Source organism: Selaginella moellendorffii, unplaced genomic scaffold (assembly GCF_000143415.4).
Source record: "Selaginella moellendorffii unplaced genomic scaffold, v1.0 SELMOscaffold_28, whole genome shotgun sequence".
Taxonomy (NCBI): Eukaryota; Viridiplantae; Streptophyta; class Lycopodiopsida; order Selaginellales; family Selaginellaceae; genus Selaginella; species Selaginella moellendorffii.
Window position 1 is genome coordinate 1810413 of NW_003314289.1, and position 125341 is coordinate 1935753.

The window sequence follows — 125341 nt, forward strand, 5'->3', positions numbered from 1 at the left end:
GCTCCTCGGCCTTGTCCGGGCACTTTCCCAGAGTCTTGTCGGGATTGCACGACTTGACTGGAAATGCGGGCAAGACGAACTCGAGTGGAATGTTTCTTGCGACGTGGTACCTCACCTTGTCCGCAAACCTCTGCTTGCCCCCACTTGTGAACCACTGGTCGTGCTTTGGGAAGTGGATGTAATTCTTCTCGATGATGTCCACAACTTGGGAGGTGATGTCGTCCACCTCTTGAGGTGTGTGCGAGCTGGAGGGCTCCAGAAGGCAATCTCTGGTCATGACGCCGTTGTCCAGCAGCAGAGAGGCCAGATAGCTCATGCTCTCGCTGTCCTCCTCCTGGAGATTGGGATCCTGGATGAAAACCACGCCCTCGAACCCGTTCCCAATGTATCTCTCGTAGACGGTGGCTGTCCACTCCTGGTCAGCTGCTGCTCCAAGCATGGAAATGGTGTACTTGTTCATCTCTGGAGCAACTGAGCGTGTGGCCTGCTTAGCAGCCTCTAAATCTTCCGCCTTGTCACTCGCGACCATGGAGGAGAACAAGAAATCACACTTTGCTGCTAGTACTGGGACATGCCTGGACGCAGATTGTGAGACGAAGCTAATCTCACCACTCTCTCTGTGGATGTACAGGAATGCAATCTTGTCCTTTGGATATGAACTTGCCATGGGTGTTATGAGAAAAAGAGAGAATCTCAAATTTCAGGCTAGAGGATGGAAGATTGCAGACTGGGATCGATGAATTGTCTGGGTTTCCCTGGTTGGGCTTTTATACCAGGAAGCCGCCCGCCTTCCCGGTACCTACGCGCTTGACTGGAAAGTTCTCAAACGTGGGCGATTGCTAGCTTTGGGAAGAAAACGTGATTAAATTTTGGCCACATGATTGATATCATCAGAAAGGAAGTTTGATATGTAATTTCCTCTCGTGAGCTTCCTACCAAGTTTCGCTTGACAACCACGTAAAACAAGATCTTTGATATCGTCAAGATTTTCTATACATTTTTCTACAGCGTCGCCTACCAGCGTTGATTGTCGGGTCAAAGCTTTTCTCTTTGGCGGTACTGTGATAGTAAATGGGTGAGACCATAAAAACCTCTTCTTTGTGAGCTCTGTGTTTTGTGGAAAGTGGAAACACCATTGATCGATCATGGAGGCTGCAATGACGGGTGACCGTTTTTCCGAGAGTGGATCGCTTCGTGTCGACGACGAGGAGGCTCTCAAATGGGTTGCGTTGGAAAAGCTTCCCACGCACAATCGTCTCAGGACAGCCCTCCTCCAGAATCTCGGGGAGGATGGACAGGAAATTGCTTATCAGGATGTCAAGAAGCTCGGATTCCAAGAGAAGAGGGGCCTCATCGAAAAGCTGCTGGGCGTCCAGGAATCAGAGGACGAGATCTTCGTCAAGAGGCTCCGGGAAAGAATCGATAGGCAAGTTCCAAGTTCTTACAATTTGTCAATCTCTGTGGAAGGGTTTTTTTTCTTAGTTCTTTAGTTCTTTGTTTGCAGGGTTGGAGTCGAGCTTCCCAAAATCGAAGTCCGGTTTGAGGGTCTCACTGTTGAGGCTCAAACTCATGTGGGAAAGAGAGCTCTTCCCACGCTCTACAACTTTGTTGTCAATGGGGTGGAGAGAATTCTCGGCTTGCTTCATCTCATTTCATCAAACAAGCATCCACTCAAAGTCTTGCGCAATATCAGTGGCATCATCAAGCCCTCCAGGTTTGTAGTGTTTCCGTCAATTCGCAAGAACTCCAATGAACTAGAACTCATCTTACTTTCTTTCATTGAGACAGGATGACTTTGCTCTTGGGTCCTCCCAGTGCGGGCAAAACTACACTCCTTCTTGCACTCGCTGGGAAACTAGACAAGTCACTTAAGGCAAGAACAAGCTATCAGAAGTTCTCATCCTCGAAAAAATATGAAGAATTTTCTCTACAGTTTTTATTTATCTTCTTTTTTCTTTTCATACAGGTTTCCGGTCGCATCACCTACAATGGCTCTGATATGACAGAGTTTGTGCCGCAAAGAACTTCTGCCTACATTAGCCAGCATGACTTGCATATGGGAGAACTGACCGTGAGAGAGACCTTTGATTTTTCTTCCCGGTGCCAAGGTGTTGGAAGCAGACATGGTAATATAATCTTCATCGCTATTGCATCACAGCTACTGACTATCGCCAGCTCTTTGTTCTCTAAAACAGAAATGGTTATGGAGCTGGCAAGAAGAGAAAAGAATGCCAAGATCAAACCCGACCTTGCTATTGATGCTTACATGAAGGCAAGGAACTTAACAAAAATGAATCAACTTTCTTATGTTTTCTGTGGAAACAGGCTTCTGCTATCAAAGGTCAGGCAACCACCATTGTCACAGATTACATCTTGAAGGTATGAGTGTCATTTTCTTAGCTAGTACCTTAGTTTAATATCATTGATTTTCTTTCTTTCCTTTCTTTTCGTCCTGTAGATCCTAGGATTGGATATCTGCGCTGATACAGTTATTGGAGATGCAATGCGCAGAGGTATCTCCGGTGGACAAAAGAAGCGTGTTACCACTGGTTAGTCCTAAAACAATTGGATTGCAGAATTGCTTACAAGTTCTTTCCTAAACTTTCAGGAGAGATGCTGGTCGGGCCAGCCAAATCTCTTTTTATGGACGAGATTTCAACTGGTCTTGACACCTCCACCACGTACCAAATCGTGAAAAGCTTGAGGCAGTCGGTTCATGTCTTGGATGCTACTGTGATTGTGTCTCTGCTACAACCAGCCCCGGAAACTTACGAGCTCTTCGACGACTTGATCCTCCTGGCCGAAGGCCAGATTGTTTATCAGGGCCCGCGGGATCTTGTGCTCGATTTCTTCGACTCCCAGGGATTCAAGTGTCCTGCAAGGAAAGGAGTCGCGGATTTCCTACAAGAAGTCACGTCGAGAAAAGACCAAGAGCAGTACTGGGCTGACGAGGAGAAGCCTTACGAATACGTATCCGTAGAGAAATTCTCAAGCGCATTCCGCCAGTTTCATGTTGGTCAGAACTTAGCCGAGGAGTTTTCGACGCCTTTTGACACGACTAAATCTCATCCAGCGGCACTTGTGACGAAGAAATACGGCCTCGGCAAGTGGGACATTTTCAAAGCAGTCCTGGCGAGGCAGATGCTCCTGATGAAAAGGGACTCTTTTGTCTATGTCTTCAAGTGTACACAGGTACGTAGATGTTGATAATCTCGAGTCACTAAAGCAGAATTCGACTTTGCAGCTCTTTATCATGGCCGCGATCACGATGACAGTTTTCTTACGGACAAATATTCATGCCAACAACGTAAATGATGCGACACTTTACATGGGAGCATTGTTTTTTGGTCTGGCTACTATCATGTTCAGTGGTTTCGCTGAGGTCTCCATGACAATCCAACGCCTCCCAGTGTTTTTCAAGCAAAGGGACCAAAAGCTGTTTCCTGCCTGGGCATACTCAATCTCTACAATAATCACAAGGCTTCCACTCTCGCTTCTGGAATCAGCAATCTGGGTGTTCATGACATACTACGTTATCGGCTTCGCTCCCAGCGCTTCAAGGTTTGTAAAACTTCTTACAAGGCTTGTTGATATCTCTAAGACATTTGTTAACTTTTTGACAGACTCTTTCGCCAGTTCTTGCTTCTGTTCTTGGTCCATCAGATGGCAGGAGGACTTTTCCGATTTATCGCTGCACTCTCACAGAAAATCGTCATAGCAAACACGTTTGGCTCGTTCGCGCTCTTGGTCATCTTTGCGCTGGGTGGCTTTGTTCTCTCAAGAGGTAAAAGACTTGTTTCTCACAGTTTATAGCATCTAAGTTTCTTCCTTTTCATTTTGTTCCAGATAGCATACATCCTTGGTGGATCTGGGGCTATTGGTCGTCTCCAATGATGTATGGGCAAAACGCACTTGCTGTCAATGAGTTTAGTGCAACAAGGTGGCAGCGGGTGAGTCTTATTTAAAAACTAGCTCTTGAAGCTCAGAAGTTTGATCACCTTCTCTCTTACCTGTAGATGGATGGGAATGCCACGATTGCAAGAAACTTCCTACAGTCCCGAGGACTCTTTGCTGATGGATACTGGTATTGGATTGGAGCTGGTGCTCAGCTTGGTTACATTATCTTTTTCAATGTTGGTTTCACGTTGGCTTTGACCTATCTCCGCGGTAAGTGATCACTCTTAAAGTTTTTCTCACAAACTTACGAAGTGTGCTCTTCTTATCTCTGGCAGCTCCAAGTAAATCTAATCAAGCAATAGCATCTGTGGAAACGACCAAATCGTACAAAAACCAGTTCAAGGCTTCTGATACAGGTAAATTTACTATTTTCACGACCACGAGCGAGATCTGATTTCCATACCTTAATGCAGCTAACGAGATCGAGCTGAGCCAACCAGCTGAAAAGAAGAAGGGAATGGTTCTTCCTTTCAAGCCTCTGGCGTTGTCGTTCAGCAATGTCAACTATTACGTAGACATGCCTCCGGTTGGTTTGCAAAACTGAGCTTTTTCTCATGCGAAGTTCTCACATTGCTCATTTGATCACTTCCAGGAGATGCTAAAACAAGGCGTGACAGAGAGTAGACTCCAGCTTCTTCACGACATAAGCAGCAGCTTCAGGCCTGGAGTTCTCACGGCTCTGATGGGCGTAAGTGGAGCTGGAAAAACTACACTCATGGATGTTTTGGCTGGACGTAAAACTGGTGGCCACATCGAGGGTGAGATCTCCATCTCGGGATATCCAAAGAGGCAGGAAACTTTCACCAGAGTCTCTGGCTATTGCGAGCAAAACGATATCCACTCGCCAAATGTGACTATCTACGAATCGCTCGTCTTTTCTGCTTGGCTTCGACTGTCAGAGGATGTATCAAAAGAGACCAGACTGGTGAGTGCTTTTTCAGAGGTTTCAGAGGTTTCTCACTCTGTTTGTCGTTATTTCTTGTTTTCGTTGAGCTTTCAAGTTTCTCACGATTCTTGGTTGTTTTCTTGTGTAGATGTTTGTAGAGGAGATCATGGAACTTGTGGAGCTCACTCCTATCCGCGATGCTATCGTTGGTCGCCCTGGAATGGACGGGCTCTCCACGGAGCAGCGAAAGAGACTGACAGTAGCAGTGGAACTCGTTGCAAATCCCTCCATCATTTTTATGGACGAGCCAACTTCGGGTCTGGACGCTCGGGCTGCCGCGATTGTCATGAGAACAGTACGCAATACCGTCAACACGGGACGCACCGTCGTTTGTACCATTCACCAGCCGAGCATTGACATCTTCGAATCCTTTGATGAGGTAAGATCTTTTGATCAACAGAGAGTTTCTCTTTTCCCGCTTTTGTGCTGATTGTTATGTTTGTGGTGTTTAGCTGCTGCTCATGCAACGAGGTGGCCGAGTGATTTACTCTGGTCCTCTTGGAAAACATTCGAGCAGACTCATCGAATACTTCGAAGTAAGTTTCATATAGTTTTTCTCCAACACTGCATTGTTAACGAGAGACTTTGTTTCCGCAGGCTGTTCCTGGGGTTCCTCGTATCCACGACGGCTACAATCCAGCAACTTGGATGCTCGAGGTGACGAATCCGGATGTAGAATACCGGCTCAATGTGAACTATCCTGAGATCTACAAGTCGTCAACTCTCTACCAGTGAGTTTTAACATTCTTTTGCTGAGAGTTTTGGAACTGATCAATGCATTACCAGCCACAACCAAGCTGTGATTGCTGATCTACGCACACCTCCTCCAGGCTTGGTCGACTTGTCTTTTCCTTCGGAATTTCCTCTCTCGTTTGGGGGACAAGTAGTGGCCTGCTTGTGGAAGCAGCATCGATCTTACTGGAAGAATCCATACTACGTTTTGGGACGCCTGTTCTTCACGCTCACTGCTGCTCTCATGTTTGGCACCATGTTTTGGGACGTTGGCTCAAAGAGGTGGGCAAGCTTTAATCCTGATCTTTTCACAAAGTTTATGTTTACTTTGCAGGGAAAGGCAGCAAGACCTCTTTAACCTCATGGGATCCATGTATTCTGCCGTGTATTTCATTGGAGTTTGCAACGCAGCGGGGATTCAACCAGTTGTTTCAGTAGAGCGAGCTGTATACTATCGAGAAAAAGCTGCTGGAATGTATTCAGCTCTCCCCTATGCCTTTGCTCAGGTAAAGTTACATAGCTTTGGCTATGGTGGCAAGAACCTTACTTGAAAGCGTCCTTTTCAGGTGATCATCGAGCTATTCTACGTTTTGGTTCAGGCAGTTTCATACGCAGGCATTGTTTACTCAATGATGAAACTCGAGTGGACTGCCGCAAAGTTTTTGTGGTTCGTTTTCTTCTCCTACTTCTCCTTCCTCTTTTTCACGCTCTACGGGATGATGGCCGTGGCAATCACGCCCAACGAGAGGGTGGCGGCAATTTCTTCCACTGGATTCTACGCGCTGTGGAACCTCTTCTCGGGCTTCCTCATCCCTCGACCGGTGCGTATATGATCAATCTTTTTTCGCGTTTGCTCGATCGAGGAGACTCAATTTTTTTTCTCTTGCACGATGCAGAGCATGCCAATATGGTGGAGATGGTGCTACTGGCTTTCGCCACCCGCGTGGACTCTGTATGGAATCATCACTTCTCAGCTCGGGGATATCACTGCGCCACTGAGGCTCACAGACGAGACGAGGCAGCCAGTGCCAGTGCAAGAGTTTTTGAGAAACTACTTCGGCTACGAGCGCGATTTCCTGGGTGTGGTCGCAGGCGTGCATGTTGCGCTTGTCGTTACAATTGCGATCGTCTTCGGCCTGTGCATCAAGTTCTTGAACTTCCAGAGACGATAAAGCATCGCCAACACATTTTTGCTCCAGTTTTGATAAATGTAAATATTAAACAGGGATGTAATCCTACTCTGATTAATTAATATTTATTTCCAATGGTCAATGTTTGGTGCTCCCAATCCGGATCAGAACCGCAGAGCAATGAAAGCACGTAATCCCGTATAACAGGTCAGAGAAATCTACTGTAATGACATAACGCTCTTGTGCTTGCAGGGCTTGTTCCCAGCGCAGCTGCGAAATTGTGTACACTCTTTTACGTTCGGAGTATTTCCCTCCGGAGCACAACAGTGATGCAGTATGGCCAAGCAGCTTTACAAAGCGTGCTCGGAGAAGACGGAACAAAAAGTATCCAGAAGAGTTTCACGCGCGATCGTCGTCACAGGCGGTGCAGCTACAGGTTCTTTCATTCTCTTCGCTTAAGTTTTCCTTTGACGCGTTCCCTTTTGCTCCAGGCTTACTGTGTAGGTGAAGGAAACGACCGAGTTTCATCCTGCTTTTCAATTGTATCTGCCGAGCAGTTTTACCAGCCAGGAATCCACGGCAGCCACACCTCCCTCGCCGATGGCACGGTTTCAACTTCAATGTTGCCTAACGGGTGTAGCTTGATGGTAGAGGCAGAAATCGTCTTTTTGTTCACCACCATAAACTCTCTTCCTTCCCCTAGGTCCTTGGCAAGTTGTTGAAGGGTATCCACTTTCCAATATTATCCAGAAGTTCCTCACCTATGTTTTTTCTAGAAAATCATCCACAACCTATGTAATTGTGTCAATTAAATCCCACAAAGAAGTGATAAGAGCTTAGTCCACTTTGAGTGAGCAATTTATAGCTTGTTCATGAATGATCGATCATACCTTGAGCACTACCTGAATGTACTTTGACAATCGTTTTCATGTTAATCAAGCCAGAGTTTGTAGCACCATCTACAACTAAAGAGAACAATGTAGGCATCTTTTACTGCCACCTTCCCTGATTGTCATCATCCTCATCTTGTCAAATAAGCATCTTATGGTGATGGCAAGGCAATAAGTGGCACTTGTCATGAGCTAGTTTTGTATGCTGGCTTTCATTCATGGTTTTTAAGGATTTTTTTTCTAAGGGTTTTTCATATCATCAAAATTCCTTATATATTCTAAAATAAAATAATATTGTGAGTGCTTAGAATATGGAAAGGGAATATAGAAATGTGCATATCAATTAGCCCAAAAACCCTAGCTTATATACAAGAGTAAGTGGTCTGGATTGAAACTAATCCGACAGCTACCAAAATCCCACTACATTAATATTAGTATACGGCATCGTAGCCGTATACTTGGCCCTCACATCATCCCCTCCTCTCGGAATAATGGAAGACCATCAGGGTTCTCTTGTAGACAGGCCGAGATCTAGAGGAACATCAGGAGGAGGCATCGGTGGATTTGTAGATGGTATTAACTGCTCCTGATCCCTTTGTATGAAGCGTTTCAACTGTTGCACATGCACAATCTCTGGAGGATCGGCCTGCTGGACGTCATGCCGAACCTCATAAACTTGTGGTCCAACTTGCCGCAACACCCGATACGGTCCTTTCCACTGTGCAAGGAGCCCCTTAGATAAACCACATACCGTAAGATGGGGAAAACGGACTAACACTAAATCATCCACTTTGTACTCCACAGGTGGACAATGATGGGAGTTGTAGTGCTGTTGTTGTCCCACTTGTACGTGGCCTAAATGTTCGGCAGACTCCGCTCGGATAAGTGGAAGAATGCTTGTCAAATATTGATCCCATGACCTAGCATCCGCAGCTCGTGGCAATCGCGAAGGTAAACCCAGCTCCATTGGTAATATTGGATCATGACCATATAGGAGTTTATATGGTGAAGCATCAACAGAACTCTACAACCCAGTGACATATGCATACCAAAGAGACGGCAAATAACCATCCCAATCCGAATGTTGAAAGTTCACATACTTCGCAATCATCCCCTTGAACATCCAAATGAGCCGTTCCACCAGACCATCTGATTGTGGATGATAAGCACTCGTGAAAGTGTGGTGAATCCCTAACCGAGACGTCAAAACATAAAATGCCTCAGCCATAAATGTGGGACCATTATCCGAAAGAATCCGCTCTGGACAAGAATGCTGGAACACCACTCGATTGAGGACGAAGTATCCAACAGCAGTTGCAGAGGCGCTAGCAAGAGCACCAACTTCCACCCAACGAGTCAAATAGTCAGAAGCAATAATAACATACTCATTGCCAGCAGTTGACCGTGGAAAAGGTCCCATAAGATCAAACGCCACCAACTCAAACGGACGGGAAATTGCAATTGACTCCAACCGTCCTTCCGCAACCCGAGGGGGAGTATTATGAGCTTGGCACCAAATGCAGCTACGCACATACCGGATAATATCACGTCGCATCTCCGGCCAATAGAAAGACCTGCATAGCTTCTCAATTACACGACGATGTCCCGTATGCCCACCTAGAACAGGAGAATCATGGTAGGCATGGAGAAACCACAGAATAAAGATAGAAAGCACCACCAACCGTAAATGATCATTAGGATCTGTCCCCACAAAATAAAGAAGGCCACCTTCAAGACGATATTGAGAATGTAAATGCCGGAAAGGCAAGTCATCAGCAAGTGATGCAGGATTCTCAAACCCATCTCGAAGCCTTCGAATCCAAGGCTCAATCTTTTGAGCCTCACGAACCTCATCAAGCGAAGGTAGATCTTGCTCTATGTCTTGTGGACACTAAATGTCAAGTACAGCAACCGCCGACTACACAGAATCCTCGTCTAGAAAATCCACAGAGGCTAGAACAACAGGCTCGTCAGAAACATGAGAAGAGAATGGAGAAGGAAGAGGAGCTCGAGAAAGGGCATCAGCATCAGCCGAAGAACTCCCTGGGCGATGAACAACATCAAAATCATATATTTGAAGCTTCAAAGCCCATTGAGCAGTACTACCAACTAGGTTCTTCTGCTTCAATAATGAAGTAACAGTAGTATGATCACTTTCAAGTAACGTCCGAGAACCATATAGATATGCATGAAGTTTCTCGAAACCCCAAACTGCTGCTAAACACTCCTTCTCTGTCGTGGAGTGGTTCATTTCTGCTGGTTGTAATGTATGGCTTATATACACAATAGGATGGCACTGACCAGGCACACTCGAGCTCTTTTGCATCAACACACCTCCAAGACCAATGTCAGAAGCATCCACACGCAAAATAAAAGGTCAAGTGTAGTCAGGATATACCAAAACCGGAGGAGTCGTCAATAGTTCTTTGAGATCCTCGAATGCCCGCTCATAATCCGGAGACCAGATGAAAGATGATGTTGATGACTTCAGCAACGCTTGCAACAGTGCAGTGCGATCAGAAAGATGATCCACAAAACAACTGAGATACTGCACCTTGCCCAAGAAGCGCTGCACATCATTCACACACTTCGGAGTAGGGAACTTTAGAACAGCCACAAGTTTGTCAAGATCAACTTGCAAACCCTCATGAGAAATACAGTACCCAAGATAAGTTGTATCCTTGGACCAAAACATGCACTTTGTCTGCTTCATCTTTAAACCAACGTCGTATAGCCAATCCAACACTTTACAAACATCAAGAACATGGTCCTCCCACATCCCCTCCAAGTGGATCAAGACATCATCAATGAAGTCAGCAGTCACCTCTGGCATATCGCAAAGAACCTTGTCCATCATCTGCTAGAAAGTTGCTAGAGCATTGTTTAAACCACACGGCATCACCAAGAACTCGTACAAACCAAATGGTGTATGAAAAACAGTCTTAGGAATATCTGCTTCGGCCATCAGTACTTGCCAGTACCCAGAAGCCAGATCTAGCTTGGTGAACCAACGACTTCACCCCAGACGATCCAAGAGATCGGCAGTGTGAGGAAGAGGGTACACATCTGGGATCGTCACTTCGTTTAATGGACGATAGTCGATGTAGAAATGATCACTCTCATCAGGCTTCGTCACAAGATGAGGTTCACATGCCCAAGGACTCCACGACTTCTGAATAACACCCTTCTCCAACATCTCCTGGACATTTGCACATAAAATCTTGATCTCCTTGGGTGACTGACGACGAATGGAAACCTTGATTAGATGAGCATCCCCGGTTAGAATTGGATGATGTGTGGCAATCTTGGCCCCAGACGATAGGTCAAATTCAAAGAGATCAAAATACTCCTTCATGAGCCAGTCCACCGCTGCAACACAAAGATCGTTGGAGGGATCGGAAAAGGGAAGAACAGAATAAGATGGAAACATAGGAGGAAATAGTAGAGAAACAAAAGTAATAGAAGTAGAGGTAGAAGGAGAGGGACAAAGAGGTACAAAAATGAAAGGAATAAATGAAACATAAAGAAGTATGAGACAAGGGGGAGAAGCCTCAAAATCACACATAGCATGATTGCGTTGCAACCAATCCATACCAAGAATGAGGTCAAAAGCTTGACTCAGCACCACCTGCAATGATTGCAACTGAAGCTCAAGATCGCCCACACGGACAACCAGGTCCACCTCATCCCATGCACATGCATATGTACGGCCGTTGCTATAAAGAATGAAAATTGGTTCTGCTGCATGACGCAAGTGTAAACGGCAACGTGTGACAACAGGTCGAGCAATATAAGATAAACTCGAACCTGTATCAACCAACATGGAGAGAATAATAGGAGACCTCTAATTATAAAAACGAGCTTGGAAAGTAAACACTGGATGAACTGGTGCCGAGTGAACCCCTTGATGATACTCCCGAAAGAAAGATGAAGAGGTTACTGACTTATTTGCGCAAGGTCCCTCTGTTACTCACGCGACTCCTCATTTCCCGAATGCATCTCGGTGTCCAAACCTTCCACTACAACAGCACCAACGGGACGTTGCTGACACCAAGGTCTCCACCCAGGAAATGGAGGTTGCCAATCCGGAAAATGCTGACAACGCTTATAAGTATGACTAACTTCGTCACACGCCCAACAGCGAACATCACAGCCATGACCACGTCCTTGCCCTTGTCCTTGGACTTGAGCAGCAGCAGCATCAACTTCTATTGGAACAGGACCATCACCTATAGAAAGAGGAGTTGAAGGACGTGCAGTGAGAAGTGGAAGAGGCAATGTCTCATAACATTGTGCTAAGCAAAGAGCATCGTCAAGGGTGGCGGGAGCAAGTGCATGCACAAATCCGACAAGATCTTGACAAAGTGCTGGCCACAACATTCCTAGCTTGATCCACTCCGATATATTTGGCTCCGCACGAAGCAAAAGACTTCGGAAATGAATGCCAAATTGCATTACCGTCTTAGATGGCCCTTGGCGAAGATGATGCAATTGTTGAAAGGCATCATCACAATCATCGGCATGTCCGAAGGCGCGTTTGAAGACATCTGGGAGAACACTTCAATCCCCACGAGTGGTTGCACTCAAACCATTGTACCATTGCAATGCCATCCCTTAGAGACACGTGGGAAACTCACGCAAACGTCGAGCATCATCCCAAGAATGATATGTGGCAATCACCGTGAAGTGATCGAACCAATGGTACGCATCATCCCCAGGATTCCGGCAAAAGAACTCCGGCCGAACGCGAGGATTGGCACCAAAAGCAGGAGGAGTTGTACCACGTGACATGAATGCTGCCATCAACTAAGTTTGTTGTTCAATTGCAAGCGCATAGCATCAAGCAATTGTACCAACTGCTACTCCAGAGTCAAAGGAGGAGATTGCTAATCTACCATAAAGACGAATGAAAAAGAAAGAGCAAAAGAAGAGAAATGACACAAAATTAGAAAGAAATGGTAGATCTAAACAATGTAAAAAGTTAGATTCAAACAAAAATCTTGAAAGGAAAAAACAAAAGAAAAGAAATGGAAAAAGCTAGATTTAGACAATGCAAAAGCTAAATCTAAACCAAAATCCCAAATCCAAGCACTCCTCAGGGACAATCAAAGATGCCCCTCACCTCCACCAATGTGAGTGCTTGGAATATAGAAAGGGAATACAGAAATGTGTATATCAATTAGCCCAAAAACCCTAACTTATATACAGGAGCGAGTGGTCTGGATTGAAATCAATCCAACGGTTACCAAAATCCCAATACGCTAATATTAGTATATGGCATCATAGCCGTACACTTGGCCCTCACAATTTTAATATGTGAGTGCATAAAATATGGAAATGGAATACAGAAATGTGCATATCAATGGTTGCCAATGAATATGTGTCCATAGACAAATTCACACTAGCATTGAAGGGATTTCATGTTGGTCAGAATTTAGCCAAGGATCTTTCGACGCCTTTTGACACGGCTAAATCTCATCCAGCAGCACTTGTGACGAAGAAATACAGCCTCGGCAAGTGGGACATTTCAAAGCAGTAATGGCGAGGCAAATGCTCCTGATGAAAAGGGACTCTTTTGCCTATATCTTCAAGTGTACACAGGTACATAGAATTTTTTTCACCCAGGATTATCTCAAAATGAAAAAAAAAAATGACTTTGCAGCTCTTCATCACGGCCTTGATCACTATGACCGTTTTCCTATGGACACACATTCAGTCCAACAGCACCGATGATGCAGAACTTTACATGGGAGCCTTGTTTTTTGTCCTGGCTACGACCATGTTCAGTGGTATTGTGGAGCTTTCCATGACGATCCAATGCCTTCCGATGTTTTTCAAGCAAAGAGACCAAATGCTGTTTCCTGCTTGGGCGTATTCAATCGCTACAATAATTACGTGGCTTCCGCTTTCACTTTTGGAAACTGCAATGTGGGTGTTCATGACATACTATGTGATTGGTTTTGCTCCTAGTGCTTCAAGGTCTGTAAGAGAATTACGAGGCTTCTCTATAATGGTTCGCAATTTTGACAGGCTCTTTTGCCAGTATCTAGTTATATTCTTGGTCCATCAGATGGCTGGAGGACTCTTCCGGTTTATTGCTACACTCTCACAGAAGATGGTCATAGCAAACACTTTTGGGTCGTTTGCTCTGTTGGTCATCTTTTCGCTAGGTGGCTTTATTCTCTCCAGAGGTAAAAAAACGTTTCTTGCAGTTCAAAACATCTAATTTTCTTGTTCTTGGTTCCAGATAACATTCATGCCTGGTGGATCTGGGGCTACTGATCGTCTCCAATGATGTATGGACAAAACGCTCTAGCTGTTAATGAGTTTAGTGCAACAAGGTGGCAACAGGTGAGTCTTATATAAGACAAGCTTTTCATGGTAATATTTCTTCTCTTGCTTGCAGCTGGAAGGGAACTCCACGATTGGAAGAAACTTCCTAGAGTCGCGAGGACTTTTTTCTGACGATTACTGGTACTGGATTGGAACTGGTGCTGAACGTGGCTACGTCATCCTTTTTAATGCTGGTTTCACATTGGCCTTGAGATATCTTACTGATCACTCTTGAAGTTCTTACGGTTTTTCCAATTATCACAGCTCCTAGTAAATCTAATCAAGCGATAGTCTCGGTCACTGGACACAAGAATCAGTCGAAGGTTTATGACTCGGATAAGTCTTCTTTTTTCCATTCTCAGGGGGATCTGATTTTCCATTTGCATGAGCTCGACCTAAGGAAACCAGCTGATATGAAGAAAACTGGAATGGTTCTTCCTTTCAAGCCACTGGCGTTAGCCTTCAGCAATGTTAACTATTCATGCCTCCGGTTGGTTCTCAAAACTAAGCTCTTTCTCCAATCTCATCTTACTCACTTGACTTCCAGGAGATGCTAAAAGAAGGTGTGGCCGAAAGCAGGCTCCAGCTTCTTCACGACATAAGCAGCAGCTTCAGGCCTGGACTTCTTACGGCTCTGATGGGCGTGAGTGGAGCTGGGAAAACTACTCTGATGGATGTTTTGGCTGGACGAAAAACTGGTGGCTAGAGGGTGAGATCTCCATCTCGGGATTCCCAAAGAAGCAGGAAACATTCATTAGAGTCTCTGGCTATTGCGAGCAAAATGATATCCACTCTCCAAATGTTACCGTCTACGAATCGCTTGTTTTTTCGTCTTGGCTTCAACTGTCCGAGGATGTATCAAAAGAAACCAGACTGGTGAGTATTTGTTTCAGAGGTTTCAGTGGTTTCTCAGTTTGATTGTTTTCTTTTCCCTTGTGGTGTAGATGTTTGTGGAGGAGATCATGGAGCTTGTGGAACTCACTCCTATCCGGGATGCCATCGTTGGTCGTCCTGGAATGGAGGGGCTTTCCACCGAGCAGCGAAAGAGACTGACAGTAGCAGTGGAACTCGTTGCAAATCCCTCCATCATTTTTATGGACGAGCCAACTTCGGGTCTGGACGCTCGGGCTGCTGCAATTGTCTTAAGAACCGTACGAAATACAGTGAACATGGGACGTACCGTCGTTTGTACCATTCACCAGCCAAGCATTGACATCTTCGAAGCCTTTGATGAGGTAAGATCTTTTGATCAGTCAGCTTTTGTACTGATTGTTGTGTTTGTGTGGTTTTAGCTGCTGCTCCTGCAACGAGGAGGACGAGTTATTTACTCTGGTCCTCTTGGAATTCATTCCAGCAGACTCGTCAACCACTTTGAAGTATGTGATAGGATAGTTGTTTTCTTCTGCAAAACTCGCCTCTAAACAAGCGACTTTGTTTGTGCAGGCTGTTCCAGGGTCCTCGTCTCCCCGATGGATACAATCCGGCAACTTGGATGCTCGAGGTGACGAATCCAGATGTAGAACACTGGCTCAATGTGGACTACTCTCAACTCTACAAGTTTTCAACTCTCTACCAATAAGTTATAACATTCTTTGAGAGTTTTGGGACTGATCAATCCTCTCTCGTTTGAGGGACAAGTAGTGGCCTGCTTGTGGACGCAGCATCGATCTTACTGGAAGAATCCATACTACGTTTTGGGACGCCTGTTTTTCACGCTCACTGCTGCTCTCATGTTTGGCACCATGTTTTGGGACGTTGGCTCAAAGAAAACTTTAATCCTGAGCTTTTCACAAAAGTTTATGATTACTTTGCAGGGAAAGGCAGCAAGACTTGTTTAACCTCATGGGATCTATGTATTCCGCCGTGTATTTCATTGGAGTTTGCAATGCAATGGGGATTCAACCAGTTGTTTCAGTGGAGCGAGCTGTTTACTATCGAGAAAAAGCCTCTGGAATGTACTCCGCTCTCCCTTATGCCTTTGCTCAGGTAAAGTATAGCTTTGGGTATATGGTGGCAATATTTCAAAGCGTCTTTGTCAGGTGTTTATCAAGCTCTTCTACGTTTTGGTTCAGGCAGTTTCATACTCAGGCATTGTTTACTCGATGATGAAACTCAAGTGGACTTCTCTGCTCCTTGTAGAAGCATTCTGTTGATGCTCGCAAGAGAAGAAGACCATCACTGGAAGATTCGCATAGCCGGATTCCATATTCAACCACTACTGTTTTTTTTGGTTTTTTTATTTGTTCCTCTGTTGTTTTTTTTTTTTCGGTTCAGGTATTATGCTTAAATCTAGTAAGCCTTCGAAGCAAAAACCAAACTACGGTCACTCAAAAGTAGATGTCCGTGGAATCCATATGCTCCACGAAGCCCTCGAGATTAATCTCAAAAGCAGTTCCCCCCTCTCCAGAACTATCTTCCAGAGTAGGATGCTTGAACACCTCTTCAGTGGGGAAAGTCATCTTGGTGGGCTTGCTCAAGCTCCTGATCGTGCTCCTTGCCCCAAGACCGGCACACAAAAAACTTGTAGCTCCCCTTTCGAGCCATCTCGTCATACTCGAAAGAAAACCCAAACACCAGATTCACAGACTCAAGCGCGAGACCATCCAGCAAGTTCTTCTCCAAGATTGCATCATCCTCGTTGGTGAACGCAACTTCTCCCACCACGATCGGCTCCACAAACCCGTCGCTGCTCTTGGCCATAGTTGCAGCTAGACGTGCAAACGTTCAAATGCGTCCACGTTTAAACGCCGTTTAAAACGTTTTTTTCAGGACAATCAAACGTTTACATGTTAAAGCCTAAAATGATTAAGAAAGCACTAATATTTACTAAAGACACTTTAATCTAATATTAAGTTTATAAAACCCAACCGAATAACATACTAAAACAAATGAAAGAAGAAGCCGTTTCGCTGTTCTGCTTGTCTCAGCACTGGACCAGTTCTCCGTGCTTGCCACCATAGATTCTGCTGGCCCCCCTGAACCCTGTGCGGCTTGCTGCAGCAGATGCCCATCATCGGCATCTGCTGGGTCTGCTAGCTCGAAATCGGAAAAACTACTGCGAGGTTTTTTAAGGGTTCATGGCAGGAATTGGAGGATGCCGCAAATGCTGGAGCTGGAAGCATGTGATACAAGCAGAGCGGCACTGGACATGTAAGTATTGTCATGAGATTCACACTGGGGGAGCGGAGCGAGTGTGAGCACATCTTGCTGGAGTTTGGGCAAGAGGTGTGAAAACGTGCAAGGCAATGAGGGAGATCCCTTATGAAGTTCTGAAGAAACCCTAAAGAAACCTTTGTCTCTTTTCGCAAATAGTGCAAACGCGTTGGGAGTTTAGAATGGCGTTTTTTAACGTGTTTAAAACGTTACGTTTTTTTAGTTTCATACGTTTTCCGGCAACTATGCTCTTGGCTCCTCTCGGGTACAGTGCAAAATCCACCTTCTTGATCACGCCGGAGGAAAGGGAATCCAAAACATACCCTCCTCATGCCGGTCTCGGGTATGAGGGTGGCCGCCATCCACATCCGAGCTTGGCCATGGAAATGAGTGTTGTCCCCGCACACCAACAAGCTGCCATTCTCGTATTGCACGCCATACCTCGTGATCTCTTCGTAGTTTAGCAGCGCCTTGACTTCCTCCCCGGACACCCTTGCGTCAAGCCTCTCCGGCGAGTAACATCATCCAGCACGAGCTTGGCCTTCTTGCCTAGCGCTCAAATCGCTGCTCATTTATAAATTTAACCCTAGACATCATGCACACATTTAGAGACTTGAATATGATCACAATGTTAATATGCTTGGATCATCAAAAGGCATTCTCTATAAGATCACGTACAAATAAACTACGTAACTACTACAAATACTTTCTTGAGAGGGAATCAGGTGCAGAATTTCACGCGCTTAACCGGAATGAAGCCACTGATCTTAGAAAGTGTTATCTCGGAAACAAGATAACGTACTTCTTCGGCTACCTCGTGGGAATGTTTTGACCATTGAAACGCGGACCACGATTTAAACAATACAAAGTCATGAAAGGAAGCCTTGTATGAAATTTTCTGCGATGAGCTTCCTCGTTTGACAGCTGACAAAGAGAAAAACTCTGCTTCAACGCATAACATTTTACCAGTATATTATAATTGTCAAGTAGAGCCTACCAACTTTGATCTCGCGCTCAAGAGACTTGTATTGTAAAATCAGAGAAGACTGGAGCATAAAAACCCGAGCATTTGCTTGCCTTGGTATCTAAATACATTCATCGATCGATCATGGAGGTGGCAATGTCGGGTGATTGTTTTTCCGAGAGTGGATCAATTCGTTTCGATGATGAGGAGGCTCTCAAGTGGGTTGCGTTGGAAAAGCTTCCAACCCACAATCGTCTCAGGACAGCACTCCTCCAAAATCTTGGGGAGAATGGGGGGCAGCAAATTGCTTATCAGGATGTGAAGAAGCTCGGATCACAAGAAAAGAGGGACCTCATCCAGAAGCTGCTGGGCGTCCAGGAGTCGGAGGACGAGAAGTTCGTCAGGAGGCTCCGAGAAAGAATCGATAGGCAAGCTCTTAACTTTGTCACATCGGGATTTTTCTCAGCTCTTTTCTTTTTCTGTTTGCAGGGTTGGAGTGGAGCTTCCCAAAATCGAAGTCCGGTTTGAGGGTCTCAATGTAGAAGCTGAGGCTCATGTGGGAAAGCGAGCTCTTCCAACGCTCTACAACTTTGTTGTCAATGGGGTGGAGGGAGTCCTCGGCTTGCTTCATCTCGTTCCATCAAATAAACATCCACTCCAAGTCTTGCGCGATGTCCGTGGCATCATCAAGCCTTCCAGGATGACTTTGCTCTTGGGTCCTCCCAGTGCGGGCAAAACTACGCTCCTTCTAGCACTCGCCGGCAAATTGGACAAGTCACTCAAGGCAAGAACAAGTTCTTATCATCTGAAGTTTATCAAGGAAGTTTCTCAAACTCCATCTTCTCTTTTCCCTCATCCAGGTTTCGGGTCGCGTCACCTACAATGGCTCCGATATGACAGAGTTTGTGCCGCAGAGAACGTCAGCGTACATTAGCCAGCATGACTTGCATATGGGAGAATTGACAGTGAGAGAAACCTTTGATTTTTCTTCGAGGTGTCAAGGAGTTGGAAGCAGCCATGGTAATTATCTCCAAAGCTATTGCATCATAAGCTTTAGTACTGACTGACAACCTCTTTTTCTTGTCTACAACAGAAATGGTTATGGAGTTGGCTAGAAGAGAAAAGAATGCCAAGATCAAACCAGACCTTGATATTGATGCTTACATGAAGGTAAAGAACTTACGAAAAACGTTTCCACTTCCTTATATTTTTGTGGAAACAGGCTTCTGCCATCCAAGGCCAGGAAACCACTATTGTCACGGATTACATCCTGAAGGTATTTCTTCAGTGCTATAATAGTTCAATGTGGACTGAGTTTTTATATATGTTTTCTCGTGTATAGATCCTCGGATTGGACATTTGTGCTGATACACTAGTTGGCGATGCAATGCGTAGAGGAATCTCTGGTGGACAAAAGAAGCGTGTTACTACTGGTGAGTGCTCCAACAATTGAGTCGCGACCTTGCTAACAAGTTCTTTAAACTTTCAGGTGAGATGCTAGTTGGGCCAGCCAAATCTCTTTTCATGGACGAGATATCGACTGGTCTCGACACCTCCACCACGTACCAAATTATAAAAAGTTTGAGGCATACGGTTCATGTGTTGGATGCTACGGTGGTTGTGTCCTTGCTACAACCAGCGCCAGAAACTTACGAGCTCTTCGACGACTTGATCCTCCTGGCCGAAGGCCAGATTGTTTATCAGGGTCCACGGGAGCTTGTGCTCGATTTCTTCATCTCCCAGGGATTCAAGTGTCCTGCAAGGAAAGGAGTCGCAGATTTCCTACAAGAAGTAACGTCGAGAAAAGATCAGGAGCAGTACTGGGCCGTCGAGGACAAGCCTTACGAATACGTGTCCGTGGATAAATTCGTACGCGCATTCGAGGGATTTCATGTTGGTCAGAATTTAGCCGAGGAGCTTTCGACGCCTTTTGACACGACTAAATCTCATCCAGCGGCACTTGTGACGAAGAAATACGGCCTCGGCAAGTGGGACATTTTCAAAGCAGTAATGGCAAGGCAAGTGCTTCTGATGAAAAGGGACGCTTTTGTCTACGTCTTCAAGTGTACACAGGTACGTAGATATTTTTCACCAGGATGATCTCATGTGACTAAAGAAAAACTCGAATTTGCAGCTCTTTATCACGGCCTTGATCACTATGACCGTTTTCCTACGGACACACATTCAGTCCAACAGCACCGATGATGCGGAACTTTACATGGGAGCCTTGTTTTTTGCCCTGGCTACGATCATGTTCAGTGGTTTTGTGGAGCTTTCCATGACGATCCAACGCCTTCCGGTGTTTTTCAAGCAACGAGACCAAATGCTGTTTCCTGCCTGGGCATATTCAATCGCGACAGTAATTACGAGGCTTCCGCTCTCGCTTTTGGAAACAGCAATGTTTGTGTTCATGACATACTACGTGATTGGTTTCGCTCCTAGCGTTTCAAGGTTTGTAAAAACCTTACGAGGCTTTCTTGACATCTCTAATGGTTTAGTCATCTATTTTGACAGACTCTTTCGCCAGTATCTAATTATATTCTTGGTCCATCAGATGGCCGGAGGACTCTTCCGGTTTATTGCTGCGCTCTCACAGAAGATGGTTGTAGCAAACACTTTTGGGTCGTTTGCTCTGTTGGTCATCTTTTCGCTGGGTGGCTTTGTTCTCTCCAGAGGTAACGAAACTCGTTTCTCGCAGTTTGTAATATCTAAGTTTCTCCTATTTCTTGGTTCCAGATAGCATTCATGCTTGGTGGATCTGGGGGTACTGGTCGTCTCCAATGATGTATGGGCAAAACGCTCTCGCTGTTAATGAGTTTAGTGCATCAAGGTGGCAACAGGTGAGTCCTATCTAAGACAAGCATTTCATTCTCACATCGATCTTTTCTTTCTTGTAGACTGAAGGGAACTCCACAGATGGAAGAAACTTCCTAGAGTCACGAGGACTTTTTTCTGATGATTACTGGTACTGGATTGGAGCTGGTGCTGAGCTTGGCTACGTCATCCTTTTTAATGTTGGTTTCACTTTGGCCTTGACCTATCTCCGCGGTAAGAATTACTGATCACTCTTGAAGTTCTTACGTTATAAGATTTCCATCTATTTTCGCAGCTCCCAGTAAATCTAATCAAGCGATAGTCTCGGTCACAGGACACAAGAATCAGTCTAAGGTTTATGACTCGGGTAAGTCTACGTTTTTCCATTCTCACGAGGGCGATCTGATTTCCCGTATTTGTTTCTTGCAGCTACTGAGCTCGAGCTAAGCAAACAAGCTGACACCAAGAAAACTGGAATGGTTCTTCCTTTCAAGCCACTGGCGTTGGCCTTCAGCAACGTCAAGTATTACGTAGACATGCCTCCGGTTGGTTTCCAAAACTGAGCTCTCTTTTTTTGTTGTCTTCCGAAAATCTCATGTTCATACTTCCAGGAGATGCTAAAAGAAGGCGTGGACGAGAGCAGACTCCAGCTTCTTCACGACATAAGCAGCAGCTTCAGGCCTGGAGTTCTTACGGCTCTGATGGGCGTGAGTGGAGCTGGGAAAACTACTCTGATGGACGTTTTGGCTGGACGTAAAACCGGTGGCTACATCGAGGGTGAGATCTCCATCTCGGGATTTCCAAAGAAGCAGGAAACGTTTACTAGAGTCTCTGGCTATTGCGAGCAAAACGATATCCACTCACCAAACGTGACTGTCTACGAATCGCTCGTCTTTTCGGCTTGGCTTCGACTGTCCGAGGATGTATCCAAGGGGACTAGACTGGTAAGTGTTTTTGCTGAGCGTTCAAGTTCAAGTGGTTTCTGACTTTGAGTATTTTCTTTTCCCTTGTGGTGTAGATGTTTGTGGAGGAGATAATGGAGCTTGTGGAGCTCACTCCTATTCGAGATGCCATCGTTGGTCGCCCTGGAATGGACGGGCTCTCCACCGAGCAGCGAAAGAGACTGACAGTAGGAGTAGAACTCGTTGCGAATCCATCCATCATTTTTATGGACGAGCCAACCTCGGGTCTGGATGCTCGGGCCGCTGCAATCGTCATGAGAACCGTACGTAATACCGTGAACACGGGACGCACCGTCGTTTGTACCATTCACCAGCCGAGCATTGACATCTTCGAATCCTTTGATGAGGTAAGATCTTTTGATCAACAGAGAGTTTCTCTTTTCCAGCTTTTGTGTTGATTGTTATGTTTGTGTGGTTTTAGCTGTTGCTCATGCAACGAGGAGGGCGAGTGATTTACTCTGGTCCTCTTGGAAATCATTCGAGCAGACTCATCGACTACTTTGAAGTACGTGATAGTTTTTTTCTTCTGCAAAACTCGGTTCTAAACGAGCGCGACTTGTTTGTGCAGGCTGTTCCTGGTGTTCCTTGTATCCCTGACGGATACAATCCGGCAACTTGGATGCTCGAGGTTACGAATCCGGACGTAGAACACCGGCTGAATGTCGACTACTCTGAGATCTACAAGTCGTCAACTCTCTACCAGTAAGTTATAACATTCTTTGAGAGTTTTGGGACTGATCAATGAATTATCAGGCACAACCAAGCTGTGATTGCTGATCTACGCACACCTCCTCCAGGCTCGGTCGACTTGTCTTTCCCTTCGCAATTTCCTCTCTCGTTTGGGGGACAAGTAGTGGCCTGCTTGTGGAAGCAGCATCGATCTTACTGGAAGAATCCTTACTATGTTTTGGGACGCCTGTTCTTCACGCTCACTGCTGCTCTCATGTTTGGCACCATGTTTTGGGACATTGGCTCGCAAAGGTAGGCAAGCTTTTGCTGCAATAATGTTTGACAAAGTTGACACGGTTTTGTTTACTTTGCAGAGAAAGGCAGCAAGACTTGTTCAATCTCATGGGATCCATGTTTTCGGCCGTGTATTTCATTGGAGTTTGCAACGCAGTGGGAGTTCAACCGGTTGTTTCAGTGGAGCGAGCTGTTTACTATCGAGAGAAAGCCGCTGGAATGTACTCCGCTCTCCCTTACGCCTTTGCTCAGGTAATGTAATTTGAAGCTTTGGCTATGGTGACGAAGAAACATATCTCAGACGTTTCTTTCAGGTGATTATCGAGCTCTTCTACGTTTTGGTTCAGGCAGTTTCATACGCGGCCATTGTCTACTCGATGATGAAACTCGAGTGGTCGGCCGCAAAGTTTCTGTGGTTCGTCTTCTTCTCCTACTTCTCCTTCCTCTTCTTCACGCTCTACGGGATGATGGCCGTGGCAATCACGCCCAACGAGAGGGTGGCGGCCATTTGTTCGACGGGATTCTACGCAGTGTGGAACCTCTTCGCGGGTTTTCTCATCCCTCGACCGGTGCGTATATAATCACACTTTTTTCGCTTTTGCTCGATCGAGGAAACTCATTTTTTTTCTCTTGCACGATGCAGAGCATGCCAATTTGGTGGAGATGGTGCTACTGGCTTTCGCCACCCGCGTGGACGCTGTATGGAATCATCACTTCTCAGCTCGGGGATATTACTGCGCCACTGAGGCTCACAGACGAGACGAGGCAGCCAGTGCCAGTGCAAGAGTTTTTGAGAGACTACTTCGGCTACGAGCACGATTTCCTGGGTGTGGTCGCAGGCGTGCATGTTGCGCTCGTCGTCACAATCGCGATCGTCTTCGGCCTGTGCATCAAGTTCTTGAACTTCCAGAGACGATGAAGCGATTTCTCTATGACTCTTCCTCAAATTCTTCCAGGACCCCTTTGCAAATGTAAATACTACCCAGCGAAGGGAGTTACATGTAAACAAAGATCCAATTTTTCCATAGAACATCGCCACGAGAAGGATTTCTCTTGCTCGAACGAGGTGGCAAATCCAGTATATAGCATTTAAGTAGAAACCCTTGACGTTTATTGGGCCTTTAGAGTGAGAGCGCTGCTATGGCGTCGTCCTGTCTAGTTGTGCATTGTAATCCCAGCTTCTGGGCTCGCTCCAAAACTTGTTCCAAGCCCGCGATTCCACAGGCGTGCTTGAAACAACGGCACCAACATTCTCTTATCGTCACCAAGGCAAGTATTTCCTCTCTTTCTTCTAATTCCCATAGCTAAGTACCGCATTCGTGGTTTCCAGGCAAGTAGCAGCGCTCCTCCTTCGCCATCTTCGTCTGGGAGCAAGAGCATCATCTGTCCAGAGTGTACTGGAAATGGTGAGCTTTTTTTTGTTTCTCATGGATTGTTCTTCAAATTCTATTCTTTTTCACAGGGGCGAAGTCTTGCACCTCATGCAAAGGCGATGGCGTTAACTTGGAGGATCATTTTGGAGGACGTTTCAAAACCGGAGAGATGTGCTGGCTGTGCAGGTACTGCTAAAACTTGTTCTTCCGACGAGAAACAGAGAAAACTTTCCAGGGGGAAGAGGCAGATCTTGTGTGGAAACTGCAATGGTGCTGGCTTTGTTGGAGGCTTTCTGAGCACCGTAGACGACTGAGAGATCTAGAAACGGGTGAGACGATGCAAACCAACTTTCTGGATTAAAAGAGATCTTAGTTCGTGTCACTCGCTAACGCTTTGCTAGAGCTCAGTCTCAAAAGATATCATGATAACTCTCGATGCTCGCAACTTTCTTCCACCGCTGGGCAAGAATCTGCAAATCCAGCACCAGCAGCCACAGCGCAAGCTCAAGCCGACGACGACGAGAAGAAAATTGGCCATTTTGTCGACGATTGGAGTGCCAGCCACTTTGCTTTTCGGCTTGACGAGTGTGGCTCGGTGCGAGCAAGTGAGGCTGGAAGACGTTGACAATCCAAAGTTGCGGGAGGCGATTCGAGCAGCTGTAAGTGGTGACTTTGATTATGCCGAGGCCCTCTTCTCGGAGCTTCTATCCGAGGATGATACAAATGCTAGCGTGTGGTCCAACCGTGGAAACGTGAGAGTGTCACTCAAGAAGTACCAGCAAGCGCTAGAAGATTACACGAAAGCAGTAATTCTTGCGCCTGGAGCACCAGTTCCGCTGCTCAATCGAGCCATTGCGAACGAGGTAAATAAGTTCTTCTAGACTTTCACTCAAACTCTATCTTTTGTACTCAGGCGCTAGGAAACTATGGCGATGCCATTGCTGACTGTGAAGCAGCCATTAAAATCGATCCTCGGGTATGGTACAAACAAGTTTGTTCATTCCTTTTGTTTTTGTTCTTCGCTTAGGAAGAAATTTACAGGAGTATGCAGCGTGGTATAACCTGGGAAACGTGGATGTTCGTGTCAAAAACTATGCTGCTGCTGCAAGTGCTTACGAGAGAGCTGCCACTTTAGCTCCTGGAATCGCAGGATACCGATTCAAGCAAGCACTAGTTCTCTTCCAGGTAAGTAGGACACCTTCCCGCATCTTTAGTTTTATTTTGCTTTGATGGAACATTCAGCTAGATCAAGTCCAAGCAGCAAAGAAATTGCTGCAAGGCCTCGTGAGGAAGTATCCCAACTATGCCGAAGCTCATGCAGCATTAGCAGCTCTTCTCTGGAAAGAAGGCAACCGAAGCCAGGCAGAAGACCAGTTCAATCAAGCCGGCGTGCAAAATCCAAATTTCAGCGATGCAAGGTCTGGAAACATGGAAACATGGATTTAGTTCTGTGAGAAGCTGCTTTGATGGATTTCCTGTTGTATAAGGTGGATAAGCTCGAGCTTGGAATGGCCTCCTGCCGTGGTTGACGCAATGGACAAGTTCCTGGAGATCAATATCAAGTAAGTGGAAGAACGCAAGAGTTTATTAGTTCGCAAGTTTGTGGGGAGAGGCGAATGGAAACATGGAAGTCTATCCGCGCTCATGCTCTAGTTTTCCTCGTCTGTGCCTTCATCGTCAGCAGAGCAAGAGCAACTTGGAGCGGAGGTGGAGCTTGTGGAGTCGATGGAGTCGATGAAGGTGATGGCGATGAAGGGCAATAATCAACAGGAGGGCTCGGTAGTTGACATCGCTTGCTCATTACTTTCGGAATTGTACATGGGAGAGACCGTGTAGGATCTGTGATAAATCATTGATCACGTATAAGAAACTAAAGCTTCTAAACAAATATTTTTTTGTGATTTACCTGAGCTACCACCACCTCCGTGATGACCTCCATTGTCACCGATGGCCTGCTATTGTAACTGTTATAAGAAGCAAACTTAGCAATGCTAGAAGCAAAAACCTTTTCATTGCTAAGATTGCTAAGATCTAATCAATTAAGCTTGATTCTTGAGATTGAATAACCTTTCAAAGTTTATATATATCAGGAATTCACCTATTTTCATTTCTATATGGCACTAAAATTATTACTAATTTCTCTGATACATTCTATCTATATTTGAGAAATAAAATTACCCACAATCTCTCAAAGAATATTTGCAAGATAAATTATCCATACAATGGTAAGAGAGTATAAGCTCTCATAAGAGAATAAACTGTTTCTTGTTTGGAAAGAAGGAAACAATCTATCTTACATAATACTATATAACACCACAAAGGCAAGAGTGTGTAGAGAAAAAAGAGATATAAAGAAGACTCCGCCGCTGTCACTCCCCCCTTGCAAATTCGCTGCCAAGAACCAAGAACCATTCGTGTGTTCTATACACTTTCTTCCAGCAGCTCCCACTTTTGTTCCTTGTTTTTGATTTTCAGTCGCTGCTGCTCTTCGCTGTGATCCAGTTTTCGCTGGTAGATCGTAGTAAAGCAAAGCACAGTTCCTCCTGTTCTGGAATTCCCCCCCTTCAGCCATCGTAACCAAAGCTTCCCTTCTTTCTATCTCTACTGTTGTTATTGCTCTCCCCCCAAGCTCGGTCTCTTTGCTCGCGAGTAGCCACTGCTTTGGCGTGTCTGGTAGCAGCATGCGTCGGGCTGTCCCTGTGACCACCTTCCAAATCGTCGGAAGAATTCCCCCCACCACCATTTGCAGCACGGAAACGAGGATCCTTGGACCGCAACTCTGGCGTTCCCTGAGCCGATGGTAGTGACGATCTAGCCCCTCTATCCCTGAGCCGTTTCTCTTCCGTCCCACTCGACTTCTTCTCTCGCTCACGCCTGTCTCTGGACGGCGTCGAGGGAGCGAACCTGCTGTTGTTTGCTGGATAAAGACCCGGATCGTAAGTTTGGGACGCTAGATAGTTTAGAGCCGTCACCACGTCCCCTATGTGCGGCCGCGTAGTTGCCTGCTCTTGGAGACACATCGCTGCTACTGCGAGAGCCTGATACAAGCCTCTCATTGGATAGTGGCCTTGAAGGAGTGGATCGGCCATAGAAGGAAACTTTCGTCGATCTTTGAAGAGGGGTCTAGCCTGCGCGTAAAGTACGTGTATGAAAGAAGGAAAATAAAAAGGAGTACAAAAACTTACCCATGCAACAAGATTGTGCTCTCCGGCCGGCCTAGCATTGTCGATAGCTTTCCGTCCAGTGATGAGCTCCAAAAGAACGACTCCGAAACTGTACACGTCCGACTTGAGGGTCAACTGTCCCGTCATGGCATACTCAGGTGCACAGTAGCCATAAGTTCCCATCACACGGGTTGAAACGTGTGTTTTGTCCCCGACTGGACCCAGCTTTGCAAGACCGAAATCTGAGAGCTTGGGATGATGCCCCTCGCCGAGTAAGATGTTTGATGACTTGAAATCCCGATAGATAACTGGCGGATTTGCTTTGTCATGTAGGTACTCCAGTCCCCTGGCAGCTCCCGCAGCTATTTTCATCCTTGTGTTCCAGCCCAACGGTTCCTTGTCAGCCGGCACGTCTGCACGAAAGCTCACTCAGTTTCGTATGCAGGAAACAACTAAATTAATAGACAAACCGTGTAGATGATCTTCCAGGCTCCCAAGCTGCATAAACTCGTAGACGAGAAGCCTTTGATCGCCATCAGCACAATAGCCGATCAAATTGACGAGATTTGGATGGTGAAGCAAGCTGAGCATCAGAACTTCCACCAAGAATTCTCTGTTTCCTTGAAGTCCGTTTCTATCCAGCTGCTTCACTGCCACAACCTGCAGTGTTGGAAGGAGGAAAATTTGTTAGACAAAACCAAACAAGAAAGAAAAAACTTGCAAGAGAGCAAGAACACCGAACCTGGCCACTGTCCAAGCGCCCTTTGTAGACACGGCCAAAGCCTCCTTCGCCGAGCATACACTCCGGTCGAAAATTCTTGGTTGCCGAGGCAAGCTCGCGGAACGTAAATGTTTGCGCAGCAATCTTGGACTCGTCGCCGCGACTCCCTTCCTTTTTTGCATCGAAGAAGCCTTTGGATTTGAGCTTATCTGCATCGACAGCCCATCAGTTCCCGCCAGCAAGCAATGTACATTGCCTAATTCACACCCGCATTTCACAGCGCAATGGGATCAAGGGCAAGAACAAACCCAGATCGCCCGCATTCTCCGAGCTAAACTCACCGGATGCCGTCTTGTTGAAGGATCCGGCGCTGTCCTCCCTCCTCAGCCCTTTCCTCCCTGATGCCTGCTTCTTGGAGGAGCCGAAGCACGCGAAGCAGCCCATAGCTGAAGAACTAGGGCGAAATTTCAGTCGATCCTAGAGCTTACATCCATCCCCGAGCTCCGCCCGCCTCCTCCGCCTCCCCCGCCACGCTTCCGCCTCCTCTGCCAGTTCCATCGCGCATCAAAACCCTAGATAATGCACGACCGCGTTCACATGCTCCCCGCGCGGTGACGCACTATCCCCACGGTCGCATATTCCACGGGCAAGCCCAGGGTATATTCCACAGTCATGCATGTGTGCCATGCCATGCCAATGCCATGCCAATGCCATGGGGCCGTTACAGCAATGATTTTATGGTGGCGCGCATGAGTAGCGCGTGTTTTTAGCCTAGGTATATTCTCTATCGCCTCCGCTAGTATCGTAGCGTAGTTGTTTACGCGCGCTACTACTACAGCGTACTATACTCCTCCCCCCGGTTTTAACTCTCTCGGATTCCGAAAGGATTCCAATCCCCGTACGCCCTGGGCCAGTTTTAGAAATGTACCTCTACCGTACAATATATAGCGGCACGAGTGAGAGGTCACTTTGACACGACGCGATTCTCCACGTTTTGGTGTGACACCACCAAACTATAACCTGACCACTAGCTAGTAACTAGTTTCTTACATTTTCTTTTATACCTCCAGTCGAGGTGGATACTAAGTAGAGAGTCACTAGACGTAAATGTATGGGAAGGTTTCTTATAAAATGAAATGTATCTAGCTCTACTCTTATCCATCAGTTTCATTGGTAGTCAAAATGGAACCATAACTGATATATGGGATAAATAAATATAATATTCTATTCCGATACTCTGGCACGTGTCAGCCTAGTCAGCAGTGGCGTTGCGGCGAGCCAAGTGGCGTGTTGTGGTTGGACGCCCGCTGCTCTTGCATGCTGTAGTGGAGCAGCTGGGCTGTACCGTAGGCCGGCGGCGTGGCGGCGCGGGAGGTGGCGCCGCTGACAAGCCGCGCGGCGTGCTGTTGCTGCATGGAATAGATGAGGTTGGAGAGCTGCGCGGACCGTGGGAGATGATCGGCGGTACCACCGGCGGTACCAATGTCAGTCATCCATGCCGTGACGGCGTCCTGGTCCGTGGAGTCGGCTCGATCCAGCGTCAGTCCATATGGGAGGTGGTGGAACTGGCCAAAGAAGTTGTGATTGTTGGCGGCGCTGGCGGCGGCGCTAGCGGATCTAATTCCGCCAGGCCGAGCTCCCGTACCCTCGGAAGAAGCCGGGGACGCTAGCGGCGAGGTGGAGAGGCCGGAATTGGTGGTAGTGGTGGTGGTGGCGGTGGTGGCGGCGCCCTGGAGGAGCGGCGGCATGGAGGAGCTGGACATGTAGTGGTGGCGGGGCGAGGCGGTAGTGGAGCAATCCCCTGCGCGGGGATCCATCTGCTGCTGCTGGAGCATCAGGTGGCTGGGGGAGAGGAGATATCTTCCAGCCGCCGCGAGATTTATTTGCTGGTGGTGTTGGTGGTGGTGATGGTGGCCGCCGCTGCTGATCGAGTGTGTCGTGTTTGTCAGCGATGTTGTGGTGGTTCTTCCGGATCCTCCCGACTGTGGCAGCGAAATCTGGCTCAATGCAACCTTCTGCCCAAGAAACATACAAGAGAAACCACGATTGATCTCATTCCCATATCTCGATCAAGAAATCTTCTACTCGCGCTCTCTTTTGCTCGCTCGAATATTGGTGATCAAATGCTAGCGAATGGAAGGAAATGGAAAGAAAGACCAACCTGGTGCTGCTGGGAGTGAGAGCTCTGATCTTGCTGGGGGCGATAAGTAGTTCCATCCGTCTCCACGATCCATCCCGCCTCGCCGGCAAGCGCGCGGAGAACATCGTTGATGTCCGCTCGCGGCGGGAGATTGTAGCCGCCGTGCTTGCGCAGGCCAGTGAAGATCCGCGTCGTGATCGCGCGCCTGTGCCTCTCGCGGATCTTGGTCTTCTCCTTCTCCGCAGCACTGAGCTTCCCCATTAAAGAAGAAGTCGAAGAAGAAGAAGCAATCCACACTCGAGCGGCGGCGGCGCTCGCTCGGCGCGCTCTTGGATCGATTAAAGAGCGCTGGCTCTTCTCTGCCACACTTTAAATCACACTCTCATTCTCACTCTCTCGAGAACTGGAGTGTGGATTTGGAAGAGTGGCAATGAAAATGATGGAGGAGAGGAAGAGGAAGAGGAAGAGGAAGAAGAGAGAGAGGGGCTGGGCGAGCAAAGCTTTCTTTGGCAGTGCTGCAGGAGTGAGCTCTACATCACTCACGCATAGGGTTCTCCCCTCACACGTTTGGACATAGAGGCCGCGCCCAATACCATGCCGCCAACCGGGAAGAACGTTTTATTCCCACTAATCTAACCCCCACTTTACCACTAACAACCACTGCTAATCTAATCATTGTTCTTCGCGATCTTCTTTCTCAATCAATGGTAACGAAGCTATGGATGCCTCGATCACACATTGTAGACCATGCCGACGTGAAGGAGGCTCTCGTGAGGGATGTGGTAGATCACCGAGTTGTCCCGGCAGATCCTGCGAAGGAATCCATAGCAGTAATTGATCGTCGCTCTCCTCAGCAGCCCCGATCCCTCGTTGCACCGGATGAGCGTGTTGCCGAGGATGTGGACGATGCCTTGCTCCTTGGCGCTGTGCAAGAACTTGAGCTCGTCCTGTCGTCGATCATCTCTGTCGTCGCCATCACTGCTGTAGCTCGTCAGCTGCGTCGACGAGTTCACCGACGTGAGAGAGTTGCTCATGAACCCCGCCACCGTGTTCCTCGTCTCCTGGTGATCGTGTTCTTGCTGTTCTTGCTGGGACTGGGAGCTCGACGCCGCGTACACCACCTGGCTTAACTCCGAGTTTCCATCGTCCTGTCCATCCACGCTCTCGAGCAGCGACTCGTACTTCACGAACGCCGCCAGCGTCTGGATCAAGAGATCGTCGAAATGGTCGTCTCGTTTGTGGAGATCCTTGTATCCGTATCTCACAGCGCAGCGAAACATCCGGTAGTTCTTGGGGCCGATCCTTCGCACCAGAAACCTTTCCTCCTTTGGCACCGTGCTCACCGGCAAGTACTTGACGCAGACGAACACCAGGATTGAGTGGATCGCTGGGAAGTGCGTCAAAAAGTGGGAGAAGATAGATGGAACTCCGTGAGCTAGCTCGGTGTAGAAGAGGCCGATGCCGGGTAGCCGGACGAGTCCCAAGCTCGGTCCCAGGCCGAGGATCCATCCAACCGAGACTTTGTTGCGTTTCTCGGTCTCGTAGCGCTGCGTGGAGCCGTAGTGCCATGTATACATGACGAGCAAGAGGACCGCTCCTATCGCCAGGGGAACCCAGCCACCATTTGGAACTTTGAAGAGCACGGCCGAGATGTAAACGAGCTCCACGGTGCCAAACACGGCGAGGAAGAGCAGCACCAGGAATATATTTGTTTGCCAGATGACCACCATGAGCAAAGCCATGAGCAAAGTCGTGACTAGCATAACTCCGATCACGGCAACACCTGTGACAAGCAAGTTGGCAGTAAGTTTTGCTCTCCTGAAAAGAAAAAAAAAAGTGTTTTTGAATACCGTATGCGTTGCCGATTTGCGTTGTTTTGCGGAAGCCGGCAGTGATGAGCAAGCACAGCGCCATGAGTATCCAGTTCACCTCGGGCACGTAAATCTGGCCCATGAAACGCTGAGAAGTGTGGACGATCTTTACTCGAGGGAAGCAGCCGAGTGCTACTGCCTGCTTGACTATAGAGAAAGTTGCCGAGATTGTTGCCTGGCTCGCGATGATCGCTGCTGCGGTGGCAATCACAAACATTGGCCAGTACAGAGGTCCTGTGAAACAAGGTAAAAGAGAAGTTTTGTTCACATATTTGTTCACGAGCTTTGAGAAAACCGTAGTACCTGGGACAGAGCTATAGAAGGCATCGGCCACTCGATCTGGATGATGCATCAAGAACGCAGCCTGCCCCATGTAAGCTGCGAGGAGGCAAGGAAAAACCAGAAATGTAAACGCCAGCTGTTGCAAAAGTTTCTCATAAGAAATCTCTGTATACCAATTTATCTATCTTTTCTCTTTCTGGTTTTTTCTTTCGCTCGAGGAAACTCGTTACCTGAATGGAAAGAGCGGAAAAATGGCCGAGGTCTGCAAACAATGCCTCTGCGCCTGCAATGTGAATTCCTTGCATGAGCGACAGCGTAAAAACGAAAGAGGAACATCGTTTACCAGTGATGGAGAGCATAATTCCTCCAAGAGCGACCCATCCATTCACTTCACTCCTGTGGAAGTAGCGAATGAAAGTGAGCGGCGAGAGCGCCCGGAAGATGGATGGGTCGTGCCTGAAAATGTTGTAGAGCCCGATCAAACCAATGGAGAGGAACCAGAGAAAGATGACGGGAGCAAAAATGAAAGCCACTCTGCCGGTTCCAAATCGTTGCATACAAAACAGGATCACCAGAATCAGCAGGGACAGCACCAGCACAGCTTCTGCAAAAAGAAACAAATGTTGCGTAAACTGTTGTGAGCGCTGCTTCTTTGGTACCTTCCGGAAGAGAATGATGCGCCGCTTGAATGCCTTTGACAGACGAAAGTACTGCAAAGGTAGCGTATTGTCAGAAGAAAACGAGCGAGAAGAGCGAAGAAAAAGTGTGTGTCGCTATACCTGAGATTGCCGGGGAAAGGATACCATCGCCGATAACCATGCTCGTTCCCAAAAGAACCAGGACGAGCAAGATCTTCTGGAGATGGGAGTTGTTCTCCAAGAGTGTTCTCACCTTGAAAGCCAGAGAGTTTGGAGCTACTGGCCGGCGGCTATACGTCGTGAGTTTCAAGTCGGTGTGATGCTGGTTTTGGATGGTGTTTGCTTTGACGTGCCTGCAGATGAGCGAGTAGAGAGCAAAAGTTCCACCTGCGGACAAGGATTCATGAGCTCCCGATCGAGACGAGAAGGAAACAACGAGCGAGAAGAAAGAGCCAACCTTCGCCATAGTCGCTGGACTGAAGCGCGATGAACACGTATTTGATGAGAGGGATGAGAGTGATGGTGTAGATGATGAGCGAGAGCGTTCCAAGGATATCGTCGGTGTTCTCCACGGTGCTAGTGTCCTGGAAGATGCTCGAGAAGACGTAGAGAGGCGAGGTTCCAAGATCTCCATACACCACTCCCAAGCTCAAGAAGGCCAGCCGCAAAGTGGTGGCCGTGGACAATCCCTGGAGCAAGAAACAAAGAAGCCCAATTGGATTCACGAGACAAGCGGGATGGAGGATTCATCACAAACCTTGTCGGATCGCCACATACTGGCGACGTGCCCGGCCTCCTCCCCGAGTGGCTGATCCAAAGTTTGGTCCAGCTTCCACATTCTTCCCTTTCCCTGTTCTTGGGCTTCCTCCTCCTCATCGGTCTCGACCACCGCATCCATTCTGCCAAATCTAATCGATGATCAAGCGACTTGGGCTCCCGATTCTCCGTCTCCGCCTCGATCGGTGCCACGATTCGGGGGTGTTGGCGTCATCGCCCACTGTCGCTCATCCTTCTCCCGTCCGGCGGAGCACTGTGATTGTGGCTGGCGGCCTCCCAACGCCGCCACATCTCCTCCATCTCTACGGCCTTGATGAGCTCCGTCCAAGAAGCTCCTGTCTTTACCCAGAGCACGGAACTATCGGGAGCTCTCCTCTCCTTCCCTATCTCTTGCCCCCTCGCAGAATAGAAGAGGGAAGAACTTGTCAACGTTTTGCGCCGTGGGCACCACCAGATCCGATCCGCGACACCATTGTTGGAAGCTTGACGCCAAGATTTGTGGAGCAATCGCGGAGACCAAGAGCGAGCGAGCACGATCGACACTAGATTGGTTAGAAAAACCCCACCTTGGGTGCCTGTGCTCCTGTTCTAGCCATAGAATCAGGAGCCCACGCAAGAAATATGGGACCAGTACTCGATAAAATTCGTTGGTTACTAATTACTCTGGTAATTAGGGCATTGCACTGTTGTTTAGGGCTCACGGTTGTTAACGCATTTTAGCTCTGTTGTTTAGGGCTCACGGGTTATAGAAGCTGCTGGATTTGAGGCTTTTAACCAGGTATGTTTTCAAGATCTTTAGATCTTTGTTTTATACTTATCTAGCTTGTTTCGTACCACAGGGAAGACACTCATTGTCTAGATCACTGATCTTTATCACGTACTTTGGAGGCACACATGACGTGATTCTTGTGTCCTTTGTGAAAGAGAGGATCGTTTCTATGGTTACACTATATATTTGTAAACTCCTAATGCATTTGATATTGATCATCTCAAAATGCATCTGCCCGGGAATTATATTTCTATAACAGGTCGCACCCTAATGCTAGAGTTTAAACCAATGAGCGGGAAAAGAAGTGCCCTAGCCCTAGAGGAGAAGAGCAATGGCGCTGCTGCTGCTGCTGGCGCTCCTGCCGATCGCGGTGATTCTCGTCGATGCCGCGGACAACAATCCGGTATTCAATCCGTGCCGCCAGTTGCTGCCGGTCGGGGGCAAGGATTCGATCAGCATTGCGGTAGGGTACACTGGCGCGCCCTCGGTGTGGTACAACAACTCGGATCCGTCGCTCAATCAGCTCTCGCCTTGCGACAACGCGCTCGTCGCTGTGAGTGTTGTCTGAGAATTCGTGTTGATCGAGCTTTCTTTGGTTTGCTGTGTTGGGCAGAAAATGCCGGCGAATTCCCGGGTTGCCGTGTTCAGGCCTCTGCTGGATCAAATCTCGATGCTGCGGACGAACAATGCGAGCTATCTGGATCTTCACACTGCCGTAATTTATCAAACTTCCACGATCGAAGAACACAGTAAAAGAAGATCTTTTTCTTTTACTTTGACTTTCTTATCAGGTTTTGTTTTTTTGTTCCAGTTTCCTGGGAATGCTACTGTGGTTGCGTATGCTGGGAATCCCACAATTGTCTCGACTCCAAAATACTTCCTCATTCCTTACGTAAGTTCATGAGGAAGAGTTTTAGCCGAAATTGGAGTCACGGTTTGTTTTGTGAGCAGGGGAGAATACCGATCTACACGCTCGTGATTGAGCTCAAGAAAGGAGTGCTCAAGAATTTGCTTTGGTAAGAATCACCTTTGTTTGTGTGTGTTTACGTTTCTTTCTTCAGGAAGGACGATAAGTGTGCATCCTGCGGTGGAAAGACGAGCGCTTCGTGCTTCCAAGGTGCCTGTTCGACGTCAGAGTCGACTTGTCTGGATCCATCGTCGACAATTGCGTCGGTAAAAGGCGCTGATCCGTGCCGATTTGCCGTAAGCTTTGTGTCTTTTCCTCCGAGATAGAGAAGAAGCATCCTTACTCCTTTTCTGGCTCTTACAGATAAATGTCGCGTTCTCTGGGACCGACAAAAACAACGTGGTGATGGACTCGTGGTACCAGGTGAAGTCCATGGAGCAGTACTCCATCACATCACTCTTTGGACAGGCCGGCAATGCGCTATCCCAAGTTGGTCTGTCTATCATAGATGACCAACTTGGTGGGTGACATAATCGACCAACCAACCAAGTTCCTGGGTTTATGGGGGGATGGGGGGCTGCTCATGCTGTTTGTCGCATTCCGACTACTCGATGCGCTCCTTGTTCGTAAGAGGAGCACGTTTTCGGGTAATCCTAATTCGGAGCTGGTTTCCAGAAAAAATTTGTGTTTTTTCAGCGCCTCTCACTTACTTCTCCCATGGTTGCTGCGCTCTATATTTCATCTAGTGCATGGTACGCTCGAGAGTTCTTTTCAGCGGAATGATGTGATGCCATATAGGTGATCGATCAGTTCCTCATTGCCTGCTCGCCCGCCGAATGTTTTGCCTCTCGTGGCGCCAATCTCGTGTACCTTTATGACTGCAGCGACAATTTCAGGTACGTTTACCGATCAGAGTTTATCACCTTTCGATTTTAAGAGACCACGAGGTCAGCCATTGCAGATTGGTTTCCGGACAAGATCGAGAAAGCTGGCCAACTTCGGCACCGCAGTGGGTCGTCAGGATGCTCTTACAGAAGTGGGGATTCTAACACGAAGGTAGTGACGTTACATTAGCAGGACTCCAGTTACGCTGCGCTCGTAGGTGGATCTACGAAGCTCGAAGCTGGCCACGGGCTCGCGAATGGGATCACGGTATGTACCGATATGTTTTCATGAAAGCTACGTGTTTTTTTTTTTAACGAGGAGGGCATGGGTTTGTGGCAGGGATCCGTAGGTGCTAACTCAGCTCACAGAGCGAGTTGGAGATGGAGAGGCTCGTGCTGTATATCGAGTCGCGAGGCACTACGGCACAGGGAACTATGTTTCGAGGAGCACAGGGCCAAAGGACATGTCATACGTATAAATTCTCGGACATGATCAAGGATCAAACAAGCTTAAGCCACATTGAGCTCTAGTGTGGATGACGAATTAAAGCTGGATCCAGGATAGCAGGGTCGCTCCAGATACATTCCGATGCCTCTGAAGTACTGAGTTTGTGTAGCAAAGCCCCAGAAGCCCACGAATTTGCCGACTGGAGTGACGAAAAACTGTCCTCTTGTGATTCCATATGGCCCATAGCTCTTCTGGTGCCCAGTGTATTTGTCGCTGGAGATGAAGGTGAGCTGATTTATCCCATCTCTCGTGAACTTGCTTGGTCCTCCGAATCCTCTCATTTGGGTTATCTCTTCATTGGGATAGTCCAGACATATCTGCGAAGAACAAGAAGGAAGAACCAGGTGATCTCGTGGACAAGTTGGAGCTCACCTGTGTCGGTGCCTTGTGTGTGGTGGTGCCATGAGCTGGTGCCCAGATATACTGACCATCTCCATAGTCATACATCACTTGGAGACCATCAAACACTTCACCGTGCCAGAGTCGCATGCACACAATCCCTTTGGACTCGCCGTCGCTAAACTCGATCCCTTCTGTGCCCCCCCATCGGCCATAGCGGCGGGCACTGGATCCATCCAGAAGCTGGAGAGCCAAAGAGCAGCATATATAATGTCAGCTGCGAGCAAAGCAGATGTGATGAAGTGAAGTGTAGAACACTTAACGCAGAGGGCGAATACGAAAAAGAACACTGGAGTCCACATATCCCCTATCGATCGATCTCAGCTGGATGACTGGAAGCAAGGTGTTCTTATTTGCAAGCAGCAAGGTGAAGGGCGTCGATGTGTAAAGCTTCTTGATTAAAAAGTTGTCTTGTACCACATTCTTCTCGTGGAAGGGAAAATGCTGGTCCCCGATGTCGAGCCCTCAACCGCTCGTGAGTCCTTGCTATGACAAGAATTACCTGCTGCTTGTTCACTTCTGGATGACAAGAATTTCTCTTTTCTTTAGTCCTTGGGTCCCTACGTATATGCGCATTGATATAGCCTGAAATTTCTTAACGATTTGTTAGCTGAAATTTTTCCTCTGTACTATTTCTACGGTCCCGCTGAGATAACTCGGGCTCTTGGATTCAAAGTCAAATGTTGTAGAGGCGGCCAAGCCCACAATCTCCATGACACCGGAGATCAACAGGTACACGATGTCCATTCTTGGAGCTGATTCGTGCTCTTCATGGCAAGCCACCGTGTACAAGAGATACATTGGGAATGGGTTTGAGGGCGTGGTTTTCATCCCAGTCTCCAGGAGGAGGATAGCTAGAGCATGAGCTATCTGGCCTCTCTGCTGCTGGACAACGGCGTCATGAACAGAGATTGCCTTTTGGAGTCCTTCACCTCACACACACCTCAAGAGGTGGACGACCATCACCTTCCAAGGTTGTGGACATCATTGAGAAGAATTACATCCACTTTCCAAAGCACGATCAATGGTTCACTAATGGGGTGAAGTAGAGATTTGTGGACAAATGAGGTACCACATAATAGTATATAGCATCATAGCTATACAACTGGACCTTATACATATAGCCTTCACAAGGAATGTTCCATTGGAGTTTGTCTTGCCGGCATTTCCAGTCTAAGTCATGCAATCCCAACAAGACTCTGGGAAAGTGCCCGGCCATCCATTCCATGAATATTGTTGCGGATCCCATCACGTTCCAGGCGTGCACTACAACGTCGTCTCGAATGGCCATGTCTTCTCTGATCTCGTCAGCTCTGACGATGCTGCTGTGGATTCTTAGGAGGGATGTTTTGGGGAGATGGCACACAATTTGTATCCCGGCTTGGTCAGTTTCTTTAGCCTGGACGAGTTTCTTCTGGACAACCACAGTGAGGACAGCATTGCCAACCTTTTATCCAGCACGGCAGTGGAACATTCAGTTGCGACTGAGCTCACGGCCAATGCAGAGAATGCCAGGCGAACTCTCATTGTTTGGATGTGACGAGTCAACAGTCACCAAGGTAGGAAGATCCCGAGACACGTAATCTGTATCGTGGCTTCTCCGGGTTCACCCTCGAGGACTTGCACGAACACAAGAGCTGCAAAGACCTTCCGTCAAAGTCGAAGTTGTGCAGCCAAGTTGGCTTCCTCATGATCCTCTGGAACGGTGCATACTCGGCCCATGGTGGAGTGGCTCTTCCCGTTGCAGCTGCGCATCTCCATCCACCGGCATCCAAAAGAGGTCCCAAGTATGGCATCATCCACTCCTCTCTAGTGGCAGTGCAGAAGAGAAGAACTTCCACATCCCAACGCCATGGCTCAACGCAGTTGTCGAGCTCGAGGATGGCAAGTTCATGCTGCTCCATTCCAAGATCATCAGAGAGTTTGGGAGAACAGCTCGATTGAGCCAGCAGCTGCTTCTCAAGCGTGACGGCTATCTTGTGAGGTATCCGGACCACAGACCCAGCCACTACAGGCAAGTCAGCGCCTGCTAGGCCGCAGCTATTGGCATTTCCAATTCAATTGCCAATGTATAAGCTTGCGTAGTCCCAATCTCCAATACAATTCGTATTTATCTTTCCTAGAGTTGGCATTTTACATCCATCTTAGTTGAAACATAGCAGTCACAAACTTGTAAGAAATTGTTCTAGGGTTTTTGAAGAGGGATCGCGCTCGAGAGCGTGGTTTGTTGCAACTCCAGTGCTCGTAGTACGTGCGAACGAGCAGTGCATTAAACAGCCAAAATGCGATGCACAGCACCCACACCGCATTGTCTTCGGGTAAATCTTGTCTTCACATATCTCTCATGCTACATTCTTGTTTTTCTTTGTCTAGATATGGACATCTCACTTGGGAATGGAACGAAGGTCTTCGGAGCTACCTACACCCGCTCATCTTTGCTGCGCGCTACGACGTTGGCAGTGTTTAAGCTGGATACTGGTTCATGGTAAGCTCGATAAAACTTGAGCTTTTTTCGAGAAAGTTCTAATGCCTTCTAGCTTTTTCATGAATGATTCCATGATAGTGGAGGTCGCCAAGGCTTTTCCAGTCTCTCATTGCCGCAGCTGGTGATGTTTACCTGTGGAAGCTCGCTTGTCGAGCATTTGGTGACCCTGTTGCATAGTGGACCATCTGAGGAAAACTTGCGATTCTCAAACTTTATTATGCAGATGTTTTGCCAGCTCGTCAACTGGCTCACCTTCTTTTGCATGGTTTGCACTCTATCCAGCACCATCGAGACTGTCCTGACGACGATTGCGCTCTTATCGACAAGCACTTGGGATTTATGTCGAATTGTCAGCTAGCTCTTTCTATGAATGCCGTGACAAATCCAGATATCTCCTCCATGAAGTTCTTCCTATCGGATAAGCAAAGGAGGCGTGTTCCATGCTCAAAACCCTTACATTTGCTTCCAACTTTCAGGTGTGGCATTCTTGGAGCGACTTTCGTTTTGGACAGGATCATGTACGGAAATGGATATTTGTGCCCCCGAGGTTTTTCCTGTTTAATTACCTCTCGGGGGACGGTAGCCATCCCTGGCACTGGTATTTCACCCAGGGCTTTCCAGCGATGGCATTCACGCACTTGCCGCTAACATGTTGGTAGTCGCGGCAGTGGTTTCTTGCGGGTCTTGTAGCTTGGATATTGTTCACGTATAGTCTGCTCGGGCACAAAGAATTCAGGTATCCGTTAGCATATGTATGAAGAGCAACTTAACTTTTCTAGTCATTCAGGTTCGTCACATCCTCTGGCGATGCTCTTTTCTGGGAACAGCCTTGCCTCCATTGAGTTCGGAAGTAAGCAAATCGTCAAAGCAAAATCCGTTGGACGATGAAGTTTATACTTTTGTCCAAACAGCGCGGCTGAATGGAGTACCTTGGCAAAGAAGCGGCAGACCAAAGGGTGGTAAGCATTACGTTTCTGACGCAATGCCATGCTACTCCATTCTACACGTCACTGCACAAGGATTTGCCAATGAGATTCTTAGCGATGGTGGCAAAGACGAGGCCTCACGGTTCATGGAAGATCCACTCGAGCACTCTCTGTCATGTTCGACAACGGGAGCTTGCCCAGTCACATCGTCATTTTTTACTCCTTGGAGGACAAACTCCGGCCATTTCTGGAAGCACGCTCCTACAAGTTGGCAAGCTTCTCTACTCCCGCGAGCGAGTACAGATCTTGGACTGGCGCGCAGTTGCGCAAGTGGGCACCGCCAACTTCCTCAAACTCCAGTTTGCTAGCCCTAGTCTAATGGCGTCTCAAAATCGATCAGAGGCATATTCGGCATGGAAGCTTGCGCTGGGAGAGACGAAGAGGCTCCGCGTTTCCAGCACCGTGACCTGCTCCATTTCTGCAATTTGGCTCTCAAAGCCAGGGTCCGTCCATAATCATGTTATGTAGTATAATTTGCTTAAATCAAATGGAAAGTTTATAATTATAAACATTTCTATAAATTATAATCTAAATGGTAGAATATTTTAGAATATTTAAATATATTTTAAATATATCCTAGTTTCGATATATGTTTACTTAAGCAAACCCAAAAACACGTAGCTCAATTTGTTCAAGCAAATTAGTCAACGGTCAGCCGTAAATGTTAAAGTTAAACTAAATATTTAAGATTAAAGCTAACATTTAAAAACCACATTTCACTAGGGCTCCTTGAAAGTTTATTGCCGCCGCGCAGACATGGAGGATGAGCCGCTTGAGAGCAAGGTGAATAAGGCGCGAGTGGCGAGGGCTCGTGAAGTAGATTTTACACAGTTGTGGAATCGAGGCTCCAAGGTTTTTCTTCCGTTCCCGGGCTTGGAGGGTTCGTGCCAGATCAAGAGGCCTCGTTCGAATTTTGCAGCACGGGGGAGTACATCGGTTTTAGGAAGGCTGTGGAACCTCTATTCAAGAATAGCAGGGGGGGCGTTTTCATATTGACAGGTACCAAGGGAGGGGAGAAAAGCAGCATATTGAGGGCCTTCGCTTGGGAGCTTATTAAACTGTACGATATGTCGAACAAGCGGCCACGACCTGGATGTCCTATCACCAGAGTAGTGTGTATTTGGTACTTGAATGTGGATCATCCCGTTGCTGAACAGATCCGTGACGTGCTGCTATTCACGTTCTGCAACGAGAAAGGGGCGGAGGAGGCCATAGCCTCCATAGAAACACCGGAAGATGCTAAGGCATTTCTGGAAAGTCGGAGGCGGCTCGGCGAAAGGATCGTCCTGTTGACTGATGGGGAAGAGCGTCATGATCCGACGACCGGAAGTGATGCAGAGAAGCGCAAGGCAGCCGAGAAATGGACAGACGAACTTTGGGGGCAAGCACGCGTTGTGGTGAAGGCCCTTTCACCCAACAGTGAAGTATTGAAACAATCTCGGTTTCAAGGTAGTCCCACAGTATATAATATCAGCAAGATGTTCACGAAGGTAATGTGATGCCTTCAGATTGGAGTTTGCTAACTATCTTCGTCAAACAGGCAAAGCGTGATGCGTACCTGTCGGGAACTGTTCTTGGCAAGTTTCTTGAGAACTATCCTGAGCACTGGGGTGATGTCGAGGACCTTGGTGCATGCCACCCGTTGTCACTCTCCATTCTTGTTAACCACTGCAACAGCCTGACAGGTTACGCCGCAGGTGCTGACGAAGAGTACGATGGATTTCGCGAGATATATGATCTCTGCGTGGAACCACAACAGCATCCCGAGCTTGCCGCTGATCCTTCTGCCACCACTGATCCTTCTGCCGCTGATTCTTCTGCCGCTGTTCCTCCTGATCCCATTGAGGAGTACTGCCATGTAAGTGCACCGTGTGAATTATTGTAACTAGGGCCTTAACGTTCTGTCCTGCAGAAGTTAGACTGGAAGATGCTTGTGCGGCGCTACAAACAGGATCCGGAATTTCAAGATTTAAAGAATTCGATACGCATGAACATGGCGAATTTGGACCCGCTGTTACCATATACGGAACTGGCTGTTCTTTTCCCGGCGTTTACGGTGGCGACGGAGTTCTGCACCCCTTTTATCGCAAGGATCCATACAGAGGAGGTTAACAGGCACTTGATGTCTACAGATCCTATCGGAACAAAGCCTTGACGGCTTACGCACGTCAAAGGCTGGCAGATGTTGAGGCGTATGTACTGGGCTGGGCTGGGCTGGCTGATTGAAAATTTTATCGGTGAAGTGATTTGTAAGAAAGGCATGAAGCTAGGGGACTTCGAGGTTCCGAGAGAATTCACCAGGGAACCTTTTGAGGGAGCAGAGCCGAAGCAGGTGCAGACTAAGGGCTTTCGGGACGGTCAACTTCCGGATAGTTATTTCTTCAAGTACACCGATTTCGTGGTGGTGTTCAAGTCTGAAGGCGTCGTCCATATAATTGCTGGGCAGATAACCATGAACCCTGAGGACCATCGAAAGACAGAACAGAAGTTTGTGAAGAAGTCATACGTTTGAATGTGGCTACCGGACGTGAGCGAGGACGAAGTTCGGGTGCATTATTCCTTCTTCAGCCCGATGAAGGTTGATTTGAACCCCCTGGACAAAGAGGCAGAGGCTATGGAGCACTGGCTGCATGTTTCGACTTTCTTGGAGTCCTTCGCCGATGGTATCACGGAAGAAGATTGCAAGTTGCTAGAGGAGCTGGAAGAGAAGAGAAAGCAGTCCAAGAAGGAGAGGCGGTCTAAAATGGACCCTGCCGTGCTGAAGTGGGTCAATGAATGCAAGAAGGCATTCCTGCAGGCGAAGGCGCAGAAGCATCAGATATGGATAACTGGAACTAAAGAGAGAATCGTGAAGTCAATATTGGACGCAGGGGTTATGGAGGACTGGCGGTCCTGGGAGGCAGTTGTGCCATACTTGAGGGGCCGTTCTCACAGCTACGCTCACGGCGCAAGCCAGGACCAAAATGTGATAGCGAAGAGAAGCCGAAGAGAAAGAAGCTGATGCGGAAAGCATCTTCAAGTAGCGATGAACAGAAGCAGAAGTGGAAGAAGGTAAGTAGTGACGAAGAGGTAGAGTTGCGATGAACATGGATGCAGTTTAAGCCTTGGTCTCGTCTGTAGTTCAGCAAGTAGATAGATGATGTCACTACAAAAATAGTATTGAAACTGGCAGAGTAGAATAAATAGAGAAGTAGCAAGCAATCCAGCTCTGCTGGAATAGATACGAAAATTGTTGGTTGGTGATATAATTCTATTTGTAGCCAATGGTTTTTGGGTTAATGATTCTGTTTTGCAGCAACCCTGTCCCTTGCAATCTTCTATAAAGATTAAAATTCAATTTTTTTATGTTCCCTTCAAAAGAAAGTAACAGAAAACTTGACCATGGCCGAAAATTAATCTTAGCAGTAAGATGTTAATGTTTTGCAGTGTTTATTTTTAGGATTTACATATTGTGATTTACAGAAAATGCAAGCTTTATAGGAAATTGGCACCTTTTTAGAATGAATAGCATGTCTCAATCCATTGGTTTCAAAGAGATCCTAGATAGGACTCTTTTGCTTTGGATATCATTGTATAAGATTTCAGCTTTGATTATGTTTTGGTAAAGAATCTTGGAGTTGGTACAGTGTTTCTACAACATTGTGAAGATCTGTTATTCATTCAGATCTGTTTCTACAACAGATCCTTTAGGATCTGTTGCAGCTGCAAAACAAAAGCTCAACTCTTCTAGAGGCTGCTCATCGTGACTACAGACCTTGTGCATGCACACTTCCCTAGCACACTTCCCCAAACTTGCAAAACTTTTTGTGCTCCAACCAGTTCTCTTTAATTTGACATTCCTTGGAGCAATAGCTCACAAGAAAGCATCCAGCAAGTTGTTGTACAAAAGTTGCTTCATGAGCCCTATTTCTAGTTGGAGCATTACTTAGGAGAATTACAATGTAGCCAGTCTTTATGTTTAGCTTGTGAGGGGGCAGTTATCAAGTTTAAAAACTCCAAGGATTTTTTCATCTGTTTCTATTTCTATGATATCAATGCTTATTGTGCAGACTTCCACCCCAAGAGATGCATGTTTTGTGATAGACTTGGGTTGTCTGGCTCTCTATATTTTCTAAACAATTTTCTCTAGTAGTGGATGTTAGTGGCAGTCTGACAAATGTCTTTGTTGAATTTTGTAGGAGGTGTAGGGAGCCTAGTCTCACAAGCCAATTTGACTTTCTTTTGGGTTCACTTGCATGAGCAACAAGAATTTCAGGAGTTTCTATATTGGTGAAGCTTTTTAACGATTTGAGTGTGACAGGCCCTGGGGTCATTTTGTATTAACTCAAATTGCTCAGAAAGTGAATTTGCAATTTAAAGACGAGGCTTCCCACATTTGAATGCTGGATCCATTGCCAGGGAGAAGGGAGAAGCTTGCCACTGTTGAGAGGCACTTAGAAGAGGTGGACCTTGACATGCAAGACTACAAGGAGCTGGTGCAAGCAAGAAGAGATCATCTAGTAAAGACTTGCAAAACAACCTTTAAATAGTTTATATGTGATTAAATATGGAAATTCTATATTTATATTTATTTATTTTGCTTTTACAGAAACAGAAAGCTTAATTAATATAAAAAACATTTTAGATTTAGTTTAAGTTAAAATTTTCTTATCTATACTTTTTTTTATCATTTACACAAGAAACTCAGCTTCTTACTAAGCAAGGTAGAGAATAATTTGTGACTTCGTCTCAATGTTAAAAGAGGAATCTACATTGCGAAGCCAGTCAAACATGGGGAACCATAAAAGGCTGCGGGTCAGAGCATCCTACACAAAAATTCTTACACTTTCTATTTCATTCACTACTTTTTGATATCAATCCATGGTTTTTCCAAAGTACCAGATCGCATTCTTGTATATCCATAGAGAGAGTGGTGACATTGCCTTCGTCTCACAATCTGCGTCCAGCCAAGCGAAGTGTGATTTCTTGTTCTCTTCCATGGTTCCGAGTGACAAGGCACAGGATTTAGAGGCGCCCAAGTACACCATGTCCATGCTTGGAACTGACTCGTGCTCTTCATGACAAGCCACCGTCTACGAGAGATACATGAGAGATATATTGGGAATCATGAGTTATTTGGCGTCTCTCCTGCTGGACAATCGTCATGACCAGGGATTGCCTTCTGCAGAGCCACGACTACTCGTCTCGGTACTCCGACCACCACCGGCGCTTTGTAGTGTCGCCTCGCCACCTTGTGCTTCCGCAAGCACCGCCTAGAGAACCTTGACTCCCTTGCTTGCGCAAAGCATGGACACCACCGTCAACTTATCAGCCATCACTGGAAGATCATGGCATTTCACCTTACCTCGTCTCCCCGTGTGCACTAGGTTCCCGTCGAGCAACTCTGCCGGGCCTCGTCATACGTAAAGTCGAGCATCTGAACACAGTGCTGCCCTCACTAGCTCGCCATCGGAGCCACTCTATAAGAAGCCCTGGTGACAATGCTTGCTTGCTTGTCATCTTATCACAAGATTCAGTGACAAAACTTTCAGCTGAAAAAGGAGGCCACTCCCTCCCAGGCAGGCCTATTTACATACGTAAGCTATAGCGTGGCGACGATCTAGAAGGCACCGGCACCATGCTCCACTCGGACTACGAGCTCCTGCGCAAGAGACACACCAAAGTGTGAGACACACGACTTGAGTAGAATCTCCCTCCCAGCTTCCCTGTTCTTGGCGCCGCGAAGCAGCTGTGACTGCAAGCGCAAGCACGAGTGAAACACGAGCTTGCTGTTGGCATAACGATGCACGGCGTCCATGATCACCTCGGCGTCCGGGAGAACTGACTGGATCCCCTCCTTGTAGTATAAGAATCCATAGGCAGACCGGATGATCTGCCTGTTCTCGACGCTCAACTCGCGGCTGCGTCGTAGAGACTCCTCGACTTCACGGACATTGATCTCGCTGGCGTCTTGCTGCGGCTGTGGAAGAATCTTGGCCTCAAGCGTACACTTAACGCATTGGCAGTCAAAGGTGCTCTCCTCGTTGCCGAGATGTCTGAGGCACGAGACTCGGCTGCGAAGTGGGCCGTCACCGTAGCTCGAGAGCAGCTCCTCGCCGGGCTTGAGATCGCGAGCCGCGCGGCAGAAGAGCGTGAATCCCACAACCCGGAGGGTGATCGTCGGCACGCAGCAATGGTTGATCAGTGTGAGGAGCGGCCAGAGCACGTTGCGCGGGGACAAGCTTGGATGGCCTCGTTCTGTGTAGGCGCGCACCACGGCTTCCACCCGGCTCTCCAGCTCCGGATCCACGGCAGTGGAGAGATCGCCCATGTAGTCCTCCATGTCTCCGGAAGGGACGAGCAAGCTGTTTGGAGGAGGAGCCGAGCTCCTGCTCGCTCCATCCAGGTAGTGGAGGAGCTCGGCCACCCTGGAAAGGTCGCTGACCTTGTTGAGGATGTCCTGCTTGAGCGAGAGATCGTTGAAATAGTCCTCCATCGCCAGCGGCCTGGTGGCAAAGATGAGATCGCCCGCTTTCAAGGCTTTGGTAGCGAACAGTCCCCGGCCATGAAGCTCGGATGCTTGGCACTGGAAATCCCCGAAGAAATCCGCCATCTGTGGCACACCGGCAGTGGAGAGAAGCATGTTGTAGCCTGGGCATGGAATCGGCCACAGCGTGATCCTGCCCAAGCTCCCATCTTGGGTCATGAATGCACCGCTGGAGAAGTACGCAAGGAGAGGCCGATCGTAGTTGCCGGTGATCGCCTGTGTCTTGAGCTCCTCCGCAACGCCGAGGAGCTCGATCATGTCGCTGCTGGAGCTCTGCGTGATCTCCACTCCCGCGCTCAGGGTAGAGAATGCAAGCTCGTACTCCCCCAGTCCGAGCAAGGATTTTGCTTTCCCGATGATCGCTGGAACGCTCCAGGGATCCATGGCGAGGATCGCGAGCGCAGCTTGCAACGCCTCGCAGTACTTCCCCTCTCGGATCAGCGCATCTGCAAGAAAGTCCTCGCAAGCAATGGCGAGCGAAACAGAAAGAAGCCCATGAATTTCCACGGAGGCTTGCAAGATCTTCACTAACCGATAGACATCTCTTGCCGGGATCAAGAAATGCGCCTTACCGCCCTCCCGCTCGAGCTGGGCTCGCTCCTCTGTCCGTACCGAGCGGCCCAAATACGCGTACGAAAGTGACCATATAACCGTTTGCCCTAAAACATTTTCACGTCTACACGTGTGCTTTTTCACGATTCCGGTAAGCTTTTCTTTTTGCCACTAGAGCTATAGCTATTAGTGGTTTTCTTTATTTCATCCAGAAGTACAAGAAAATCACAACCCGCTAGATAAGAAATATTTTAAAACTTTGAATGATATAATTAGATTACTTTACGATGAAGTAAGCCCTAAACCCAAACAATCTACTAACAGTGCAACCGGTGGCAATCCTGCCGAAGCCACAAGATCCACAGTAACATCCGAGCTACTGCAAGAGTTGGGATCAGGATACCAAAATGGGTTTTCGCTGTCATTGCTGCAACGCACTGGAAGTATACCCTCGTCTGTGATCTTGAACAAGTGCCTGTCGACAGGCAGGGTTCCAAGAGCCCGGATAGTTTCCGCCATTCTACCCAGACGAGTGCCGGATGACGGTCTCGCCTTCATTACATACGGCCAGCCTCCTCTTATTATTCCAAGCCTGTCGAAGTCTTGGCCTCGCATGGCCACCATAAACATGTTGTTGTTCGTGTGATTGGCGAAATCACGCAGGTTCTCCTCAGTAACCAGTGAAGCGGCTGCAACCAGAAGCCTTCCATGCTCATCAAGAACGAAAATCGGCTGCAAATGGAATAGCAAAAGCCTTTTTAAGAAGGAGAAAGAAATGACAAATATGAAAGAAAAAGGAAAACAAGAAAGATTTTTCCCACCTTTCCCTGTCGAAGGTCACGAAGAACATCCGGGTTGGGTGTGAGGCCTTCGTTCCGCGAGTGTGCTTTGCAGATCCCGGACACCCTCTTGGCTGGCAGCGTGATGGGCGCGTGTTTGATCAGCCAGTTACACTCCATCCTAGGAAAGTTAAGGGCTGGCAAAACTCGATTATAAAGGGTCGTGATTTTGTGAGCGTACGGATCGCCAAAAAGGTACGGACAGAGCTAGGGCTTAGTCTATTAGTAAAATACATCTCTACTATGTATTCCATGTGTATATTGTATGAGAGACGGTCTCATATACGTGCCCGATACAAGAAAACACGCTGGCTCAAAACGATTTTGGGCCACGATCGAGCGCAGCACGAGGCCGCCGCCATTGATCGAGCGCAACGCGAGGGCGCGGCCAGTGATCGAGCGCGATCCTTCACGAAATGGCGATCGGTAAGCGGCTAGTGATTGGATTGGATTGCATTTGCTGGCTGGCTGTTGCGCCGCAGATGGATTGCTTCGGGAGGAGCGATACTGCGAGGCGCTGAGGGCGTCATTTGCCATCCTCGCCATCGATCCGTGGAGCATCGAGGCAATTCTTGGCACGGCGCGATCCCTCATCGGCCTGGGCGAGTACGAGCATGCATGCGCTACCCTGAGCACGGGAATGGAGGCCACGGACAGCTCCAGCCACGAAATGGTGGAGCTCCTCGCCGTCGCGGAGCAGCTCAAGGCACAGTCCACCACCGGCGACTTCGATCAGCCGCTGCGCGCCTACTTCTCCAGCGCCGCGTTCCGGACCGAGAGTGCACGAGCCGGCGGGGTGTCGGACGGCGCCTTTGTGTTCTCCGAGATTCCGGTGCCACCAATGGCGGAGTTCCTGGGCGAGTTCCAGTGCGCGCCCTCCACACTCCATGGCCGGGGCTTGTTCGCGACCAAAGATCTGGAAGCCGGAGATCTCATCTTCGCCACCAAGCCGATCGCGATTGCCAGGGGCGGAGCATCACTCAAGCAGGCCGTCCTCGAGAAAGCAAAGATGCCAAGGGTGGCGGAACTACTTCAGTATCTTCCAGGCGGGAACAGCGCCGCGGCCTCCCTCCCCGTGAGCTTGCTCCATCCCTCTGGGAACCTGGAAGACTACCTGGATGATGATGATGGCCACGAAGAGGCAGCAGGGCTGGAGAGGGTGGTGGACGCTTACATGGCTGCCGGGCACAAGTCCGTGTGCCCGGACAACGTCTTGTGGCCGCTGTTGACGCTCATCAACCACAGTTGCATACCGAGCGTCACGCTCCGGGTCGTCGGGACTACCCTCTTCTGCAGAGCTGCCAGGGATCTCAAGGCGGGCGAGGAGCTCCTGGTGAGCTACTATGGCGGGAGTCTCAAGAGCAGGCTCACGTCACTCATCTGGCCGTCGAGGCCCGAGGACATCATCGTTTGCAAGTGCCGGAAGTGCGAGCTTGAGACGAAGATCCCGGTGCTGTATCCTTACCCAGGCTTTGGCAAATGGATCCAGAGGGACGACGTGGAGCGGATGTGTTTGATGGAAGAGTTTGTGCTCCATAACGATTTCAGCTCCGAAGACAAGCAAGTGGTCCGGTCCGGGTTTGCGCGGCACTACTACACTGGAGGCCGGCCTTGCGTCTACGTCCGAGTTCCCACGGCGGAGGTGGTCATGGAGGCCGTGCTCCGGTATGGCTGCACCGGCGGCTTCAACTCGTGCCTTGGCTTGCAATCGCGGCTGCTACGACACGCCACCGACAAGGCAGCCGCAAGAGAGCTCTTGCTCCAGTCTTGCATCACGCACTTTGGTCAGGCGCTGGCGCGCGAGCTCCTTGTCCGTGTCGAGTATGGCCTTGGTCACTTCTAGGATCCCAAAGGTATCTACTGACTGATTGATTGCTTTGATCTCACTCTCGTCACAGGAGAGTGTGCGCAGCGGAGTCATCGATGCGTACTGTTTCTTTAACACGCCAGCAACGAGTCCACCTCCTCCTGTTGTCGTTCTGGCATTGCTTGGAAACTCGGACCTCAGCAGCTCAGCCATGCTGGAAACGCCTCCCAGCGCAGAGTGTGCCTCTGATCGACTTTGAGCAAACTGGCAGTCCAGAGGTGGTGGAGCGCTGTTTCTTTGTCAGCGTATTGAGAACATCGTGTTCGTTCGTTGCGTTCTCGGTCAACAGGGAAATGCTTGGAGAGCAATCTAAGAATCTCATTGACAATCACTGTGCAGCGACGAGTAGAATGGAATTGCATCAGAAAGTCTACAAAAAAGCAGCTTTCATTCACCTGATCGAAAGCGCAGCTGCGATGGGAATGACAGTAACCACCGGATTTTGCTTTGGCGACTTTTGAAATTCTGGAGTCGTTGGTTGAAAGCTCGGCTGGAGGCAAGGCTGTGTCCAGAAAACCCAGAGGAAGAGCCGGCAAGGCAAACCTGCAAAAACACCATGACTAGAAAAGTTGCGCCACCAAGTACCTGTTGGCATAGCTGGAAAAAAGGACCAGTGCCAGGGATGGCTACCGCGGATGATCCTGTCCAAAAGGAAAGTCACGACACACCGCTTTCGGAGCACGCGTTCCTCTCTTTGCTTACCCGATAGGAAGAACTTCATGGAGAAGATACCACGGCGTAAGTCCCCACGTAGAGCCAGCCCCATGCCCAAATATCTAGCTCACGATTCAACATAAATCCCATTGGAGAAGACCAGTAGCGAGCAATCGTCGTCAGGACAGTCTCGATGCTACTGGATGAGTGCGAAAAGGAAGGTGAACCAGTTGACGAGCTGGCAAAACATCTGCATAAAATAGTTTATGAGCTTTCCTCTCATTTTTTTCAGATGGATTACTTACTGTCCACTTTGCAACACGGTCACCAAATGCTCGACGAGCGAACTTCCACAAGTAAACATCACCGGCTGCGGCCATGAGACACTGGAAAAGCCTTGGCGACCACGTCGAACATGGTATTCATGATCAAGCTAGAAGGATTAAAACTCTCTCGCAAACGAAAGCTCAAGTTTGATCGAGCTTACCATGAACCACGTCACTCCATTCCCAACCTAGACGTCCATAGCTAGACAAAGAAAACAAGTTGAGTAGTATGAGAGATTTGTTTTTGATCATACCCGAAGACTGCGATGCACAACTTCGAGTGCTTGCCGGTGCTCGTCCGGAGTCTTATGCACAGAGCAGCCAAATACCAAGCGCCGATTGCTCGCTGCCAAGAACTCTTTCATCGAAGAAGAGAATTCTCAAAAGAAATGTAAGACATGAAGGTTCGAACCGTAACGAAGCTGCTACAGTACATAAAGTGACCCTTGGGCCGGTCTATGGATTGATCCCAATGGTTGGTCCAAAACGATTAATCGCTAGTCATCGTCCAAAACAATGACGACCGGATCCATCTGTTTTGCTTCAGCGGCAGCGACCTTGCTTCCTCTCGTTCTCTTTGCAATGCTGGAGCTCCCCACAGCGCTTCTCTTGCCATTTTTCACACGACGATCCTGTCATTGACAAAACGTTTCGTGAGAGCTTCTCATAAGAAAAGAAGACAGCTTCACCTTAGCTTTTTTCTCTGCTTCTTTGGCCATCGAAGCTTCTTCCTTTGCAGTGGTGTCAACTGCAATGTCCTTGTCCACCGTAACACTCGTGTCCTGCAATACCAGACTTCAGCATTTCCACAAAAATGAAAAGCCAAATCATACCAAGCGTCCAAAACGATCCCCGAGCTTGTCGTCTTTCTGCTCTACATTGGCTTCTTTGGCTTCTTCGACTTCGTCACCAGCCTCTTTGGCTTCTTCGACTTCGTCACCAGCCTCTTTGGCTTCTTCGACTTCGTTATCAGCCTCTTTGGCTTCTTCGGCTTCGTCATCATCATCGTCACCATCTTCAGCGTCGGCATCGCGATTTTCCTCTTCCGTCTTCATAAGGTCGGCTATGGCAGCTTTCAGCTTTTGGATGACATCATCCATATCGTTGTTGACCTGATGAAGCATACTTCAAAAACTTCCACCAGCGTCCGATATAAACAAAACTTACTGCGGGGGCTTCCAGGAAATCAGCGATGTCCTTGTTGCACTGAGGACACGGCTTCTGGTTCTTTCGAACTCTGAGGGATCGTCGGCCATTTGCCCTGTCTCGAACGTCCTTGTGACCAGCGAAATGACCAACCAAACAGGCCTGACAAAAGTTGTGCCCACAAGGAGCGCAAAGCGGACGTTGCAATACGTTTTTGCAAAGCCCACATCCAAATTCTATAAAACATTGTCGTAAGTACTATGATTTAAACAAGTGGAGATGAACACGTACTGGTCTTAAGCTCCTTCTCCTTCGAAGAGACACTTCTCTTCCGGGCAGATGAAGGATTAACGTCCCTGAAACTTGGAGGCGGCTTAATCCAACCCCAGACGTTCTCATCCTCCTAAACCTGCCATTGTCAAGAGCATACTGAAAGCAAATAAAGCATTCTCCACCTTCCAGTCCCAAGACGGCAGTTGCGTCTTCCTTTCTTTGACGTCCGTTGCATCTTTAAGCTCTGTAATCTCTGGAAGTGGACGTGGCCGATCACCGTAGTCCTCACTAACCACCAAAAGTTTCAGAGAAAATTCACTGTAGATTTACACACACACACACCTTGTCCAGGGTGCCGGTTCGTTGTCACACCTGACGAACAAGTATCGGCACACGCGAAACCCCTGATGCACGACTTAGCAAAGATTACAGTGAACAGAATTCTTACCTTAAGACCAATCTTTCGCCAGCATCTCTCAATTCTGTACAGTCCATCGTACCTCAAGCCTTCTTGAGGTGCGTAAGCAGAACGAACGTCTTTGGCCGACCTGGACAAACACATTTCAGATGGTGCAGAAAAGAAAGAAAATCTCACCGCACAACACGCACTGGATAGCCTTTCAAACAGCTCACCGACAGAGCTTTATTTGATTTCGAAAAAACCTGATCGAAAGACTGATCATTGGTTCTTTTGTTCCCACTCAAATCTCGACCACCACTGCAACGAAAATGGAAATGTCAACAAAAATGCGAATGCAGATATTAAGATCAATCTCACCTTCCAGTGTAAAGAAACCACTCTCCATGGTCCTCGTCGTCCTCGTAGCCACCAGACATGACTACTGATTGGGCACCTTTGTCGCTCTGCCCGGCGATTCCAGCGATGTGAGGCCTGTGAGCGCCCCACTGCCTACATTCCAGCCTATCGGTCCAAGTTTCGCCAACCAAGACACCCTGGTTCCGCTCGGGATCATTCTCCGCTGGAATTGCCCCAAAGTGGTAGTGGCCTACTGTGACGAAGATCCTGCCACTCGACGCGTTCGCCAACCCGGCTTTCTTCGCTCTCTCGCTCTTGAAAGCCTTGTCGGGTCGGTTCTGGTTTTGAAGAACGTGAACGGCCTTGGAAGCTGGCGCAGTAGCTCCAATCTTTGCCATTCGAATGGCTTGTACGAGTAGGGGGTTGATCTTGGGCTGCTGTATAAAGCCTTGATGGAAGCTCACGCGGCATTTGCCGCATTTCTTCTGTCCCTGAGCAAACCACTTCTGGAGACACTTTAAACAGAAGTTGTGGCCGCATGGAGTCTACAGAAAAGAAAAAAGGAGAAGCAAAACTTAGTCTTTGTAGCTTACGAAAAGAAAGAGCGAAGAAGAAAGAAAAAGCTTGCACATACCGTCACTGGGCGATCGAGCGAACCCTGGCAAAACACGCAAATGAGCTCGTCCTCATCGTCCTCCTTGCCGGCAGGAACAGCCCCATTGCTCAGTAACATCTGCCGCTGCGCTGCCTTCTGCGCATCTGAGAGAGAAGTATCGGCATTTATCTCCCGGATCTTTCTCAGCAGCTCGTTCTCTCCACCGCTCGGCCCCGGCTTCTTGCTGTTGCTGGCCGGATCATCCGAGCAATCCGGGCACGTCCAGCCCGGAGAAACATCCGCCAAGGTCATCGGCGCCTTCAAGCATGGCAAGTGCCACACACACCCGCAGCTCCCGCAAGGCAGGGTTTCTTGCTCCGGCGGCTCCGTCTTGCAAACCAGACACCTCCCATTCTCGCAAGCGAGCTCCATCGCCGCCACTCCCTCTTTCTTTCGCTGCCGAGCCGATCGAAGGAAAAAGGTCCTACCTCCAGCGATGCCGCACTAGAATCCCGCTGGAAATCGCGATCCCTAGCCGCGCGCCGCTGGAATCGCCGACCTTTCGAAATAGCGGCTAGCCCTACCTATAGAAATGATGATGGGGGTTTTATCGGTTATGTTTTTAAAGTTATTCCCGCCCTGCAACGCAATTGGTCCATTTCCATTCCCAGGAGCCCTAGATTCCTCCCTAAGGGCTTCTCGGTGGGAGCGATCGCAGCGGCCCAGCGGCACGGCATTCCTTTCTCGCTCGAGCTCCATGCTAAGCGCGCTCGCAATGCGCGAATTCTTGGAGGGTCTCGAAGAGGTACACGCTAGAATGTAACTCTATGCGTGGCATTGATCTCGCGTGCATACCAGCGCTGTCATCTGCCTATGCGTGGGAAGTTATCGCTCCGCGAATGCGCCAAATCCGAGGTGAGAGACGATGTGATGCTTCGTTTAACCTACATTGGCTTAAGCTTCCAGCGACTTTCTTTTTGGACAGATGTAAGGGAGATGGATATCTGTGCCACGGAGATTTTCCAGTTTAACTTCGTTTCTGGTGGTGGTGGCTTTTTCCTTGGCACTGGTATTTATTTCTCTCAAGACTTTCCAGCTATGGCATTCATAGACTTGAAGCTAACATTTTTTTTAAATTTTGAAGCAGTGGTTTCTTGCGGATCTGTAGCGTGGATTTTGTTCATGAACAGTCTACTCCAGGTACTTGGAAAAATCTGTTTAAAACATGGCCCAGGTTTGTCTTTGCCCGGCTCTTCTCATGTTTTTCTGGATACAGCCTTGCCTCCAGCGAGGCCGGAACCAAGCAAATCGCCAAAGATTTTTCCTGTGGAAGATGGACGAATCGTTCTCATCGGGCGGCTTGTCCCCAACGTGCCAGCGGCGCTTTACAGTTAGCTTGTCCATCAGGTGATTAAAAATGCGTGTTTTTTAGACTTTAAGATTTTTTACTTTCTCCAAACAGTGCGGCGCAGAAGCGGTGATGGAGTATCTAGGCAAAGAAGTGGCAGAAAAGAGCGTGGAAAGCATTGCCTTCGTGACGCAATGCCCATGCTAGCTCGTTTTGCACAAGATTCCTGGATTTGGCCAGGAGGATCCATGAAAGATCCGCTCGCGACACTCTCCCTCATGTTTGGCAACGAGAGCTTGCCCAGTCGCATCGTCTCTTTTGACTCTGACGCTCGCACAAGGTGGCAAGTTCTCCTTTCTCTTCTTCTGCATACACTGTTGCTCGATTTGTATTGATGATCTTCCCTCCCTTTCTTTTTCTTTTTTTACTCCACAGGTGAATTCCATGCTCCTTTTCCTGCTGATGGATCTTTGCATCTTTGTCACAAATGCTCAACGATTCGCCGACCTGGACAAGCCTATCAACGAGTACATGTATACATCTTTGGACTGGCGCACTTTTGTTTCACTTGAGCAAGTGGACCGGCAATCAATCGGGCCGCCGACTTTTTCATTCTTTATAAACGACGAACAAGCAAGCCAGTGGCCAGGCCATCCACGTAAAGGAACGAGTATATGGACACAACGAACGAACGCGGAAGAAAGGAAGAGAGAACGGAAAGCCAAATCGATCCCTCTCTCTTACGGTATGGGGGCGCTGATGGTACGTCTCAGCTTGGAGCTGCGTAGCTCCGCCGGAGGCTTTGGAAGAATGTAAGGCGCTATCAATGAACTTAGGAGCGCTACCACGGCGGACAGAGTGAATGCCGGCATGTCACCACCTCCAAACAGCGTATCCCAGGGACCAATGAAAATCGAAGTGAGGAACTGCGAGAACACACAGACAAGAGAAATTAGCACGAGGTTTGTGGCACTTTTTTATTTTCTTTTGCTTTCGGCATACGGACTGACCTGTGGGATCACAATAGCTAGATTGAGTACTCCAACGTACAAGCCTGCGTGCATCGAATGGAAAATTTACGTCTCGCAAGGAATGCATTCGATCAAACAAAGACGTGACAAGTTGGATGATCACGTACCTTGACCCCCACCGGAGGAACCGGCCACCGCTGCCGTGAGCGCAAAGGGAATGCTGTAAGTCACCTGGCGGCCAAGGAAAGAGGTGAGCGACTTCCCAAAAGGACAAGCAAGAGCCTTCACTCACCGCGAGAGGAGCTCCCAGCACAGTGAAGAAGAGCAGCGAAGCAATCTGGACTCCCAGCGATGGCCGGCCAACAGGGGCGTTCTTCATGACGATCGAGACAGCAACCGCGGTGGAGAAGCAGGCAGCCATGATGAAGTTGGCGATGGACCAGACGTTCTTGGCTTTGAACTTCCGGCACAGGGGCTCCATCACCACCGAGGCCAGGCCCAGGACAATGGAGTTGAGCATGAGGCCGAAGGATCCAAGTCGGACTCCCCTGTCATACTGCTTCGCCGTCTTGGAGCTCGGCTCGCCTTTGAAGACCTCTCTCCCCATCCAGTCGGTGTTGAAGAGCCAGAAGGGATACCACGAGATCCAAGTCATGGCAGTGACGAGCAGGATACACCACATTTCTCTCGGCAAGTGGCGGACAGTTCCAATCAGCTCCCAGAAGAAGGCCTCGTTCTTCTCGAGTGGAGGCTCCCCCTCCTCCTCTGCGCCCTGCTCACCCTGTTCTCCGTTGACGGAGCTAGCGTGAGCCGGATCTTGCAAGAGTGGTGCTCGAGAATTGGAGGATAGTGGCGACCAGGGGACCTCGTCGGCTGCGGTGATGCTCAGAACTGTGGTGATCACCAAGAGCAGCACGTCAATGATGAAAGCCGACTTGAGATTCGCGCAGGACTTGTCGCAAGCCTCGGATCTCGTGAAGGGGAATACCTTTGGCCAGTTGGAGTAAGAACCGGCAGCGTATCCCAGCACATTGCCGATGGAGAGAAAGAGCGAGAAGAAAGCGTTCGCTCGTCTCGTCCTGCGGTAGTCCTTCCCTGCGAGTGTGGAAGAGTTATGCTCTGTTCTAGGATGTGGACGAGCGTAAAAAAAGCCTTGGATCTACGTATCCTTTTGCTTACCCGATAGATCGGCCAGGAGAGCCCGGCACGGCCCCTGGAGCGTGTTGTTGGCCAGATCGAGGAGCCAGAAGCCAATCACGAAGAACACAATCGCGCGAGGGCGATGGTGCTTGTTATCGCCCAGCAAGAAACCCAGATCGGCCGCGAAGCAAATGACGAAGATGGCCAGCACCACGAAGATCGCGCCGCCGAGGATGAATGGCCGACGCCTCCCCCATTTCAGCTGGCATCGATCGCTGTAGTAGCCGGCGATGGGCTGGACGAACATCCCCGAGATTGGGCCGCACAGCCAGATGTAGCCGGCGTACTCGTGAGGAATCCCCAGCTCCTGGACGTAGGGCGTCAGCAGCGATGTCTGGAGAGCCCAGCCGAACTGGACGCCCAGCGCTACTGATGCTACGCGAGCTAATCCCCGCAGGGGAACCCTCTTGGGCGTGGGCGTGGGCGGCCCATCCGGCACGGCGATCGCCGCCGCCTCGCTCCCCATTCCGATCGATCCTCCACACCCCCGCTAGATCTTTCCCCTCGCTAGATCTTTCCCCTCTCCTCGCCTTTCTAGTCCCTCTCCTCTTGCGTCTCTCACTCAGCTGCTACCCATGATGGAATGTAAGAGCCCTAGTGGAATATTCGACTTGAAATTTCGAAAAGCTTGGGGGCGCCACTGCCACGTCGGATACACAATATCATCCACGTGGCAGGGCTGTAGCCACACGTCGGATGCCCACGGTTAGAAGTGAGCGTGACAAGCTGAACTGTCGCCAACGTGGAGCCCTTTTTTTTTTTTGAGATATTTTTCTTGGATTTTAGCCCAACCATTTGCACGCTATTTCTTGAGACCCCTGTAGAGCTCATCGATCGTTTCCTGTCACACAAGAAAAATCTCTCGTCACGATTTGATCGATCCATACATCTTGCAGCAGCAAATAATGCAATGTGAGAGCGAACAAAACTGACCCTGTAGAAGTTGAGAAGCTGCGGCCGCTTCTTCTTGAAGGTTGGCGTGATCAAATCCCTCTCAGTGTCGAATGGGAGCTTCTCGAGGTGAACTGCCTTGATGAACTCAAAGCCTTTCAACTGCAAGAAAGAGAATACAAGATAAGATTGATTAACGCAAGGAAACAACATGAAAAGAAAATGCGAAGATGACGCTACCTTGTTGTTCTTGGCAGTGCGGCTTAGCTCATCCATGATGAACGCTTTTGCCTTGGGAGAAGTGTAGAGGTCGTCTCCCTTGACATCGTTTTCCTTGGCCCAAGCATCGAGCGCTGCCTCGTTCGGGATAACAACGGCGACCAAGAAAGATTCGAAGCTGTTCCCATATATCCATATCTGGATCGAAAGATCAGCAGTTAATATTGGCAATCTCGATGCTCGCATGGCAACTAACCGAATCGAAGGTCGGGCATTGGCCGTAGATGTTTTCCAAGTTCTCTACAGCGACGTATTCGCCTTGCGAGAGTTTGAAAATGTTCTTCTTCCTGTCTATGATTTTCAAGGCTCCGTTTGGTAGCCACTCTCCGATATCTCCTATAAAAACCTCGTTCAGTAAGAACCACGTAGCAAGTTTCTTTTGAGTCCCTACCCGTGTGGAACCAGCCGTCAATCATGCATTCCGCAGTTAGATCTTCCCGTTTGTAGTATCCAGAGAACAGTGTCTTTCCCCGGATGCAAACCTCTCCTTTAGGTGTCTCGGCAAGTGCATCGTAGTTCATCTCTGGAACAGACTGCAGACAAACCTCAATCACAGGAATGGGAGGGCCGACTGTTCCGTGCATCGAGTAGACATCAGGAATGGAGATGAAGCTGGCCGCGCAAGTCTCGGTTAACCCTGAAAGCTACACATTAGCGATAGCACGTCACAGGTGCTTTCCTTACCGTAGCCTTGTGTCATGCGAGCACAAGAGGCCACCCTCAGAAATTCCTCTACATGATCTGCCAGGGGTGCGGCACCGGAAATCAATAGTCGAGCACGACCTCCCAGCCTTTGTTTCACCTGCCACAGATGGCGTGATTAACAAAGAACAACAAAGTGCAACAGTAAATTACCTTGCTGAAAACAAGAACATCTGCCATTGGAGATGCCTTTTCTTGTTTGAATCCCATTTTCATATATCCCAGCTTCCTGTATGCATTCTCAATCTTCTAGAAACTAGGAAAGGTAACTACTCACCGCCTATAAGCAAAGTCAAATATTGCCTGTCGGTATGCGGGTGCTTCTGCAAGCTTTGCTTTTGCTCCTGACAGAAAGAAAACGTAAGAACTCTCTCGTAAATAACACTAGCAGTATACAAACCAGCGTAAACACGATCAAAAACTCGAGGAACTCCAGCAAATAACGTGGGTTTTAGCTCTTGAATGTCGTCTGATATGTACTTGACGTCCTGAAAGTCACACAAATGCTTGAGCTCAAGTTCTTTATCACAGAATCCTTACCCCCTGAAAAAATCCAATTGCAGCACCATTGTAGATAAAGAATTCCTCAACAGCGCGATCAAAAATGTGGGCAAGGGGAAGATAAGACAAATACACATCTGACGCATCAACCTACACAAGGAGACAATTGCTGTAGAAGGAAACAAAAAACCTTTACGTAAAACTTCCACATATACCTTCTCGTTTTTCACTTTGAGGTAGTAATCGATGCCTGCTATCGCTGTCACAATACTTTCGTTCGATAGCAAAACGCCCTTGGGTTCTCCGGTCGTGCCGCTTGTGTACATGATGGTGCATATATCTTCCGGTTTTGGAGGCTCGAAGTTCACGGGGTTCGTTTTTCCCTGCGTTTACGCTGTTAGTCAATGAAACGACACTTCACACGTAAATTCTCACCAAATTCAAAAACTCATCCCAAGAATACGCCGCTGCCCCAGCACTCTTGACTTGTTCTTTATCGCTATCAGCCATCACGCCAAAGCTGACAAGAGCTGCCGAAAAAATCTAAGGCGATAAGACAATAGATGCTGCCAATTAAAATACTCACTCTTGACATACTTCGAGCACTTCGGTAAAGCGCGCAGAACCTGCCATATTCACAAACAAATGCGGTTAAGAGAATTCTTCAACTTGAAGACACCGTGTGTGACTTACAGCTGGTATTTTATCAGCGTGTGCAAACACGATACTAACTTCAGCGTGTCCAACAATGAACTCCACAGCATCATCTCCTGAAAGACGGCCGAGTTATAATTCAAAGCGAAAGGCTTCGCGGAACCGAAAAATCAAGACCCAAGCTCTAGCTCATACGTACCGAGAGTGTCATATAGAGGAACAGCATAGATACTGTGGCCATTACATGCCTGCAAAGAAGAGGAAAGAAAATAAATGAATCCCGGATCCATAAGACCATCCTTGGAGCATACCTGGAGTGTGATCATCCATGCAGGACAGTTTATTCCATAGATACCACAGCGACCTTTCTGGAACACCAAATTTAAGTTAAGCGTCGAGAATAGAAGAAACGCGTGAGATCGATCACTCTCGTACCGGCCCGACGCCCAGAGTCCGCATTGCAGATCCAATGTAGAGAACCTGATTGTAAACTTCCTGATACGTTTGCCACACGTACTTCCCTACCTAGAAAGAACAATTTAGAAAGAGGCCTTCTTAACGGAGCGAATGGCACTGTAGACACAGGGACCGAGAGAGAAATCTCACCTTCCCGGCGACAATCGGGCGATGGCCGAGCATTCTAGCGTTGGGCGAGGTCTTGACCGTGTTGCTGGACCAAGAACCGCGAGAGCGTGAGAATCGATCGAAATGCCGCCGTAATATCATACCTGAAGAGCTCCCAGCACGTCCTGGCGCCCTCGGGAGCTTCGACGAGCCCGTCCTTGGCGTAGACGCTCCGGTACACAGGCCCCATGGACGCCGATCCATCGCGCTTGGCCTCCTCGACCTTGACGATGTAGCAATCGAGCACCTCCTCCATCGCAGCGCGGCGCAGCTCAGCGCGATCTAAAAGCCCTAGCCTTGGCGCTCCCCGTCACGCTTACTCTTCTCCCTCCCTCCTCTCTCTCTCTCTATCCTAGGTAGCTCCTATATAGTCCCTGCCACGCCAGCACGCCACGTCGGACGGGAATTGACTCGCGGTCACAGACAGCTCAGTGGTCATTCAATGCAAAGTAGCAAAGTAGCAAATGCCTCTACTTTTTTAGGTGAGATCCCTGGCGAGCTATCAATGAATCCATGATCCCAGGACGATGTCCCTGTTTTGCTCTTGGTTTCATTCCTCAAGAACAAACCAAATTCGTGGAGATCGCTCTCGCGGTTGCTCGAAGATCGTCAACGCAGCTCGCTCGCCTTTGTCAAAAGAACGCAGCCTCATCTTCTTCGCAGCGTTGTTGTCCCAGCAAATGGGACCGCGCAAAGTCGTCGCCACCACCATCGCCGGCACGACTTCCAACCAAAACTCTGTAATCGTTTCCTTCGTCATCATCCTCTTCTTCTTGCTCTTGCCTGTCGAAAACCAGCCTCAGCATCAGCTCCACCTTTGTCTTCATCCAGCCTTTGCTGACGACTCTTGTCTTGTTGTAGGAATGCTTCTTCTTCCTTGCGTGATCGTCACTTCGTGCCGGGGCAAAGTCTTCAATTCCTCCTACCAATCCTGTCCTGGCTCTGAAACCACGTCTCAATTCCAACAGATGGTGTTTTAGCCGAAAATCGTCATCGTAGTAGAGAGACTCCTGCAAACCGAAACCTGGACCTGGAGCCCAGAGGTATTTACCTTGTTCTACGTCCGCTCTTATAGAGTCACCACCGTCACAAGCACCACCACCATCGCCACCACCGTCACCATCACCACCACCATCACCTTCACTTTCGATAGTAGCAATAGCAGCAGTAGTAGCAGGAGTGTTCAGCAACAGCTGAGTTCCTTCCAAATCTTTGAGTAATCTGGTTGTCGTCTCTTTCAGCTGAGAAATCTTCCCGGTTAGACTGCTCGGCCGAGGTGATGCGGTGACGCTGGTTTCCAGCCTCTTGTCCTCCCTCCCTTGCTGCGGCGTGGCAACGCTTAATGAATCGCTGCTCTCGTTGTCACTGAGGATCTGGTTGGTTCCTCCCGAGTCAGCATTGCAATTGGAGTTCGGACCAGCTTCTTCAACTTGCACCTCGTCCCGCTCACGATCCGCTGTTGATGACAGCTCCAGGCCCTGCTGCTGCTGCTCCGACTTACATTTGTGCTCAGGGACCACACTCTGGAGCGGCGTCAGGACGATGCGTCCTTTCTGCTTGGTTTGAAGTTTCCATACGTGCCGCTCGGAAGAACTCCCTTGGAAATCACTTGTTCCCAGCGTTCTGAACTGCAATGCTTCCAACTCAACGAACTCCCCTTCGTCTTCCCGTCCTCCCACTTCATCGTCCGCCGGTTGGTCTTCTGCTTGCGCAAAACCAGCTCCCGCCGGGGACAATGGCAGGCTCGTCTTTGACGCAGCCTGCTTAGCTTTCGGGCTCCGTTGGGGCTTGCTCAACTGCACGCCTTGAGCAGAAACTTTGGATGATTTCAGCTGGCTGACCAGGTCCTTGAGCCTCTTCTGCGCCTCCAGTCTCTGCTTCTGTTCGTGCTTGACGTCATGTGCTCTTGCATCAGCAAGCTTGCTGAGCCTCACCACTTGCCTCTCCAGACTCTCCACTTCGACCACACTTCTCTTCTCGGCCTCCTGCCGCCGACACCGCTCTTGCTTGATTTCATCGGCCTTCCGGAGGTTTATTTTCCGCAGCTGCAAAACCTGCTTCTCCAGATTTTTCACGAGCACGTAATACCGATTCTCAGCCTCGTTCCGCCGCCTCTTCTCTAGCTTTACAAGCTGCGTCTTCTCTGTGCACAGCTTCTTCAGGTGAAACACCTGCCTTCCCAGGTTCTCAATCTTGAAGTGAGCTTTGTTGTCTAGTTCAAAGCTCTTCTGAGAACCGTGCCTTTTGGTAGTCGATCTTGAAACACTCCTCGAGACTTTGGCCGACTTGAAACGGGGCTTTGGATAGTCACTCCACGTTTCACTAGAAACGTCCCTGTCCTCTACTTGTGGCACCCTACCACCCCGGTGTTGCAGCTCCAACTTGTTCCTCAAGTCAGCCAAATGCCGTTCCCTGACGTCGGATGCCTCGGAGTTCAGGCTGAAAATCTCTTCTGTGAGCTTCGCAGTGTCGTAAACTCGCCTAGACTCTCCCGAGTTTGCTTCAGGAGCGCTTTCAAAGGCAGCACTGCTGCTGCTCTTGTTTGCTCCTCCCCTCTTCTTCTTCACGTCGGAAAAGCTGAGCCTCCGCAACACTTTCGCCAAGCTCCAGCTTCCGAGCTTCCCTTCCGACTTGTAGTTGGACCACTCCGAGTTGAGCTCCTTAAACATGTTGGCAGCCTTGCAGGAACTCTTCTTTGCGTCTCCTTCATACTCTACATTGTCCCAGGAGACTCTAAATCCTTCCACCGCCGCCGTGGGAGTGGGACTCGCTTGAGCGGAGCTCCATCCATCCGACGCACAGCTCTGTGGAGGGGGTGAGGAACAAAATCCCTGCGCAGCTCCCGCAGCTAGAGCCTTGAGCGTGGCCTCGATATGAAGCCTTTCCTGCTGCTCAAACTCCAGCTTGGCTTCCAAGCTCGTCCAGTGCTTGTGCTGCTCATCCAAATCCTGGAAGAGCATACTGATTTGCTCAGAGAGCTCCTCGACTTTGCCCGCTTGCTGCGCACACGCCAAGCGTAGCGATAGCGCCTGGTTCTCCGCCACTAGTCGGCTCTCCTCTTCCAGCTGCAAATTCTCTTGCAGCCAGTTGATTCGCGCGATCAGCTGCCGGGCTTGGGACTCAAACTGCTCGCGAAGAACCCCCGCTTCGTCTAAATCTCCTTGCTTCCCTTGATCTTCCTCCGGCGATGCGATCGCGCTGGTCGCAGCCGCCGCGCACAAGAACCGGCTCACAGCTCCCGATTCACTCGATTCCTTGGCCTCGCTGTCGCAAGGGAGAATCTCGGCAAGTCCTGCGCGCGAGATTTCACAATGCTGCTGCTATTCGATGCGCAATCGATCGGCGCTTACCTCTCTGTCCAGCACCCATAGAATCGATCCTCTCGCAGTGTGCGCGCTCGCGTGGATCATCCGTCCCCTCCCCTCCCAACTGCCGGGAGCCCTAGACAAAAAAAAACTCACATCCCAACGTTTCATTGTCCACGTCACTGCCAACATGGCATAAAGTAATAGACTATCTTGCGCGAAGAACCCTAATCGGCGATCTTCTCTGGCTTCTCGTCTTCCACGGGAGCTGACACGCCATCGCCATCGCCATCGCCATCGCCATCGCCAATTGCTTTCTTGATCTCCCCCACCTTGATGTACTTGGAGGAGAATTTGTACTCCCAATCCGACAGCGCTTCCAGCTCATAGGGGCTGAGGCCATCGAGATTCCCGTTCAAGTCCTCGGGCTCGAACGACATCTTGGCCAGCGCCCGGCTCGCATCCTTCCCGGCGAAGAGCTCGTAAGGCCCGCCCGGCCCATAGAAAACCCTGAAATCTCCCAAAGATCACACCAGTGGCACAAACGAAATGGGGAAGAATCTCTTCTACCTGGACATGGAGACGTCATAGATTTGGCCCTTGATGGCCATGAGCAGCGGCTTGGAGTCATCCTTGCCATCGTAGGCGCTGAGCTCCTCTTCCGTGACCTCGCCCAGCTGCTTGGGCGGGGGCGGGGGCTCGCGCGGGGCAAAGGCGGGCGGGGGAGGAGGAGCAAACCAGGAGCTGACGACAAGCCATAGCGCCACGCCCAGCGCCAGCACTGTGAAGAATGCGGTGGGCGAGAGGCCAGTGTAGGCCGGGATGGCATCCAGCAAATCGTTCGCAATGTTCATCATCCTCCCCTCTTTCTTTCTTCTCTCTTTTTTCTCTACGCCCTAAACCTCGCGCTTCTTTGACATTATCAAAGCACCAAACTGTCAAAGCGAGACCATGCAAGCCCATATTTATAGACTAGGAGATGTGGAAAACTAAATCGATCCTCCAAGAAACAATGGGAATGGACTTCCAAAGGCTTTGTTTTTTCTCGAAAGAAGAATCCATTGGAAACTTAACTGGGCGATTACTCTTCCATAGCTTCTCCCTCACTGACGTCCACTCTGTCGCGGAGGGGGACGATCTTCGTCGAGAGAATCGCTGCAAAGAAGATGGTGACAAGCCAAAGGTCGGTGGCGAAGATAGAAAAAGAAGAAATACTCACGGGTGTGGCCCCTCTTGAAAGTATAGCCTTTGGTAATGACCCTTTGATTCGGCGTCATGTGGTTCCTCAAGTATTCTTTCCCAGCCTAAACCAGAAAAGCGAGCTTTCGAGAGAAAAGAAGAACGCATTTGGATACCTTTGTGATCACACATAAATCGACGTTGCTTCCACTGCCCAAGTCATTGAAAATTCCAGCACAGATTGCGTCACTGACGAGGCTCATCCCTTCTTCCTTCTGATGAGACGAAACAAGCAAGTAAGCAATCACCAATCAAGTCTATTCAGCTGAGCTCACCGTCATCTTTTCTCTGAAGCCAGCTTCGAAAACCGACATGGCAGCAAGAGAGCCGGATCCCATCGTCGCAAATGGCAGAGTATCCGTCGATCCATGGGGATAAACCTGAGCCTCTCGAAAATCAAACCACATCGCAGGCAAGCTAGCAACTCACAGTGTGTAGGTGAGGACCGGATACATCAAATCCACCGAGCACTAGAGCAGCGCTTACGTGACCTTGGTAGCTTCAAGGAAAAGCAACTAGTAAAACACCACCCTTTGGAAAATCGAAAGCAAGTTACTTGAAGAGATGAGACTTTAGCATCGTCAGTGCTGTGATGACGCGTGATCCACGGCCGGTGGCATACCTGTGAAGCTCCAACTGTGTGCGTACCATGTCTGCGCAAAGAAAGTTTAGATCCAAGGAGCAAATTCTGGAAAAATGCGATGGATCTACGAGCTTACCAGTCACAGCCTCGGTGTCGGCAGCAGTCCCAGCCCCGCAGCAGTAAATATTGGGAGCCAAGTAGTGAATCTTCTCGCAGTTCTTGTCAGCTACAATGTCGCCCTCTGTAGCTCGTGTATCGGCTCCCAAGATCACGCCATCCTGGAGAGACCGATTGGAGATGGTTCTTCGAGGAATGCAATGCAATACCTGATAGACGAGGCCGACGATCGTGGTGCCGGTCTTCAAGTATCGATCGAGCTTGATGCCGGCCTTCTCCAGCATCTGATTCCTCCGGCAGTTGCTGTAGTCGAAGCCGCCGAGCGCCGCGCCATCGCCCTGTGCCATCATAGAGTAAACCCTAGGGTAGCGCCGAGCGAATATGCCGCCAATGACGTGGCTTAAGACCTTGCGACGTGGCACCGCGCGATTGGACTATATATTTTCTTGGGCGCCTTTGCACGGTTCTAGGGTTTTTTGTCCGCCATAGCCGAGCTCTCGCAAACCCTAGTCGCGCAGGAAGAAAAAACCCTAGCTGGGTTTCTCTATTCGTCTCGTCTCAATCCCTCGCCAATCCATTACCGAAAGACACTGCAACTTCGTCTCGCTGCTCTCTTTGTCTCTCTTGTTGCGCCGCTTTTAGGGTTTGTGGATTCCACCGCGTAGTCGCAATAGCACTCGCAATCGCAAGCACACAGACAGAGCGCCGCCTCGATTTCTCTCCAAACGAATGTTTTGATCTTTTTTTCTCCCTTTGTTCGTGCTCGAAAGAAACGACACACTCCTCCTGTGCTTAAACTGCGGGGGTGTGTTAAGCTTAAGTCAAGGAGATTTTACGTATATCAGTCGATCCATTCGTACCACCAGGGGAAAGTGGAGCAGCCATTCAATCTCATCTCTCAAGAGCAGGCCAGCCGCAGCAAGAATCCAGGATCGATCAAATCAAAAGCAAACAAGAAGGAAGAGGAGAAGAACGAAGAAGAAGAAAATATTTTGCCAAACAAGACAACCCAAGCTCCCGATTCCTCACGCCCGGACATTGAAATCTGGAAATGTAGCATCGATTCGCCACCGCCATCGTCATCGATTCGCGAATTCGCAGCTGCCCATCGGTAGGCCTCGATCTTGCTCTGCGGTGGTGCATGGTGACGAATTAGGGCCCGGGCAGTCGCGCAAGGAGAGAGATCTTTCCTTTGATGGCACTAGCAGTAGCTCCTCCACCACTTCCTCCCAGGGAATTCACTACCTTCTTGTTTAACAAGGACGACTACATTGGAGAAGTTAGGGTTCGTCCGGGCGCCGAGGATCATGTCTCCCATATGTTCTCCGGCAAGGCGATGCGCGTCTCGGATTTCTCGCCGCCCAGCGATCGATGCACGCCGCTGCTCATCATGCATTCCATCTCCAGCGGCGGCGTCTTGTTCACCATGGATCTCCCCCAGCAGCAGCAGCAGCCCGACGGCCTCACATTCCTCCACTCCTCCTGCCTCCACGAAGCCAAGGTACGCGCGAGATTTCTTCGCACAGCTTATGATCTTCTTATCGGCCGGCCTGCTGCTGTTCTTGCAGACCGCAATGGTGCAAATGGAAGCTGGAATGGAGCTCCACCTGGTGGCCATGACCAAGAGGAGCGATGGCGACGAGGAGTTCTCGCAGCTCCAGCACACGCAGCAGCCGTGCTTCTGGGGATTTCTCACGGGGCAGGGATCCTACGCCTCGTGCCTCACAATGCTCAACCTGAGATGCCTGGGCTTGGTTTTCGACCTGGACGAGACGCTCATCGTTGCCAACACCATGCGATCCTTCGAAGACCGCATGGACGCTCTCACGCGGAAGATGCGCTTGGAGACTGATCCCGAGCGTGCTGCTGCTCTCGCTGGTGAACTGAAGAGATACCAAGAGGATCACTCCATTCTCAAACAGTACATGGAGAATGACTGTGTGCTAGACAATGGCAAGATCATCAAAGCCCAGACCGAGATGGTTCCTTCGTCCTCTGACGCCACCCCGGCTCTGGAACGTCCTATTATCCGGCTTGACAGTCGCAATATCATCCTGACACGCATCAATCCTCTTGTAAGATTTGGTCTTTCTTTCTCTTTTTCGCTGGGTTGAGGTGACTGACTTCATGTTTTCTGGTTTGTGTAGGTCCGTTTCACGAGTGTTCTGGTGAGGATCCGACCAGCCTGGGAGGAGCTGAGGAGCTACCTCACCGCTAAAGGAAGGAAACGTTTCGAAGTGTTTATATGTACGCTGGCGGAGAAGGACTACGCGCTGGAAATGTGGAGGCTTCTTGATCCAGACGCACGCTTGATCCCGTCCATTGAGGTCGAGGAACGAGTTGTGTGCGTGAAGGCAGGAGGTAGATCTCTTCTCTTTCTCTTATCTTTTTTATTCGGATTCGCATTTATTCATACTGTGCTCGAAACTTTCAGGCTTAAAATCGCTTGCTAACGTCTTCCGGAAAGGGCAGTGCCATCCGCGGTTGTCAATGGTCATTGATGACCGCTCTAATGTGTGGACGGAGGTAGATCAACCACGGGTTCATGTTGTGCCTCCTTTCGTACCGTATTATGCTCCTCAGGCAGAGGTAGGCAGTCTGTGTGTCGAGTCTCGCTTTGACAAAATCTTTTGCTGATTCCAACAGACAACGGGTAGTTTACCGGTTCTTTGTATTGCCAAAAACATCTCAAGCACCGTTCGGGGCAACTTCTTCAAGTGAGTAGTTGGAGCTTACAATGCGTACGACTGCTCTGTTAATTCTTCTGTGAAATATGCAGGGAGTTCGATGAAGTTTTATCGCAGCAATTGGGTTCGGTTGTATTCGATACGGATACTTCCACACTTCCTAAACCACTGGATGTTAGTAGTTATTTGGTAAGCTCCTTGTTTTTCCTTTCTGTCTGGTTTCATTGCTTGATACGGTTCTTTACGCGCTCAGAGAGCACAAGATGCGGCGGTGGCAGTGGACGCCGGCGGCGGCAGCAAAGATCTACCGGATGGCTTAGCTGACGCTGAAACCGAAACCATCTGGAATCCTCAGCTAGAAAACAAGAACCCTGCGCCCGAACCGTCTGGTGAAAACTGGGAGGAAGGAGAGGTTCCAGAATCTGAGTTAGATCCTGACACGCGTAGGAGGCTGTTAATTTTGCAGCATGGTCAGGACAATGCTGCAGGACCATCAACAGAATGGGACGAAGAACAAGTGAGTCCTGGGCGACCAGGTGGTTCGTCAGACGCCCCGTTAGAAGCCGGACAGATTGTAAGTGCTTGACCAACTCTGTTTGATCTCTCATAGTTTTCTGTTGTTATTCAGGGCGGTCTCTTGCGGCCACAAAATCAAGATAGGAAGCTTTTAGACTATTCAGGTACGTTCGCGTCTAGTATTTCTTGGCCACTCACACCCGCCTTGATTTTAGATACAGACTATAGAATAAACGGCAGTACTGTTCCTGAACCGTCTAATTCTATTATTTTATTACAAGCTATGGCTCGAAAGTACAATGCTCAGGTGCGCATTGAGCCTTTTTTTAACTTTACTTACACGTTCTTCTCCTTCTGCCATGAACAGCTGGAGTTCAGGTCTTCCGTAAGTCCCACTATCGAGCTTCAGTTTTGTGTGGAGGTAAGCGAGCGTAGCAAATGAAAGTATGTTCTTGAAAGCTGATTTTTACGAGTTACAGGTGACCTTCAATGGAGAAAAAATTGCGAGGGGTGTTGGCAGAACCAGCAGAGATGCTCGCTCTCGTGCCTCGGAGGATGCTCTTCGTTTGTTGTCAAGTAAGACAAAAGTCTAGCTTTTATTTATATTCACCCAAACTTTCCAGACGAGCTTCGCGACACCACGTTTGTGGCGTTTCTACCAGAGAAGCAAAACTTCAATGCTGCTCCAGCACAGCAATGGAACGCACCGCATGTCAGAATTGTGGAGCCGCCGAAATTACCTACCTTCAATGCCGTCGCTGCTCTCAAAGACCTGGTAACACGGCGAAAGTTCGCTTCGATGGAAACTGACGAGCTTTTTTACCGCTACGCAGTGCACTGTTGAGAACCTCAGCGTAAGCTTTCGAGACCTGCAACTAGAATCCAGTCCAATGATCTACAACTGCGAGGTACGCGCTCAAGTTTTCTGGTCGGCAGGGTAGCAAACTTCTTTGTCTAGGTGGAAGTCGCGGGACAAGTTTTGGGAAGAGGCCGAGGTCTCTCCTGGGATGCAGCAAGACAAGAGGTAAACTACCTTGAACCTCCCGTGTAAGATTTTTGACGTGTGGTGTTGTGCTTGATCAAACAGGCCTCGGAAGAAGCATTGAGAGGCATGAAAACAAACAATACCGGGAAGCGACCTCGTCCAAGGTGACGACCATCTATTCTTTGTATGTTTCGGCTTCTCATTTGCTTTGCTCGCACTTGTTCTTGTTTTAGATCACCTGTGCAAGCTAATAAGAGGTTGCGAGGACCAGCCCGTGGACAAGGCCGAGGAAACAACAGGCTCTCTCCTCGGAAGCAATTGGCAGTGAGATTGAAGTAGCCCAAGTAGCGGGGAATCGTAGGTTTTCAATGATTGATTTGCTTGCTTTTTCATGTAAAAATCGGTGGAGGTGATGTACATTTTCTCTCCACGTCTTGTAAAGGCAATTCATTGGTGTTACGTGCTCTTCTCCGCGAACGCGTTGGACAAGAGAATGTAAGGGGCACCGTCACCGTCACCATCACCATCACCATCACGGCGGACAAGGTTCTTAGCAGCCGCTTGGGCCAGTGTCGTACTACCGTGCGTCCGGCAAGCACACAGCATTGTCTTCCATGCCACTCTATCGGGGACGTACGGCATCGTGTGTACGAGCTCCTGCGCGGAATTTACGTGTCCCGCCCGCCCCAGCGCGTCCACCACGCAGCAGTAGTGCTGCATTGACGGCCCCATGCCGTGATCCACCGAGATCGATCCAAACCATCTCTGGATCATTGCTCCACGGTTGTAGTGATCACAGTGGCAACGCGAGCAAGCTATGATCATCCCCACCATCGTGCTATCGTCCGGGACAAAGGCGTCAATTAGCATCGCGTGGAAGAGCTCCTGGCATTCGGCCATGCTTCCGTACAGCGCCTGGCCCATGATCAAGGCATTGCACAAGACCGTGCTGGAGTGGCCGAGCGGTACGGCGCGGAAGAGCGCGACGGCATGCCGGAGCTGTGCGTGCTGGACGTAGGCCGCGATCATGGCCGTCCACGTCACGGCATTCCGCTCCGGAATGGCGTGAAAGAGATTCCGGGCGATGGCGAGGTGGCCATTCTGGGCGTAGGCTTCCACGGCCGCCGTCCACGAGACCACGTTGTGGTGTGGCATCTCGTAGAGGAAGATCGCCGCAGCGGCGTCCAGATCGCCCGCGCGCGCGTGGGCGATGGCGATGGCGCTGCTGGATTCGATCGTCTTCTCCGGCATTTGCTCCTGGATCGCAATGGCCTCTTCCATTCGCCCCGCCATCGCGAGCGCCCAGACGAGCGCGTTCCAAGTGGAGAGCGTGAGCTCTGGCATCGATTCTAGCAACCAGCGGGCGCAATCGTGGCGGCCCAGTTGCAGGTAGGCGACGAGCATCGCGGAGCACGTCACGGCATTTCGGACAGGCGCCGACTCAAATGCTTCTTTCGCGCTATCAAGATCCCCTCGTTTGGCATTTGCAGCAATGATCAAAGTCGTAGAGAAAACGTCTCTCATGGGCATCTCTTCTAGCACACGAGAAGTTCCATCGCTAAAACCAACGATTGCATGTGCCGTTACAAGAGTGTTCCAGGAGACCATATCCCACTCCGGCATAGAGTCAAAAGCAAGCTTGGTACTTTCTAGATCACCACTTTCGCCATAAGCCGCAAGCACAGAGTTCCAGGTTACTAGATCTCTGCAAGGCACCAGTTTAAACATAACTATGGCTTGTCCAACTTCGTTGTTCTTGTTGTAACAGGCAAGCATCGAATTCCAGGACACAATGTCGGGAGCAAGAAGACCATCAAACAATGCTTTTGCTTTGGAAAAATGCCCAGTTTCGGCATATGCAGTAATCAATGCATTCCAGGCTACGGTATTTGCCACGGGCATGCGGCTCCACAGCTCCTCCGCTCGCTCAAGATCGCCATGGCTAGTATACGCAACCAGCAGGATTGTCCAGGAGAAGACGTTTGGATTGACAATGCTGCAGAACACCGATTGTGCCTTGGCAAGGCTCCCGCATTTGCTGTACATGACCATGAGGAGATTTGCAAGGTACGTGCTGCCGCTGCCCACCACTCGAGGATGGAGCTCCTGGAGGCTGGAAAGCCGCGTCGAGGCCTTGATCCGGCACGCCAGTGCCACAACTTGGTCGTGAGAGAGATTGCCGTGGCGCATTCCAGGGAGCTCCTCCTCTACCTCGGCTGCGCATCCTCCTCCTCCACCTCGTCTTCCCCGGAGATGATGATTCCATAGCCGCCCTCCTTCCTCTTGTAAAGGATGTTTACTTCCCCCAAGTTAGCTCCAGCGGGCTCCAGCAGCGCTAGAAGAGCAGCCAGACTCACCATCAAGCAAAGCCTGATTTGGAGTTACCGTCAGAGCATTGGATCTTTCAGATCTCAGGTAACTTTAAGCAAGTGTGCTTTGCCTTCAACTTGTTTCAAACTGGTTGTCTCAAGTTGAATTCCGGTTATTCAGCCAACTCAAGCACTGCTGAGGCAAGCTGTAGTCTGCTGGTTGCTCAAGTCTCCAACTCACAAACGCCTTGGTTTTTCTTGTAGGTGTACCCTGATGGAACTAGGAACAAGGAAGCCACCACTTGCTTTTAAGTAGTAACTGTAGTGTTTTTCAGTGAGGTTTTGAGCTGGTGTCCTTCATTCAACGGGACCTAGGAATGCCAACCCTCTGCATTCCATGCAAGAAGGAAACAATGAGAAGAAAGCTCTTTGCACAGAATCATTACAATAGTGTTAAGTAATTTATATATTTTATTAAAATTTTATCATTATCTTATTTTTTATTTTTCATATCATTTTTTAATTTATATTTTGGCTTCACATTAGATTTTGAAGATGATTGAAAAAAAGTGTTAGTGTTGGATATCTGGAAATATGATTTTAATGATCGCGTCTTAGATATTCATTTGCATTTTGCAAATATTAGTTATATAGATTATCTTTAACCTGTAAATTAAATTTGTTTGTTTGTTTCACATGGCAAAGTAGAAATTATTGTTCCACAAACTGGGAATAGGGAGAATTAAAGCACTAGCCTTTTAGAAGAACTATAGCTGGATCCTCAATTGCAATATTGATCCATAGGACATGAGTAAAGAGTGGCAAAACATGAAAAATCCAGACATGACAATCTCAAGTAGTGGGACACGAATCTTGGGCTTGAGAGTATAAAAGCTTGGAGTTTGAAGTGTAAAAGTAAACCCCTTGGACATTTATGAGCATTAGAGAAATTCATTCTAGAGAGAAGTAAGAAATCTTTATGTGGCTCATGATTAGCTGTGGCAATATAGTGTTCTCAAATTTGTTTGAGTTTATAGAAGTGTGTTTTAAAGTTCTTCCACATCTAGAATTTAACATTCCTTAGTCAAGTTGGAGAGGAATTTTAGCATAGTTTGCTTTTAGTTGTGGAAACACAGTGTTCCAAGCTTGTCTAGATACAGGTAAAGTGTTCTGGAGTTGTCCCACTGAAGGCCTGCCTAGCAACTTTTAGTTGTGTCTATAAGAATCTGAAAGGGATTTGTAGTGAGCTGTGGAAACATGGTGATAGGTATATCCCCTAGGGGGAGAAAGAAGGAAGTTAGTGGAGTTGTTGTGTAAGAGGAGAGTGTTGGTGCTGCTTGAGCAACTGGAAGTGCAATGTCAAACATACCAAAGAAGCAACAGCCAGCTGCCATAAGATACCATTCCACTACGTTACATCGGCTTGGACGGTTTGCTCGGCAATCTAAATATAGAAAGTTCTATTGAATATTCTTTGGAATTATTTATTAATTTCGTAAAAGACAACAAGCATAAGTGGTGAATCTTGAGGTAAAAGATCATTTGGATAAAGCTAATTTGGATTCTTAAAAAAAGGAGTTTTAATAGTAGCAGCTCAAGAGGCAGCAAGTAAGCCTAGTGAGGCAAAGGAATTGTTCAACTATCAAAGAGGTTTTTAGATTAATACCAGACCTTTGGGCAAGGTAGATTAGGAAAAGGAGGTTTTGGCATGCAACAAGAAGTTCTTGAAGGTCATAATGAATGAAACCAACCATTTAATCTGAAATATGGTAATAGTAATTTGAAATTTTATAACTGCCCCTAACTTGGATTGAATTTTAATTCACTCCTTTTCATTCCCACTACCAAATATACTTAGAGACACTGTGTTTTAGTTGATCACAAGATTCTTCCATCTTTTTTCTATGTTCTACTCCATCTTTGAAGCATTCCTGTACCTCTATTTCTCAAGCATCTCTCATTACATCCCAAAATTTACTTGGCAGCCAATTTTCCATCCTTTTAGGTAGGGAGAACGCTTGTATCAAAGCATTGCACCCTCGTATGGGATTTGCGGCGTCGAGATCCCCACTCTGGATGAACAAGCTGATCATAAGGTTTCTCTGGAGCCATGTCAAAGAGGCTCTTCGCTGTGTTGAAATGACTGTTCTGGCCATAGGCCGAGATCATGGTGCCCCAGGAGAATGTGTTGGTCTTGTCAAAGATTGAGCACACGGATTCCACACAGCCACGCTTGAACCTGTCGGATCTCAGCTGACTTAGACATCTCGATCAAATGCGCAGCCACAAATCACTGCCACAAGATCCTCGAGCCTGTGGAACTTATCAGCAGCACTTGCAATCCAAACTATTATTTGACTGAGGGCATTAGTATATGCTTGGACAGATTCAAATTCCTTCTGCTTCCTTATGCAAATCTCAAGAATAAGTGACTATCAAACTGAAGAACCTGTCACCAAACTTGTGCTCAAACCATTCAAGACCTCCTGGATAATCTAAAACTTCATCTTTGTTAGCACTCTAATACTCTGTTGTCATGGCTAACGCTGCCTATAGAATAGTGGTATAAGTTGTCGAACCATTCACCTCCTTGTTTGTAAATAGTATAATCCTGATTCCTGTCTACTTCACCGTAGAAGCTTGAACTTCCGTCAGATAGTGGAATCTTAAAAAATATGCCTGCTTGGGCAACAGCGTCAAGTGATCTGAATTGGGAGAATCTAAGATGCCATGGAATGCATTCTAGCATTCCATGGCAAAGAGGAGGATTCTAGCACACATTACAGGGATATGTACATTCCCCTAGATTCATCTCTCTATATTATAATTTAATAAAGCAAGTTTATGGGCGTAGGCTTCCACGGCCGCCGTCCACGAGACCACGTATCTCACCAAGGAAGATCGCCGCAGCGGCATCCAGATCGCCCGGGGGCACGTGGGCGATGGCGATGGCACTGGTAGATTCAATTGGTCTCTCCGGCATTTACTCCATGATCACGAGCCATCGCGAGCGCCCAAACGAGCGCATTCCAAGAGGATAGCGTGAGCTCCGGCATCGATTCTAGCAACTCGCGAACGCGATCCAGGCGACACAAGTGCAGATCGGCGACGAGCATCGCAGAGCACACCGGCGCCAATTTAAATGCTTCTTTCCCGTTATGAATATCCCCTCGTTTGGCATTTGCAGAGATGATCAAAGTCGTAGAGAAAACGTCTCTCACGGAAATCTCTTCCAGCATACGAGAAGTTCCATCGCTAAAACCAACGATTTCGTGTGCCTCTAGAGGATTTTTCCAGGAGACCATATCCCCTCCGGCATAGAGTCAAAAGCACGCTTGTTACTTTCTAGATCACCACTTTTGCCATAAGCTGCAAGCACAGAGTTCCAGGTTACTAGATCTCTGCAGGGCACCAGATTATACATTATTATGTCATTTTTTCAGGCAAGGGAATTCCAAGAGACGATGTCTGAAGCAAGAAGCCCATCAAACAATGCTTTCTCTTTGGCCAAATGCCCGGTTTCGGCATATCCAGTGATTAATGCATTCCAGGCTACGGTATTTGCCACGGGCATGCGGCTTGACAATGCCGATCATGTGTACATGTACATTAAGATGTTCAAGTTACATTTTACTAATCTAGTCTTTTATTTTACAAAAACTACCAAAGAATACTTGGAGTTTGTCTCGTTGCTTACTTTTTCAAAATTTTAGTTGATTAATACAAGACTGAACTTTCCCATAACAGGCTTTATATAAGAAAAAAATTTGTTCATTATATACTTAATGTTTCTTCTCCCAGTTCAGAGTGTCTCGTCTCTTATAATAACAAATCCACCCATTACCAACCTTTCGACCGAAATAAACTTCAAACAACTTCAAACCAGGTTCCAACATCGTCCCCAAGATTTCATCTTTTAGCCGTGGATAAAACATCAAAGCTAGCAGTTCCTCCTCCTTCTTATCTTCCTGTAAAATTCATGTTAGTTTTATGTTACCGGTAAGGAAATTCAACCTCCTCCTCCGTGCCCCATTCCGCTGGGGGATCCCATTCTTTGAGTGGCTCCATGACAAAAGGGATGTAACAACCAATAATCGTCACATCCCCTGTGCATAGCTCAAAAGGCAGGTCATCTTTCGGGTTTGAGGTCCGTTTGCTTTGCTTAAGCTCCTCCTGTTAAAAATGTTTTTAAAAAATTAGAGTATTTTAGTGAATCAAAATATACCTTCATAGTCTTCTCCTCTTCTTGTAACCAGAGTTTTGCTTTGGTTAAGCTTTGGAAAATATCTTCTTTCGGGTAGCGCTCTCTCCAAATTGTCTCAAAACGTCGTAGAAAATCCCAAGGAGGTTCTTTTTGTGTCCAAGGGGGTGGTACTAGAGCATGCGAACAGACCAACTCCCCTATTAGTGATCTCGATCTCACTAAGGCGTCACCCACATAATTTCTCTCACTCACAGCTCCCTATAATAAAGGCAAGAGAGATAATTCATCCATGACTAGTACCATGACTCACCAGCAGGTGGGGAAACTCAACAAAGACCTTAGTAGGTCCACCATTAGCAGTTCTACCGTTTGTGAAGCAGACTGTGATTTGCAGTAGCTTATAACTCCCTTTGACTCTTCGTCCTACAGTTAGCTTGCATTGTGTGAAAAATAAACAAAAAAACTAAAGAAAAGCTACTTACGCTGTTCCAGCTGGAGACGATGAAGCGCGCTGGCATCGATCCTCCGAATGGACAAATGCTCACCAGCCGAGTCCTGACGCTCACAAGCCCAATATGAGAGAGGAAGTTGTCGAGAGATTGATGATGCTTCAGGTGTGGCCAGAATCTTGGGTGTGTATTTCCTGAAAGAATGCCATTCAGCTTCATTTGAATGCTGGAATGAATCATACCAGGTTGCTTGCACGCCTTGGAACCCTGCTCCAGGAGGCTTCTGCTTGCTACTGTAGAAACAACAAAGCTTCTCTTGTCTTTCAACCTGTGACAGATAGATTTTCAGTAGGAAGATAGAGTATACTGAGACATACCCATGCTTTTATAAACATAACCATGTTGGCAATCCTAGATTTTAACACACGCCAAAGTTGCTCACTCCATATTGTTGTTCCTTCTTTTTTCCGGAAAAGGAGTTTTCCGGCTTGTGACACAATCAGTGTCAAGGAACTCTTCGTAAGAGCTTCCTCTCGTTCGCTTGGATCCACGACCTACAAAACACATGGAAATATATCACAGTCGGATGCAGCAAAAGAAAGAAAGGTCGAATAGCTTACTACTGGCCCTCCATCAGCAAAGAATCCAAAGGTAATGGCAACTGGGATATCATGTATAACCTGGAAATGTTAAATCCAGATTATGTCTAGAAAGTTTATTGCTGACTCACCGTTTCAGTAAGAGGCTGATCTCCCAAGGAGACGAGGGCAGCTATAGCAGCAAGTAAAGAAACATCAATGACACTTCTGCAATACAAAAATAAAAACCAAAAAGACATGAGGATGAAGATTATGGATCTAGAGAACACATACCCTTCGTAGTCATGGATCTGGATGTGAATTTCCAGTCCCTTAGCGTGCGTCGAGAAATATAATTCGATGATGCTTTTCACGTCGTTGACAAGTTGATGTGCCTGTCGAAATTCTGGAAGACGACATCTAGATTCAATCTCAACTTGAACGGTGAACTGTATGTGAGTCCTCACGCTCGCCCACACTCGACTGCCTCCTTTCCTGGCAAAGAGAGTGCCCCTTGTCCTACGCACATACCACTATATCATCCAGGAAAGAACCCAATTTTTACAGTAAGCCTAACCTTGGATAAATGAACAGCTCTCGTTCTTCAAACGAAGCCCTACCGTCACTCCGCACCCAAGCTCTCGTCCAATCGACATTCGTGCTGCAGAAAAGAAGAGAAATTGGAATTGGAATTCTAAGAGATCAATCCATTACTTCACATCAGCGATCACTGCGTCGGTATCAATCGTCGGCTTGGCATCGATCGTCGCGCCAGGATCAAAAGCAATCCATGGCCCAGCCAGCCTGAATTTATCGGTAAAATGCTCGATCAAGGCAACTATATGATAAGAAGAACCCTAGTCCTTAAACCCTCGCGATTTAAATTGACTTGTTTACGTGGCAAGAAAATATTCTGGGTATCAGAATATTCCCGGGGCAAGAGATTGAGTCTCAAGAACGCGTCTCGGCACCGACAGAGAATCCAGGCGAGGAAGCGTTGACACGAATTGGGAATAAGGTGGACCTCCCGCCTATCGTGCCCTTCAAAGCGACAAGCTGCTCATCCGCCATAGCTCCTTGACGCATTTCCACCTGAAACGCCATCGCGATGGAGATCGTGGAGAACAACACGTCTCTTGCGGGCAAGACGAGCGATTGCGGTAGCTTCGGATCTTGAAGAACAGGTTCGTCGTCTAAAACGTGGTTCTTTTGAGATTCCAGTTCCAAGTCTCCACATGCCATCAGATCAAGCAACATTGTGGCTTGCACAACTTCAGAGTTCTAGCTATAACATCCAAGCATGGAGTTTCAAGAAACTCACGAAGAGCATAGAACAGTTTTTCCGCCTTGACATATACCCAGTGTGGGCATATGCACTTGTTCCAAACTACGGCAGTAGCTCGAGCGAGATGAACCAGCAAGATTTTCCACAAGAAAACGTAATGGCGATCGTGCCTCCCCATTTGCTGTACACGTCCATGAGGAGACTCGCGCGTGGAACTCCCGGAGGCTGGAGAGCCGCGTCGAGGCCTTGATCCGGGCCGCCAGTCGAGAATCCCTGTTTTTCCAAAACTCTGGAGCCTCCTCTACGCATCCTTGTTGTCTTCCTCGCCCTCTTCCACCTCGCCTTCCCTGGGGATGATGATTCCATAGCCGCCTTCTTTCCTCTTGTAGAGGATGTTCACCTCGCCTGGAAGTGGAAGATGGGAATAAGAAATCGTGACGATAGATCTCGCGAGCTTACCACTCTCGGCATTCCTGAACGCGTAGAAATCATGGCCAACGTTTGCCATGTGGTCCATTGCGTCGTTGATCTTGAGGGGTGGCATGTCAAAGATCTTGGTTCTCACAATCTAGCAAAACCAAAAGAATGATCATCGAGAGAGCAGTGGATCATCGATCGCTCACTCACCTCGTCTGGAAAGTCAGGCTCCTCCACAGCCGGGGTTGGAGGAGCGCTAGACGATTCCCTGGAGAGGATCTCCCCGACGTGAGATGGCAAGCGCCGGCCATGTCCGTCCCTCTCTTTGATCTTGCGGAGTTTCCTGGCCACCACGTCCGACACCCGGTCGATGGCCGAGTACATGCTATCGGTCGCTTCCTCGGCTCGCACGACACCGTGCTTCTTCGTAAACATGGTCACCTGTTGGATCGAATCCATCACGACCACGATTGATCCAAAGACAAGAAAGAACTACCTCGCATTTCTGGAGCTTTTGTCCCCTGCCACTCTCGCCGCCGCGCACGGACAAGCGAACGTCCACCTCCATCACCAGATACGCGTGATTGTGCACGGCCTTGCCGACTTTGTCCTCCACATAAGCTTTGAGCGCCTCCGTGAGCTGTGCCCATCATCGCCAAAAGATTTGTAGCAAAGCGATCGTGCGAGCACTCGTCACTCACCTCCAAATGCTTGCCCTGGATGACGAGCCGAATGGACGCCAGGCTTCCCGCCCAGGCCATGCTGATCCTACTCGTGCTCGTTTCGAAGATCAGCCGCGCCGGCGACGCGATGATCGTCCTCGAGGAAGAATGCGGCACGAAGCTGCTGCCCAGAACCAGCGGCGAGCGCGCGGTGACGCCATAGCTCGGCATGGGCGACGTAAACACCCGCGGAGCTCCACTAGCAGTAGCCATGCCCGCCATGACAACGATGTATGGATAGACTGTAGAAAGAATAATATAAAACACTTTGTAAGAAACAAACACGCGTCTACATACTTTAGAGCTTCACTGGAGAAGAAATCACGAAACAATCCTAGATCATAGAAAAACCAAAACGTCAGAAGCGATACAACACAAATCCTAGAGCTCATCACCACCTTTTATCTTCGCTCTCCAAGGTTCTCGAGAAGAACCACCGCTTTGCTTTGTTCTTGGCCGCGGCTAGAACTTGAACTTTTGCTTCTTGCTGCCCGATGCCTGCTGCTTCTCCTTGCGCTTCCGGCTCTTCTCCCTCACATGATCCGCCACCATGTCGCTAAAGTCCTCGGTCTGCGGCTGGTTCGCGGTCCGCGCCTCCTCGTACTTGTCCCGGATGTCCTTCTCCTCCACACCGCGCTCCAGCTCCTCGGGACGCAGCGTCACCTCCACCCGGCTGTTGGCACCGCCACGCCGCCCCACCGCCACCGCATTGCCAGCCTTGGAACTGGAAGCTGCCACCGCCGCCTTGGAGCCAGCATCCGGGACGATGTATCGGTGGTCCGGCGCCAGGAGAGCATCCGAGGCAATCGTCACGCCCTCCTGCTGGACAACCTGGTAGAGTTGCTGCTGCTGCTGCTGGGACGCCACCGCGGCTGATACCGCCGCCGCCGCAGCCACCGCCGCCGACCGGCTGCTCGTCTTCCTCAGCTCCAGCTCGCTCACCACCGACGCCGAGCCGCTGTCGATCGTCAGCTGCTCCTGCTCCTCGCTTCCAGCCTCGCTCGGCTCAATCAGCTGCGCTGCGTCCTCCACTTCCTCCTGTTGCTCCTCCTCCTCCTCCTCCTCCTCCTCTTCTTCCTCTTCCTCCTCGTCCAGATCCCCCCAGCGCCGCCGGTCCAGTCCCAAGTTCTCGTTCACGTAGATGGGCTGCGCGTCGCGAGCTCCCGGGATCTGGAGGCCCGGGTAGCAGGGAGGGGGGCCATACGTCTGCATGTTGTAGATCCACGGCATGAAGTCGCCGGGACCGATTCCCAGCGCGTTGCGCAGCTCGGTGCTCAGAGTTCCCGGCTTGAACCGCCGCCGCTTCTCTGTCACGTCGTCCTCCTCCTTCCCCCAGTAGTACATGTCGCCGAATCCCGACAGCCGCGGCTTGGTCTGGTACTTGAAGAAGGCGTTGTACATCACTTGGTAGTCGAGGTTGAGCTTGCCAACTTTGCCTTTCATCTTGGAGCTCTGCTTCTGCTTGAGGCTCTTGCTCGCCTCCTTCTCCCGCAGCTCCTCGCGCATCTTGCCGATGCCCGTGGCCGCGATGTAGTCCGGGAGATTGTAGCTCGACCGCTCCTTGCCCAGCTTCCTCGAGAGGTAGCGGCCCTTCTCGGACCAGTGGCGCGGCACCGGCACCGTGTTCCTGTACGACTTGAGATAGATGAGGAGCTCCGGGTCGGGGGCGCTCGCGTCCCACACCTCCACCACCGACGGGTTCCTGCACTTGCTCTTGAGCTCCGCGACCCTGGTCTGGATCTTCTTCTTGCGCTCTCTCTTGGGCAGCTTCTTGTTGGGATCCACCAGGCTGCCAGCCCCCGTTCCTCCTCCCATATCCCCGCCATCGTCAATCTCCTCCTCCAAATCCCGGCGGAGGAGGGCGTGGGCGTCCTTCCTCACCTTTCCCTCATCTTGCTCGTCCTTTGGCTGCGATTCATCCTTTTTGGCCTCGGAAAACCTGGCAAACACATTGACAAACTGAATGGCCAAGACATCATCACCTCCAATCTCCTCCGGGACGTATTCAATCTCCACACCCTCCTCCTTCTTTACCGGCGGCAGTGGCGGCAGTGGCGGCAGCGGCGCCATAGCGTCGGCCCCCTTGGCAGTCTTGCCATTGCGCTGCTTCCTCTTCGCCCTCGCCATCACAAGCCCTAGAATTTCCACGAACCCTAAAGCTACACAAACCCTAAAGCTAACCCCGCCCCCTTTATATAATAATCTAAAGGGGCCCCGTTAAAAAGGGTAACTATGGAGATGGTTTCTGGCAGAAAAAAAATTCTTGGCTTGTATGATCATGGTGGAAAATCACATGAGCTGCGGCGGATACCACAGCGCCGATCTTGGCAGTCGCTCCTGCGGGTAGTATCCCAAGTGCCGGATCTGGGCCTCCTGCCATCGCTTCATCTTGTCCTGGTCGATGAGATACTCGAGGTTGCTCTGGATGCTCTCCAGCGCCGCCTCCACTCGCTCCTCCTCCTCGCTCCGGCTGCTCGACAGCTTCACCTCCGCCCAAAGCCTTCGCGCTTTTCTTCTCGGCTCGTCGTCCGAGCACGCGCAGGGTGATGGACTTCTGCTGATCTCCACCGACACCACGGAGCCACCACCGCCACCTCTCGGGCTGTGTCCTCTGGATCGAGAGCCGCCTCGAGAGCACGGTCGAGAGCAGGGGCTCCTCCCTCTCGATCCGCTCGGGCTGATGCCACTCGAGCCCCGGCTCAAGCACGAGGTGACGAAATTCGAGCACTTGGAAAGCTTGCCGGCTGGCGTCGTCTCTCTGGAGAAGCACACACGGATGATTAGTCGAGCAGAGAAACGAGGAAAGCAAAGCAAAGCTTACATCTGGATTGAAGAGGTGAAGCTCCGATCTTTGCAAAGCTCCTGGAACTAACTTAACACCCGTTACTGTGCGAAAACTCTCGAGGACTGGCTTACTGGCCTGTTCTACAGGGACGACAACGCCGACGACGACAACGACGCGACGAACTCTTCTGCTGGCTGTGATGATCCTTCTTCCAGCTCAAAATTACCTGAGGCCCATTCCCTTCAATGTCCAGTGTGATCCCCGGCCGAGAGTCCGCGTAGTCGACCAGCCTTTCCACCTCCCGCTCCAGGCGGTCCAGCTCGGCCGCGGTTTCTCTCGTCTCCAGCTCCCGCTGGATCTTGCGTGCCAGCCTCATGATGCACTCGGCTCCGCCTTGAGGCTTGTCTTCCAGGACGATATCTGCAACCAAGCTGCTCATTCAAGACTGAAAACATAGGAAAAACGAGCAAGGAAAAGAAATGGAGAGAAGAGCACACTCTTTGGCAGAATTACCAGATAGAGTGCCCAATATCCAACCTATTGTTGCCTTCCTCTGGAGCGTATCATTCTCCACCTCGAAAAACTTCCTCTCGCGCTCTTTCCTCCGCTGGACCCGTCGCACTTCATCCTCGAGTGCCAAAACACGCTGCAAAAGTTGCTGGAAAGGAGAGAAAGAAGAACATCACATCACCATCTCGACCAAGAAAAAACGATAAGAGCTTGCCTTTCTTCTGCCTTGTTCTTTCCGGAGGAGCCCATCCTTCTTCTCCACGTCGATGCTCAAACTTATGCTCCCACCATCGTCGTCTTTGCATCGGGACTCGTACTCACACGTGATCTTGTGCTTGCCATCGAGCTCCTTCTCCAAAAGCTTGAGCTTCTTCTCCTGGATCGCACTCTCGAGGCTCTTGAGGTGATCCAACAGGTCGTGATTCTCCCTCTCGTGCATCCGGATGATCTCCTGCTTCAGCCTGGCGATGTCAAGGTCCTCCCCACATCCCCCGCACTTTTTATTCTTCCTGGAATTCATTCCACGCCACGGTCACTCACACACCAAAGATCGATGGATCCCGCGCTTACATCTTCCAATCTCTCACCGCCGCATTTCCAGATCCACACTGCGCAGGCGCTGTCCAGAATCATCCACCATGCCGCTGCTGCGAGGGGGCATCTCCACCAGGAGCCCTAAAACTCAAGACCTTTCGTCCACGTGGCACATCAAGCGCCACGTATGCACAACATCCCGCCAGAATTCACAGTTTTAAAATTCAGATTCAAATTCAAATTTTTGTACTTTCAGAAGCTCAGCTATGGAGAACAATGAAGCTTTTCAGTAGTGTACATGAGAAGAGAAAGAAGATCACTAAACTCAAACCCCGACGCTTTGGAGTGGAGTTTGGGGCGGCGGCGCCACCCCCACCGATCCGGCCGAGCTGTTGGATTCGATGTCTTTGAGATACCTGGCGACTTGGAGCATGCTGGGCCTCTTCGCCGGATCCTCGGCCGTGCAAAGGCTCGCGACTTGCAACACCTGGAGCATCTCCACCTTCCAGGGCCCGTTGGAGATGTCCGGGTCCAACACCTCGGCTGCTTGCCCGAGCTTGATCATCTGCCTCACCCATCCGATGAGGTTGCCTCCCTCCACGTCCTTGAATTCGATCCCGGTTGGCTCCTTGCCGCTCAAGATCTCCAGCAGGATCACTCCATAGCTGTACACGTCCCCCCTGGTTGTGGATCTCCAGCTCTGGCCATACTCCGGAGGGATGTAGCCGAAAGTCCCCGCGATGTCCGTGCTGACGTGAGTTTCGTAAGCGCTGATGAGACGGGCGAGGCCGAAGTCGGCTATCCGAGGCTCAAACTCCGCGTCCAGGAGGATGTTGCTAGCTTTCATGTCCCTGTGGATGATGTGCGGTACCAGTCCGTGGTGGAGGAAGGCCAGGCCCCGAGCCGACCCCGTCGCGATCTTAAACCTCTTGGGCCAGTCGAGGACTTCGAGAGCGTCCGCTCGGTTTCGCAGCCACAAGTCGAGGCTCCCGTTCACCATGTAGTCGTAGACGAGCAGCTTCTCCTCGCCAAACGAGCAGTAGCCCAGTAGCGGGACCAGGTTCCGGTGCTTCACCTTGCCAAGCGTTTCCATCTCCGCCAGAAACTCCCGGTTGCCTTGGTTCCGCGCCTGGCCCAGCTTCTTCACCGCGACGCTCCTCCCGTCGGGAAGAACGGCCTTGTACACCGTCCCAAAGCCACCGTCTCCAATGATGTTGGCCTTACAGAAGCTGCCAGTTGCCTGTAAGATGTCGGCCAGCGTCAGCCTCAGCGGAAGAGGCCTCTCAAACATGGCGACGTTGATGCTCAGAGGCTCCTTCATCTTGCTCACGGACAGCATCGAAGGATCTATGGAGGAGCCGTTGCTCAGCTTGCCTTCGTCGGACATCTTCATGAAAGGCTCGTGCTTGACCGTCCGGCACCTCATCAGCGCAAAGACGAAGCTGAAAAATGCCACCACGCTGCCTATCACGATCCCGAGCAGAGCTGACGCCGACAAGCTGTTCGTTTCGTGCTTCCCTGACGGGCATTCGGAGCGAAAAATGCTGCCACAGAGAGCCTTGTTCGAGAGAAACGCCTGTGGAGTGAAGTTGCTGCATCGCTCTGGGACGGGACCAACCAGCCTGTTGTTGGACATGTTTAAGAAGCTCAGGTTGGAGAACTCGCAAAGCTTGTCGGGTATCTTTCCTGTTAGCTCGTTGTCGGAGACGTCTGCGTAGCTGAGCTGCATCAAGTTGGCAAGCTCCGTAGGAATAGCACCGCTGAAGCCATTGCCTTTGAGACTGAGGTACGAGAGACCAGATAAGTTACCGATGCTGCTTGGTATCGCTCCTCGAAATAAATTATGGCTGAGATCCAAAACCTGTACTTGGTGCCATGCAGCACTTTCAGTGAGAAGGCCACGGATGTCCCCGGTAAACCGATTGTTCTGGACGTAGAGCCCGACAAGGAACAACAGGCGTGCCATCGAGTCCGGCAGCTCACCACTGAGATTGTTGTTGCTCACGTCCAGATGAGATAGAAACGTCAAGTTCCCAATGGTGTCCGGCAATGTCCCGGATAGTGCGTTGCCAGTGACGTTGAGCTCCACCAGGCGACCGAGCTGGCCAAACTCGGAGGGAATGCTGCCAGTGAGGTGATTGTTTGCAAAGTTCAGTCCTTGAATCTTCTGGCAGTCGCCGAGTTGTGGAGGAATCGTTCCACTCAACTGATTCTCGGAAAGATCCAAGGTCGTCAGGTTGGTTAGCTTGGCAATCTCCTTGGGAATGCTGCCTGAAAGCCGGTTCCCCCGCAAGTGAACCTCAACCAGCACTGCGCAGTCACCGATTTGCGGAGGTATGGTACCCGTGAGCTCGTTCCACGACAAGTCGAGTATACCGTGGTGCTGGATGAAGCTCGAGTCCGGAATGGCAATCTGCTGGAAGTCGGAGCACATCTCTGGCGGTATGGTACCGGTGAGCTTGTTGTGGGACAGCACCAAGTAGTCGAGCAGCACGAGCCTGCCAACTTCTTTGGGAATAGACCCCGTCAGCGAGTTGCTCCCCAAGTTGAGGGTAGTCAACCTCTCGCAGTGACCAAGTTCCGCTGGAATGGAGCCGGACAAGCGGTTGTGCAAGAGCGAAAGGACCGTCAAGTTGGAAAGCTTTCCAAGCTCACGAGGGAGTGAGCCGTTGAGGAAGTTGTTGTCGAGGATCAAGTGCTGCAGACTGTGTAAGTTTCCGACCAGTGGTGAAAGCTGGCCCTCAAAGTTGTTGTTGCTTGCGTATATCTCCATCAGAATCGGCGACTGCCAGAGCTCGTCCGGGAGTGTCCCTGTGAAGTTGTTCCCACTCAAGTCGAGGATCATCAGCGGAAGCGCAAGCAGATCGGTCGGAAGTGGCCCGGAGAGATTGTTGGACGTGAGATCCAACTGCGTCAAGTTGGTGCACTTGGAAAATGTCCCCACGATGCTTCCGGAAAACATGTTCCTGTTGAGCGTCAGCTGACTCAAGGCCCGCGCGTCACAAAGCTCCTTTGGAATCTCCCCAGACAAGAGATTGGTGTCGACTCCCAGGTCTCGGAGAGAGCTGCAGTTGCCAAGCTCCGGAGGAAGACTTCCCGTGAAGCTGTTGGTAGAAAGCAGTATGGAGTCCACCCTTTTCCACCTCCCAATCCACGACGGTATCGGCCCCGAAAGCATGTTCCCCTCCACAGTGAAGGACACCAGCCTCTCCAAGTTGGCCAGCTCCTCGGGCAGCCGGCCTGACAGCAGATTGAAAGCAAGGTCGATGACTTGCAAGCTTCGACACCTTCCAAGAGCTCCTGGAATGCTCCCGTTGATCTGTGACACCGCCAGGCTCATCGAAATGAGGTTGCTCAGGTCTCCAAACGAGTCGGGGATAGGACCGCTGAGCAGGTTGTTGGAGAGATCAAACTTCTGGAGCTGGCTGCAGTTTCCAAGGCTCGCAGGTATAGACCCCGAGAGGCGGGTGTTGGCAACGTACAGAATCTTGAGGCTGCCGAGCTCTCCAAACTCCCACGGAAGACTCCCACTAAAACCGTTGATACCCAGGCTAAGCTCTTGCATGCTTCGCAGACGTCCAATCTCCCCAGGAATGGGACCCGACAGCGAATTGTTGGTGATGTCCAGGGTGACGAGGAGCTCGAGCTGCGTGAGCTGCGTCGGGAAAGGCCCGGAGAAGCCATTGTTGGAAAGGTCGAGGTTGACGAGCTGCGACAAGTTGCCCAAGTGCGGAGGAATTTGGCCGGTGAAAGCGTTGCTGCTGAGATCAAGATAGCTGAGGTTTCGGAGAGAGCCCAACGTCGATGGGACGCTTCCCGAGAGCCAGTTACTTCCGAGATCCAGCTTTTGGAGTCTGAGAAGCGATCCAATCTCGCCAGGAACAGTGCCACGGAGAGAGTTTCGACTGAGCACCAGCTCCTCGAGACGCTGGAGCTTGCCAAACTCGGCCGGAATGCTTCCCTCGATGAGATTGGAGCTCACGTCCAGCTGCTTCAAACTGCTCAGGCCAAAGATCTCGTCCGGCAGACTCCCCGAGAGAAGATTGCTGGCGAGAAAGAGAACTTCCAGCTTGCCCAACGATCCAATCTCGGCGGGGATACTCCCGGACAGAGCATTGCCACTCAAGTCAATGTGTTGCAAGCTGCTCAAGCTCCCGAGCGATGGTGAGAGAGGGCCCTGGAGACTGAGCTCCGGAAGCTCGAGAGAAGTGATCCGGCCCTGCCCATTGCAGTGGATCCCCGTGAAAGCGCACACATTGGAGGCGGACTTATCTGACCAGTCGGCGAGAGCATCCCAGCCGCCAGTGAGCGCTTGCTTAAAGGAGAGAAGGGCTTGGAGCTCCGCGGCTGTGGCATCGGCAGTGGGTGCGGCGTCGATCGCTTGATGCAACAGTAGCAGCAGCAGCAGCAGGAACAAGGGCAGGGCCATTTGCTTCTTCTTCCTCAACTGGATGGAGATCACTGCTCGATCAACCGAGCGCTAGCTAGAAATACTCTTGCGGTCCAGCTGCCACTCCCCGCTGGCCTGTGTGAGGAACGCAATGTAACCGATGATTTAGTCTATGATTCCAAGCAAGCGAAGAAAGCGAGCGTACCAGATAGATAATCAGCCCGTTGCCATGGCCGGCCCTATGATGCGATCGATCGCGAGTGGCGCAATGCCGTCACGGCTGTGGCACGCATTCTTGATCGAATCCCAAAATATTTCGGCCCCCGCGCAATCCCGGTAACCCCCTGGCGCTCCCTGCCCAGCGGCGCTCGCTCGATCGACTAGCGAAGATCCGATCGCGAGAGGAAGAGCTCTCACCCAGCGAGGAAGAGTATCTTCGATACGCCGTCACGAAGAAAGGATTGGCGGAGGCGATCGAGCGCCGAGGAGAGAGAATGTAGGTATAGGGAGGGATCCTCACAGAGAGGGCGCCATCGCCATGGCCATAGCCGCCTCCACTTCTCCTCGTTTGTTCATGTATGTTGTGCCCCGGCGACGTGGCGCCACGCAGCGCCGTTGGATGGGCATACACGGACAAAACGGAGATTTCGTGACGAGGAATATTCTCGCCATTCCGCCGATTAGAATCGATTAGAATGGGCCCGCTCAAATCCGCCAATGCGCTGCATTTGCCGGCATGATTAGTTCTTTACCTGCGAGTCAAATACACCTCCTGCGCCAGTGGGTATTTTACCGCGCTCTACGCAATACGCCCCAGAGTTAAATGGGAAAGCGACACGCGAATCTTTGGCGCTCGCGATGTGGATAGATCCGACGGCGGAGAGCGAAATGGCAGCGCCTGGTCCGGAGTTCGATGCCAGCCCACCCCCGAAACCTACTTTTCACCTTTTTTTTTCTTTCAAAATAATGGAGGGATTTTCCAAAAGGATCAAATTTCTTTCACTCAGAGCACTGCACTGCATCTTTCATGAGAGGGGTCAAAAAAAAGAGATGAAAGGGCTGCGCTCTGCCCACTCTGGAAGCACTGTCGTTTTCCCTGGAGCGCTGGTGAAAGAAAGTTTTAACTTTCACTCCTGTTTTATTACTGCCACCACCACCACCATAGCTACCTATAACCAAGAACCCTAGGCGGCATTACGGACCAAACAACAATGTAACACACTCCAATCCCAGGAACCCTAAACCAGCATCATTTCCTTGCGAGTGAATCAACCATGCAAAGTCGTACATATATATGATCTGGGATCAAATCTCTGGAGCGCCAGCTCTTCTGGGTGCTTTTATCCTAGACTAAGATTCTATAAAGAAATGGGAAAAGAGAGAGATGGGGACTCGCGACTATGATGCCTGCTACTGGAGCGCGAAGGACCTGAGAGCCCTGACTCTCGACTTCCAAAGCATTATAGAAGCGAGTAAACAAGCATTTTTCCTGGCTTGCATCCATTTTTCTTGTGACTCCCCCACCCCCACTGTGCGCCATCGCAGTCGCGACTCGCGAGACAAAGTGTTGTTTTAAGTGTAGATGTTCTCTGGATGCGCGACACACATATCTCTCCTGGAACAACACGCTCGGGATCTGGACCCCGAGATTAAGCAATTCATCAAAGGCAAATGCCCTGTACCACTATTCTCAAGGATTCGCTAGATCGTCCTGCTTGGTTTCGGAGCTACAAAACAAGTTGCCAAGCCGAGCGAGATCTCATACCTGAGTGTGTGTGTGTGTGTGTGTGCGCTGCAGAAAACAATATCTTACCACTCGAGAGCTAGCACCATCCTTTCTCTGGTGGAGAGAAGTTTTTAAAAGCACTTGAAAGCTGGTTTCATTGACTTGAGAAGCCAGGTTCAATCCCTGTAATTAAAGCCGGCGTGAGTGACCAAAACCAATTACCATCTTTCTTTCTAGTTCAGTCATTTTTTTACGTACCACTTACTGCATCATGTTGCATTATGTGCTGTCTGGATCGAGATCAAGGACAGATCTCCTCAATTCCGGGTCCATAATCACACCTTTGACAATGTAAACCACGAGCATTTCTCCAATCCTCAGGTCCCTGGCCACGCAACGCATCCCATTCACCACCAGGCCCCTATTCACGTCCACCCCCAAGCTCAGCTTGTAACCGGATATGGTCTCGACTTGGAGCTGCTCGCCCGGCCTCAAACTCGTGGAACTAATTCGGCTGGGAACCGAGCTGGAAGCCAGCAAGCGAGAGAGCAGCGCCTGCCTATTCCCGTCCCTGTTACTGTCCTCTCCTGAGGGCTTTACGAGCTTGTCCAGAATGGCCTCGCTCGGGACGAAGCTCGTGAATGCCAGATCCAAATCCTGTCCACCTAGCATGTCTACCATGGACTTTCCAATTGGTCCCAGCTGCTCACTACCACTATCAATACCCTGTCCTCCAGATCTGGCATAGAGCAGGACGCACAGCACGAGTAAACATACCAGCGTCAAAGCTCGAAGTTGCCTGTGACGATAACTTTCCATCCCTGCTGTCCAGTACCTGTGACGCTGTCCAGTAACTTATAACTTTGCTCTTGATTTAGAGAATTCCTCTGGTTGCCACGGCCGTTTCGATTCTGTCAATCACCTCGTCTACGCTGAGGGTGCCGAGTTCTCCCCCGTGTCTGGTGCGAACAGTCAAAGTCTGAGCTTCGACTTCCTTGGGACCAACCACAGCCATGAGCGGAATCTTCTGAACCTCGGCATTACGAATCAGCTTGGAGAGCCGCTCACCGCACGCAATCTCTGCTCGAATGTCCTTTTCTCTAAGCCTTGCCAGGACCTGCTTACAGTAAGGCAGCTGCAAGAGTGGACAGGCGTTTCTTTAGAATACTTGCTCCACAGAGAACAAACGCGACTTACCTCAGTGTCCGTGACTGGGAGAAGGCGAGCTTGAACAGGAGCGATCCATAATGGGAAGTCACCAGCGTAACTCTCTATAAGAATGCCGACAAACCTCTCAATGGATCCAAATATCGCCCTATGGATCATGATGGGCTGCTTTCTGGCCTGACTGGGATCCACGTATGTAAGATCGAAACGCTCGGGAAGGTTGAAATCCACCTGGAGGAGAATCAAACATAAGCTGCCAGAATCATGTAAGCGTTACCTGGATTGTCGAACATTGCCACTTGCGGCCAATAGCATCCTCAATCTTGAGATCAATTTTTGGACCGTAGAAAGCACCACCGCCTTCGTCAATTCCATACGTCCAACCTTTGTCACTTATAGCGTCTTTCAAAGCTTCCGTTGCTTTGTGCCAGATATCATCACTACCGACAGCCTTTTCCGGTTTTGTTGACAGGTTGATCTCATAGTTTTGAAAGCCAAACTGAGAAAGGATCTCCTCTGTCAGGTCCAAAACGCTCTTGATTTCACCTCTAATCTGTTCTGGAAGGCAAAATATATGTGCATCATCCTGAAACATTAACAGAAAAGATCAGAAGCTTCCAAATGTTAAGGACTTGCCTGTGTAAAGCCCCGGACTCGGAATAGTCCGTGAAGAGCACCGCTCAGCTCGTAGCGATACACCGTACCTAGCTCCGCAAACTTTATGGGAAGCTCCCTATACGACCTCACTCTGTCCTTGTAGATTTGGATGTGGAACGGACAGTTCATCGGCCGCAGCTGATAAAACTCCTCTTCGATCTTTATCTGCTCGAACATATTCTCCTTGTAAAAATCCAAATGCCCGCTTCTCTTCCACAACTCGGCCTTTGCAATGTGAGGTGTGTAGAGTAGCTCGTATCCTCGTCTCAAGTGGACTTTCTTCCAGTAGTCTTCGATCAAATGGCGAATCAAAGCTCCTTTAGGATGCCAGAAGACGAGACCGCCCCCGGCGTCCTCCTGTACCAAAAGTTGATGAGATGAAATGATATATCATCCAAGAAAAACCTCTACCTGGATTGAGAAAATCTCAAGGTCTTGGCCAAGTCGACGGTGATCACGTCTCTTCGCTTCCTCCTTTTGCGTTTGATACGCTTTGAGCTGCTCTTCCGTCTGCCAAGCAGTTCCATAAATCCGCTGAAGCATCTGTCTCTTGACATCACCTCTCCAGTAAGCTCCAGCGACGGACTCAAGCTCAATGGCTTTCCTGTTAAGCTGGCCGGTCCTTTCAACGTGTGGACCAGCACAAAGATCCCACCAGTCATTGCCTGAAAACTTTCGAAGGAAGTGAGGGAAGGAGCAAGCAAAGTATGTTCCTCACCAATGTGGTATATTGTAATGGGTTCTGTTTTGATATCCTCTAGTATTTCCAGCTTGTACTTTTCGTTGATAGACATAATTCGATCCTTGGCTTCTTCTCTCGATACTTCTTCTCGTCTCAGAGGTAAATTCCGGCCAATGATGCGATCCTAAAGACCAGTTTCAGTGGCTTACATTCTTGAGCAAACACTTACCATTTCCTTCTTTATCTTCTTCAAATCCTTGTCCGACAGTGGTTCTTTGAGGTCGAAGTCGTAGTAGAATCCTTTCTCAATCCACGGCCCAATTGTAACTTTAGCGTCTGGATAGAGTGTCTGGACCGCCATAGCCATCACGTGAGCACACTGCGAAGATTTAAACAAGGAAGACGAGCTCAAGACTTGAGAAATGTCCCGAAAAGATGTTACACTACCGTATGGCGCATCCGGAGCAACTCCTCGCATGACTCATTGGTTGGGAGAGGAATTTTGTGCGGTGATGGCGATGGCGGCGATATTTCCGTCTCGGATTCTGCCGCTACAGACGATGCAAAGGCCCGATGACGAGCGCCAGGCACTCGCTGCCGCACCAAAGTCTCAGAGACGCCGAGAAACCTACGGAGTCACGAGCAGATATGGGCGACCGAGCTCCCGCAAAGATTTACCTGCAAGTGGTGAGGCAAGATGCTCGCCGGACTGCGCCGAGCTGAAATGCGGCACACCACACGAGATGATTCGCAGCCGACGCCATTCCCCGCGCCTTAAGCCCTACAATTCACCCTTTTGTTTTTAGGGTTCTTGGACAACACCGTTGAAGAATATTCCAAGCCTAGGTATATACCCTTCCTTTAAAACCTCCTTGGGCATTTTGCTTGTCCATACGAGGGTTTCCAGAGGCTTTCGAGAGCGATCCGGGCCAGGAGAGGTGAGATTGGAGTTTCTTTCCGAAATATCGATCTCTTGGCGCTCATTTCATCGATTTATCCTCATAATCTCCACTTCCCCTAGATTTTGCAGCATCCAACGTTCTTCCGGCGTTCTTCTTCCGGCCAGTTCCGCGATCCGGGCATGGAGAGGTGAGGAGGAGTTTTCTTTCAACGATCAATCTTTTTCCGCTCATGTAATCTCCACTTTCTATCGATTTTCCAGTGTTTCCGATGGTCTCCACGTTCTCCTTCCGGCCGACATCCGCAATTCTGGTAAACGCAGGGCATCGCCGCTGCTCATGGACAAGTCACAGCCAGCGTGGGCTCCCTGGGTCGCTTTGGCGGTCGAGCACTGCAACAATGCCAATCCCACGAAGTACAAGATCGTCAAGCGTGGCAAAGACATCGTCTTCTCTCAAAGAAAGGCAAATCCCAGGGACGTGGAGGTGGAGATCCTGTGTGCCGATGACTTCCACAACCTCCGGACGCGCTGCAGCTTCCCTCAAGATCCGGAATTCGCCAACTCCCTCGCTACTGCGCGGCACTGCTCCATGCCTTCGGGAAAAAGCCCTGCGCTGTGGAGTAGAACACAAAGTGACGGAGATTTCGTAATCAAAGAGGTAGATGCGGAGCTCCTAGCCAGCTTCGAGCGGATAAGCGACAGGTACTTTGAGTATGTTGATATTCTTTGTGAGGAGAGGCTGCGCACTATGCTTGTGCTCGTCATAGCTGCGTTCAAGGTACTTTACGAGTAGTTTTACGTATGAGTAGTTTTACCGCTTCCAAACCTGTTTCTCTTTACAGGTGCGAATGCCGGGAGGAGCGGAGCACATCCTTCTAGTGATGGAGGCATTGTCTAGCACTGCAACACTCTACCGTGAGTATGATCTCAAGGGACTGCAAGAGCCAGCCGGTGGCATCTCAGATGGGACGTTGCAAGTCCCATTGACACTCCAGGCTAAAGATCACGAGACGTTTTTCGAAATACTTGCGCGTGACACGTTCTTCCTTCAGGTAAACGCAGCTAAACCCGAAATCTCAAAGCTTTTTTTCTTGTTCCAGGAGGCTGAAGTTTTCGATTACTCGCTTATGGTTTACCATGTCCCGGGGAGGAACGAGCTTGTCGTGGGGATCATTGACTACTTGCGCTATTTCACGCCTGTCAAGCACGCCTTCGTCGCCCTGTTGAAGACTCTGGATGGGAAGCCTCGCAGCGCACTTCATCCCAAGCAGTACCGAAAGAGAATGCTCGAAGCATTTGCAAAGTACTTCCCATGTGCTTCTAGGTAGTTGATCTTAGTCCTAAAGCTTTTACAGCTTACTTGTTCCAGCGTTCACAAGCTCAAAATCCTGTTCCGCCGATCGAGTGAGTAGGACAGTCTTGAGCTGAGCGTTGGGAAGCCTAAGAAAAGATTGAAAACACAGATATTTTAGCATGACCAACAAAGAGCTACGTACACAAGGTTGGAGCGCTTGAGCATGTTCCGCATAAAACTGCTATGAGAAACCACCGCGATCTCCTCCTCTTTACGCTCCCACAGCCTGATGGAGAGACAATGTAAGAAGGATGGTATGATCAGCTGTGAGGCACATACCACTGCAGGAACTGTCTGATCCGCTGCTGCATCGCTGCCAGGGATTCGGCTGTCTCGGCATTCCACAGCACGTCACTTTCTTCTTCGATCTACAAATGGTTTCGCATCAGTTTCGAATTAGAGGTCTCGGGACAGGAACAACAAGCCTGTGAGAAGTCGACGGATGGAAAGTGTGCCTTGTAGCTGCTGATGGACCGTCTCCTGTCAGAAGTTCGTGCGCTCTAAACGCATCATGCATGATCAGCTTGTTGCAAAACAATAGAACAACGACTTACAATGCGCTCTCGGCATAGCTCCACAGCAACCAAAGGCAGGCTGGAATCACTTCCATAGTCGGCACCACGGAAAACTCCTGTAGCTGTTTGCAACGTCCTAACGAAAACGAAAGCATCTAAAGACTTGAAGAACTAGAATAGTTCACCTCGTCATGGGTGAAACTGTCACGAGCTGGATACGGCGATCAAGGCCAGCTTCTCGGACGATCTTGCGGAGTGTAGCCACCTGATTTTTTTGTCAAAGGTAATTAGCAGAAGAAGATCCAAAAACCACAACACAGCGCAAAGAAGAAAAGCTCAAGGAAGTACCTGTTCCCATCCAGCAGGAGTGAGGACGGCATCGAAGCGATCATCGTCGTCGAAGGATTTCTTGGAGGATTTTGTGCTGCAAAGGAAAGATGTTACAAACCATGTGATAAACAAAGGTCGCAGCACGCGGAGAAGAAGGCCGGGTGTTAGGCGACGCCATTCGCCGCGGAAGAAGAGGCGATGGAGGCTGACATCTCCATCCACGTTATGATAGGCCTGAGCGTGCCTCATCAAATGCAACACCTTCATGCTCCTCCCAAAACCCTTGCCCTAGTTATTTTAAAATTATGCCGAGTATATGATCTCTTTTAAAAACAGAATATACTACTCAAGTCGCGAATTTAGCTTTCCTTGGCATTGCAAGGAAAGCGAAGAGACCAATCACACGGGCGCCAATGGCCACAGGACCATAGTTAGCACTGGAGGAGCTATTTTGTACGCGAGACGAACAAAGATTTTAGTTTCTCGTCTGTCCTCTGCATAAAACTTGACGGAATGCATCGTTGCGCTTGACAAAATCAATCTCAAGAACATCCGGGTGAGATTCAAACAGTAACTGGAAAGCGGCAAAGGTACCTCCCTTCTGGTTTGCCGCCTCCACGGCTATGTATGGTTGCCATTTCTCAAGACCACTTCCCTCGAGGAAAAACCACGAAGTCGATTGATCCTCACTCTGTCCTTGTACATTTGGATGTGGAACGGATCAGTTCATCGACTGCAGATGATAAAGACCTTGAGCTTTTCTCAAATTGAGATGAATAAATATCATGCAAGAAAAACCTCCATCTGGATTGAATCCAGATGGAGGTTTTTCTTGCGATGATATTTATTCATCTCATCAACTTTGGACGCTGGGGCGGTCTCGTCTAAAGGAGCTAGTTATCGAAGACTACTGGAAGAAAGTTCACCTAAGACGAGGATACAAGCTACTCTAGACACCTTACGTTCCCAAGGCTGAGCTGTGGAAGACCAGCGGGCATTTGGATCTTTACAAGGAGAACAGGCCAAGTCGACGGTGATCACGTCTCCTGGCTTCCTCCTTTTGCGTTTGATCTCCGTCTGCCAAGCAATTCCATAATGATGCGATCCTAAGAAAAACTTACCATCTCCATCTTTATCTTCTTCAAATCTTTGTCTGACAGTGGTTCTTTGAGATCGAAGTCGTTCTCGATCCATGGCCCAATTGTAACTTTAGCGTCTGGATAGAGTGTCTGGACCGCCATAACCATTCCGTGAGCTCACTGAGCAAGTCAAGAACACAAGCTCAAGGCTTGAGAAAACTTCCAAAAAGATCTTACACTACAGTTCCTCGTATGACTCATTGAATTTTGTGCGGTGATGCGATGCGGCGATATTTCCGTCTCGGATTCTGCTGCTACAGACGACACAAACGCCCGATGACGGGCGCAAGGCGCGACATAGAGATTCGTTTAAAACATGGTAGCCTAAATTCTCGAGTATATACTTCCTTTAAAGATCCATCAATATTGCACGAGAATGCGTTTGATCACACAGATGCCAATTAGCACGGGAAATTAAATCCTGCATAGTTTGTCTGATCGTTGAGCTTGGCAAAATCAACCTCGAGAACATTGGGGATCCTCTCAGAGAGATGCTCTAAGTGCTAGGGCTGGGGTGCCTCTTCCATCCTCGCCATTCTCGCTTTCTCTGCTGGCATTTTATACCATGGTCCTGAAGATCTTCACTTGATCCCGCAAGGTCTTCACTGCTTTCCGCATTTCCGTAGGGATCTCCTTCCACCCTGAATCTGATCTCTGACCACGTCATTTTCGCCCACAACCAACACAGCATGCTAAAAACCCGAAAATTGTGTAGAACATTCCGGCATATTTGCTCTCAGGGCGAATTTCATCGTCACTTGGGATGACATGTGGATTGTAAGAGTTCCACGAGTGTCATGAGCGATGGGTGATCAAGCATTCCCTTGCCTGATTCATATGTGCGCCCGCCCACTCCACCCCAACGCTTTGTGTCCAGGTCGTAAACGAACACTTTTCCTTCCGAAAAGATGACGAGATTGTCCTCTGCATGAATATAACAACGACAAAAATTTCGAGACTGCCCAGGATACACTTGATCGAGCAGGGCTTTACAGAGCACTGCTGAGACTATAACCAAACCGCCATTGTCATCAACCTTCCACACACCATAGCCATCAGCTCTGCAGTACCCTACCTTGTAGTAGTCTCCCTCATGCACATAAATCCAGGCGCTTGCAAAGTAGCGCTGGCCATTGTACTCCCACAGCATTGTCGTGCACCAACCGGGACGTGGCAATACGCAGCGCAGAAACTCTCCACTTTGTTCAACCCCTTCCAGGCCCGTTGTAATCCTCAGGCTGCGCACGACTTCCCCTGTGATCCACTTGGTGCGGCGAAAGTCATACAATCCCAGGATACTAAGGTCGTAGAAGTCTGGGAATACAGACCGATCATCAAACCAGTGACGCTCCTCCCTCTGTGAGAACGGGAGGTTGGGGAGAGAAGACCAGACGTGTGTTGCCCAGTCGTAGATGTAGCACCAGTGGCCTGAGTCGATGGAGCGTTGGTAGTTCGCTCCACTCTTGGGTCACTGGATTGCCCACCACCAGGGTAAACACATGCAGATGGACGAAGAAATGATCCATGACGATGCATACCAGGCCACCTGCGGAAGCAACGACTTTCTCGGTCAGTGGAGGCAATGCAAACTCCACACTGTGGTTAGACCGTGATGGATCCCAGGCGAAAAAGTGTTCGTCGTCGCTGACAGAGGTATTTATAACCCACAATGATTCTTGCTCGCCACTGTTTTGACACCACTTGTGGCGAAAGGATGGATTGTTGATGATGGACTTCCATGACTTGCAGACTGTGGAGCACCGACGCAGTGTGGTCAGTTCCACAAAGCTGAGAACTAGCTCCACAATGTCGTCTTGCATCCACAAAGGCGTTTCTTCCATCTGCGTCATCATAAGTTTGATGCTACATAGTGGAATTGGCTTACTCGAGACAAGGAGTTGTATATTATAATTGCTGCTGTGAAGGAATGACCTTAAAAAGGATTTTGCAATTTCCCTTTTATATGTTATAGAGCAGACCTTCCAGGTAAAGGTCCAACAAATGGTAAATGCAAAGAATATGTTTTCTCCGTTCAAAATTTTCCAGGATTAAGAGCAAACTTGAATCTCCCTTCGACGTCAGATGTAACATGGCAGAGCCATATCCTTAACGTCACCGGAGTGCAAGAAAACTTAGAATTCCCTGCCAGTACGAGCTCAGCAGAACGAACAACATGTACCTTAGACATCACACGACGAAGATTTTCACTTGATCAGGAGAAGCCGTCTTCTCCTGATTGCAATGCTCTCCACATTTGTCTATAAAGATCTGGCTCCACCCTGAATCTGATCTCTGACCACGTCATTTTCGTTTGTACTTGGCGCGACTACCAACACAGCATGCCAAAAACCCGAAAATTCTATAGACCCATGTTCTCTCAGGGCGAATTTCAGTGTCACTTGGGATGACATGTGGAATAAAAGATTGCTCCACGAGTGTCGTGAGCGATGGGCGATAAAGCAGTCCCTTGCCTGATTCATATGTGCGCCCGCCCACTCCACCCCAACGCTCTGTGTCCAGGTCGTAAGCAAACACTTTCCCTTCTGAAAAGATGACGAGATTGTCCTCTGCGTGGATATAACAATGAGAAAAATTTCGAGACTGCCCAGGATACACTTGATTGAACAGGGCTTTACAGTGCACTGCCGAGACTGTAACCAAGCCACCGTTGTCATCAACCTTCCATATGCCATAGCCATCAGCTCCACAGCACCGTAGTTCGTGGTGGCCTCCCGCATACACCCAGGCGCTTGCAAAGTAGTGCTGGCCATTGTACTCCCACAGCCTTGTCACGCACGAACGGGGGCGCGGCAAAACGCAGCGCAGGATCTCTCCACCACTGTCTTCCAGGCCCGTTGTAATCCTCAGGCTGCGGACGACTTCCCCTGTGATCCACTTGGTGCGGCGAAAGTCATACAAGCCCAGGATACTGAGGTCGTAGAAATTGTCGTCCATGTCTGGGAATACAGCCCGAGGTTCAAACTGACGCCGCAGCTCCCTCCCCTTGAGGTAGGCTGGCGAGAACGGGAGGTTGGAAAGAGAAGACCAGGCGCGTGTTGTCGAGTTGTAGATGCAGCACCAGTGGCCCGAGTCGTAGGTGGTGAAGTGCACGCCAACTTTGAAACAATGTTTATCGACAAACATGGCAAAGTCGTCCTCCGCAAAAACAATTTCCTCTCTATGGAGCGGTGGTAGTTCGCTCCACTCTTGGGTCACTGGGTTGCCCACCACCAGGTTAAGCACACCCAGATGTTGCTCGGGGGGATCGCTCACGATGCATATCAGGCCACCTGCGGACGCAACGACTTCTTCGGTCAGTGGAGGCAATGCAAACTCCACACTGTGGTTCGGACGTGATGGATCCCAGGCGAAAAAGTGGTCGCTGTTGGTGACAGAGGTATTCATAACCCACAATGATTCTTGGTCGCCACCGTTTTGGCACCAACGGCGGCGAAAGGATGGATTGCTGATGATGGACTTCCATGACTTGCAAACGGCAGAGCACCGACGCAGTGTGGCCAGCTCCACAAAGCTGAGAACCAGCTCCACAATGTCATCTTGCACCCACACAGGCGCTTCTTCTCTCTGCGTCATCAAAGGCAATCTAGCACACAAAAGGATTTCTCTAGACCTGCCACCTTTTTTAAGAATACCTCCGAGCATATTCTGTTTTTAAAAATTCCAGTTAGCGTTTTAGTTTCTTTTTCTTTGGCTTGTTCGTCGCAAGTCTTTGGCGACAAGTCGTTGGTATCCATCTTTCAGGCTGTAGAAACACGAATGGAAATCACTGGAACAATGTGTTTGATCGGCTTCGCTTACCTTGGCATTGCAGTGAAGAGACCAACCACACAGACGCCAATGAGCACGGGAAGTACTGGAGGAGCATTTAAATCCTGGACCGCAATCACACTTGTCACGAGAGAGACGAAAATGTTTAGTTTCCCGTCTCACCTGCTTGTGATGGTATTCCTCCGCATAAAACTTGACGGAGTTTAAGAATATATCGTTGCGCTTGGCAAAATCAACCTCGAGAACATCCGAGTGAAACTTGTGCGTCTGCACGACCATCTTGGAAACAAGCCGCAACCTGTACTGTCCCCTCGGAAGACCTTGAATCTCAAAGAAGCTGGAAAGCGGCAAAGGTACCTCCCTTTCAATCTTCGCTGGTTCTGAGATGCTGGCCACCTCCACGGATATGTGCGGTTGCCATTTCTCAAGATCACTTCCCTCGACGAGGCCAGAGAGCACAGTCGCCAAGCTGTGCTCAAAAGCCACGAAGTTGATTGAGCTGGTGTCCTTGGTGGAGATCTAAGGAGCAGACAATGGAGCTTACTTTTGGAAGAATCTCACGAAAAGGTTTTCGTACCTCTACTGGATAAACGCTTGGAGACGCACGTTCAAGTCTGGGAGGACCGTCTACTTCCTCTTTCACGACCACCTTGACGTTATACGTTGTATTGGGCACAAGTCCTCTTAGTCGGTATTTTCCATCAGCATCGGTTGCGGTTTCTTCATAATAAAGACCAGAGACAGAACGTGCCTCCACAGTGACGCCTTCTTCTGGTTTCCCAGTTAGGGAGGAGACTCTTCCATAAATGCTACAGAGCAGAAGCAAAATCGTCACCGAAGGAGTTCACATGAAAAGTTCGACATCAATTAACCTGTAAGCAGTTCTCCGGGCAATAAAGGTTGTCTCTAAAGTTGCACCAGACAAGAGTTCCAAGGCTTGAGCAGGCGGACTAAAACTATACTCCTGTAAAGATGTAAAGATTCATTCACGAGATAGCACCAGAAGGACGAGTACCTTAAGCAGAGGTCGCAGGTAAAAACTGCCAGGAAACATGCCGTCGAAAGCGAACTTGCCTCCCGGCGGCGCGACAGCGTTCTTCCTGTATCCATCGTCTCCGCTCAGCGAAAGAAGAACGGACGGAAGAATCTCCTCGGCGCCGTCCCCAGCAATGATGTTTACGAGGATCTGAGCAAGCTTCTGACAATGAAAAGAGTTCTTTCCAAAGGGCTTGAAATGGTATCCTTGCTGAGAGAGACACATATCAATAATCACAGGCTCTGAAATAATCCAGGACGAACCTTGTCCGCATGAACCATGTACTGGGTGTCGTCATAAAGAGGACCAGCTGCGAAAACGCCATCGTCTCCTGTTAGTACTTTCATAGCCACTTCTCCTGCTTTTAAACGGCCGATTTTGCTTTCTTTTTCTGCAGTTATCACAATGTTCACTGCCTCCAGTGCAGGAACAATGCTCCCGGTTACGTACACAGCCGGTCGTCCAGCAAAACTAGGTACTTGCGGTTGACAGCCATCCACAGCCACAGTGGCCTGATTATACAAATTGAAAGCTTACGATCAACACAACTGAAAATAAAATGTGGCTTACGTTTTGCTCTCGAGGATAGAATAGAAGAATTTGCTCCGATTGATTTTGGTCTCTGTTTCATACACAGCAATATTAGCAATCGAAGTTTGGAAGACGCATACCTGGCATATCGTGGGACGAAACTAAGAGCATCCCCGAGACGGGCCCAATAGACATACTCATAGACTGCAATGGGACTTGTTTCGTTGGCTTCAGAGAAAAGGTGAGCGTGGATATTGGCAATAGGCTTCCCGTCTTTAGCGTTCCAAACCTCGACCAGCAACTTCTGTTCCAGTTTGTTTGCTCCAGGATATAAGGGAGAGTATACGTCAATGTGTCCGCTTAAAAGATATTTCTCGGCAACCAAATTGATACGCTGCAAGACAGAGATGAAACTCAAAGCCTTAGACACTCCCAACTGCGCGACATACCCTTGGATTGGATGTGTCAAATGAGAAAATGGGAGCACCAAAAGAAACACAAGCCCAGAGAAAGTGCAATTCGTGTATTCCAGGACTTTCTACGCATACTTTCTGCCACCCGCTCTGCAAGAAACAAGAAGATGATCACAAAGACAATAAAAAAGGCACCGACCGTGATTTCCAAGGGAACCGGGTCTTTGTTGTCGTGAACAATAAACGCTTTGGTTGGATGAGTAGCCTTGATGCGAAGCCAGTATCCTTTTTGAACAAATACGATGTCTTCGATATCGCTAGAAGTGACATCCACACTGACTACCTTTTGTTCCCAGCACCATTCATCGTCTCCAAGTCCTCCTTCTTTGGTCACCTGGAAAAGAAAATTACGCATGCTTCAGACCATGTTAACCCGGCATTACTTACTTCGAGCTTATATTGTCCCGGAAGAACATTCTCAAATTTGAAATGGTTCTGGGTATCAGTCAGTTGATATACTATTTTGTCGCCTCCCTGAGTATCGACGAGCACAATGGATATCCCAGGGCTGCATTGGGATTTGCACATCACGTGTCCAGAGATACTGACTTGAGCCTAAACATTGCCTTTAGAGTTTCTGCGAAACAAAGGAAAGCCTATACCTGTAAGAAGACAATATCAACTACTGGCGCAGCAACGACAACATCCAAGTGCTGTGGAGAAAATAATAGTCCTGTTTTCTGCTCAGCAGCGGTAGCAATGGGCGAAAGACGATATTCACCAGGCGGGACCTGTGGAGAACAAAATAGTCAGCCATCCATGCTGGACAACACGAACCTCAAAGCAGAAGTTCCCATCTTCATCAACACGCTTGGTCTGAGGCTTCACGTCAGAGGGTCCATGAGTCAGAGCGACTTGCCGCTGCAAATACCACCGTCAAGATCAAAAAGTAAGAATCAAACTAATCTCACTCTTCCGTATTGGCCAGCAACACGAACTGAGCCGCAAAGTTGATACTGTGATGCCTGAATACTGGGAATCGACGCCATGTTGGGTAAAACCTGCCCGTCAAAAGAAGGAAAAACAATCAGTTGTCTTGAGAACTCAAATGTGTACCATAAAATCCTTCAGTGACGTAAACTGGTAGTGCTCTTTTGCGGCTGTGATGTTGTACCTAGTTGAAGTTACCTGTTTGGATGACAAGAGAAGTCATAAGACTTCAAAAATTATTCAATCATACTTGATCAAGCTTGTAGAAACCATTTGCATCAGTAATAGCCCGCTCCACGCTGTCAATATATATTTTGACTTTTGCGATGCCATGCCCATTGCTGTCAATAACTCGTCCGCCAACAGAAAATCCCGTAACCTGTAAGTTTCAGCGAGGTGAGAAATTCTGGTTGCTCTGTCTAGTACCTGGAAACCTTCTTCAACGAAAATTGACTGATGAGCGACTGATATATCAAGAGCAGCAGGAGAAACACCAAAGATTGTGTTTTCTCCCTTGTAGAAAGGCACAAGATTGTACGAGCCTGTTCCATGTTTTCTAGAATTAACTTGTCAAACGTGCAAGCTTGGCATACCACAAGGAACGTGCGCAAACTTGAATCTCCCTTCGACGTCGGATGTAGCATGGCAAAGCGCTTGCTCAGACAACGGAGATTTACCAGGCCCTTGAGGACATTCCATATCCTTAACGTCACTAGAGTGCAAGAAAACTTGCACACCCAAAACCGGAATTCCCTGCCAGTACGAGATCAGCAGAACGAACAGTGACCAAGGCATTATCATGTACCTTAGACATCACACGACCTTCAACGTCGTAGCCAGGGATCATAAAAATATTGTCCACCTCTCCCATGCCCCATCGTAGTTGAACCTGACGAAGTTGAAGGAAAACAATAACGCATGACAGCTGATCGAAATGAGCTTACTTCGTTTGATCCAATCACGTTGATATCAAGACGGGGATGGTGTGCTTCTATTCTGTAAGTGCCTGTAACACAAAAACGTTTTTGAAACGGAAACAGAGGCTGGATCATACCTATCAAAAGGTTGTTAAACTCGTAGGCACCACCGATTCCTGTCGTCACCGAGTGATTGCTGGGAGAATCACCAGGTCCAATCACAGACACTGTTACTCCAGCAGGACCAGCCCCATTTTCCTTACAGCTTGGACCGCCAGCTCCCACAACTTTACCAGCAAGCGTGAAGCTAGAAAACAGGGTTTAAGAAGAATATGATTTGTGAAGTATAGCTACCCAGTATAGTGGAAATTTATGTCCGCATTTCCGTTGCAACCATGCTGATCAACAAGAACTGGCACCTGAGCACAAAAACGCGATCCTGAGTTATGAAGAAAAGGAAAAAAAAATACGGGAGAGAAAACCTGTGAGGGAGTAAATGACCATCCAGTAGGGCCTTGAACCTTAAGAAGGTACGAGCCCTGCGAAAGAACGCTGATCAATCAATCCCTTTTTTGCTTCTGGTGTGGATGTACCTTCTCGTAGATTGGAAGGAAGTAGTAGCCATTTGGAGCACACTGAGTCTGATCTTTGACGAGTCCTTCTAGTGTGTGAAGCTTAAGCTGCATTGGATTGGAAGCTCTGTCACGAATTTGGAAGCAAAGGAAGCTTGCGTGCTCACGGTTATGTGCGAGTAGTCGAGCTTGGGATCTGACGCTTTGCGCAATCTTGCCAATGCGGGACTTGCCTGTAGGTAGATCGTGAATGGAGATCACAGAGAAATGCGCGACATACCTCGACGAATCCACCACAGCCGACAATGTCGTCGGTAGCAGCTGCCAGATGGATGAGCGCAGGCACGAGCAGGAGGAGCGCCTCGATCGCGACGAGCGCCATCGCCCGGAGTTTAGGGCTCAAGAAGGGCTTTTAGCCGCTTATTAAGATTCCACCATTTAGTATTTAATTCATGCTACGGGAGAGTAAAGAACAAGGGAGCTGCATTTCTGGGAATGGGAATGTTGGTGCTTTTAACTTGCACCACAACAGTGATGGTGATTTCAAATTTCTCTCTGGTCATGCTCGAACAGTGGAGATTTTCTAGCAACATGCAAGGGGGCTTTATATCACCAGCATGAAGAAAATGGACCAAATTACCCTCACAGCAAAGACGTATTTAGGCCGAGCTTTCTCACGCTCTAATATATTATATCTGTAGGTATCAAGAGGTTAAAGATCAACACCTGTATCGCCAACAAATTTGGTGCCTAATTCTTCTGCTGACCAAAACGATATATGAATGAACTAGAACTTGCTCTTTGAGTTAGAGGCAAGGAGGACATGCTTCGAGCTTCTGGGAGCAAAACCGCAGCATGATCCACAGGAGAGGGCGCAGGGCTCTGGAACCTGGACACGAGAATCTCGGGTATAAACATCATCAAGCTGCATAGGAATCTAAGGTAGAGGATAGAAGGTGGGCAGGCCGCATTCAAATACTCTTAGTGTGGAGCTCTTCTAGCATGTCCATGAATGCCAAGCCATGAAAGGCCGTTAGGCCAGCATGTATATCCTTGAAATATTCATACAGAACCATTCAGCCGAAACCAGCCAAAAGTGCACGAAAACCATTTGGCTAGCCGAATGGTTTTTAGAGCACCTGCTAATCGAGCAGGTTCGTTGTTCTTCGTGTTCTTTAGGTCTCTATTCATGTCTCGTAGTTTTTCACCTCGATATCTTACCTTAAGGTTATAAATCCTAATGACTGTGTCTCTAACCAACTTGGTGAGCTCCAATCTTTGTTCTCCAAGTGTCTAGGCAATACATATTACCATACACTAACGGTTGAGATTGGAATTACAAATGGGAAGCTCCACTCGCAATAAGGAGATCGCGAGGGGATGACGGTGTGGCTGTGAAACGGGAGCGGCATCCAGATTGAGCTTGGAGTTGGGGGCCTGGCTATGGCATTGCTGGGCCCTGTTCACGGTCGATAACATTTTGACTCTCCTCCCTCTTTCATCGCTCTCTTGTGATTTTTCATCTGTACTTCTCTTCTTGATTCCACCTCCAAAAGCATGATCTGGGGAGTTCTCGTCCATTAATTACTCGCTTTCTTGACCATGCTTTTCTGAAAAAAAGATACAACTTTAAAGAGTTGTTTCGTTCCAAGCAAGCTCATAACTGGCTATACCCACTCACCTCCTGAAATGCAAGGTTCACCCTGCACGCGCCCTGGCCTGGAACGTCGTGTCCCACTTCTGGATTAGCCGCTCGAGTCACTACTCCCCATGTCCTTTCCCCTCGGGGCCCTCCGGTTCTGTGTTCCGGTGCTTGTCTTGCATTGGCCCTGCTCCCTTGGGCACCTTCTCGTCAAAGTTTTCGAGATCCAAGCTGCTGCCTCGTGTCTTGTGGGCTTCGATTCCCTTCTCCGGCTGCATGGTTGGCCGTTGCTCGGGGCTGCTTGGGCTCCCCTTTCCTCAGCCATCACCTTGAGGCTGCTAATCTGGGCCTTCACTGTCTCCTCTTCCTCAACCGCAAACTCGCATCCCATGATGTTGGTCCCCTCTCTGAGTTCCCAAGAGCATCCCGTCTCTGGCTCCTGCGTCTCCTATGGAAGTCGTGGGCCAAACGCCTCTCCCTTTGCCAAGATGTCCTCGTTTGATCCCCTGAGTTCCCTACCAACTACCTGTCGGCGAGGTTGGCCAGCAACTGCCGAGTGTGTTGGGCTCGGACCATCGCATTAGGGTCTTTTTAGGTGGACTACCTCAATGTCCCAGGGATTAGTACAAAAATTGGGCCTAATGGAACTACCCTTGTCTAAAGCAAATTTAAGCGGCTGCGGTTGTTCCTCCATACCAAATCCAGATTCGTCTGGATCTCAAGATCAACTATTGGGGGTGCAACTCCTTCTCCCCCCCACCAAAACATGGTAACCATGCTTTGTACCACTCCTCCAGCCTAATTGGTTTCCACTTGTCTTTGATGGCATGGTGAAGTTGTATTGTTGCTAGTGTGAGCTTCCACCACTCTATCATCACTATAGATACTCTGGCTTGGATCTCGTTAAAGTGAGTGCAGTTGTGTATTTTTGTCGCGAATGTGATTTCGGGTATCAAAAGTTACTTGTCGACCAGTCCTTACGGACACTCTTACCTTACTGCCACGATGGCAGAAGGTCGATATTGCTGGTTCCCTTTATTAGCCCCTCTTGTTCAAGTGTTAGTTTACTAGGCTTAGCACCTGTACTTAGCTAGATGGACATAAGGTAGGAACTCCTATGTGTTTCTAGTTGAGCATACTCGGCTTGGCTCTTAGTTCTCTTTTGCTCTGTCTTGCACTGGCTTACCCTCGCGTATTGAGATTGGTCCCTTAATATTGCCAGATGATAGCTTACCGTGTCTGCCAAACACCCTCGCTATTATGCCCTTTGTGTTAGTCTCATTTCGGTCCCAAATGCTATTTATGGAAAGTGTCCAGATTTGTTCATTTGGCATATCTATGGAATGTAAAGATTGTCCTGAACACAATGGTGTTCATCCCGTATCTAAATTTGCAATCTAAGGACATTCCATATTTAGTAAGTTTCGAGCTTGTCCCAAACTGATACTAAGGGAGGCTTGGGGTGAAAGCCCAAAGCGTGTGTTCTTCAGTGGGGGGGGGGGGGGGGGGGGGGGCCTTTTTGGGGTTCTAAATTTATAACAGGGAAAGGGGGTAGGTTGGGCATGGCTAACCAACCTGAGGCATAGTCTAGCTCCCGGTTGCGTGCCTGTCCTTGTTTGCATCCGGCTTGGGTTTAAGCCCAAGTTCCATTCCATGCTAATTGGTGGAGTACCCATCTCCTCGCGTTAGGCCACCAGTATGTCGAAATAGCACCAGACTCCGTTTGGCTCCATTTTGCGTGCTAGTCCTGGCATTGGGATGCTGGTTACTCTAGGACTATTCCAAGTCGCTCCGAGCTCCTGCCACTTCGCTCCTTGAGCTTTATGCTCGGGAGTTGCTCCGTGGTTCGGTTCCATCACTCTTTGGCTTCACGCTTGGGAGTTTTGCACCGTTCCTTCGTTCAGTGGCCCAAGGCCTTGAACATCGGGTTCCTATGGACACGTGGCATGGACACGTGGCATGTGACACATGGCATCTGTCACGTGGCACAAAGAGGGTTTAGGTTCCGCTTCGTGGTGTTATCCTATGGTAAATCACCATAGGATAAAGGGTCAAAACCACGTGTGCTACATTTGGTATCAGAGGATGAGTCTCAGTGAGTACTATTCAATGAGATTGGGCAACTAGTTTCGTTGCATATGCAGAGATGAAAACGATGATCCGAGTGGGTACATGTTTTGGTGCAAAGGCTTCGCAATTGTTCCTTGGGTATGGATTTTGTTACCTCGTTGTACCTTATGATGTCAACTTGCTCTTGGGCTCATAGGATGGATTTGAGGTGTTCCATTTGCACGAGTTGTGCTTGGGCTCGTGAGTGAGGCACATTAGCAACTGAAAGCTATACTTTGAGTTGGCAGGATTAATGTTAGCCTATCGGTCGTTCCATAGGTTGTTCCAATGGTTCCATGATTTGTTCCATATACCATAGGTAAAAGCAAACCTCCCCTGAGTTTGCTATGAGTGGCAAATAGGCTGGTCCGTAGTTGTTTAGCACGGCACTAGTGGGTCCTTCCTAGGCATGAATACAAGTGGATCAATCAGGACTATAAGGATTAGTCTGTTGATTCAAGTAGTCGCTCTCTCATAAACTTTTCTTGGATTGGATTGAAGGCAGTGCGAACGCAAGCTTGAGGTTTGGTCAAAAAGACGAGATCGAAAAGAGAGTCGTCAGGGACGAAGGATCAAACACATAAATCATCTTCTCTTCTTGGAGAGATGATTTGCAACGAGGTGTTATCTCATTGCTCGTGTTCACATCATGCAATCAAGAGTCCCTACCTTGATGCATCTTGGAGATGATGGTTTTACAAATGGTGAGTTGTGGGATGGATAGCAGTGAAGCACTAAACCATTTTGTTTAAGCTTACTATTGGAAGACTTGGGTTGCAATGCTCAATTCTTTTCTGGGGAACCTTGCTATTGCTCCTTGAGTAGCTTGGTGTTGGATTAGTGTTGAGTTTGGTTAGATAGCGAGTGGCATGAGTTTGTCCGTGTTGTGAACAAAAGTTAGTGGTGTTGGGTGTTGTAAATCTCTATTGGTGGAATGTGGCATTTATGTTGCATTTTGTCGAATTGAGTTGACACTTGATAGTCACACAAACCTTTGAAGTAATGACATAGGTGTTGCTCATGGTGTTGCTCAATTGATGATCAAGTCATTGTGATTTCCATATCATATCCATGTGATAATGAGTAATGTGTTTACGAAGTTGTTTGGTTAAACGATGATCAACCCCAAAGTGGTTGATAGTGAAGCTAGTCTACTTGCAAGAAATAGCATTGTAGTAGCTTTGACTAAATTTTCAATGGTGCTTCATTATGCTAAGCTTAAGTTGGTATGTTGTTTCCTTGAGGGTTTGCCCATAAGGTGTTGGAAAAGGGTTATAGCATTCATTTGCTATAACTTGTCAAATGATCCATTAGCACTTGGAGTAGATCGTTGGATGGAGAAGGTGTGAGGTTGAGGAATTGACATTGCTAACACTTGTGTTAGTGGAAGTGGCATTATTATTTCGAGTGATGAGGAATTTTCCTTAAAGCTTGATTTTCCATGTCATTTTTCTTGTTAGTATTTTGGCTTCACATTGGATCTTGAAGGTGGTTGAAGAAGAGTGTTAGTGCAATGTGAATATCCGACGATATGGTCTCCGTGATCAAGCCTTGGATGATCACTTTGCATTTTGGCGGATGTCGGTGTTGGATGTCAGAAGTATGAGCAAAAAGATGTTCGATGCTTAAGCATGCTATGGGTCTCGAGAATTTGTGTTGAGGTGAACCTATGTGAAGTTGTTGGTAGAAAGAAGTTGGTTGGGTCTTGAAAGTTTGTATTCCTGAATTGAGAGTCATTCTTTCTCTAGGATGGAAAATTTTTCCACAAATTTTCTTAGACTTTTCCAATGGCTGATCTGTTGATCATTTTGCTCGAAAACCTTTCCATTTTCGAAGGCCAATACAAACTAGTGAAGGGGTTGGAGTTGACTTCGGTTAGCTTAGACCTTAGTAGATAGTTTGTATGATGCGGCCCAAAAGGGATGCTAACTTTTGGGGTTAAGGCAATTGAGTTGGATAGAGTCTGGAGTTAGTATAGAAAAGTGGCCGTTGCACTTTTCTAGAAAGGTGACCCTTGTGCCTTTTTTTTGTAGCGTTATGCTTGGTGGCAGGTTGCACTTTGCATTTCGTTAGACTCTATGAGAGTAGTGAGCTCTCACTGATCTTGACTTGGTCTTGGTGGCCCTGCACCTTGGCTGAGGATGGTGATGTTCAACTTAGTTGTTTGAGTTTGAGATGTTTATACCCGTACTGTAGCTTTGTCTATGAGGAGGTTGTGTATCGATATGGATCCATCTCGTGGTCTTCACTTTAGTTTCGACTAAGTGTTGATTACGCATAGCTAGCCTCTTCAAGGCATACTCAGAGCTAGTGGCTAAATGCATTAGTGAGTTTATCGCGGTTGAGTTGAATTCGAGTGGTCATTTAGTTCGTGCTTGTCCATGAACCTTTATCTTGTATCTGGGGTATTATATTCATGTTGGACAAGTATATAGCTTGATGACGTGAGTTTAGTCTCTGGGTCTCGTGAAAGCAAGTTGAATAAGTGATGGTTAGTTGCTTTGCGATTAATAGTTGCTTGTAGACTTCGTCGAGGACTGTTAAACACTTGCTTCGCTCGATGAAGATTTAGCAGTGATGGGTTTACTTTACCGGATGGTGTTGTGGAGGATCGTGTCATTTGACTTACATAGGTTTTCCATGTTGGCATGTCGACTCTACCTCTGTTGATATCATTTGATTGTGTTTAGTTCATAGTGTCGGATTTCATTAAGTCTTGGACGTGGTGATGCACTCCTTCAGGAAGTGTTATCTGTACCTGAGTAATGTTGAAGGATTAGTCTCGAATACTAACTAAAGTATCTTTGACCTTGGTTAGCTTGGTTGCTAAAGAGCTTTGAGTGGTGATACACTCGTGCTTTCTTCTAGCTTTGTTCTAGTGTTAATGGCATTGAAGTGATGCTTTGTTGTTGACATTGTTGATGTTGAGATTTTAGTGAAATGAGATGTCTCTCCACAAGATTGATGTTGAGTTTCATTAGTTTTGATGAAGATAGTGTTGATGATTTGGCTATAACTTTGTGTTATTAGCATTCGTGCATTTGCTAGTTAGCAACTATATTGACGTTCAAATGAACTGAGTGGCAAATTTGAGTTAATTATGTTCTAGACGAGATTATTTAGTAGGGGTTAAGCTTTGGCTTTTCCTTGAAAAGTGATTTAGTCATGGACTATGCTAGCTTTATAAGAGGAAAGAGTTAGTGATTGAATCCTTGCTAGATTTTAGTTGGGATATATCGATCATTGATGATTCTTCTTGTGCTTGCTATGAAGTGAATTACGTCTTGCTATAGATGGATTCATGGAGGATCGTTTGGTGATCACTTGTCGAGCATAATTTTGTTATGTTTAGCTTTTGGATTGATGTAGGCATGCTCTTCATTAGCTTTGCATTATGAAGTTTAGCTTATGGATGTGTTGAGGAAAATATTGTGGGTTGCACCATAATTTCTTCTTTAGCATTGAAGTTAGTCCATGCAAGACTCGTGATCATTATTAGGCAAGACTTGGCTATAGACTTCTTCGAGCTTTTGGTTCTTTGAGTTTTCATGCTCATTGTTCCATTTGTTAGGAGTTGTTGGGGGAAGGCATTTTGGCTCATTAGCTTCGATGTTGACGTTAATATTTGCATCTAGCAGTCATTAGTGTTGATTGACTATCATCTAAGATAGTTGATTATCCTTGTCAAGGGTTTTGCTTGATTATTGTTGGTATAGAAATGATTTACTTTTCTTCGGGATAGTAGATTTTTTCTTCGATGATGATTATGCATTTCTCTATTGATAGGATGATTCATGATCTTTCATGATAAATTAGTTATTCTCTTTGATGGCTTTTGGCTTTTTGCAATACCACATATTCTTTGTGGTTTGTTCTGGATTGGTCTCTTGGGTTTGAGACGTTAGCAGGATGTTGCTGACACTTGCTTAGGCAACTTGAGTTCCTTGGTGTTGTTGGCTGGGATTTATTCAGATTGGCTAGTGTGATAGTTGGCATGAATAGGTGTTTATTGGTCTTACCGCATTCATTCTGTTCTGTTGATTGTTGCTCGAGTTAGTTCTGATAGATTGGGATGTTATTTCCTTCAGGTAATCCATTCGCGAGCATTGTGCTTGTCAGTCAATGATACTTTGTGTTCTTTGAGTTCTCTTTCGTAAGTTTTTTGGCATTCTGTCTGCAATCTTTGATAGTTAAGTTTTATCATTGCGTTTTCTTGATGATACACTGACTATTGAATTTTGTTGGATGGCAAATCCTGTGTTTGCCAAATTATGATGATCTTGGTGGTTCCTATTTACTATAATACTGGTTTATCGGATGATAACTTACTTGGAATACTTTTGTGTTCTAATCTAAGATTTATTCACTGATAATTAAGTCTCTAAGATATCATTGTCTATGACTTTGATATTGTCCATCTATTGATCTTTGAGTTTGGGCCCGTATAGGCAGACTGGCTTCGGCACTTTGTGTGCATGTTGAAATCTTTAGTCATGGGGTAGCTACTGTCGACTGGTCACATAACCCGCCTCTTTGTCGATGTTCCTTATTCCGTTAAAAGGGCATGACCGTGTAAATAACTCTAACTGTCTGTTCACAGTAGTCTATCTAAACCTTACCGACGGGTTTGGTTTCTTTGCTTAGGAGGGTTGGGGCCACTGGCTTCTCTCTCTATGTCCCTACGGGCAGGGCGTATCACACTTTTGTAAGCTGGGTGACTCCCAGAGCAGCAAGGGTGGCTGACTCTATTGGTCATTTCCTTGTCGGCGACGGCCAGAAGGTGTCTGAGCTGGTAGCGCATCCGCGTTAGACAAAGAGGTTGCCTCCTAACTCATTTAAGTTGGTGCATTTCTCATATAGTGTGAGTACCGTGAACTTTTTCTGGAGTTGTTTCCTTGGTGGTATTCTAGACTCGAGTATGCATCGACGAGGATGTCGATCTTTCCTAGGGGGGAGAGTGTCGCGAATGTGACTTCGGGTATCGAAAGTTACCTATCGACCAGTCCTTATAGACACTCTTACATTATTGCCACGATGGCAAAAGGTCGATATTGCTGGTTCCCTTTATTAGCCCCTCTTGTTCAAGTGTTAGTTTACTAGGCTTAGCACCTGTACTTAGCCAGATGGACATAAGGTAGGAACTCCTATGTGTTTCTAGCTGAGCATACTCGGCTTAGCTCTTAGTTCTCTTTTGCTCTGTCTTGCACTGGCTTGACAAGAACCCTCGCGTATTGAGATTGGTCCCTCAATATTGCCGGATGATAGCTTACCGTGTCTGCCAAACACCCTTGCTATCATGCCCTTTGTGTTAGTCTCATTTCGGTCCTAAATGCTATTTATGGAAAGTGTCCAGATTTGTTCATTTGGCATATCTACGGAATGTAAAGATTGTCCTGAACACAATGGTGTTCGTCCCGTGTCTAAATTTGCAATCTAAGGACATTCCATATTTAGTAAGTTTCGAGCTTGTCCCAAAGACTAACTCCTGATACTAAGGGAGGCTTGGGGTGAAAGCCCAAAGCATGTGTTCTTCAATGGGGGGGGGGGCTGTGTGGGGTTCTAAATGTATAGTAGGGATAGTGGGTAGGTTGGGCATGGCGGACCAACCTGAGGCATAGTCTAGCTCCCGGTTGCGTGCCTGTCCTTATTTGCATCCGGCTTGGGTTTAAGCCCAAGTTCCATTCCATGCTAGTTGGTGGAGTACCCATGTCCTCGCGTTAGGCCACCGGTATGCCGAAATAGCGCCAGACTCCGTTTGGCTCCGTTTTGCGTGCTAGTCTTGGCATTGGGATGTGTCAAGACCCCCAACAAGATCAAGACTAGAAAATGCTAAAGACAAAGAGAAAAGCTAGTGGAAACAAAGAAGAGGCCTTAGACTAGCGTTGATTCAGATTGTGGAGAAATGGAACAAGGCTAACCTATATATACTATGGGTTGATGAAGCTCCACCACTCTTGGATCGAGGACGGCCTAAATATAGCTGAGGTTGAGGAGGCGCCACATCAATATCAGGAATGTGGCTCGAGACTCAGGAATCGGGAAGTGTCTTGAGAGTCAGGAATAGGGAAGTGTCTCGAGAGTCAGGAATAGGGAAGTGTCTCGAGAATCAGGAATGTGGTCTGCAGGTCAGGAATCCGGTGAGAGTCAGTTATGTGGCAAGAATTGGGGGATTCATGACAGCACCCCCTCCTCAAGAACAAGTGGAACGAGGATGTGAATGAGAACGACAAGGAGGATGAGATGAGCGGCGAGGGATGGGAGATGGAGAAAAAGAATGAGGACTAGGACGACTAGGATAGCGGCGGTGGAAGTTCTGAACAAGGTCATGAGAATGAATCAGGTTGTTCGCAGGTTCCCAAGTGCGTTCTTCAGGCCCGTAACCCTTCCAGTCGACCAGATAGTAGAGTTTAGACTGTGAAATCTTGGAATCAAGGATGTCCTGAACCTCGTACTTAGACCCATCCTGGAGCTGCACTGGTGGAGGTGGAGGAATGACCCGATTGGTAATAGGACTGGGAATATAAGGCTCAAGGAGAGAGGAATGAAAAACGGGGTGAATTTGATATGAGGAGGGAAGTGCAAGGCGATAAGTGACATGATTAATGATGGCAGTGATAGGGAAAGGACCGAGGCGTTTGAAATCAAGTTTTGGACAGAGCCTGGTGGTGGAGATATTTCACCTGAGGAGCCAAACTTTATCCCCGATAGTGTAAGGGGGACAATCCTGACGATGGACATTGGCAAATGTTTTGTGAGATTCCTGAGCACGATGGAGGTGGAAGGAGATGGAGTTGTGGATTTCTTGGAGGTTGGAGACAAATGCCTCAGAGCGGGGATTTGAATGAGAGGATTCGGATGGAGAAGGAAGTGAGAGATTGAATTGGGGATTTCGGCCAGAGTTTGCAAAGAAGGGGGAAATTCGAAGAGAGGAGTGAATAGAGTTGTTATAGGAGAACTCAGCAAGGGGAAGGATATCGAACCAGTTATCCTGATGATAGTTGATGAAGCACCTCAAGAATTGTTCCAACGTCTGAATTGTTCGCTCGGACTGCCCATTAGTCTGAGGATGATACGCCGAAGAGAGGTTAGTCTTCACTCTAAGCAGCTGCAAAAACCGTTACCAGAAATGAGAGATGAACTGAGGCCCCCAATCCGAAACCACATCTGTAGGAATCCCATGAAGTCGGAAAATTTCCCTGAATACCAGTTTTGGCATGTCCTCGCCCGAAAACTCCTTGGTACATGGCAAGAAGTGCGCCATCTTTGTGAAGCGATCCACCACGACTAAAATGCTATTGAAGCCTCTAGAACTCGGAAGATCACTCAAGAAATCCATGGAGATGGATTCCCAAGGACCTGAAGGGACCGGAAGGGAACGAAGAAAACCTAAAGGAAGGTGGCGAGGTACCTTATTCTGGGTGCAAGTGTCATAGGAGGTAACAAAAGCTTTGATGTAGTCGTCCATGTGAGGCCACCAAAAGTCCCGAGCAACTAGCTCATAGGTTTTCACAATGCCGAAGTGACCAGCAGTCAGGCTATCGTGGCACGCCATTAGGACCAACCTTCGAGCATCACCTTCAGGAACATAAAGCTGCTCCCCACGGTATAATAAGCCATCTAAGAACTCGAACTCATCAAATCGCCGGCAGTCGGGAGTCACAGGGTGTCCAGCCTGAAGATGGGGGAAAATGTTGCTGGCGAGATCATCGGATTGAAGATCGTTTCTGATGGCATCCATCAAGGAGGAGTCCTGAGGGGCCAAGGAAATTGCCATAACTTGAAGCCGATCAGGACCGAGGATAATTTGATCCTGTTGATCGAAGGCAGGATTACCAGGCTTGAGACTGAGATAGGAGCACCTTGAAAGAGCATCAGGAAGGCCTTGAAGCTTTCCAGGTCTGTACTTGATAACAAAGTCAAACCGACTCAGGAATTGTGCCCACCTTGCTTGATGACGGCTTAAAACTCGGGAAGTGGCAAAGTACTCAAGATTTTTGTGATCCGTCCAGACTGTTGTTTGATGGCCCGCCCCCTCCAAGAAACGGCGCCACTCTCCAAAGGAATCCATGATGGCAAGGAGCTCCTTGTCATGGATTTCGTAATTGATCTCTGCAGGCTGGAATTTCCGAGAATGGAAAGCGACCGGATGAAGTTCTTGATCCGCTCCGAGTTGAGACAGCACAGCACCGATGGCAAAGTCGGAGGCGTCAGCCTTGATGAAGAAAGGTTGTGAGGAATCAGCATGGATCAAAACGGGGGCAGAACTGAAGGCTGCCTTGAGTGTGTCGAAGGCGTGCTGGGCAGCAGTAGACCAAGAGAAGGGAACATCCTTGCGAGTGAGATGCGTGAGAGGAAGGACAATGTCAGAGTAGTGATCAATGAATTTGTGGTAGAAGTTGGCGAAGCCAAGGAAAACCTGAACGTCCGACATTGATTGTGGAGGCTCCCACTCGAGAATAGTCTTGACTTTGGCAGGATCCATCGTGATACCCTCATGAGTGACAATGTACCCAAGGAACTCCATAGACTGCTGATCAAAGGAACATTTCTCAAGGTTCGCATATAGGCCGTGTTCTCGCAGCTTCGCCATCACCTTGCGTACATGTTCATCGTGCTCCTCCTGAGTTCTTGAGTAGATGAGGATGTCATCGAGGTAGACGATCACCATCTGATCAAGAAACTCCCGAAAGACATCGTTCGCCATGTGTTGGAAAACTGCTGGAGCATTTGTCAAGCCAAATGGCATGACAGTGTACTCAAAGTGGCCATAGCGGGTTCGGAACGCAGTCTTCCATTCATCACCAGGCCGGATCCGGATCAGGTTGTATGCGCCACGGAGGTCAATCTTGGTGAAGAATCGGGCACCACCGAGGCGTTCCAACAAGTCCGAGATCAGGGGCAGCGGATAACGGTTCCGAATAGTCACCTTGTTCAAACCTCGGTAATCGATGACTAGCCGCAAACTCCCATCCTTCTTCTTGACAAAGAAGACAGGCGCTCCAACCGGGGACTGTGAATGCTGAATGAACCCCAAGGCAAGGTTCTCATCCACGTACTCTTTGAGGGCCTTAAGCTCGGACGGGGATAACCCGTAGATAGGCCCCCACGGAGGTGACGCTCCTTCCTGTAAATCAATGGGACAGTCATAAGGCCGATGAGTAGGCAGTACACTAGCTTTTTTCTTGTCAAACACATCCCCAAAATCATAATACTTCTCAGGAAGACTGACAGGAAAAACATGCAAAGCAAAAAGGAAAATAGGTTCTTCATGAAGGAGGTCTTTCATAGTGATTGTGGAGATAGGAGGAGGTGTACGACTAAATGGAATGATGAGACGAGGATACTGTCTAGAGTAAGATGGAAGAGAGGGAAAAGAAGAGAGTGAAAACTTCGTAGAGTCAGGAACAGAACCCCGATTTGAGTTTAGGGAACTTTTCCTGATTCAGACTCGATGAACAGTAGGGGAAGCCGTGGGAGATGGTGATGTGGGAGAGATAAGCTATAAGTCCTTCCAACAAATATGACGCTGATGTAGTTGGAACCAAGGAAGACCGAGCACCACAGAGGAGGACTTGCTGTTGATGATGTTGAAGGCGATATCGATGACGGTGGACCCGATGTGTACTTGAACAGGCAACGTTTCCCTAAGTCCAGAAGATGGAGACACAAAATGCCCGCCAATGCCTTCAACCCTCAGATCCCGTATGGTAGGAGAAAGAGGAACGTGATGTCGGGCAGCAAAGTCCGTGTCCATGAAGCAGGAAGTTGCACTCGAGTCCAGTAGCGCCAAAGCCTTGAGTCCTGATTGTCCGATAAAAGAAAGGAGATATGGGACGTGGAAGTTGTGGGAATTGGTGGTGGCTTTGATGAAAGGTCGTGAGGAGTTTGATAAGGAAGAAAAGTGATTTTTATTCGGGGAGTCCAAACAGACAGCTCCTACTCTGTTTGGATAGGGTCGTTTCCCGACTGCAACAGAGGTGGACTTTGAGGCAGAGTGAACTCGAGCAGTCGGGGAGGCTTCTTGGGAGACACAGCCGCTTTGTGATTAGGATCAGCACAGTAGAGGCAAAGATTATGAGATATTCGACGTTGCTTCTCAGCAGGACTCAACTTCCCTCTAATGAGTCGGGGAGTACCAGAAATATCCATCAGGACCGGAGCAGTAGGTTCAGGACTATGCCCCAAAGACTCAAGCTGGGATTCCTGAGTCTGGGACGGAAAAACAGCGGCGCAGCGACTTTCCTGACGATGTTTAAAGAGACGATTGTCACATCAAACAGCTTTGTTGATGGCGTCCGACAGGTCCTTGGGATCCTCCATGGTGAGCAACAAATCCTTGACACCGTTATTGAGGCCGGAATGAAATTGGTCAATCAGGGCCCGCTTATCCCACTGAGTGTCCAAGGCAAGGAGCTGGAACTCTACAGCGTAGATCAAGGCAGGACGAGACCTGAGAGAGACGTCTCATCTTTGTGGTAGCAGCCCGAACCCGATCTGTCTCGCCAAAACATGCTTCGAGCTTCTCTTTGAACAATTGAAGATCCATCAGCTCCGGAACCACGGCCCTTTTCATGCTCTTCTCCAGAAGAGGAGAAAACCATGACAAAGCTGCACCCTCGAGCAACGTCCCAATCGCGCCGATTTGAGACTCGGGAGTGGGGTACCGCCGATGTTGAAGTGCAAAGATCAGCTCCATTTGGTTCAAAAATCCACGAAGCTCCAAACGCTTGCCTGAAAATTTTGCCGGGAAACTCACCTTTGGTTCAGGAACTTTGCTGGATCCTTGAGCCGAAAGTGAAGCAAGCTCCTGCTGCATGTGAAGAAGGGTTGCCTTCAACTCGGTATTCTTAAACTGGATTTTTGCAAGGACTTCGGCAAAGAAATCAGGATGGCTTGGAGACTCCATTGGCAAGAAGAAAGAAAAGAAAGGGGGAAAAAGACAAAGGCAATCAAATAATCAAAACGAGCTAAAAGAAAAGCAAAAAGCACAATCTGAATCAAACTGTCAAGACCCCCAACAAGATCAAGACTAGAAAATGCTAAAGACAAAGAGAAAAGACTGGCGTTGATTCAGATTGTGGAGAAATGGAACAAGGCTAACCTATATATACTATAGGTTGATGAAGCTCCACCCACTCTTGGATCGAGGACAGCCTAAATATAGCTGAGGTTGAGGAGGTGCCACATCAATATCAAGAATGTGGCTCAAGACTCAGGAATCGGGAAGTGTCTTGAGAGTCAGGAATAGGGAAGTGTCTCGAGAGTCAGGAATAGGGAAGTGTCTCGAGAATCAGGAATGTGGTCTGCAGGTTAGGAATCCGGCGAGAGTCAAGAATGTTGCAAGAATTGGGGGATTCCTGACAGGATGCTGGTTACTCTAGGACTGTTCCAAGTCGCTCCGGGCTCCTGTCCCTTCGCTCCTTGAGCTTTATGCTCGGGAGTTGCTCTGTGGTTCGGTTCCATCACTCTTTGGCTTCACGCTTGGGAGTTTTGCACCGTTCCTTCGTTCAGTGGCCCAAGGCCCTGAACTTCGGGTTCCTATGGACACGTGGCATGGACACGTGGCATGTGACACATGGCATCTGTCACGTGGCACAAAGAGGGTTTAGGTTCCGCTTCGTGGTGTTATCCTATGGTAAATCACCATAGGATAAAGGGTCAAAACCACGTGCGCTACAATTTCCCACCCTTGTCACTTACCAACCACAAGAATATTCTGAGAATATTCCATGGCCTGTGGGATTGGAGGTTGGCATACAATTCACTCTTTTATTCGTTTCATTGGTATTGGAGTAGCATATTCTTTTGAGGATGGCGGGTGAGCAAGATATTGATCTTGATGAGGAGTATGGTATTAGTGATGATGGTTATGACAATAAAGGAGAGACTTTTGATGATGTTGTTGTGTGGCAAGGACGCAAGATTTTTGAGGTTCAGAGAGACATAAAAGAGGTTAAGGATTTCGTTAATATCATTAAGGATTTCTTGCTTTACATGGACCTTCAAGGGCTGAATCAATCTCATGTCTGTGATTACTATTAGTATGTTAATGGAAATCACCAAATATTTATGATAGTCAAGAGGTTGATTCTTGGTTGGAATTGTGGGAAAATTGTTAGTCTCACAATCCTTGTGAGGATAAGGTGAAGATAGATTTTTTTGTGACGAAGCTTATGGGCCATGCTTCTTTATGGTGGAAGAATTACATTAAAGCTAATTCAAAGTTGACTTCTTGGACTAATTTGATGAAAGTTTTCCATGCTTCGTTTGTCAAGAAGTTTAAAGAGGTTAATCTCGTAAACCAGCCATTAGAGATCCAATAGTGGACTATGTCTTTGAATATGTATGCCCGTAAGTTCTGTGATCTTTGCTTTAGTCTCACGAGCACCTATAATGTGCTGCTAAAGGTGCAATGTTTTATCAAAAGATTGAGCTCCATAGATGTGCAACAGAAGGTCAAGAAGGATTTTCCAGCAACATTGACTGATGCTATCACTAAGGCTCAAATCTTTTCACCCAAACCGTCAATCAACTCTGGTCAACGATATGGTCTATAGAGTAGTCAACATGATGACCAGCTTGCCAATGCTTCATATTCAAGAAAGAAACAGCCATTATTCTGTTATGGCTCGAAGCATAAAGATGGCAGTGAGGCTAAGAAACTTTGTTTGGACTAGCAAGAGAAAGACAAAGTGAAAGGCAATTGTTTTCATTGCCACAGGGCTAGACATTAGAGCAAGGATTGTTCTGAAGGGGTCAATAAATGATAAAGTGACTGTGGTGGAGATTATAGGCAATGATGTGAGTGATAGTGTTTTTGTGGCTGTATTGCTTCAAGTTAGGCCTTTTCTCGCATTTATGAGCCACAAGTTTGATGCCACACAGTAGAATTAACCTACTCGCAATAAGGAGTTGTATATCATGATTGCTACTGTGAAGGAATAACAACATTATCTATATGGATCAAACTTCCATGTAGATTCAGATCATCAAGTCTCTCCAGATGTGGATCTTTGAGGCCACCTTGCTCGTTAGCAAGAGTTCCTATAGGAAATGTCTGTTAAAATCCAATACAAGCATGGAGGTGACAATAAAATGGCTGATGCATTATCCAGGATGGTAAAGTTTATCTCATTTGTGAAGTTATTCAACAATTTCTTGGATGAGCTTAAGGAGTTTGTTGACTTCAACACCTTTATCATAGATATTCGCACAAAGGTTTTGTTAAGGGATGCCTTTATACATTTGAAGGGTGACAAGTTTGTGTCATTTGAGATATGAGATGGAATCTTGGTGAAAAAGGGATGTGTAGTGATTCCTTGTGTTAACAAATTTATTAAATGGATTTTAGTTGAGTGTCATGATGGGCTAAGTGCTGGACATCCAGGGGTATTAAGAACGTATGTGTTGGTGAAGAGGCATTTCTTTTGGCCTGGATGATGAGAAGTTCATATGTGGTTATTTGATCTGCCGGGCAGTCAAAGTTGATTATCAAAAGCTTGCTAGCCTTTATCATCTTTTATGTGTACCCAAGAATAAGTGAGATAGCATCTCAATGGACTTTATCACTAGTTTGCCCAAAACCTTTCAAGGAAATGATGTTATTTGGGTTGTTGTGGATTGTTTGATGAAGATGGCTCACTTCTTCCCCATGAAAACGACGATAAAAACTTCTAAACTTGCTCAGTTGTTTGTAGACCGGTTAATCAGTCTCTATGGTTTGCCGGGTGACATTGTGAGTGATTAGGATCCCAAGTTTATGTCCAAGTTTTGGCAAACGGTCTTTGAGAAGCTAAAGACTAAGCTGAGCATGAGTAGTGGTGAGCATCCACAATCTGATGGGTAGGTAGAGTGCATGAATCAACTATTAGAAGATATGCTAAGGTCTTTTATGGGAAACTTGACTCAACAGGGAGCATAAAAGAAGTGCTTGAATTTGCTTTAGTTTACTCATAATAGCGCTTATCAATTAGCTATTGGCATGTTTCCCTTTATGGCGATGTATGGCTATGAGGCTTGGTCTCATGTGAGTTTGAATTTGGCTTTGGTTTAGGTACCTCATGATTGTGATTTCCTGGAGGATATACAAGACAAGCTTGAGTTGGCAAAGTTGAACATAAGGCAAGCTCAAGAGCGAGACAAAAGATTGGCTAATGAGCATCATCATCATCAAGAGTACAAAGTTGGTGACAAGGTTTTCCTTAAGTTGTCAAATGCACAACAGTTTCTGAAAGGAGGTGGCAATGTTAAGTAACCTTGGACAATTTTACAACGTGTGGGGGATCTTGTATACACTTTGGATTTACCAGCTAGTTCAAAGATTCATCCAATGTTCCATATGAGCAAGTTTAAAGCGTGTTTGCATTCTAGTGATGTCGTGGATCAGTCCATCATCCAGGTCCCAAAGATTGATGTAGAGAAGGTTGGTCCAGCCAATATTCTTGCTTAAAGATTCGTGAAAACATGTCAGAAGACAACTAAGGAGTTGTTAGTTCAGTGGAATGGTTATTCTATGGATGAAGCTACATGGGAAACTGAGGATGACATGAAGAGAGTGTTTCCGAGTTTTGGTTATAACTTAGATGACATTCCTAAGGAAGGGGAGAATTAAGTTCTATAGCCGTATTGCTATATAATTTAAATGTAAGCAACCAAAGAGAACGACTTGAGAGATGATCCATGGGGTTCAAATATAGAGAGAAAAAGCCCATGAATAAAAGAGTCCAAATTCAGGAGTTTACATTAAATCATTTATTTTATTCTCATTCTTTTATTTCCATGACCATATTGTTATGTGAGAAAGCTATATTGCTTTCTTTCTTTTGTGGCCATTTGTCACAACAGTGTTGTTTTTTGCACATTTTTTCCCTATGGCTGTATTTCCTTAGACTATTTAGCTTATCAAGGCTGCCGTATATGGCTGGGTCATGAGGGAGGGGAAAATGACACGAACCATAGGAATATTCTAAGAATATTCTATGGCTTGTGGGATTTAAAGCCGTAATGCCTTAGAGGTTGGGAGGTTGGCCTAGGGTTTGCTCTCTTGTTTGTTTCAATACCACCCATTTAGTATGACCAAAAGCCTCTCACACAAAGACTCCTTGCTCTATGCCAACAAACTTAAATCTCCCAACCATGTCATCCCTTGCATCTACTATGTTGCAAGGCCAAGCCTTAGGCTAGGCCTCTCGCTCCCTCAAACCAATGGATAATGTCCCTAATGCAAGACTCAAAATCCTATATGACTCCCAAGTCCTTCTCTGCCTTGATGTAGCGCATCTAAATTTGGAGCTAAACTCTAAGCTTGTTGTGGTACAAAATGAGGGTCCGGTACAATCCCACGAGCACCAGCTCCCCGTATCCAGCACCTACATGCAAAATGGTGTCAGACGGAGTCTAGCACAATTTTGGCATACCGATGGCTTAATGCGAGGAGGAGGATACCCCACCAACTAGAGCAATGTGGAGCTTGAGCTTAGACCTAAGTCAGACGCAAAACAAGGAGTAACACAGCCCAGCAGGAGCCAAACTAATGTTTCAGGTGGTCTGACATGCATTTCAACCACTATCCCTACTATACATTTGAACTTGTTAGGTTCGATTCCCATTCCTGACAAAATATTTTTTCTTTATGTGAACTTCCAGAGTTCAGAAAAACTGACGTCCAAGTGGGTGACCACTTGGACTTCCCAGGTGGTCACTCAGCCCAATACTATTCAAGCCTAGGGATGCTTAACTTTGGAGGTCTGATGGGATCCAGTGCTATAGTCACGGTTTGAACCCACTCTGAAATATTTATGTTT

The 125341-nt window shown here is 48.4% G+C and overlaps 30 protein-coding genes, 1 long non-coding RNA gene and 3 pseudogenes across 37 annotated transcripts; 11 read left to right on the forward strand and 23 right to left on the reverse strand.

Annotated features, from left to right (window-relative positions):
- The first annotated feature begins 1124 nt into the window (after nt 1–1124).
- Nucleotides 1125–6907, forward strand: LOC9645481 (pleiotropic drug resistance protein 1). 3 transcript variants are annotated; one of them, XM_024680496.1, is made up of 22 exons: nt 1125–1426; nt 1505–1714; nt 1789–1873; nt 1967–2126; nt 2196–2272; nt 2326–2379; nt 2459–2549; nt 2609–3192; nt 3245–3561; nt 3624–3784; nt 3847–3950; nt 4017–4167; nt 4233–4313; nt 4371–4483; nt 4550–4882; nt 4992–5282; nt 5356–5439; nt 5501–5634; nt 5690–5917; nt 5970–6141; nt 6202–6456; nt 6532–6907. In XM_024680496.1, exons 1-22 carry the CDS (start codon nt 1146–1148, stop codon nt 6805–6807), a joined length of 4242 nt encoding a protein of 1413 aa, XP_024536264.1. In that variant the 5' UTR covers nt 1125–1145; the 3' UTR covers nt 6808–6907. The 3 variants fall into 3 exon arrangements, with proteins under 3 accessions (XP_024536264.1, XP_024536265.1, XP_024536263.1); XM_024680497.1 differs by having other exon boundaries at nt 1967–2272; XM_024680495.1 differs by having other exon boundaries at nt 1789–2126; nt 6532–6807.
- Nucleotides 6908–13017: 6110 nt separating this feature from the next.
- LOC9630589 lies at nt 13018–17605 on the forward strand (annotated as a pseudogene).
- Nucleotides 17606–18801: 1196 nt separating this feature from the next.
- On the forward strand, nt 18802–23763 carry LOC9630590 (ABC transporter G family member 37). The gene is made up of 20 exons (XM_024680564.1): nt 18802–18889; nt 18966–19125; nt 19199–19275; nt 19328–19381; nt 19448–19538; nt 19595–20178; nt 20240–20556; nt 20620–20780; nt 20842–20945; nt 21003–21153; nt 21215–21286; nt 21349–21464; nt 21531–21863; nt 21938–22252; nt 22303–22386; nt 22450–22583; nt 22635–22862; nt 22925–23096; nt 23159–23413; nt 23488–23763. The coding sequence occupies exons 1-20, from the start codon at nt 18806–18808 to the stop codon at nt 23761–23763; spliced, it is 3768 nt and encodes a 1255-aa protein (XP_024536332.1). The 5' UTR covers nt 18802–18805.
- A 182-nt stretch (nt 23764–23945) lies between these two features.
- On the forward strand, nt 23946–24599 carry LOC9630591 (chaperone protein DnaJ). Its single transcript, XM_002975589.2, has 4 exons — nt 23946–24113; nt 24175–24250; nt 24307–24403; nt 24453–24599. The coding sequence occupies exons 1-4, from the start codon at nt 23985–23987 to the stop codon at nt 24529–24531; spliced, it is 381 nt and encodes a 126-aa protein (XP_002975635.2). The 5' UTR covers nt 23946–23984; the 3' UTR covers nt 24532–24599.
- A 12-nt stretch (nt 24600–24611) lies between these two features.
- On the forward strand, nt 24612–26118 carry LOC112348238 (UDP-N-acetylglucosamine--peptide N-acetylglucosaminyltransferase 110 kDa subunit-like). The gene is made up of 6 exons (XM_024680389.1): nt 24612–25080; nt 25131–25193; nt 25259–25402; nt 25460–25635; nt 25705–25779; nt 25899–26118. The coding sequence occupies exons 1-6, from the start codon at nt 24640–24642 to the stop codon at nt 25978–25980; spliced, it is 981 nt and encodes a 326-aa protein (XP_024536157.1). The 5' UTR covers nt 24612–24639; the 3' UTR covers nt 25981–26118.
- Nucleotides 26119–26403: 285 nt separating this feature from the next.
- LOC9630592 lies at nt 26404–28669 on the reverse strand (annotated as a pseudogene).
- Nucleotides 28670–29202: 533 nt separating this feature from the next.
- Nucleotides 29203–30722, reverse strand: LOC9645482 (protein BZR1 homolog 2). Of its 2 annotated transcripts, none has more exons than XM_024680387.1 (2): nt 30264–30722; nt 29203–30114 (listed from the first exon to the last, which is right to left on the reverse strand). In XM_024680387.1, exons 1-2 carry the CDS (start codon nt 30501–30503, stop codon nt 29359–29361), a joined length of 996 nt encoding a protein of 331 aa, XP_024536155.1. In that variant the 5' UTR covers nt 30504–30722; the 3' UTR covers nt 29203–29358. The 2 variants fall into 2 exon arrangements, with proteins under 2 accessions (XP_024536155.1, XP_002975808.1); XM_002975762.2 differs by having other exon boundaries at nt 29203–30117.
- A 181-nt stretch (nt 30723–30903) lies between these two features.
- Nucleotides 30904–34459, reverse strand: LOC9645483 (potassium transporter 10). Its single transcript, XM_024680386.1, has 9 exons — nt 33791–34459; nt 33491–33722; nt 33175–33420; nt 33055–33105; nt 32739–32999; nt 32626–32678; nt 32417–32531; nt 32093–32347; nt 30904–32025 (listed from the first exon to the last, which is right to left on the reverse strand). The coding sequence occupies exons 1-9, from the start codon at nt 33929–33931 to the stop codon at nt 30974–30976; spliced, it is 2406 nt and encodes an 801-aa protein (XP_024536154.1). The 5' UTR covers nt 33932–34459; the 3' UTR covers nt 30904–30973.
- A 434-nt stretch (nt 34460–34893) lies between these two features.
- On the forward strand, nt 34894–36934 carry LOC9645484. Its single transcript, XM_024680390.1, has 9 exons — nt 34894–35132; nt 35193–35328; nt 35371–35471; nt 35531–35595; nt 35641–35782; nt 35850–36133; nt 36183–36382; nt 36439–36638; nt 36711–36934. Exons 1-6 carry the CDS (start codon nt 34911–34913, stop codon nt 36012–36014), a joined length of 831 nt encoding a protein of 276 aa, XP_024536158.1. The 5' UTR covers nt 34894–34910; the 3' UTR covers nt 36015–36133; nt 36183–36382; nt 36439–36638; nt 36711–36934.
- LOC9630593 (jacalin-related lectin 3) lies at nt 36774–37682 on the reverse strand. Its single transcript, XM_024680391.1, has 3 exons — nt 37541–37682; nt 37251–37460; nt 36774–37195 (listed from the first exon to the last, which is right to left on the reverse strand). Exons 1-3 carry the CDS (start codon nt 37577–37579, stop codon nt 36881–36883), a joined length of 564 nt encoding a protein of 187 aa, XP_024536159.1. The 5' UTR covers nt 37580–37682; the 3' UTR covers nt 36774–36880.
- A 1863-nt stretch (nt 37683–39545) lies between these two features.
- Nucleotides 39546–40120, forward strand: LOC9645485. The gene is made up of 3 exons (XM_024680515.1): nt 39546–39595; nt 39651–39762; nt 39841–40120. The coding sequence occupies exons 1-3, from the start codon at nt 39565–39567 to the stop codon at nt 40118–40120; spliced, it is 423 nt and encodes a 140-aa protein (XP_024536283.1). The 5' UTR covers nt 39546–39564.
- A 1369-nt stretch (nt 40121–41489) lies between these two features.
- On the forward strand, nt 41490–44027 carry LOC9630594. The gene is made up of 3 exons (XM_024680754.1): nt 41490–42238; nt 42289–42606; nt 42661–44027. Exons 1-3 carry the CDS (start codon nt 41816–41818, stop codon nt 42901–42903), a joined length of 984 nt encoding a protein of 327 aa, XP_024536522.1. The 5' UTR covers nt 41490–41815; the 3' UTR covers nt 42904–44027.
- Nucleotides 44028–48917: 4890 nt separating this feature from the next.
- Nucleotides 48918–50508, forward strand: LOC9645486. Its single transcript, XM_024680516.1, has 2 exons — nt 48918–49056; nt 49148–50508. The coding sequence occupies exons 1-2, from the start codon at nt 48918–48920 to the stop codon at nt 50506–50508; spliced, it is 1500 nt and encodes a 499-aa protein (XP_024536284.1).
- On the reverse strand, nt 50506–51285 carry LOC112348315. The gene is made up of 3 exons (XM_024680606.1): nt 51235–51285; nt 50928–51173; nt 50506–50863 (listed from the first exon to the last, which is right to left on the reverse strand). Exons 1-3 carry the CDS (start codon nt 51251–51253, stop codon nt 50670–50672), a joined length of 459 nt encoding a protein of 152 aa, XP_024536374.1. The 5' UTR covers nt 51254–51285; the 3' UTR covers nt 50506–50669.
- Nucleotides 51286–51871: 586 nt separating this feature from the next.
- LOC9630596 (E3 ubiquitin-protein ligase ORTHRUS 2) lies at nt 51872–54841 on the reverse strand. Its single transcript, XM_024680486.1, has 11 exons — nt 54323–54841; nt 53710–54233; nt 53527–53649; nt 53380–53479; nt 53274–53335; nt 53114–53219; nt 52950–53061; nt 52680–52894; nt 52346–52624; nt 52202–52294; nt 51872–52144 (listed from the first exon to the last, which is right to left on the reverse strand). The coding sequence occupies exons 1-11, from the start codon at nt 54713–54715 to the stop codon at nt 52010–52012; spliced, it is 2142 nt and encodes a 713-aa protein (XP_024536254.1). The 5' UTR covers nt 54716–54841; the 3' UTR covers nt 51872–52009.
- A 40-nt stretch (nt 54842–54881) lies between these two features.
- Nucleotides 54882–56092, forward strand: LOC112348286. Its single transcript, XM_024680517.1, has 7 exons — nt 54882–55088; nt 55142–55198; nt 55250–55352; nt 55431–55483; nt 55560–55690; nt 55746–55971; nt 56067–56092. Exons 1-6 carry the CDS (start codon nt 54882–54884, stop codon nt 55762–55764), a joined length of 570 nt encoding a protein of 189 aa, XP_024536285.1. The 3' UTR covers nt 55765–55971; nt 56067–56092.
- A 107-nt stretch (nt 56093–56199) lies between these two features.
- LOC9645487 (sucrose transport protein SUT2) lies at nt 56200–58311 on the reverse strand. Its single transcript, XM_024680487.1, has 5 exons — nt 57782–58311; nt 56895–57697; nt 56770–56833; nt 56642–56685; nt 56200–56557 (listed from the first exon to the last, which is right to left on the reverse strand). Exons 1-5 carry the CDS (start codon nt 58266–58268, stop codon nt 56372–56374), a joined length of 1584 nt encoding a protein of 527 aa, XP_024536255.1. The 5' UTR covers nt 58269–58311; the 3' UTR covers nt 56200–56371.
- Nucleotides 58312–58397: 86 nt separating this feature from the next.
- Nucleotides 58398–61782, reverse strand: LOC9645488 (long chain acyl-CoA synthetase 4). The gene is made up of 19 exons (XM_002975768.2): nt 61558–61782; nt 61436–61499; nt 61265–61354; nt 61141–61197; nt 61029–61077; nt 60869–60945; nt 60762–60801; nt 60611–60705; nt 60391–60558; nt 60215–60325; nt 60075–60162; nt 59952–60018; nt 59828–59903; nt 59657–59774; nt 59364–59609; nt 59169–59308; nt 58934–59110; nt 58736–58855; nt 58398–58643 (listed from the first exon to the last, which is right to left on the reverse strand). The coding sequence occupies exons 1-19, from the start codon at nt 61707–61709 to the stop codon at nt 58605–58607; spliced, it is 1974 nt and encodes a 657-aa protein (XP_002975814.1). The 5' UTR covers nt 61710–61782; the 3' UTR covers nt 58398–58604.
- Nucleotides 61783–62085: 303 nt separating this feature from the next.
- On the reverse strand, nt 62086–64886 carry LOC112348287. The gene is made up of 3 exons (XM_024680518.1): nt 64804–64886; nt 62592–64745; nt 62086–62483 (listed from the first exon to the last, which is right to left on the reverse strand). The coding sequence occupies exons 1-3, from the start codon at nt 64820–64822 to the stop codon at nt 62086–62088; spliced, it is 2571 nt and encodes an 856-aa protein (XP_024536286.1). The 5' UTR covers nt 64823–64886.
- Nucleotides 64887–64906: 20 nt separating this feature from the next.
- On the reverse strand, nt 64907–65696 carry LOC9645489 (membrane steroid-binding protein 1). The gene is made up of 2 exons (XM_002975769.2): nt 65329–65696; nt 64907–65268 (listed from the first exon to the last, which is right to left on the reverse strand). Exons 1-2 carry the CDS (start codon nt 65613–65615, stop codon nt 64986–64988), a joined length of 570 nt encoding a protein of 189 aa, XP_002975815.2. The 5' UTR covers nt 65616–65696; the 3' UTR covers nt 64907–64985.
- Nucleotides 65697–65740: 44 nt separating this feature from the next.
- Nucleotides 65741–67072, reverse strand: LOC9645490 (proteasome subunit beta type-7-A). Its single transcript, XM_002975770.2, has 8 exons — nt 66907–67072; nt 66717–66858; nt 66554–66650; nt 66427–66496; nt 66273–66377; nt 66114–66212; nt 65978–66062; nt 65741–65913 (listed from the first exon to the last, which is right to left on the reverse strand). The coding sequence occupies exons 1-8, from the start codon at nt 67045–67047 to the stop codon at nt 65840–65842; spliced, it is 813 nt and encodes a 270-aa protein (XP_002975816.1). The 5' UTR covers nt 67048–67072; the 3' UTR covers nt 65741–65839.
- A 109-nt stretch (nt 67073–67181) lies between these two features.
- Nucleotides 67182–71344, forward strand: LOC9645491 (RNA polymerase II C-terminal domain phosphatase-like 1). Of its 2 annotated transcripts, none has more exons than XM_024680557.1 (16): nt 67182–68198; nt 68266–68772; nt 68845–69058; nt 69132–69286; nt 69344–69414; nt 69477–69573; nt 69638–69958; nt 70013–70064; nt 70116–70207; nt 70268–70321; nt 70380–70476; nt 70524–70675; nt 70734–70808; nt 70859–70924; nt 70988–71049; nt 71119–71344. In XM_024680557.1, the coding sequence occupies exons 1-16, from the start codon at nt 67893–67895 to the stop codon at nt 71222–71224; spliced, it is 2427 nt and encodes an 808-aa protein (XP_024536325.1). In that variant the 5' UTR covers nt 67182–67892; the 3' UTR covers nt 71225–71344. The 2 variants fall into 2 exon arrangements, with proteins under 2 accessions (XP_024536325.1, XP_024536326.1); XM_024680558.1 differs by having other exon boundaries at nt 70122–70207.
- LOC9630597 (pentatricopeptide repeat-containing protein At4g02750) lies at nt 71342–73075 on the reverse strand. Its single transcript, XM_024680519.1, has one exon. It carries the CDS (start codon nt 73073–73075, stop codon nt 71342–71344), a length of 1734 nt encoding a protein of 577 aa, XP_024536287.1.
- Nucleotides 73076–76975: 3900 nt separating this feature from the next.
- LOC112348305 lies at nt 76976–77481 on the reverse strand. The gene is made up of 3 exons (XM_024680569.1): nt 77420–77481; nt 77209–77367; nt 76976–77162 (listed from the first exon to the last, which is right to left on the reverse strand). The coding sequence occupies exons 1-3, from the start codon at nt 77423–77425 to the stop codon at nt 76977–76979; spliced, it is 351 nt and encodes a 116-aa protein (XP_024536337.1). The 5' UTR covers nt 77426–77481; the 3' UTR covers nt 76976.
- Nucleotides 77482–77666: 185 nt separating this feature from the next.
- On the reverse strand, nt 77667–77992 carry LOC112348306. The gene is made up of 2 exons (XR_002993001.1): nt 77881–77992; nt 77667–77821 (listed from the first exon to the last, which is right to left on the reverse strand). It is a non-coding gene; the product is annotated as an uncharacterized LOC112348306 (long non-coding RNA).
- A 1679-nt stretch (nt 77993–79671) lies between these two features.
- On the reverse strand, nt 79672–81091 carry LOC9645492 (ribosome-binding factor PSRP1, chloroplastic). Its single transcript, XM_002975772.2, has 5 exons — nt 80829–81091; nt 80624–80767; nt 80338–80568; nt 80170–80278; nt 79672–80115 (listed from the first exon to the last, which is right to left on the reverse strand). The coding sequence occupies exons 1-5, from the start codon at nt 81069–81071 to the stop codon at nt 80012–80014; spliced, it is 831 nt and encodes a 276-aa protein (XP_002975818.2). The 5' UTR covers nt 81072–81091; the 3' UTR covers nt 79672–80011.
- On the reverse strand, nt 81082–83001 carry LOC9645493 (splicing factor 3B subunit 2). 2 transcript variants are annotated; one of them, XM_024680567.1, is made up of 2 exons: nt 81248–83001; nt 81082–81183 (listed from the first exon to the last, which is right to left on the reverse strand). In XM_024680567.1, exon 1 carries the CDS (start codon nt 82974–82976, stop codon nt 81312–81314), a length of 1665 nt encoding a protein of 554 aa, XP_024536335.1. In that variant the 5' UTR covers nt 82977–83001; the 3' UTR covers nt 81082–81183; nt 81248–81311. The 2 variants fall into 2 exon arrangements, with proteins under 2 accessions (XP_024536335.1, XP_024536336.1); XM_024680568.1 differs by having other exon boundaries at nt 81160–82788; nt 82832–82946.
- Nucleotides 83002–83736: 735 nt separating this feature from the next.
- LOC112348301 lies at nt 83737–84796 on the reverse strand. Of its 2 annotated transcripts, none has more exons than XM_024680563.1 (4): nt 84715–84796; nt 84359–84653; nt 84172–84292; nt 83737–84054 (listed from the first exon to the last, which is right to left on the reverse strand). In XM_024680563.1, coding segments are annotated over exons 1-4 (711 nt in total). In that variant the 5' UTR covers nt 84717–84796; the 3' UTR covers nt 83737–83761. The 2 variants fall into 2 exon arrangements, with proteins under 2 accessions (XP_024536331.1, XP_024536330.1); XM_024680562.1 differs by having other exon boundaries at nt 84148–84292.
- Nucleotides 84797–84886: 90 nt separating this feature from the next.
- Nucleotides 84887–89636, reverse strand: LOC9645494 (leucine-rich repeat receptor protein kinase EMS1). Its single transcript, XM_024680576.1, has 2 exons — nt 89274–89636; nt 84887–89203 (listed from the first exon to the last, which is right to left on the reverse strand). Exon 2 carries the CDS (start codon nt 89105–89107, stop codon nt 85004–85006), a length of 4104 nt encoding a protein of 1367 aa, XP_024536344.1. The 5' UTR covers nt 89108–89203; nt 89274–89636; the 3' UTR covers nt 84887–85003.
- Nucleotides 89637–90482: 846 nt separating this feature from the next.
- LOC9645496 (threonine--tRNA ligase, chloroplastic/mitochondrial 2) lies at nt 90483–94092 on the reverse strand. The gene is made up of 10 exons (XM_024680600.1): nt 93979–94092; nt 93748–93928; nt 93530–93679; nt 93337–93484; nt 93030–93283; nt 92598–92975; nt 92239–92547; nt 91992–92192; nt 91053–91929; nt 90483–90977 (listed from the first exon to the last, which is right to left on the reverse strand). Exons 1-9 carry the CDS (start codon nt 94062–94064, stop codon nt 91669–91671), a joined length of 1968 nt encoding a protein of 655 aa, XP_024536368.1. The 5' UTR covers nt 94065–94092; the 3' UTR covers nt 90483–90977; nt 91053–91668.
- Nucleotides 91074–91613, reverse strand: LOC9645495. Its single transcript, XM_024680520.1, has one exon. The coding sequence runs from the start codon at nt 91611–91613 to the stop codon at nt 91074–91076; it is 540 nt and encodes a 179-aa protein (XP_024536288.1).
- Nucleotides 94093–95481: 1389 nt separating the features above from the next.
- Nucleotides 95482–96677, reverse strand: LOC9630598 (phosphoglycerate mutase-like protein). Its single transcript, XM_024680751.1, has 7 exons — nt 96419–96677; nt 96256–96335; nt 96110–96206; nt 95981–96055; nt 95835–95923; nt 95698–95781; nt 95482–95641 (listed from the first exon to the last, which is right to left on the reverse strand). Exons 1-7 carry the CDS (start codon nt 96665–96667, stop codon nt 95551–95553), a joined length of 765 nt encoding a protein of 254 aa, XP_024536519.1. The 5' UTR covers nt 96668–96677; the 3' UTR covers nt 95482–95550.
- A 4452-nt stretch (nt 96678–101129) lies between these two features.
- Nucleotides 101130–106199, reverse strand: LOC9645498 (nodal modulator 1). The gene is made up of 27 exons (XM_002975778.2): nt 106068–106199; nt 105955–106020; nt 105809–105895; nt 105698–105754; nt 105570–105634; nt 105353–105522; nt 105243–105304; nt 105104–105187; nt 104892–105051; nt 104725–104840; nt 104549–104677; nt 104425–104496; nt 104280–104369; nt 104146–104229; nt 103971–104099; nt 103756–103923; nt 103508–103702; nt 103345–103458; nt 103036–103289; nt 102935–102986; nt 102628–102876; nt 102344–102574; nt 102201–102292; nt 101906–102137; nt 101491–101847; nt 101359–101432; nt 101130–101302 (listed from the first exon to the last, which is right to left on the reverse strand). The coding sequence occupies exons 1-27, from the start codon at nt 106167–106169 to the stop codon at nt 101233–101235; spliced, it is 3561 nt and encodes a 1186-aa protein (XP_002975824.2). The 5' UTR covers nt 106170–106199; the 3' UTR covers nt 101130–101232.
- A 19006-nt stretch (nt 106200–125205) lies between these two features.
- On the reverse strand, nt 125206–125325 carry LOC112348355 (annotated as a pseudogene).
- Nucleotides 125326–125341: the final 16 nt, after the last annotated feature.

What these genes read in the sequence shown, in the direction of transcription:
- LOC9645489 (XM_002975769.2), bottom strand. Translation starts at nt 65,615, where the DNA reads ATGATGAACATTGCGAACGATTTGCTGGATGCCATCCCGGCCTACACT. An exon ending in TATGACGTCTCCATGTCCAG is followed by an intron (nt 65,269 to 65,328) that starts GTAGAAGAGATT and finishes GGGAGATTTCAG; the next exon opens with GGTTTTCTATGGGCCGGGCG.
- LOC9645483 (XM_024680386.1), bottom strand. Translation starts at nt 33,931, where the DNA reads ATGGATGCGGTGGTCGAGACCGATGAGGAGGAGGAAGCCCAAGAACAG. An exon ending in GTATGTGGCGATCCGACAAG is followed by an intron (nt 33,723 to 33,790) that starts GTTTGTGATGAA and finishes TTCTTGCTCCAG; the next exon opens with GGATTGTCCACGGCCACCAC. An exon ending in CCTTTCCCCGGCAATCTCAG is followed by an intron (nt 33,106 to 33,174) that starts GTATAGCGACAC and finishes CTACCTTTGCAG; the next exon opens with TACTTTCGTCTGTCAAAGGC.
- LOC112348305 (XM_024680569.1), bottom strand. An exon ending in AATGGGGCACGGAGGAGGAG is followed by an intron (nt 77,163 to 77,208) that starts GTTGAATTTCCT and finishes TGAATTTTACAG; the next exon opens with GAAGATAAGAAGGAGGAGGA.
- LOC9630593 (XM_024680391.1), bottom strand. Translation starts at nt 37,579, where the DNA reads ATGTGGACTCCAGTGTTCTTTTTCGTATTCGCCCTCTGC. An exon ending in TTTTCGTATTCGCCCTCTGC is followed by an intron (nt 37,461 to 37,540) that starts GTTAAGTGTTCT and finishes TTGGCTCTCCAG; the next exon opens with CTTCTGGATGGATCCAGTGC. An exon ending in CACACAAGGCACCGACACAG is followed by an intron (nt 37,196 to 37,250) that starts GTGAGCTCCAAC and finishes TGTTCTTCGCAG; the next exon opens with ATATGTCTGGACTATCCCAA.
- LOC9645496 (XM_024680600.1), bottom strand. Translation starts at nt 94,064, where the DNA reads ATGGCGTCGGCTGCGAATCATCTCGTGTGGTGTGCCGCATTTCAGCTC. An exon ending in TGCTCCGGATGCGCCATACG is followed by an intron (nt 93,680 to 93,747) that starts GTAGTGTAACAT and finishes AAATCTTCGCAG; the next exon opens with TGTGCTCACGTGATGGCTAT. An exon ending in GAGTCCGGGGCTTTACACAG is followed by an intron (nt 92,548 to 92,597) that starts GCAAGTCCTTAA and finishes TTAATGTTTCAG; the next exon opens with GATGATGCACATATATTTTG.
- LOC9645487 (XM_024680487.1), bottom strand. Translation starts at nt 58,268, where the DNA reads ATGGGGAGCGAGGCGGCGGCGATCGCCGTGCCGGATGGGCCGCCCACG. An exon ending in TCTCCTGGCCGATCTATCGG is followed by an intron (nt 57,698 to 57,781) that starts GTAAGCAAAAGG and finishes CCACACTCGCAG; the next exon opens with GGAAGGACTACCGCAGGACG. An exon ending in TAGCTATTGTGATCCCACAG is followed by an intron (nt 56,558 to 56,641) that starts GTCAGTCCGTAT and finishes GTGTTCTCGCAG; the next exon opens with TTCCTCACTTCGATTTTCAT.
- LOC112348286 (XM_024680517.1), top strand. Translation starts at nt 54,882, where the DNA reads ATGGGGGTTTTATCGGTTATGTTTTTAAAGTTATTCCCGCCCTGCAAC. An exon ending in TCTTGGAGGGTCTCGAAGAG is followed by an intron (nt 55,089 to 55,141) that starts GTACACGCTAGA and finishes CGTGCATACCAG; the next exon opens with CGCTGTCATCTGCCTATGCG. An exon ending in TGGCTTTTTCCTTGGCACTG is followed by an intron (nt 55,353 to 55,430) that starts GTATTTATTTCT and finishes ATTTTGAAGCAG; the next exon opens with TGGTTTCTTGCGGATCTGTA.
- LOC112348287 (XM_024680518.1), bottom strand. An exon ending in TGCTACTATCGAAAGTGAAG is followed by an intron (nt 62,484 to 62,591) that starts GTGATGGTGGTG and finishes TCTGGGCTCCAG; the next exon opens with GTCCAGGTTTCGGTTTGCAG.
- LOC9630596 (XM_024680486.1), bottom strand. Translation starts at nt 54,715, where the DNA reads ATGGAGCTCGCTTGCGAGAATGGGAGGTGTCTGGTTTGCAAGACGGAG. An exon ending in CGCTCGATCGCCCAGTGACG is followed by an intron (nt 54,234 to 54,322) that starts GTATGTGCAAGC and finishes TCTTTTCTGTAG; the next exon opens with ACTCCATGCGGCCACAACTT. An exon ending in GAACCGGCACCCTGGACAAG is followed by an intron (nt 53,220 to 53,273) that starts GTGTGTGTGTGT and finishes TTTGGTGGTTAG; the next exon opens with TGAGGACTACGGTGATCGGC.
- LOC9645488 (XM_002975768.2), bottom strand. Translation starts at nt 61,709, where the DNA reads ATGGAGGAGGTGCTCGATTGCTACATCGTCAAGGTCGAGGAGGCCAAG. An exon ending in GCCCGATTGTCGCCGGGAAG is followed by an intron (nt 61,355 to 61,435) that starts GTGAGATTTCTC and finishes TGTTCTTTCTAG; the next exon opens with GTAGGGAAGTACGTGTGGCA. An exon ending in ATGTTCTTGTTTTCAGCAAG is followed by an intron (nt 59,775 to 59,827) that starts GTAATTTACTGT and finishes CATCTGTGGCAG; the next exon opens with GTGAAACAAAGGCTGGGAGG.
- LOC9645494 (XM_024680576.1), bottom strand. Translation starts at nt 89,107, where the DNA reads ATGGCCCTGCCCTTGTTCCTGCTGCTGCTGCTGCTACTGTTGCATCAA.
- LOC112348238 (XM_024680389.1), top strand. Translation starts at nt 24,640, where the DNA reads ATGATAACTCTCGATGCTCGCAACTTTCTTCCACCGCTGGGCAAGAAT. An exon ending in CCATTAAAATCGATCCTCGG is followed by an intron (nt 25,194 to 25,258) that starts GTATGGTACAAA and finishes AGAAATTTACAG; the next exon opens with GAGTATGCAGCGTGGTATAA. An exon ending in TTCCTGGAGATCAATATCAA is followed by an intron (nt 25,780 to 25,898) that starts GTAAGTGGAAGA and finishes CTTCATCGTCAG; the next exon opens with CAGAGCAAGAGCAACTTGGA.
- LOC9630594 (XM_024680754.1), top strand. Translation starts at nt 41,816, where the DNA reads ATGTCGAACAAGCGGCCACGACCTGGATGTCCTATCACCAGAGTAGTG. An exon ending in TCAGCAAGATGTTCACGAAG is followed by an intron (nt 42,239 to 42,288) that starts GTAATGTGATGC and finishes TTCGTCAAACAG; the next exon opens with GCAAAGCGTGATGCGTACCT. An exon ending in CCATTGAGGAGTACTGCCAT is followed by an intron (nt 42,607 to 42,660) that starts GTAAGTGCACCG and finishes TCTGTCCTGCAG; the next exon opens with AAGTTAGACTGGAAGATGCT.
- LOC9645498 (XM_002975778.2), bottom strand. Translation starts at nt 106,169, where the DNA reads ATGGCGCTCGTCGCGATCGAGGCGCTCCTCCTGCTCGTGCCTGCGCTC. An exon ending in CGTCACTGAAGGATTTTATG is followed by an intron (nt 104,370 to 104,424) that starts GTACACATTTGA and finishes TTTGACGGGCAG; the next exon opens with GTTTTACCCAACATGGCGTC. An exon ending in CGGTTCCCTTGGAAATCACG is followed by an intron (nt 103,459 to 103,507) that starts GTCGGTGCCTTT and finishes TGTTTCTTGCAG; the next exon opens with AGCGGGTGGCAGAAAGTATG.
- LOC9645486 (XM_024680516.1), top strand. Translation starts at nt 48,918, where the DNA reads ATGTGTATATTGTATGAGAGACGGTCTCATATACGTGCCCGATACAAG. An exon ending in GCAACGCGAGGGCGCGGCCA is followed by an intron (nt 49,057 to 49,147) that starts GTGATCGAGCGC and finishes GTTGCGCCGCAG; the next exon opens with ATGGATTGCTTCGGGAGGAG.
- LOC9630598 (XM_024680751.1), bottom strand. Translation starts at nt 96,667, where the DNA reads ATGAAGGTGTTGCATTTGATGAGGCACGCTCAGGCCTATCATAACGTG. An exon ending in AGCTATGCCGAGAGCGCATT is followed by an intron (nt 96,056 to 96,109) that starts GTAAGTCGTTGT and finishes TGATGCGTTTAG; the next exon opens with AGCGCACGAACTTCTGACAG. An exon ending in CTCAAGCGCTCCAACCTTGT is followed by an intron (nt 95,642 to 95,697) that starts GTACGTAGCTCT and finishes ATCTTTTCTTAG; the next exon opens with GCTTCCCAACGCTCAGCTCA.
- LOC9645482 (XM_002975762.2), bottom strand. Translation starts at nt 30,503, where the DNA reads ATGGGGAAGCTCAGTGCTGCGGAGAAGGAGAAGACCAAGATCCGCGAG. An exon ending in CTCACTCCCAGCAGCACCAG is followed by an intron (nt 30,118 to 30,263) that starts GTTGGTCTTTCT and finishes TTTCTTGGGCAG; the next exon opens with AAGGTTGCATTGAGCCAGAT.
- LOC9645491 (XM_024680557.1), top strand. Translation starts at nt 67,893, where the DNA reads ATGGCACTAGCAGTAGCTCCTCCACCACTTCCTCCCAGGGAATTCACT. An exon ending in GAAGCTTTTAGACTATTCAG is followed by an intron (nt 70,065 to 70,115) that starts GTACGTTCGCGT and finishes CCTTGATTTTAG; the next exon opens with ATACAGACTATAGAATAAAC. An exon ending in TGCTCTTCGTTTGTTGTCAA is followed by an intron (nt 70,477 to 70,523) that starts GTAAGACAAAAG and finishes CAAACTTTCCAG; the next exon opens with ACGAGCTTCGCGACACCACG.
- LOC9645493 (XM_024680567.1), bottom strand. Translation starts at nt 82,976, where the DNA reads ATGGCGAGGGCGAAGAGGAAGCAGCGCAATGGCAAGACTGCCAAGGGG.
- LOC9645485 (XM_024680515.1), top strand. Translation starts at nt 39,565, where the DNA reads ATGCACAGCACCCACACCGCATTGTCTTCGG. An exon ending in CCACACCGCATTGTCTTCGG is followed by an intron (nt 39,596 to 39,650) that starts GTAAATCTTGTC and finishes TTCTTTGTCTAG; the next exon opens with ATATGGACATCTCACTTGGG. An exon ending in AAGCTGGATACTGGTTCATG is followed by an intron (nt 39,763 to 39,840) that starts GTAAGCTCGATA and finishes ATTCCATGATAG; the next exon opens with TGGAGGTCGCCAAGGCTTTT.
- LOC9645490 (XM_002975770.2), bottom strand. Translation starts at nt 67,047, where the DNA reads ATGATGGCACAGGGCGATGGCGCGGCGCTCGGCGGCTTCGACTACAGC. An exon ending in CCGGTCCTCACCTACACACT is followed by an intron (nt 66,378 to 66,426) that starts GTGAGTTGCTAG and finishes CGAGAGGCTCAG; the next exon opens with GTTTATCCCCATGGATCGAC. An exon ending in TTTCAAGAGGGGCCACACCC is followed by an intron (nt 65,914 to 65,977) that starts GTGAGTATTTCT and finishes TCTTCTTTGCAG; the next exon opens with CGATTCTCTCGACGAAGATC.
- LOC9630591 (XM_002975589.2), top strand. Translation starts at nt 23,985, where the DNA reads ATGGCGTCGTCCTGTCTAGTTGTGCATTGTAATCCCAGCTTCTGGGCT. An exon ending in TCCAGAGTGTACTGGAAATG is followed by an intron (nt 24,251 to 24,306) that starts GTGAGCTTTTTT and finishes TCTTTTTCACAG; the next exon opens with GGGCGAAGTCTTGCACCTCA. An exon ending in GAGATGTGCTGGCTGTGCAG is followed by an intron (nt 24,404 to 24,452) that starts GTACTGCTAAAA and finishes AAAACTTTCCAG; the next exon opens with GGGGAAGAGGCAGATCTTGT.
- LOC112348301 (XM_024680562.1), bottom strand. An exon ending in AAGAACAAGGCAGAAGAAAG is followed by an intron (nt 84,293 to 84,358) that starts GCAAGCTCTTAT and finishes TCTCCTTTCCAG; the next exon opens with CAACTTTTGCAGCGTGTTTT. An exon ending in GATATTGGGCACTCTATCTG is followed by an intron (nt 84,055 to 84,147) that starts GTAATTCTGCCA and finishes GCTTGGTTGCAG; the next exon opens with ATATCGTCCTGGAAGACAAG.
- LOC9645481 (XM_024680495.1), top strand. Translation starts at nt 1,146, where the DNA reads ATGGAGGCTGCAATGACGGGTGACCGTTTTTCCGAGAGTGGATCGCTT. An exon ending in GGCATCATCAAGCCCTCCAG is followed by an intron (nt 1,715 to 1,788) that starts GTTTGTAGTGTT and finishes TCATTGAGACAG; the next exon opens with GATGACTTTGCTCTTGGGTC. An exon ending in TATCAAAAGAGACCAGACTG is followed by an intron (nt 4,883 to 4,991) that starts GTGAGTGCTTTT and finishes TTTCTTGTGTAG; the next exon opens with ATGTTTGTAGAGGAGATCAT.
- LOC9645484 (XM_024680390.1), top strand. Translation starts at nt 34,911, where the DNA reads ATGGCGCTGCTGCTGCTGCTGGCGCTCCTGCCGATCGCGGTGATTCTC. An exon ending in TTCCACGATCGAAGAACACA is followed by an intron (nt 35,329 to 35,370) that starts GTAAAAGAAGAT and finishes CTTTCTTATCAG; the next exon opens with GTTTTGTTTTTTTGTTCCAG. An exon ending in CTGATCCGTGCCGATTTGCC is followed by an intron (nt 35,783 to 35,849) that starts GTAAGCTTTGTG and finishes TGGCTCTTACAG; the next exon opens with ATAAATGTCGCGTTCTCTGG.
- LOC9645495 (XM_024680520.1), bottom strand. Translation starts at nt 91,613, where the DNA reads ATGGAAAGTTATCGTCACAGGCAACTTCGAGCTTTGACGCTGGTATGT.
- LOC112348315 (XM_024680606.1), bottom strand. An exon ending in GCAGCTGCGCTTTCGATCAG is followed by an intron (nt 50,864 to 50,927) that starts GTGAATGAAAGC and finishes GTCGCTGCACAG; the next exon opens with TGATTGTCAATGAGATTCTT.
- LOC9645492 (XM_002975772.2), bottom strand. Translation starts at nt 81,071, where the DNA reads ATGGCGGGCATGGCTACTGCTAGTGGAGCTCCGCGGGTGTTTACGTCG. An exon ending in TCCAGGGCAAGCATTTGGAG is followed by an intron (nt 80,768 to 80,828) that starts GTGAGTGACGAG and finishes TGATGGGCACAG; the next exon opens with CTCACGGAGGCGCTCAAAGC. An exon ending in AAAAGCTCCAGAAATGCGAG is followed by an intron (nt 80,569 to 80,623) that starts GTAGTTCTTTCT and finishes TCGATCCAACAG; the next exon opens with GTGACCATGTTTACGAAGAA.
- LOC9630597 (XM_024680519.1), bottom strand. Translation starts at nt 73,075, where the DNA reads ATGCGCCACGGCAATCTCTCTCACGACCAAGTTGTGGCACTGGCGTGC.
- LOC9630590 (XM_024680564.1), top strand. Translation starts at nt 18,806, where the DNA reads ATGACTTTGCTCTTGGGTCCTCCCAGTGCGGGCAAAACTACGCTCCTT. An exon ending in AATTGGACAAGTCACTCAAG is followed by an intron (nt 18,890 to 18,965) that starts GCAAGAACAAGT and finishes TCCCTCATCCAG; the next exon opens with GTTTCGGGTCGCGTCACCTA. An exon ending in GATCTTTTGATCAACAGAGA is followed by an intron (nt 22,253 to 22,302) that starts GTTTCTCTTTTC and finishes GTGTGGTTTTAG; the next exon opens with CTGTTGCTCATGCAACGAGG.